General features: G+C 42.2%; 1 protein-coding gene across 3 annotated transcripts; it reads left to right on the top strand.

Moving 5' to 3' along the window:
* The first annotated feature begins 56,002 nt into the window (after positions 1-56,002).
* LOC146371313 (NACHT, LRR and PYD domains-containing protein 3-like) lies at positions 56,003-115,447 on the top strand. Of its 3 annotated transcripts, none has more exons than XM_084907806.1 (13): positions 56,003-56,095; positions 60,027-60,158; positions 60,243-60,344; positions 74,405-74,640; positions 74,745-76,536; positions 84,260-84,436; positions 98,481-98,651; positions 98,956-99,129; positions 99,415-99,588; positions 101,419-101,592; positions 101,961-102,134; positions 113,448-113,494; positions 113,670-115,444. In XM_084907806.1, exons 2-13 carry the CDS (start codon positions 60,070-60,072, stop codon positions 114,206-114,208), a joined length of 3,849 nt encoding a protein of 1,282 aa, XP_084763932.1. In that variant the 5' UTR covers positions 56,003-56,095; positions 60,027-60,069; the 3' UTR covers positions 114,209-115,444. The 3 variants fall into 3 exon arrangements, with proteins under 3 accessions (XP_084763932.1, XP_084763933.1, XP_084763931.1); XM_084907807.1 differs by lacking the exon at positions 56,003-56,095 and having other exon boundaries at positions 59,699-60,032; positions 60,066-60,158; positions 113,670-115,447; XM_084907805.1 differs by lacking the exon at positions 56,003-56,095 and having other exon boundaries at positions 59,708-60,158; positions 113,670-115,443.
* Positions 115,448-144,179: the final 28,732 nt, after the last annotated feature.

Here is a 144,179-nt window from a genome sequence, read left to right as displayed (position 1 = left end):
TGCTCGACATTTGAATAGGCTGAATATGTCACGCTCCCAGGTTTGGTGTTTTTTTACTTTAGACTTCTTGTTTATTTTTAGCTGCTCTGTTTGGTTGCTTTAGGGTTTCTTAGTTTATTTTTATGTTATATTTTCAGTTATTTCTTAGTATTTTGAGCCTTCAGCTCGTTAGTTTTAGTTACTGTTTGTATTTTTGAGTTTATTTACTTGGGTTCGCTTCCTCCCACAGTCCAAAAAAAAGAAATCATGCATGCTGAGTTAACTGGAGATGTGTGATTGTGAGCATAAATGTTTGTCTGTCTCTGTCTAGATCTGTTTTTACCTGACCACATCACCATGGTTACTAATTCTTTTATTTAAAGAAAGCTTTAAGTGTGATATAGATGCAGTCATATCTTACTAATGTCAGCGAATGAGGCCCAGCTGTAAAGTCACAGCAGTCACACTGTATGTGTCTCATTGTCACTGGAGTTTAGGCTCCATGCATTCAGCTGGTGCTGCAGAAAAAGTAGAAATGTTTCTGTTTGGTTCTGATCTGCTGCTGAGTCTCTTTTACAAAGATAGAACTGCAGCTAATCCTGCTCATGTAGCCAGTTAGTACAAACCCAAGTCACCATCAGACACAGCAGACATTTAGTGATGATCTCACTGTATGTGGTCTTTTAGCACCTCCTAGTGGCGAATTTGTGGAGTGGTGGTAGTCTGGGGGACCAGTTTAACTGTTGAGTGAGTGAGACACACGAAGGCTGTGTCCCAATTCAGGGTCTGCACGCTTGAAGTACGCGCACTACGCGCAGTGTTGCCAACTCCTCAGTAAGGAAAATCGCTATTGGTTGTCCTAAAAGTCGCTAGAAGTCGCTAAATGACGTCATCGCCTAATTTGCATAATTGGTCATGCTAATCTAATTGTAACCTATGTTGTTGGAGAGAGAAATAACATCGTGGAAGAGACATAAAGTGAGTAAAAAACGTCCTAAATGCATTTAGAGTTTATTTAGAACTACAAATTAAATTTCTTTTAGCAATTATTGTTTTTTTTTAATGTCACAATTCCAACCCTGCTCCTTTACCTGGGCTTGGACCGGCAAAAGTGACCCGAAATAGGCACTCTGGTGGAGTTACTTTGTGTGTGTGTGTTTATAAGTAGTTTTAAACCTTGTGATCCACAAAACAGCATAAGAGTAAAAGAGTAAAAGAAGAACTGACTGTGTTACAGCACCCGCTGCTTGTTGAGAGTAAAAGCGATACGCGCTTTCACGTCTTTTTTTAGCGACTTTTTTTAGAAAAAAAGTCGCTAAGGGGTCTGAAAACTTGCTAAATATAGCGACAAAGTCGCTAAGTTGGCAACACTGACTACGCGCACTACGCGTACTACGTACGGTGCGTACTATAAGTATGAGAAGTGCGGAAGTGAGAGGCTTGTGAAATGGGACGGTCTAGCCTTTGTCGTGCTGCTCAGGTTGCCTAGCAACCATGATACTAACTGCGAGAAACGTTACACACAGCATTGTTCGACAGAAATGAAGGAGAAAAAATGTTTTGTTGGTCATTCATTTTTGTCATGACATCACTTTGATTAGTTGAGTATCTGAGGCTGAGACCACAGGACTGTAAAACATGATTGTTGGGCTTCATTTCTGTGCTGAACACTCATTTAAGATTAGTTAGTAAATAACAATTAGCTCATGTTGTTCATGAGACTAAAGTCATCTCACTGTGGCAATGTAAATATAATATGGCCAATATTATAGTATTGTCAGATTATTATGATATATATGCAGAAGCTTTAAAACCAAGTTAACGCTGAAAGTACAAACATCACTAATAGAATAGAATAGAATAATCCTTTAATTGTCCCACAAGGGGAAATTTGGTTGTAACAGCAGCCAAAAAGACAAATATACAAACAAATAGTACACAGGACACGGAACAGAAACATACACAATTTTTCTTACATATTTACATTAAGGACAATGGTTACTATAAACAGAGTACTGTACAGTTATTAAATTAAATAAAAATAATTACAGGTAAGAGGCAAACCAGGTTGTAGTGCGAATTGGTTAATTAACTAACTTATTGCAGTTACAGCGCAGATGTAAACATCTATGTTTGTTGGGAGCAGTTCTGATTGTACAGTCTGACAGCTGCAGGGAGGAAGGACCTGCAGAAACGCTCCTTCATGCATCGAGGATGCAGCAGTCTGTCACTGAAGCAGCTCTGCAGCAACATCTACATGCATGGGGTGGGAGACTCTGTCCATCAGAGATGTTATTTTGGCCAGAGTCCTTCTGTCTCCCACCACCTGTACTGGGTCCAGGGTGCATCCCAGAATAGAGCTGGCCTTCCTGATGAGTTTATCCAACCTCTCCCTCTCAGCTGCTGATAAACTGCTGCTCCAACATACAACACTGTAAAAAATGACAGATGCCACCACAGAGTCATAGAAGGTCTTTAAAAGCGCTCCCTGTACTCCAAATGACCTCAGCCACCTCAGCAGGTAGAGTCTGCTCTGACCCTTCCTGTAAAGAGCATCAGTGTTGTGGCTCCAGTCCAGTTTATTATTCAGGTGAACACCCAAGTACCTATAATTAATAATGAGTTAAACTGCAGGAATGTCTTAAAGACATAAAGACCTGGATGGCCGCTAACTTTCTGCTTCTTAATTCAGATAAAACTGAGGTTATTGTACTCGGCCCTGAAAATCTTAGAAATATGGTATCTAACCAGATTCTTCCTCTGGATGGCATTACCTTGGCCTCCAGTAACGCTGTGAGGAACCTTGGAGTCATTTTTGACCAGGACATGTCCTTCAACGCACATATTAAACAAATATGTAAGACTGCTTTCTTCCATTTGCGCAACATCTCTAAAATTAGAAATATCCTGTCTCAGAGTGACGCTGAAAAACTAGTTCATGCATTTATTACTTCCAGGCTGGACGACTGTAATTCATTATTATCAGGAAGTCCTAAAAACTCCCTGAAAAGCCTTCAGCTAATCCAAAATGCAGCAAGAGTCCTGACAGGGACTAGAAAGAGAGAGCAGATTTCTCCTGTTTTGGCTTCCCTTCATTGGCTTCCTGTTAAATCCAGAATTGAATTCAAAATCCTGCTCCTCACATACAAGGTCTTAAATAATCAGGCCCCATCTTATCTTAATGACCTTGTAGTACCATATCACCCTATTAGAGCACTTCGCTCTCGCTCTGCAGGCCTACTTGTTGTTCCTAGAGTATTTAAAAGTAGAATGGGAGGCAGAGCCTTCAGTTTTCAGGCCCCTCTTCTGTGGAACCAGCTTCCAGTTTGGATTCAGGAGACAGACACTATCTCTACTTTTAAGATTAGGCTTCAAACTTTCCTTTTTGCTAAAGCATATAGTTAGGGCTGGACCAGGTGACCCTGAATCCTCCCTTAGTTATGCTGCAATAGACGTAGGCTGCCGGGGGATTCCCATGATGCATTGAGTTTTTCCTTTCCAGTCACCTTTCTCACTCACTGTGTGTTAACAGTCCTCTCTGCATTGAATCATATCTGTTATTAATCTCTGTCTCTCTTCCACAGCATGTCTTTATCCTGTCTTCCTTCTCTCACCCCAACCAATCACAGCAGATGGCCCCGCCCCTCCCTGAGCCTGGTTCTGCCGGAGGTTTCTTCCTGTTAAAAGGGAGTTTTTCCTTCCCACTGTCGCCAAAGTGCTTGCTCATAGGGGGTCATATGATTGTTGGGTTTTTCTCTGTATCTATGAAGCGCCTTGAGGTGACTTTTGTTGTGATTTGGCGCTATATAAATAAAATTGAATTGAATTGAATTGAATTGAATAAGAGTCCACTATCTCAATGTCCACTCCCTGGATGTTCACCGGTGTCAGTGTGGTGGGTCTGCGTCTCCGGAAGTCCACCACCAACTCCTTGGTTTTCCCGGTGTTGATCAGCAGGTGGTTCTGCTGACACCAGTCAACAAAGTCCAGAGTCCACTGTCTGCACTTTGAGTCGTCCTCACCTGTGATGAGGCCGACTATGGCAGAGTCGTCAGAGAACTTCTGTAGGTGGCAGCGTGGGGAGTTGATGGAGAAGTCTGCAGTGTAGAGGGTGAAGAGGAACGGTGCCAGCACAGTTCCCTGCGACTCTGTGAAGCACATCAGGCTGCACTCCCTGTAGCTCCTCTGATGTCGGGTAAGGGCTGCCAGTTCGTCTACTTTATTGGGGAGAAATCTCACATTCCCCATAATAATAGATGGAATCGCTGGCCGGTACCTCCTGACTTTACTGCGATGCCCGATCCCGGCCCGAGTACCGCGTCTCTTCCTCACCTCGCGGGGGATGTTAGCTTGCTCGGCGGTAGGCAGGGCAGCGGAGGCTCCAAGGGCTAACAGCTGATCCCTGCTGTAAACAATGGGAGATCGGACCTCCACGCGCTCTCCGGACAAAGACGCCGTAAAAAATGTAATAAAGAATACCATTGTCCATAGAATTCTGAGCTCCATTGTGGGGGACAGCAGTCCACAATAGAAAAACAAAAACAATAACACAAAACAACAGAGAAACATATATTAAAGAGAAAAAAGGACTCGGTCAGGTCGGAGCTGCTGATACTGGCTGCCAGCTCGGAGCGGCGCCGGAAGTTCAAAATGTCACATAACTTTGCCGACATGTTGCCAACAGCAATGTTTTAATGTTCTTCGTTATTAAACATTCGCACATAAATAAGTGACGTCATATTCAGTACTTACTTTTGACAGTTCACTCTTCGGCCGCTCCCTTCTGCCGTATTTTGCGGCACAATTATCCACACCCACCGCCGCACTATGAATTGTGGGATATATGGGACCACGAAGCGTGCACCGGACCACGCTTGATATTTGGGGAAATTGACGGCGCATTTGGAGCATGCATTTGAAGTACACTTCGGATTGGGACAGCCGTCGTCGCGTAGAAGTGACGTAATCGCACTTAAAATGCGTACTTCAAGCGTGCAGACCCTGAATTGGGACACAGCCGATGATTGAGCACTCTAAAAGTAAACTGCTCCCAGGAATCCGGGGAAGCACGGAGAGTCCCGATGGTGAAGTCGAAGCCAGCCACGACCCGTGCATTAAGATGAGCCTTGATCTGTACACGGACACCGTTCACTGTGTACGGACCCTACTGTCCATGGCGTCTCTGGTGGAAAGGAGGCAAAGGTGGGCAGCGTGAACCAGAGAGAGAATCTGTCCGTGTTAAGATGGTATTACTGACGCTCCAACACGGCTCCAAGCTGTAGCTGTCCATAAGTAAGGAGTGGGCGAGGATTTAAAAGAATAAGTCGGTCGTAGGTAATCAATGCTTAGCCACCAGAATAGCATATGAGCAAAAGGACAAAAAGCAGCAGAAGAGGGGGACGGAGATGGCATGCCGAGGACACTGGCACTTGACACGTCACATTAAAAAGCAATATTTTGGCAATATTACAACTACTACACGTTTTTCCGTGCCCCCGAGAGGTTATGCGGCAGATCCCGGCGTGGAAGCTTAGGGTCCAGCCAACCGCACCACCCCCACAGCGCATACTTTGCTATCCGCACAGAGCGTTTCTAGTGTTGCTTATGTTAAAGACAATTGCAACCGTTTCATGTTTCTCTGCTTCCTTTCACAAGGTTAGCATGTCTGTTGTGGCCTGCGCTTTAAAAACAGTGTTTAAAATGTGACTGGTTTGTTATCCAAAAACATTTTGTCTAGATATGCAATATTACTACATTTAAAATATCTGTATATTTTCAAGTTTTTTAGCTCAAACAAATTCTTGAGCATACTCATATAGGAAAATCCACAATTGTAAAACCGTGCTAAATAAAAGATGCCCAAGTGTGCACCCTAATGCATGTCTTTGAACTGTATGTTAATCAGTACATGAAGTGTACCTTTACCTCTGAAAAGAGTCTGTATCCATCATTTGTGAACCTACTGATTCGTTTTTACTGTGTCACCTGCAGTTTTCACAAACTGTGGATGATGAAATCCTCTTTACTTTAGAAATGTTTATAAACTATTGTTGTTCCTACTCACTCAGTTCCCTGGGTACTTCTTTTTGTAAATAAAAAAAATTGAACAAAAAATGTATTGTAGATTTAAAGAAACATCTTAATTGAAGCAAAGGTGAAATGTGGAATGAATCTTATGTGACCATTCATCTAAAGTCCAACACAAAGTGAAAATCCAAAAGCTGCTGCAATCCTTTGCATTAATGATCTCTCTGTCTCTCTCTTTCTGTGTGTGTGTGTGCTCACAGAGGAGACAGGAGCTTGCTCAGTTGACTTTGGTGAACAATAAAGTCAGTTCGGTCTGAGGACTTCCCAAGCAGTTGGTAAACACAGAAGTACATTCAGTCTTGACATAAAAACCTTTTATCTATTGATTTGGAGTATCCATCAATACAGAGTCCCGATCGGATGCTACATAAAAAAAGAATACAGAAGAGTGAAGAAACAGATCCTGCATGTTCCCCATTTTTTATGTAATTCACCTTATTTTAACATTCAACAACTCTGTTAACAAACAAAGCACTTTTGTAAAGTAGCAGCATGAGCTGACCTGTCGTCGGCCGGGCACCCTCCCCATCACTAGTGATGGGATTTCCGGCTCTTTTTCAAGAACCGGCTCTTTCGGCTCCGGCTCACTAAAAAGAGCAGACTCTTTCTGCTCTGAACCGGCTCTTCAGGTTGTTTTGTTGCTTTAATTAATTTATTATTAACAATAATATAAAATTATGCACAAAAGGAATTACTAATGTTAAAAAAAAAGTGGTTTTATTTATATATGTTTATATATAAATATATGTGGTGGCCCCTAGAGACAAAACACGTACAAACTCCAAAACACATTTCTAGCATTAACTGAACTTCCAAAGCAGAGCTACCTAGATCACTTAAATTACACAATTGAAAGCATGTGTGTATTGTTTGTGTATTTATAGACAAGCACTCATATTTTATTTATTCAAATAATTTAAAAAAAAGTTCATTTACCTGTTACTACCACACACCAAATCTGTTCGTTGATACTTCCTGGCTTGTGTAGCCACTAGGTAACAAAGCTCAACTCTGCCCCTAGCATCCTGGAGCACTTCTGTTGTCTTTTGTACGTGTTTTGGAGTTTTTACATGTTTTGGAGTTTGTACGTGCTTTGTCTCTAGTGGCCACCGTAAATATACTTTTATTTATTCACTCCACATAAAATGTAATAAATAAATTATATAATACAAAAACCAACTATTCAGATTTCAACTTTTAACTATTTACATTTTCAGCTTTTTCCAACACAAAACACTGCAAACCACAACACAATTAAATATAAATTAAAATACGAAAACAAAAAGAAGATGCATATTCTCTGTCATATGGACCTGCATGAATAAACTTTCTGAATCCTTTATCATCTGCAACTGAAAATAGTTGTGGATGATTACTATACCTTTCTAATGTGATGTTGTTGTCCCTGGCTCTCTTTCTCTCTCTCTCCCTCCCGCTCTGCTCCTGTGCTACTGAGTGTAACTACCGCTCCTCCTGTAGATAGCCTGCTAGAACAAAAGACAGTTTGCGTAGAGGTTGAGGGCATCCAACGTTATGCCACACTCCTCTTTCGCCGCCAGAACATGCCACACCTGAAAGCTAGCCCTAACCCTGTTGTGCCCAGTTTGAGAAGTGTGGAGAGAATGCTCCAGAGAGATCCAGAGCGAGCTAAGATCTACAGCGCGGAGATAGAGAAGTTAGTCCGGGCTGGTTTGGTGGTAAAGATGTCCCCCTCTCAGGCCACTCAAACAGATGAGTTTTGGTACATCCTTCACCACCTTGTTAGCCAAAATGGCAAAGATCACCTTGTGTTTAATTGTTTGTTCCAGTTTCAAGGCCAAACCCTCAACGAACATCTCCTGCCTGGCCCTACCCTGAGCACGTCTCTCCTTGGTGTCCTCCTTCGCTTTTGAGAGCATGCAGTAGCAGTTAGTGGTGACATTAAAGGTATGTTCCACCAGATTCACCTTCTTCCTGAGGATCGTTCCCTCCTGCGTTTTGTGTGGCATGATCTGGACCCCTAGGAACCTGTGGCTGTTTATGAATGGCAGGTCCTTCCCTTCGGTACAACCTGTAGTGTTGTGCAACCTTCACTCTGCAGCGCCACACAAGGGACCACACCAAAGTAGATGATACTCTACGTCACTCTGTGGGCAGTGTTGGGGAGTAACGGAATACATGTGCCGCCGTTACGTATTTAAAATACAAAATATGAGTAACTGTATTCCGTTACAGTTACCGTTTAAAAAGGTGGTATTCAGAATACAGTTACTTTGTTGAAATAAATGGATTACACTGCGGTACTTTCCTGTTTCATTTTGTCGCGGGTCAGGACTGTTTGGGTTTTGTTTGACAGCTACGTTCTGTTGTTCCAGGCGGCAGCGTTACGGTTGCCATGGTTACAGGGCGACGCTCTCTCTCTCTCTCTGCGACTGTGTGTTTCCTGGGTGAGAGAGCGCCTTTTCGTTGTTGTTGTGCTAAGCTAACAGGCAGAATGCTACAAGCATAGCTCTAAAGAATGTAGCATCATGGGCAGTGTAGTCCGTGTTGCAGGGAGAATGGACTGCCATACACGTTATGGGTCTGTGAGCGCGAGGAGGGAGAAAAAGGGGAGTGGAAAGGTACGAGTTGTCATCGAGCAAAAACGGGAGCTGGAAGCATGTAAATATAATAATAACCACTGCAGCCAAGAAGAGAGCCTGACGAGCCCAGCTGTAAGTAAGCTGTTAAGACTCGACTGTACACTGTGTTCGTGTTTTCCTCCGAAAACAATAAGTTCCGTTGCAGCAGTCTTTCAACGCCTCTCTCTGTCTCTCGCAAGAAAAGTTGACCCAGACAACAAAGTAAAGCTATTTTTCGGCTACGAGCCGACAGGGACCCCGCCGTATTAGTCAGAGGTCCCTTTACTACAGTTCGGAGTCGCGGACCTTCAGTAATAGTAATAAATCACACAGCAATAGTACATTCACGTTGTTGTAAAAAGCATGATAATATATTAAGTATTCCAAAGTATTCAGAATACGTTACTGTCATTGTGTAACGTAACGGAATACGTTACAGAATACATTTTGGGGCATGTATTCTGTATTCTGTAATGGAATACATTTTAAAAGTAACCTTCCCAACACTGTCTGTGGGACATTGCTTCTATGTCTATAATACTCCCAGAGTGTGCCAGCCCCCAAAGAAGTCCGGGACCAAGTGGACAAGCTTAGAGCCTTCTTCTGCTGGATTTGTCCTCTGCCAGTGGGCCAGTAATGAACCCAGCACCATTGGCCACCTACCGGAAGACCTCAGATCTACAAGTACAGTTCTTTTGTGCTTCTGACTGTGTATTATGTGGTGATGTTAAACTTTACACGAGTAACACTAATAACATTAAGTGAGCTTCATTCAGCTGCACATTATGACTCAAGTAAAATCGTCCACATGCAGATATATGAACACCGACTTCTTAAGAACAAACTAAGTTAATCTGATTGTTTCTAGTTAAAGGAAGATCACTGATCAGTGTCTAAAATTTCATAAAAATCCATTGAAACTGTTCATCATGTAAAACCCACAAAAAGATCCACATCTGGACTCTGAACACGGACACACAGGTGAGCCGCTTCCTGGAATTAGGCGGGACTCCACCTGAAGGTGGACAGGTGGGAGGGGCTCAGCAGAGCAGCACTCAGCTGACCGTGGCTCAAGAGTTGGGAGTTTGCCTTGTAATCAGAAGGTTGCCAGTTCGAGCCCCAGCTTGGACAGTTGGTCGTTGTGTCTTTGGGCAAGACACTTCACCCGTTGCCTACTGGTGGTGGTCAGAGGGCCCGGTGGCGCCAGTGTCCAGCAGCCTCGCCTCTGTCAGTGCGCCCCAGGGTGGCTGTGGCTACAATGTGGCTGCCATCACCTGTGTGTGGATGGGTGGATGACTGGATGTGTAAAGCGCTTTGGGGTCCTTAGGGACTAGTAAAGCGCTATACAAATACAGGCCATATACCATTTAATTTTCCATCCTTAAAGTTAATGAACAACAGAACAGAAAAAGCTTCTCTCTCATGTCTTTTTCATTTTTCTCCTCTTTGAAAATATTTGAGTTTCTTCTAAATTCACCAGTGTGTGAATGTGTGTGTGAATGGGTGGATGACTGGATATGTAAAGCGCTTTGGGGTCCTTAGGGACTAGTAAAGCGCTATACAAATACAGGCCATTTACCATTTACCATTTAAATTCCACTTTAACAGTGAACGCTGGAAAATGTCTCTCCTTTCTTTTCTTTTTTATTTGTATTAATTTTGCATTTGACTTCTCGCTGTGTTCAGTTGTGACTGACTTCTTGGCTTTTTACTCTCCTGTTGAATCTCCAAATCTACCACTAACTGCAGTTTGTCACACACCTTCACTCATTTGATTTTTAAATAAATGTATTGAACAGAGATGTAATCAGACTTTCGTCAGCTACAATCAATGATTTATGGAAACAAGAGGAATGTTCTTTTAATAAAGACAAATCTAATCAGTCCAAACATTTTCAAAGATCCTGAACATTGTAAAGACAGTGTGCCCCAGGGCAGCTGTGGCTACAATGTAGCTTGCCACTGCACTACTCACTAAGAATACTTCATTACAATAAACAGAATTATAAAAACCATTTACCATTAGGCACTATATACATGTATTTCATACAAGATTAAATGGGATTAGCTGGCAGAGGTTTGTAGCCAAATCCAGGACAAAAAAATCTCTAATAAGAACAATCGAGCCTTCATTCAGACAAAAAACAATTTAAAAGGAACAAAGTTCAAAGTGTTTAACAAAATAAATCCAAAGACTTCAGTGGAGAACCACAAGAGACCACAGTCTGACCAACTAACAATGAAGGAAGGACAAAAAGCTTCAAACTCACTGATTAAGTAGAACGTAAACACAAAACCCTCAGAGTGTGAGAGCCGCAACCAAAGTGATCATCACGACACAAAGACATGGAAAAACCTAAGAGTCCAAATAATTTTCTGCACGTTATGAACAGCATCCATATGCAGACATCAATATCAGGTACAGGATTTAAAACAGGCTGAAACTGTTTAAACCTGAACTGAGCTGGAGCTGCTTCCTGTTGCTTTCATGTCACCTCAAAATATCTTAAATGTTAAGATAAGATAAGATAAGATAACCTTTATTAGTCCCACACGTGGGAAATTTGTTTTGTCACAGCAGGAAGTGGACAGTGCAAAAGTTATGAGGCAAAAATTAGAATACAATAAGAATAAATACAGTACACAACTGTACAGAATAGAATAAAATAAAATACTATATACAGTAGAATAAAATAAAATAAATATACAATAAGATAAAAATAGAATACAAATGCTATATACAACTGAGTAAAAATACAACGATGACAGAAAAGATTATTGCACTTAGTGTTATTGCACATGTGTGGATGTGTGTGTTTGATCAGTTAAAATCTTTATTGTGGAGTCTGACAGCAGTGGGGAGGAAAGACCTGCGAAATCTCTCAGTCCCACACCGTGGGTGCCGCAGTCTCCCACTGAAGGAGCTGCTCAGTGCTGTCACAGTCTGCTGCATGGGGTGGGAGATGTTGTCCAACAGGGATGACAGCTTAGCCACCATTCTCCTGTCACTCACCACCTCCACTGGGTCCAGAGGGCATCCTAGAACAGAGCTGGCCCTGGATCAGCCTGTTCAGTCTCTTCCTGTCCCCGGCAGAGATGCTGCCGCTCCAGCAGACCACACCATAAAAGATAGCAGAAGCCACCACAGAGTCATAGAAGGTCTTCAGGAGTGGGCCCTCCACTCCAAACGACCTGAGTCTCCGCAGCAGGTACAGCCTGCTCTGCCCTGTCCTGTAGAGGGTGTCTGAGTTATGAGTCCAGTCCAGTCTGTTGTTCAGATGAACACCAAGGTACCTGTAGCTGTCCACAGCCTCAATGTCCATACCTTGGATGTTCAGTGGTTGCAGTGGATAATGCTTGTGCCTGCGGAAGTCTACCACCAGCTCCTTGGTTTTACTGGCGTTGATCTGGAGGTAGTTCAGCTGGCACCAGTCCACAAAGTCTTGGGTCAGTCCTCTGTACTCCTTGTCGTCCCCATCAGTGATGAGGCCGACTATTGCAGAGTCATCAGAGAACTTCTGCAGGAAGCACTGGGTGGAATTGTGGGAGAAGTCTGCAGTGTAGATGGTGAAGAGGAACGGAGCCAGAACCGTTCCCTGTGGGGCCCCCGTACTGCAGACGACCCTGTCCGACACACAGCCCTGAGTTCTCACGTACTGTGGTCGGTCGGTGAGGTAGTCCAAAATCCAGGTAGTGAGGTGATGGTCCACTCCAGAGTTCTCCAGCTTGTCCTTTAGAACCGGGGGAAGAATAGTGTTGAAGGCACTGGAGAAATCAAAGAACATGATTCTCACAGTGCTTCCAGCGGTCTCCAGGTGAGCGAGGGAACGATGTAGGAGGTGAATGACGGCATCATCCGCTCCAATGCCAGGCTGGTAGGCAAACTGAAGTGGGTCCAGCGATGAGCTTATTAGGCGCCGAAGCTGAGCCAGGACCAACCGCTCCAGGGTCTTCATCAGGTGGGATGTCAGAGCCACCGGCCTGTAGCTGTTGAGGTCCTTGGGGCGTGAAGTCTTTGGCACTGGTACAACACAGGAGGTTTTCCAGAGCTGTGGGACTCTTCCCAGCCTCAGGCTCAGGTTGAAGAGGTGCTCCATCACCCCACACAGTTGGTCCGCGCAGGACCTGACGACCCTCGAGCTGATGCCATCTGGGCCCGCTGCCTTCTTGCCATTAATCCTTCTCAGTTCCCTCCTAACCTGGGTGGTTGAGAGAGACAGGCTGGAGCCTTGTGTTGAGTGTGTATTGGATGCTGTTGTTGGGGGTGGGGAGGAGTGAGCAGGGTGAATAGAGGAGGTGTGAAGTGTCTGAGGTGTCAGAGGTGGAACAGCAGCAGTGGGGGTGGGTGAGTCTGCAGCCGATGTTGCAGACTGCCTCATGGCTGAATCAAATCGGTTGAAGAAATGATTCAGTTCATTTGCCCACCTCACATCCCTCCCAGGCAGAGAGTTCTGCTGTTTGTGGCCCGAGATGGTTCTGAGGCCTCTCCAGACTTCACCAACGTTGTTTTGTTGAAGCTGGTTCTCCATCTTCTGCCTGTAGCTGTCCTTCCCATTCCTTATCAGTCCCCTCAGCTCTCTCTGCACCCTTTTCAACTCCTCTTTGTCTCTGGATTTGAAGGCCCTCCTCTTCTGCTTGAGGACGGTTTTAATTTCTGGGGTAATCCAAGGTTTGTTGTTGGAGAAACACCGTACAGTCCTGGTAGGTACGGTGTTATCCACACAGAAATTTATATAGTCAGTAATGCATGTAGGGCGACCGTGGCTCAGGGGGTTGGGAAGCGTATCTGTAACCGGAAGGTCGCCGGTTCGATCCCCGGGCTCTCTGTCCTGGTCGTTGTGTCCTTGGGCAAGACACTTTACCCTACCGCCTACTGGTGTTGGCCAGAGGGGCCGATGGCGCGATATGGCAGCCTCGCTTCTGTCAGTCTGCCCCAGGGCAGCTGTGGCTACAACTGTAGCTTGCCTCCACCAGTGTGTGAATGCGAGAGTGAATGAATAGTGGCATTGTAAAGTGCTTTGGGTGCCTTGAAAAGCGCTATATAAATCCAATCCATTATTATTATTATTAGTAAGGCTGTCGATGTCCTCTCCGTGGTCAGCAACTTGCATCGTTCCCATTTCTGTATAGCTGTATATCTCAGATTTCTGTAAAGTTATTTATTTCATATTCTGTACAGTTTTTCATATTTATATCCTGTTCATAGCCTGTACATAGCTTGTACTCACTACAGCCTGTACATACTTATAGTTATAGAATATTCATAACATACTTCATACCGTGTACATTATAACATACCATAATAGACCCATTTCTGTAATATACTTACATATCTATATTATTGCTAATATATATTGTAATATATCTATATCACTAAAGCACTTCTGGATGGATGCAAACTGCATTTCGTTGCCCTGTACCTGTGCATGTGCAATGACAATAAAGTTGAATTCTATTCTATTCTATTCTAACATAGCACCCACCCAGCTGTATAGAAACTCCGTCATGCTAGCTAGCACGCAGTACGAAAAAGTCAGCATAACGAAAATAAACTCCACCTAAACTTGGTTCATATCTGACCCAGATGGACTGCAGGTCATAACTTCTTACCTGAAGTTCAGTTCACCTGACACTCTCGGACCGGCGGCCGCTTCGGGTCTCTCCTCTTGACTCCCTTTTCCTTCATCCACCTGCTGGCCTCCACCACTTGCTAATGTTATTGAATCTGTGGAAGCTCCGCGATAGCCACCACACGAAGTAACGAATAACGAGCCTATCTAAATCCCAGTAACGAGTAACGCGTTCCCGGTTTTGGCATAATAACTAGTTACCGTGTTCGTTACCACAATAATAACGTAGTTACTGTAACGCGTTACTTAATAACGCGTTAGTCCCAACACTGGTAGTGTCCACAGAAACCTCTGAATCTCAGCTAAAAGCTCATGTAAACCATGTCTAGAAACACCAAACAAAGCAAAGACACCAGACAGTTAAAAGAGCAGTTACGTCACCATGAATCTGTGGACAGGTAATATCCATATCTTGATTTATGATTTTCTGGAGTTAAATGGGAACCAAAGCATATTTTCAAAGGTGTTATATGCTATAAAATACTTTTAAAAATTAGGTGAGGGAAATAAAAAATCTATTTTTCTATGTTTGAGTCACAGTAACTTTGACACAGTAACATCTGCAGTAATATTTACAGCTCTGATGACATCTCACCAGCAATGTTCCTTCTAATTTTTCACGTGTCTGAGCGAACACACAAACTCCCTGAGCGGACACTTGGACCACTGTGAGCAACAGCAGACGTGTGCACTGTGGTCACGCCAGCATCAAATCCATCCAAGTTACATGGTTTATTAAAATAATCAAATTACAGCGTTTACATTTATGTTAGACTACTTTTAATTAACTGCTTTAGCCCACTTACAATGAAAATTTAAAAAAATCTTGTTCATGACCTGTGTAGGATGTTAACACTATTGGAAGTAAAAATAACTTGAACTCCAATTTTGAAAACACAACTTTCTTTCTTTTTCTTTTTTTATAAAGCTCTGACTTGTATTATGAGTCTGTGGTCTGGGAGAGAGTCCTGTAGCTCTCTGTCTGCAAAATACAGTAAATAATGACCAATGCTGGGCAATTAATTATATAGTTACTTCTTCAAAAAAGTTACGGAGTTTTACAAACAAAGTTTTTTGCAGCTGTTTACCTAAAAATGCAGCCAAGGCGTTTTTTTAAAAAAAATAAAAATAAATTAAAGCTGCAAGCAGCGTTATGATGGCCCTCGCACCCCGGCGTGTCGAGCCACGCCCAACACCCAAAACCAGCACGTCCGATCTGATGTCACATTGATGGAATTCATGCATTTAACCACCAGCTAACATTTCATCTTGTTCAATCATGATTAGTTAGTCGTCCCACTAGGTGGCGCTCTAACCATTACTGACAAATGGCATAACAAACATTTCCGAGCTCGAGTCTCATCACGCCTATGACCTTTGGGAGAGATTGAACATTGTGTTTTTGAGTGACAGCAGATTACTGCTTTTTGGCGAGTGATTGAAACTCTACGTGCCGCCATGACCACCCCGTTTCCCTGAATGTAAAAAGCTTCGCAATTTAACATCACAAAGGTCTTTAGATTCCACGCACTGGAGATCGCATATATCTGATGAAATCCCTTGGAGGAGTTCGTCAAAGTACGGTGCCTGAAAAGTGGGGAAAATGTACATTAATTAAATGTACATAAATTAATTGCACATTAATTTTAAAATGGCTGACTTCCTGTTGGATTTGGGATATTGCTCCAAGAGACTTTTTTGTACATCTTGATATCTCCTATAAGCTTACCAGGTTTCACACTCATACATAAAACACAGAGCAGGGGCTGTGGTTTTGAAATTTTGTAGGGGGCGCTGTGGAGCCATTTTGGGATATTCAATGAAAATGATCACATAACAAAAACCCTCATCACATTGGAGGTGTGCACCAAATTTAAAGCCTATATAAACTTTCCAAGCCCCTCAAAAGCCACTTCATTTTTCATGGTCAACCGCCTTCCCACCAGGGTGCGCCGTTCAGTTTAAAGTCACAATTTTCGCACTGAAGCATTATGAGGGACTGATGGTGATATTCACCGCTTTTTAGGTGGCCACGATGAACCTGTGAAAATCAGTACAACAAAGTGAAAGCCATGACATTTCCTGTTGCCACTAGGTGGCGCTCTGCGTATTCCCGACAATGGGCACATCAATCTGTTCAGGGCGGGTCTGACATCATACCTGTAAAGTCTGGTTCTGATCAGCTTGGATTTCATTGAGTTATACTAATTTGTTTCTCCATGGCGAGACATCAAAGTTCGCCATGCTGCTGGGGTCACACCCTTTCGCAAAAAGTCACAGTTTTCACTGTAACCCAAGACCAACTCCTTAAGGCTTTCCTGGAGAAATTTGAGGCTGCAGATGTCACCCATCACAATACTGTACCCCAAAGTGTAAAACATGACATTTCCTGTTCCCACTAGGTGGCGCTGTCCCTGATGTCAAATATGGCAGGTGAAATATGTTCAGGGGTGGAGCCTTATCATATGTGTACTCTTTGGTCCAGCTCGGACAATGTATGACAGAATGAGAGGCAATAAGATTTTCATGGCGAGTCATTGAAATTCGCCGCGGCGCCACGGCGTCACCGTATTGTGAAAACTCAAAAGCTCCGCAATTTAACATGGCCCAGGTGTGTAGTTGGCACTGTCCAAATTTGAAGTTTATAGGACCAAATCCCAAGGAGGAGTTCGTTAAAGTACAAGGCATGGAAACGGTAAAATCAGAGCCAAAATGTCACCTTCAATCCAAAATGGCGGACTTCCTGTTGGGTTTAGGACATGGCCATAATAGACTTTTTTGTTCGACTCTGAACGTTATATATGTGTACCGACTTTCAAACATGTAGGTCATACCCATACCGGGGGCTCGCGTTTTTCATTTTTCTAGGTGGCGCTACTGAGCCAATTTTCCCTGGCCATGTCTGAGAACATTAAAATACGTAAATTTTCACCAGACCTGACGCGTGTGCAAAATTTCATGAGTTTTTGAGCATTTTTAGGCCCTCAAAAGGCCGATTCATTTGCCGAAATAATAATAATAATAATAATAATAATAATAATTAAAGCTGCAAGCAGCGTTATGAGGGCCCTCGCACCCCCGGCGTGTCGAGCCACGCCCAACACCTGAAACCAGCACGTCCGATCTGATGTCACATTGATGGAATTCATGCATTTAACCACCAGCTAACATTTCACCTCGTTCAATCATGATTAGTTAGTCGTCCCACTAGGTGGCGCTCTAACCATTAATGACAAATGGCATAACAAACATTTCCGAGCTCGAGTCTCATCACGCCTATGACCTTTGGGAGAGATTGAACATTGTGTTTTTGAGTGACAGCAGATTACTGCTTTTTGGCGAGTGACTGAAACCACGTGCCGCCATGACCACCCCGTTTCCCTGAATGTAAAAAGCTTCGCAATTTAACATCACAAAGGTCTTTAGATTCCACACACTGGAGATTGCATCAATCTGATGAAAATCCTTGGAGGAGTTCGTCAAAGTACGGTGCCTGAAAAGAGGGGAAAATGTCGCCAAAATTACACATTCATTTTAAAATGGCTGACTTCCTGTTGGATTTGGGATATTGCTCCAAGAGACTTTTTTGTACATCTTGAGATCTCCTATAAGCTTACCAGGTTTCAGACTCATAGATAAAACACAGAGCAGGGGCTGTGGTTTTGAAAATTTGTAGGGGGCGCTGTGGAGCCATTTTGCGCTATTCAAGGAAAATGGTTACATAACAACAAAGCGTTCATCACATTGGAGGTGTGGGCCAAATTTAAAGCCTATATAAACTTTCCAAGCCCCTCAAAAGCCACTTCATTTTTCATGGTCAACCGCCTTCCCACCAGGGTGCGCCGTTCAGTTTAAAGTCACAATTTTCGCACTGAAGCATCATGAGGCACTGATGGTGATATTCACCGCTTTTGAGGTAGCCACGATGAACCTGTGAAAATCAGTACAACAAAGTGAAAGCCATGACATTTCCTGTTGCCACTAGGTGGCGCTCTGCGTATTCCCGACAATGGGCACATCAATCTGTTCAGGGCGGGTCTGACATCATACCTGTAAAGTCTGGTTCTGATCAGCTTGGATTTCATTGAGTTATACTAATTTGTTTCTCCATGGCGAGACATCAAAGTTCGCCATGCTGCTGGGGTCACACCCTTTCGCAAAAAGTCACAGATTTCACTGTAACCCAAGACCAACTCCTTAAGGCTTTCCTGGAGAAATTTGAGGCTGCAGATGTCACCCATCACAATACTGTACCCCAAAGTGTAAAACATGACATTTCCTGTTCCCACTAGGTGGCGCTGTCCCTGATGTCAAATATGGCAGTTGAAATGTGTTCAGGGGTGGAGCCTTATCATATGTGTGCTCTTTGGTCCAGCTCGGACAATGTATGACAGAATGAGAGGCAATAAGATTTTCATGGCGAGTCATTGAAATTCGCCGTGGCGCCACGGCGTCACCGTATTGTGAAAACTCAAAAGCTCCGCAATTTAACATGGCCCAGGTGTGTAGTTGGCACTGTCCAAATTTGAAGTTTATAGGACCAAATCCCAAGGAGGAGTTCGTTAAAGTACAAGGCATGGAAACGGTAAAATCAGAGCCAAAATGTCACCTTCAATCCAAAATGGCGGACTTCCTGTTGGGTTTAGGACATGGCAATAATAGACTTTTTTGTTCGACTCTGAACGTTATATATGTGTACCGACTTTCAAACATGTAGGTCATACCCATACCGGGGGCTCGCGTTTTTCATTTTTCTAGGTGGCGCTACTGAGCCAATTTTCACTGGCCATGTCTGAGAACATTAAAATACGTAAATTTTCACCAGACCTGACGCGTGTGCAAAATTTCATGAGTTTTTGAGCACGTTTAGGCCCTCAAAAGGCCGATTCATTTGCCGAAATAATAATAATAATAATAATAATAATAATAATAATAATAATAATAATAAACAGAGCAGATACAATAGGGCCTTCGCACTGTCAGTGCTCGGGCCCTAATTAAAGCTGCAAGCAGCGTTATAAGGGCCCTCGCACCCCCGGCGCGTCGAGCCACGCCCAACATCTAAAACCAGCACGTCCGATCTGATGTCACATTGATGGAATTCATGCCTTTAACCACCAGCTAACATTTCATCTCATTCAATCATGATTATAGTCGCCCCACTAGGTGGCGCTCTAACCATTACTGACAAATGGCATAACAAACATTTCCGAGCTCGAGTCTCATCACGCCTATGACCTTTGGGAGAGATTGAACATTGTGTTTTTGAGTGACAGCAGATTACTGCTTTTTGGCGAGTGATTGAAACTCCACGTGCCGCCATGACCACGCCGTTTCCCTGAACGTAAAAAGCTTCGCAATTTAACATCACAAAGGTCTTTAGATGCCACATACAGGAGATCGCATCAATCTGATGAAATCCCTTGGAGGAGTTCGTCAAAGTACGGTGCCTGAAAAGAGGGGAAAATGTCGCCAAAATTACACATTAATTTTAAAATGGCTGACTTCCTGTTGGATTTGGGATATTGCTCCAAGAGACTTTTTTATACATCTTGAGATCTCCTATAAGCTTACCAGGTTTCAGAGTCATAGATAAAACACAGAGCAGGGGCTGTGGTTTTGAAATTTTGTAGGGGGCGCTGTGGAGCCATTTTGCGCTATTCAAGGAAAATGGTTACATAACAACAAAGCGTTCATCACATTGGAGGTGTGGGCCAAATTTAAAGCCTATATAAACTTTCCAAGCCCCTCAAAAGCCACTTCATCTTTCATGGTGAACTGCGCTGCCACCAGGGTGCGCCGTTCAGTTTAAAGTCACAATTTTCGCACTGAAGCATCATGAGGCACTGATGGTGATATTCACCGCTTTTGAGGTGTCCACGATGAACCTGTGAAAATCAGTACAACAAAGTGAAAGCCATGACATTTCCTGTTGCCACTAGGTGGCGCTCTGCGTATTCCCGACAATGGGCACATCAATCTGTTCAGGGCGGGTCTGACATCATACCTGTAAAGTCTGGTTCTGATCAGCTTGGATTTCATTGAGTTATACTAATTTGTTTCTCCATGGCGAGACATCAAAGTTCGCCATGCTGCTGGGGTCACACCCTTTCGCGAAAAGTCACAGTTTTCACTGTAACCCAAGACCAACTCCTTAAGGCTTTCCTGGAGAAATTTGAGGCTGCAGATGTCACCCATCACAATACTGTACCCCAAAGTGTAAAACATGACATTTCCTGTTCCCACTAGGTGGCGCTGTCCCTGATGTCAAATATGGCAGTTGAAATGTGTTCAGGGGTGGAGCCTTATCATATGTGTACTCTTTGGTCCAGCTCGGACAATGTATGACAGAATGAGAGGCAATAAGATTTTCATGGCGAGTCATTGAAATTTGCCGCGGCGCCACGGCGTCACCGTATTGTGAAAACTCAAAAGCTCCGCAATTAAACATGGCCCAGGTGTGTAGTTGGCACTGTCCAAATTTGAAGTTTATAGGACCAAATCCCAAGGAGGAGTTCGTTAAAGTACAAGGCATGGAAACGGTAAAATCAGAGCCAAAATGTCACCTTCAATCCAAAATGGCGGACTTCCTGTTGTGTTTAGGACATGGCCATAATAGACTTTTTTGTGCGTCTACTAACAATAGATATGTGTTCCAATTTTCATACATTTAGGTCATACCCACACCGGGGGCTCGCGTTTTAGATTTTCCTAGGTGGCGCTACTGAGCCAATTTTCCCTGGCCATGTCTGAGGACATTAAAATACGTAATTTTTCACCAGACCTGACGCGTGTGCAAAATTTTATGAGTTTTTGAGCATGTTTAGGCCCTCAAAAAGGCCCTTGTTTTACCTGAATAATAATAATAATAATTAAAGCTGCAAGCAGCGTTATGAGGGCCCTCGCACCCCGGCGCGTCGAGCCACGCCCAACACCTGAAACCAGCACGTCCGATCTGATGTCACATTGATGGAATTCATGCATTTAACCACCAGCTAACATTTCATCTCGTTCAATCATGAGTAGTTAGTCGTCCCACTAGGTGGCGCTCTAACCATTAATGACAAATGGCATAACAAACATTTCCGAGCTCGAGTCTCATCACGCCTATGACCTTTGGGAGAGATTGAACATTGTGTTTTTGAGTGACAGCAGATTACTGCTTTTTGGCGAGTGATTGAAACTCCACGTGCCGCCATGACCACGCCGTTTCCCTGAACGTAAAAAGCTTCGCAATTTAACATCACAAAGGTCTTTAGATGCCACATACAGGAGATCGCATCAATCTGATGAAATCCCTTGGAGGAGTTCGTCAAAGTACGGTGCCTGAAAAGAGGGGAAAATGTCGCCAAAATTACACATTAATTTTAAAATGGCTGACTTCCTGTTGGATTTGGGATATTGCTCCAAGAGACTTTTTTATACATCTTGAGATCTCCTATAAGCTTACCAGGTTTCAGACTCATAGATAAAACACAGAGCAGGGGCTGTGGTTTTGAAATTTTGTAGGGGGCGCTGTGGAGCCATTTTGCGCTATTCAAGGAAAATGGTTACATAACAACAAAGCGTTCATCACATTGGAGGTGTGGGCCAAATTTAAAGCCTATATAAACTTTCCAAGCCCCTCAAAAGCCACTTCATCTTTCATGGTGAACTGCGCTGCCACCAGGGTGCGCCGTTCAGTTTAAAGTCACAATTTTCGCACTGAAGCATCATGAGGCACTGATGGTGATATTCACCGCTTTTGAGGTGTCCACGATGAACCTGTGAAAATCAGTACAACAAAGTGAAAGCCATGACATTTCCTGTTGCCACTAGGTGGCGCTCTGCGTATTCCCGACAATGGGCACATCAATCTGTTCAGGGCGGGTCTGACATCATAACTGTAAAGTCTGGTTCTGATCAGCTTGGATTTCATTGAGTTATACTAATTTGTTTCTCCATGGCGAGACATCAAAGTTCGCCATGCTGCTGGGGTCACACCCTTTCGCGAAAAGTCACAGTTTTCACTGTAACCCAAGACCAACTCCTTAAGGCTTTCCTGGAGAAATTTGAGGCTGCAGATGTCACCCATCACAATACTGTACCCCAAAGTGTAAAACATGACATTTCCTGTTCCCACTAGGTGGCGCTCTCCCTGATGTCAAATATGGCAGTTGAAATGTGTTCAGGGGTGGAGCCTTATCATATGTGTACTCTTTGGTCCAGCTCGGACAATGTATGACAGAATGAGAGGCAATAAGATTTTCATGGCGAGTCATTGAAATTTGCCGCGGCGCCACGGCGTCACCGTATTGTGAAAACTCAAAAGCTCCGCAATTTAACATGGCCCAGGTGTGTAGTTGGCACTGTCCAAATTTGAAGTTTATAGGACCAAATCCCAAGGAGGAGTTCGTTAAAGTACAAGGCATGGAAACGGTAAAATCAGAGCCAAAATGTCACCTTCAATCCAAAATGGCGGACTTCCTGTTGTGTTTAGGACATGGCCATAATAGACTTTTTTGTGCGTCTACTAACAATAGATATGTGTTCCAATTTTCATACATTTAGGTCATACCCACACCGGGGGCTCGCGTTTTAGATTTTCCTAGGTGGCGCTACTGAGCCAATTTTCCCTGGCCATGTCTGAGGACATTAAAATACGTAATTTTTCACCAGACCTGACGCGTGTGCAAAATTTTATGAGTTTTTGAGCATGTTTAGGCCCTCAAAAAGGCCCTTGTTTTACCTGAATAATAATAATAATAATAATTAAAGCTGCAAGCAGCGTTATGAGGGCCCTTGCACCCCGGCGCGTCGAGCCACGCCCAACACCTGAAACCAGCACGTCCGATCTGATGTCACATTGATGGAATTCATGCATTTAACCACCAGCTAACATTTCATCTCGTTCAATCATGAGTAGTTAGTCGTCCCACTAGGTGGCGCTCTAACCATTAATGACAAATGGCATAACAAACATTTCCGAGCTCGAGTCTCATCACGCCTATGACCTTTGGGAGAGATTGAACATTGTGTTTTTGAGTGACAGCAGATTACTGCTTTTTGGCGAGTGATTGAAACTCCACGTGCCGCCATGACCACGCCGTTTCCCTGAACGTAAAAAGCTTCGCAATTTAACATCACAAAGGTCTTTAGATGCCACATACAGGAGATCGCATCAATCTGATGAAATCCCTTGGAGGAGTTCGTCAAAGTACGGTGCCTGAAAAGAGGGGAAAATGTCGCCAAAATTACACATTCATTTTAAAATGGCTGACTTCCTGTTGGATTTGAGATATTACTCCAAGAGACTTTTTTGTACATCTTGATATCTCCTATAAGCTTACCAGGTTTCAGACTCATAGATAAAACACAGAGCAGGGGCTGTGGTTTTGAAATTTTGTAGGGGGCGCTGTGGAGCCATTTTGCGCTATTCAAGGAAAATGGTTACATAACAACAAAGCCCTCATCACATTGGAGGTGTGTGCCAAATTTAAAGCCTATATAAACTTTCCAAGCCCCTCAAAAGCCACTTCATCTTTCATGGTGAACTGCGCTGCCACCAGGGTGCGCCGTTCAGTTTAAAGTCACAATTTTCGCACTGAAGCATCATGAGGCACTGATGGTGATATTCACCGCTTTTGAGGTGGCCACGATGAACCTGTGTAAATCAGTACAACAAAATGTAAGACATGACATTTCCTGTTGCCACTAGGTGGCGCTCTGCATATTACTGACAATGGGCACATCAATCTGTTCAGGGCGGGTCTGACATCACGCCTGTAAAGTCTGGTACTAATCAGACTGGATTTCATGGAGTTATACTAATTTGTTTCTTCATGGCGAGACATCAAAGTTCGCCATGCTGCTGGGGTCACACCCTTTCGCGAAAAGTCACAGTTTTCACTGTAACCCAAGACCAACTCCTTAAGGCTTTCCTGGAGAAATTTGAGGCTGCAGATGTCACCCATCACAATACTGTACCCCAAAGTGTAAAACATGACATTTCCTGTTCCCACTAGGTGGCGCTGTCCCTGATGTCAAATATGGCAGGTGAAATATGTTCAGGGGTGGAGCCTTATCATATGTGTGCTCTTTGGTCCAGGTCAGACAATGTATGACAGAATGAGAGGCAATAAGATTTTCATGGCGAGTCATCGAAATTCGCCGTGGCGCCACGGCCTCACGGTATTGTGAAAACTCAAAAGCTCCGCAATTTAACATGGCCCAGGTGTGTAGTTGACACTGACCAAAGATGAAGCTTGTATGATCAAATCCCAAGGAGGAGTTCGAAAAAGTTCGAGGCATGGAAATGGCAAAATTAGAGCCAAAATGTCACCTTCACGTCCAAATGGCGGACTTCCTGTTGGGTTTGCGTCAATGGGCCCATTGACTTTTTTGTTCGTCTTGGCATGATACACATGTGTGCAAAATTTCATACATGTAGCTCAAACGATGTGGTCGTAGGGCTGCATTTAACAAGGCATAGGTGGCGCTCTAGAGCCATTTCCCAGTGCTCATATGTAAAACCATTAAAATACAAAATTTTTCACCAGACCTGGCATGTGTGCAAAATTTCATGAGTTTTTGAGCATGTTTAGGCCCTCAAAAAGGCCCTTGTTTTGCCTGAATAATAATAATAATTAAAGCTGCAAGCAGCGTTATGAGGGCCCTCGCACCCCCGGCGCGTCGAGCCACGCCCAACACCTGAAACCAGCACGTCCGATCTGATGTCACATTGATGGAATTCATGCCTTTAACCACCAGCTAACATTTCATCTCGTTCAATCATGATTATAGTCGCCCCACTAGGTGGCGCTCTAACCATTACTGACAAATGGCATAACAAACATTTCCGAGCTCGAGTCTCATCATGCCTACGACCTTTGGGAGAGATTGAACATTGTGTTTTTGAGTGACAGCAGATTACTGCTTTTTGGCGAGTGATTGAAACTCCACGTGCCGCCATGACCACGCCGTTTCCCTGAACGTAAAAAGCTTCGCAATTTAACATCACAAAGGTCTTTAGATGCCACATACAGGAGATCGCATCAATCTGATGAAATCCCTTGGAGGAGTTCGTCAAAGTACGGTGCCTGAAAAGACGGGAAAATGTCGCCAAAATTACACATTAATTTTAAAATGGCTGACTTCCTGTTGGATTTGGGATATTGCTCCAAGAGACTTTTTTGTACATCTTGATATCTCCTATAAGCTTACCAGGTTTCAGACTCATAGATAAAACACAGAGCAGGGGCTGTGGTTTTGAAATTTTGTAGGGGGCGCTGTGGAGCCATTTTGCACTATTCAAGGAAAATGGTTACATAACAACAAAGCGTTCATCACATTGGAGGTGTGGGCCAAATTTAAAGCCTATATAAACTTTCCAAGCCCCTCAAAAGCCACTTCATTTTTCATGGTCAACCGCCTTCCCACCAGGGTGCGCCGTTCAGTTTAAAGTCACAATTTTCGCACTGAAGCATCATGAGGCACTGATGGTGATATTCACCGCTTTTGAGGTGGCCACGATGAACCTGTGAAAATCAGTACAACAAAGTGAAAGCCATGACATTTCCTGTTGCCACTAGGTGGCGCTCTGCGTATTCCCGACAATGGGCACATCAATCTGTTCAGGGCGGGTCTGACATCATACCTGTAAAGTCTGGTTCTGATCAGCTTGGATTTCATTGAGTTATACTTATTTGTTTCTCCATGGCGAGACATCAAAGTTCGCCATGCTGCTGGGGTCACACCCTTTCGCGAAAAGTCACAGTTTTCACTGTAACCCAAGACCAACTCCTTAAGGCTTTCCTGGAGAAATTTGAGGCTGCAGATGTCACCCATCACAATACTGTACCCCAAAGTGTAAAACATGACATTTCCTGTTCCCACTAGGTGGCGCTGTCCCTGATGTCAAATATGGCAGTTGAAATGTGTTCAGGGGTGGAGCCTTATCATATGTGTACTCTTTGGTCCAGCTCGGACAATGTATGACAGAATGAGAGGCAATAAGATTTTCATGGCGAGTCATTGAAATTCGCCGCGGCGCCACGGCGTCACCGTATTGTGAAAACTCAAAAGCTCCGCAATTTAACATGGCCCAGGTGTGTAGTTGGCACTGTCCAAATTTGAAGTTTATAGGACCAAATCCCAAGGAGGAGTTCGTTAAAGTACAAGGCATGGAAACGGTAAAATCAGAGCCAAAATGTCACCTTCACTCCAAAATGGCGGACTTCCTGTTGGGTTTAGGACATGGCCATAATAGACTTTTTTGTTCGACTCTGAACGTTATATATGTGTACCGACTTTCAAACATGTAGGTCATACCCATACCGGGGGCTCGCGTTTTTCATTTTTCTAGGTGGCGCTACTGAGCCAATTTTCCCTGGCCATGTCTGAGAACATTAAAATACGTAAATATTCACCAGACCTGACGCGTGTGCAAAATTTCATGAGTTTTTGAGCATGTTTAGGCCCTCAAAAGGCCGATTCATTTGCCGAAATAATAATAATAATAATAATAATAATAAACAGAGCAGATACAATAGGGCCTTCGCACTGTCAGTGCTCGGGCCCTAATAATAATAAACAGAGCAGATACAATAGGGCCTTCGCACTGTCAGTGCTCGGGCCCTAATTAAAGCTGCAAGCAGCGTTATGAGGGCCCTCGCACCCCCGGCGCGTCGAGCCACGGCCAACACCTAAAACCAGCACGTCCGATCTGATGTCACATTGATGGATTTCATGCATTTAATCACCAGCTAACATTTCTTCTTATTCAACATGGATTATAGTCGTCCCACTAGGTGGCGCTCTAACCATTATGTACAAATGGCATAACAAACATATCCGAGTTCGAGTCTCATCATGCCTGCGACCTTTGGGAGAGATTGGACATGGTGTTTTTGAGTGACAGCAGATTACTGCTTTTTGGCGAGTGATTGAAACTCCACGTGCCGCCATGACCACCCCGTTTCCCTGAACGTAAAAAGCTTCGCAATTTAACATCACAAAGGTCTTTAGATTCCACACACAGGAAATCGCGTCAATCTGATGAAATCCCTTGGAGGAGTTCGTCAAAGTATGAGGCCTGAAAAGAGGGGAAAATGTCGCCAAAATTACACATTAATTTTAAAATGGCTGACTTTCTGTTGGATTTGGGATAATGCTCCAAGAGACTTTTTTGTACATCTTGACATCTCCTATAAGCGTACGAGGTTTCAGACTCATAGATAAAACACAGAGCAAGGGCTGATGTTTTGAAATTTTGTAGGGGGCGCTGTGGAGCCATTTTGCGCTATTCAAGGAAAATGGTTACATAACAACAAAGCGTTCATCACATTGGAGGTGTGGGCCAAATTTAAAGCCTATATAAACTTTCCAAGCCCCTCAAAAGCCACTTCATTTTTCATGGTCAACCGCCTTCCCACCAGGGTGCGCCGTTCAGTTTAAAGTCACAATTTTCGCACTGAAGCATCATGAGGAACTGATGGTGATATTCACCGCTTTTGAGGTGGCCACGATGAACCTGTGAAAATCAGTACAACAAAGTGAAAGCCATGACATTTCCTGTTGCCACTAGGTGGCGCTCTGCGTATTCCCGACAATGGGCACATCAATCTGTTCAGGGCGGGTCTGACATCATACCTGTAAAGTCTGGTTCTGATCAGCTTGGATTTCATTGAGTTATACTTATTTGTTTCTCCATGGCGAGACATCAAAGTTCGCCATGCTGCTGGGGTCACACCCTTTCGCGAAAAGTCACAGTTTTCACTGTAACCCAAGACCAACTCCTTAAGGCTTTCCTGGAGAAATTTGAGGCTGCAGATGTCACCCATCACAATACTGTACCCCAAAGTGTAAAACATGACATTTCCTGTTCCCACTAGGTGGCGCTGTCCCTGATGTCAAATATGGCAGTTGAAATGTGTTCAGGGGTGGAGCCTTATCATATGTGTACTCTTTGGTCCAGCTCGGACAATGTATGACAGAATGAGAGACAATAAGATTTTCATGGCGAGTCATCGAAATTCGCCGCGGCGCCACGGCGTCACCGTATTGTGAAAACTCAAAAGCTCCGCAATTTAACATGGCCCAGGTGTGTAGTTGGCACTGTCCAAATTTGAAGTTTATAGGACCAAATCCCAAGGAGGAGTTCGTTAAAGTACAAGGCATGGAAACGGTAAAATCAGAGCCAAAATGTCACCTTCACTCCAAAATGGCGGACTTCCTGTTGGGTTTAGGACATGGCCATAATAGACTTTTTTGTTCGACTCTGAACGTTATATATGTGTACCGACTTTCAAACATGTAGGTCATACCCATACCGGGGGCTCGCGTTTTTCATTTTTCTAGGTGGCGCTACTGAGCCAATTTTCCCTGGCCATGTCTGAGAACATTAAAATACGTAAATTTTCACCAGACCTGACGCGTGTGCAAAATTTCATGAGTTTTTGAGCATGTTTAGGCCCTCAAAAGGCCGATTCATTTGCCGAAATAATAATAATAATAATAATAATAATAAACAGAGCAGATACAATAGGGCCTTCGCACTGTCAGTGCTCGGGCCCTAATAATAATAAACAGAGCAGATACAATAGGGCCTTCGCACTGTCAGTGCTCGGGCCCTAATTAAAGCTGCAAGCAGCGTTATGAGGGCCCTCGCACCCCCGGCGCGTCGAGCCACGGCCAACACCTAAAACCAGCACGTCCGATCTGATGTCACATTGATGGATTTCATGCATTTAATCACCAGCTAACATTTCTTCTTATTCAACATGGATTATAGTCGTCCCACTAGGTGGCGCTCTAACCATTATGTACAAATGGCATAACAAACATATCCGAGTTCGAGTCTCATCATGCCTGCGACCTTTGGGAGAGATTGGACATGGTGTTTTTGAGTGACAGCAGATTACTGCTTTTTGGCGAGTGATTGAAACTCCACGTGCCGCCATGACCACCCCGTTTCCCTGAACGTAAAAAGCTTCGCAATTTAACATCACAAAGGTCTTTAGATTCCACACACAGGAAATCGCGTCAATCTGATGAAATCCCTTGGAGGAGTTCGTCAAAGTATGAGGCCTGAAAAGAGGGGAAAATGTCGCCAAAATTACACATTAATTTTAAAATGGCTGACTTTCTGTTGGATTTGGGATATTGCTCCAAGAGACTTTTTTGTACATCTTGACATCTCCTATAAGCGTACGAGGTTTCAGACTCATAGATAAAACACAGAGCAAGGGCTGATGTTTTGAAATTTTGTAGGGGGCGCTGTGGAGCCATTTTGCGCTATTCAAGGAAAATGGTTACATAACAACAAAGCGTTCATCACATTGGAGGTGTGGGCCAAATTTAAAGCCTATATAAACTTTCCAAGCCCCTCAAAAGCCACTTCATTTTTCATGGTCAACCGCCTTCCCACCAGGGTGCGCCGTTCAGTTTAAAGTCACAATTTTCGCACTGAAGCATCATGAGGAACTGATGGTGATATTCACCGCTTTTGAGGTGGCCACGATGAACCTGTGAAAATCAGTACAACAAAGTGAAAGCCATGACATTTCCTGTTGCCACTAGGTGGCGCTCTGCGTATTCCCGACAATGGGCACATCAATCTGTTCAGGGCGGGTCTGACATCATACCTGTAAAGTCTGGTTCTGATCAGCTTGGATTTCATTGAGTTATACTTATTTGTTTCTCCATGGCGAGACATCAAAGTTCGCCATGCTGCTGGGGTCACACCCTTTCGCGAAAAGTCACAGTTTTCACTGTAACCCAAGACCAACTCCTTAAGGCTTTCCTGGAGAAATTTGAGGCTGCAGATGTCACCCATCACAATACTGTACCCCAAAGTGTAAAACATGACATTTCCTGTTCCCACTAGGTGGCGCTGTCCCTGATGTCAAATATGGCAGTTGAAATGTGTTCAGGGGTGGAGCCTTATCATATGTGTACTCTTTGGTCCAGCTCGGACAATGTATGACAGAATGAGAGACAATAAGATTTTCATGGCGAGTCATCGAAATTCGCCGCGGCGCCACGGCGTCACCGTATTGTGAAAACTCAAAAGCTCCGCAATTTAACATGGCCCAGGTGTGTAGTTGGCACTGTCCAAATTTGAAGTTTATAGGACCAAATCCCAAGGAGGAGTTTGTTAAAGTACAAGGCATGGAAACGGTAAAATCAGAGCCAAAATGTCACCTTCAATCCAAAATGGCGGACTTCCTGTTGGGTTTAGGACATGGCCATAATAGACTTTTTTGTTCGACTCTGAACGTTATATATGTGTACCGACTTTCAAACATGTAGGTCATACCCATACCGGGGGCTCGCGTTTTTCATTTTTTTAGGTGGCGCTACTGAGCCAATTTTCCCTGGCCATGTCTGAGAACATTAAAATACGTAAATTTTCACCAGACCTGACGCGTGTGCAAAATTTCATGAGTTTTTGAGCATGTTTAGGCCCTCAAAAGGCCGATTCATTTGCCGAAATAATAATAATAATAATAATAATAATAATAATAATAATAATAATAAACAGAGCAGATACAATAGGGCCTTCGCACTGTCAGTGCTCGGGCCCTAATTAAAGCTGCAAGCAGCGTTATGAGGGCCCTCGCACACCCGGCGCGTCGAGCCACGCCCAACACCTGAAACCAGCACGTCCGATCTGATGTCACATTGATGGAATTCATGCATTTAACCACCAGCTAACATTTCACCTCGTTCAATCATGATTATAGTCGTCCCACTAGGTGGCGCTCTAACCATTAATGACAAATGGCATAACAAACATTTCCGAGCTCGAGTCTCATCACGCCTATGACCTTTGGGAGAGATTGAACATTGTGTTTTTGAGTGACTGCAGATTACTGCTTTTTGGCGAGTGACTGAAACCACGTGCCGCCATGACCACCCCGTTTCCCTGAATGTAAAAAGCTTCGCAATTTAACATCACAAAGGTCTTTAGATGCCACACACTGGAGATCGCATCAATCTGATGAAATCCCTTGGAGGAGTTCGTCAAAGTACGGTGCCTGAAAAGAGGGGAAAATGTCGCCAAAATTACACATTCATTTTAAAATGGCTGACTTCCTGTTGGATTTGGGATATTGCTCCAAGAGACTTTTTTGTACATCTTGAGATCTCCTATAAGCTTACCAGGTTTCAGACTCATAGATAAAACACAAAGCAGGGGCTGTGGTTTTGAAATTTTGTAGGGGGCGCTGTGGAGCCATTTTGCGCTATTCAAGGAAAATGGTTACATAACAACAAAGTGTTCATCACATTGGAGGTGTGGGCCAAATTTAAAGCCTATATAAACTTTCCAAGCCCCTCAAAAGCCACTTCATCTTTCATGGTGAACTGCGCTGCCACCAGGGTGCGCCGTTCAGTTTAAAGTCACAATTTTCGCACTGAAGCATCACGAGGGACCCATGTTAATATTCACCGCTTTTGAGGTGTCCACAATGAACCTGTGAAAATCAGTACAACAAAGTGAAAGACATGACATTTCCTGTTGCCACTAGGTGGCGCTCTGCTTACTCCTGACAATGGGCACATCAATCTGTTCAGGGCGGGTCTGACATCACGCCTGTAAAGTCTGGTTCTGATCAGCTTGGATTTCATTGAGTTATACTAATTTGTTTCTTCATGGCGAGACATGAAAGTTCGCCATGCTGCTGGGGTCACACCCTTTCGCGAAAAGTCACAGTTTTCACTGTAACCCAAGACCAACTCCTTAAGGCTTTCCTGGAGAAATTTGAGGCTGCAGATGTCACCCATCACAATACTGTACCCCAAAGTGTAAAACATGACATTTCCTGTTCCCACTAGGTGGCGCTCTCCCTGATGTCAAATATGGCAGTTGAAATGTGTTCAGGGGTGGAGCCTTATCATATGTGTACTCTTTGGTCCAGCTCGGACAATGTATGACAGAATGAGAGGCAATAAGATTTTCATGGCGAGTCATTGAAATTCGCCGCGGCGCCACGGCGTCACCGTATTGTGAAAACTCAAAAGCTCCGCAATTTAACATGGCCCAGGTGTGTAGTTGGCACTGTCCAAATTTGAAGTTTATAGGACCAAATCCCAAGGAGGAGTTCGTTAAAGTACAAGGCATGGAAACGGTAAAATCAGAGCCAAAATGTCACCTTCAATCCAAAATGGCGGACTTCCTGTTGTGTTTAGGACATGGCCATAATAGACTTTTTTGTTCGACTCTGAACGTTATATATGTGTACCGACTTTCAAACATGTAGGTCATACCCATACCGGGGGCTCGCGTTTTTCATTTGTCTAGGTGGCGCTACTGAGCCAATTTTCCCTGGCCATGTCTGAGGACATTAAAATACGTAATTTTTCACCAGACCTGACACGTGTGCAAAATTTCATGAGTTTTTGAGCATGTTTAGGCCCTCAAAAAGGCCCTTGTTTTACCTGAATAACAATAATAATAATAATAATAATAATAATAATAATAATAATAATAATAATAATAAACGGAGCAGATACAATAGGGCCTTCGCACTCTCGGTGCTCGGGCCCTAATAAACAGAGCAGATACAATAGGGCCTTCGCACTGTCAGTGCTCGGGCCCTAATAATAATAATAATAATAAACAGAGCAGATACAATAGGGCCTTCGCACTCTCGGTGCTCGGGCCCTAATAATAATAATAACAATAATAAGAAGAAGAAACGGAGCAGATACAATAGGGCCTTCGCACTCTCGGTGCTCGGGCCCTAATAATAAACAGAGCAGATACAATAGGGCCTTCGCACTTTTAGTGCTCGGGCCCTAATAATAATAATAAGAAACGGAGCAGATACAATAGGGCCTTCGCACTCTCGGTGCTCGGGCCCTAATAAGAAGAAACGGAGCAGATACAATAGGGCCTTCGCACTCTCAGTGCTCGGGCCCTAATAAACATTTCAAACTATTTACAGAACAATCAGCTGTTCTGCATCAAATCTGATGCCACACAAATTATTTGTGCCACTCCAAAAAATAATTTCTGTCCACTATGAGATAAAGAAGAACAACAGCCTGATCCCTGCCTGACAGCAGCAGATGTATCACTGCTGTAACACCTGTAACATTCAGCAGTCGCCTCATTGTTCTGACACACACAACAAAACTATTGACTACACTACACACTAACTACACAAGATTTGTACTAAACGTCGCAAATCTCTCACATCTCAAAACACCGCCGTCACTCCTAAAACTTCCCCCTCCCTAAACCACTAAATGCCATGTTGCCATATCATTTTTTGATTGGTCGACATGGTACATTTTTCGACCAATAGGAAAGGCTGGGGTTTTTGGTTTTCTTTTTGCTCACAGGCGGAGAGAGCATTCCAGCGTTTTCCTTATAAAACAACGTTTTTACAGTTTCTTCCCGCAATAAATATAAAAACCAAACATTGCATATATTCTTTTTATCATAACTCTGGTTTTACGTGGCCGATCAACACAATTTAAAAACTGGTATAAAGTCCACACTTTTCCCGTTAAGTCTTCCGTCTGTCCTGCTCACATCTCCAATGGTTGTACACGTTGTCATTAATGTGGCTTCACTCCACATCAGCCGCTTTGCTCGCTAAAACACCGGTGTCGGCACATAAGGACGCTGTCATAGCCTGTCAGCAACGTTGATTAGCTGCGTATATACGAATGTGAATCGCATTCTTGGCTGGACTATGGGATAAGGTGACATCGTTCTGTTCCCATACAGGAGCAGCCAGTCACTTACTGACTAACACTGCAAAACAGAATTGTTAATGTATTTACTTTAATTTCAATTCAGGTTAGATTTTTTGTGCGCAACACAGATTTTTTGTGCGCAGAGATGTGCCAGCAGTGCTCAATTGCGCACGCGCGCAGCTTAGAGGGAACATTGCTCACCAGTGTTAGCTTAATTTTGACACCAAGACTGTTTACACAGAGTTTGTAATTGCAGAGAAATACATTTATTTTGGTCATTTCCTTTTCGAGCAGGAAGCTCACCCTTCTTGTTATACCCTTTAGATGAATACAGAGTTTTTAATTAAATACATATTCTTTAAATAATGTTCCCTTTTATAAAAACTAGGATAATTTAAAAAAACAAAACATTTATTATAGCTCTGTCACATAGAAAAAAACGGTCTTTTTTCTGTGGTCTGTTATATAACATTAGAGGTGTTCGTGGCAATTAACTTTTTAATCGACTAAGCGGGTCAAGTAAGAAACACTTAAATATTAAGTTAAATTTGAAAACTGTTTAAATTTGAAAACTGTTTAAAAAACAATATCTCCCCATTCCACATTCCAAAATGTCATGTGACAATCTGATTGGCTTAGGAGTGATGATGTCACAAGGATCTTTGATCCTTTGAAGTTTTTCCTTAAATAGGGGTGAGAAACAGAAATTTTTAGTTCGTTTCTTCGCAGCCTTTGTGTTAGCAGCTTTCAAACATTCACTACAGAAAAATTTGGAAACCTCTCAGAGTCATCGGATACAAACGCCAACATGTATCCAAGATTACGGCAACCGAGACAAAAAGATTTCGCCGCCTCTCCTTCCACGCGTGGCCGGCCAATTTCTCCAAATGGCCTCTTCTCCATCCAAAAGGCTTTACAGGAGAGTAGAAATGAAAACAACCATCTCCAGAACAAAATTCGACAAATTGAAGAAGAAAAACTTCACCTGGAGAAGAAGTGCTTACAAATGGAAGCACAAAACAAACACCTGGAAGAAACACTACAGCGCCAGCCCGACATCAACATTATTAATGAGGGCTGGGGGATCAAGTTTGCTCAAGCCAGAGAGCAGATTGTATTCCTCATCAAAGAAAATAAGCAAAAGAGCGCTGAAGTTAAAGAAATGTCCGAGCAGCTTCAAGGCAGGAAAGCGACGATTGATAAGCTAGAGTGGGATCTGCAATACATGGACCAACAGAATCACCTGCTCCAAAGAAAGCTTGATGAAGCTGAAGAAAAAAATAAAGAAGTCCTCCAACAGAAGGAAGAACAGGACACAAAGCAAAAAGACCTGCAGCGCGAACTCCAAGGCATGCAGGAAAAGTACAGAATGGTGAAGGTAAGGTTGGACCAAACACTGCGCCAAAATAAAGACCTTCAAGAGAAACAGCAAAAGCAAGAAAGGCTGGCAGAAGAAAAGTGCATCATCAAGGACTTTGAGAGTAAAAATCAAAAGTTGCAAGAATTCTGTAATGAACTGAAGGTCAAAACAAGTGAGCTGGAGGGAGAAAAGGAAACACTGGAACAACGATGCTCACACATGCAGAAAAGGATCGATCACATGGCCAAAAACAACTCAGAGCTCATTAAGGGGATATTGTTGGAATTCAACAACTTGAAGCAGGAAAACACAGAAATGCAGGCGCAAAAGCAAAAGCAAGATAAAACACATGAAGACCTGCAGTGTACGCTCCGCGATATCCAGAACAGAAATGAGCAGCTAGAAGGCCTGCACAAAGAAGATCAACTGAGAAATGCAGACCTGCAGAAGGCAAAGCTGACACAGGAGGCAACATCCAAAGACCTCAAAGAAAAGCTTGAAGAAACACAAGCAACATTAGAACAGGTGGAACAAACATGCAAGAAACTTGAGAGGCAAAACACAGAAAACATCGATCAGTTGAGAACCCTCATCCTGGAGAAAAAGGCGCTCGTGGAAAAGTCCATGAAAAAGAAGAAAAGATTCTTCAGCTTTTTCCGGAAGAGGGACAATACTGCTTCTTCAACTGATGTAGCCTCGTCTTGCTCCACCTCTGTTCACCCCCCCAACCAGTCCCGGCAGTTGACTGCCCCCTCCTGAGCCTGGTTCTGCCGGAGGTTTCTGCCCGTTTAAAGGCAGTTTTTCCTCCCCACTGTCGCCTAGTGCTTGCTCAGAGGGGATTGTTGGGGTTTTCGCTCCTCTACCTTGTTTCTTTATTTACTTGTTAACTTTTTGTTCTTAACTCATTTAACCTTGTTTCGTTATTTACTTGTTAACTTTTTGTTCTTAACTCATTTAACCTTGTTTCGTTATTTACTTGTTAACTTTTTGCTCTTACTTCACTTAACCTTGTTTTGTTATTTACTTGTCAACTTTTTGTTCTTACCTCATTTAACCTTGTTTCTTTATTTACTTGCTTGTTTAACTTTTTTTCAACTTATCTAACAAAATAAAACAGTTGAATTTATCCTTTGAGTATTGTTCATCTAATCTTTACAGAGTTTTTCCAAAACACTTTCAAACATTCAGATCTGTCTTTCATTTTCTTCTTGAAACCTCATGAACGGTGAACTAAAAACTCTGGAACATGGTTTGAAACACTTAAATTGTTTCAGCTGAAACTGGCAAAGTCACACATGCGTGTGTGAGTGTCACAGGTGATATGGTGTCACTAGTCCGGTCATCATGTTCAGGCTCATTCACTCCAGAATCATTTAGGCCAAATCTTTAAAACGGTGTCATTGCACACACATTTCAATCACACAAATGCAGGATTAATTATTTGCAGTATTTTATCTGATTTATTATGAGAATGTCATGCCTGATCATTTACACCCACAACATCAAAAATGGGGGCAAAAGGGAGGAGATCGCGTTTAATCGATTATAACACGAGGTCAGAAATATAAGTGCTGACATGAGTAGTGTCCAGTGTTGGGTAAGTTACTTTAAATTAGTAACTTAGTTACATTACTAGTTACTTCTATCAAAAGTAACTCAGTTACTTCAAGTTACTCGTTACTTTCAGAGTAACTTGTTACTAGGGAAAGTAACTTTGGTTTTACTCAGAATTCTCTTGTTAATGTGTTGCTTCTGTAACTGGATACCCAGCAAGATTGCCAGTCTTCTAGCTTGCTTACTTGCCACAAGTGCACTGTGCCACCTACCAATAGAAAGGAAAAAATAATGTGCACATTTCCATGAGAGAAATCCCACACCTGATTCTATCCTAGCCTGCTTTTTACATCCAACACAAAAACTGCAGTCGTGGTGCTTTCGATTGTACTCAGAACTCGGAAATTCTGCCTTCTGAATAGGAAGATGTAGGTAACACCAGACTGAAGATGAGCTGCATACAGAGCTGGACTGCGACAAAAAAATCGTCCCGGGCATTTTGACTAGAGACCGGCCCACCATTATAGGAAAAATCATAAAGCCTTTGAATGAAAACAAACACTGTTGTGACAGTGATGTACACTGTTCTGATGGTAAATATGTATCAATCTATCAATTGTTTGTTGCAAGACTCAGATAATTATTTTTTTAAAAGTGAGACATTTTAAATGAGAATAAGAAAGTATTTCGTTGTGCCCCCCTCTCCCTGTTAATGCCCTACCTGCCCCCCTGGCAACACTTTGCTAGACCCGCCCCTGCACAGTTACCAGCTGTCAGCTACTTAGAAAAGGATCCTGGTGTTATTTGTCTCTCAGAAACAGTTCATCACTTCCCTTCAACTCATTCATGTTAACTAAAAGGTAAACCTGTTTCTCCATCACAGCTCTGATGATTCAGTAAGGACATCTCCTGGTTTCATCTTCATGTTTCCCTCTCATCACATAACCAAACCGATATCATGACCAGCAGGTTTACAGCTGTGGCTCCAGCAAACATCAGCTGATACTAGAAAGTAATATTAAATAAATTCTAACAACAGCTGATCAAGCTTAAAAGTGCTGCTGTTGTTTAGCGCGACACCCACTGGTTTCCTCTTTCTGGCGCAAAGTGGGCGATAAATAAACAAGAGAGAAAAGCCGATCAGCTGATCATTGATCAGTTTCATGACTGAAGTAGAAACAGGAGAGGGAGGGGGAGAGAATGAGAGAAGAAGAGGCAGCTGTGCAGCAAAGACACAGAATAACTCCAGATTTGTGTCTTTTTCATTGTAGCTGAAGTCCGGGACAAACTGTTCCTTTTCACCTCAATACGAAACGCGTAATATTTTCTCTGAATACGAGATGATTCAGTTTTTTACGGGACGGTTGGCAACTCTAATAATTAACCATATGAACAAAATAAAGTTCAACTTCAGTAACATCATAGCACCCACCCAGCTGTATAGAAACTCCGTCATGCTAGCTAGTACGCGGTACGAAAAAGTCAGCACAACGAAAGTAAACTACACCTAAACTTGGTTCATATCTGACCCAGATAGACTGCAGGTCATAACTTCTTACCTGAAGTTCAGTTCACCTGACACTCAGACCGGCGGCCGCTTTGGGTCTCTCCTCTTGCCTCCCTTTTCCTTCATCCACCTGCTGGCTTCCACCACTTGCTAATGTTATTGAATCTGTGGAAGCTCCGCGATAGCCACCACACGAAGTAACGAATAACGAGCCTATTTAAATCCCAGTAACGAGTAACGCGTTCCTGGTTTTGGCATAATAACTAGTTACCGTGCTCGTTACCACAATAATAACGTAGTTACTGTAACGCGTTACTTAATAACGCGTTAGTCCCAACACTGATGATAAAGAATCTTCCCTATAACTATAACTGTATCGAGTACTGTGAAATTAATATTTTTATGTATTTAAATTGCTACTCCCCTTTGTCTAGAATTATAACAAGCTGAGAACACATTAGGAAACTCAGGTGTTTTAAGTTCAACCTCTAAGAGGTCTGTGGGTCTCTTGTAAAAGGACAACATCTGCCTGTAGTTTTTTGAGTTAGTTAAATATTTTTAACCTCTTTTCTCTGGAGCCAGCTCCATTTATATTCCATGTAACGAACCTTAGTGCGCCCATAGATGTCTGTGTATAACTAGGGGTGTATGCTGTGTGCGTCGCTTAGACAGGTGGAGAGAATACATCACTTGTTCATAAATAAAGAGAAGGAGAGAGAGAAAAAATGTGTGGCGAGATGCTCCCTGAGTCTGACTATGTGTGTGCATGTTTGCTAATATGAGTACGCTTGGCTTAAGTGTGTGTATCCTATACGACTGTGTGCGCTGTCTGACTGATGTAAATGTGCTGCCGTTGAGCGCATGATTGTGCGTGATTGTGCGGTGCGTATGTGTTGAAATAAAGGATGTTGTTTGTGGATGAGTGTGGAAGCAGGTGATCGAAGCAGTGAAAGAAATAAAGAAAGAAACCAAGGACAAGGGTGAGCAGCATAAAAACAAGGAGGGGGAAAAGAGAGAAAAAAAAAACGAGAAGAAAAAAAAACAAAACGTAAACATTCCAATCAAACCACTGACGGAGAGTGACGGTGTTAATTCTGCTATGAAATCACACTTTAAGATGCGATTTGATACCGGTAAGTTAAACAGATGTTAATGCAAGTTAGTGTGAGTGGATAGGGAAAGGGTGTAGCTGATTCTTATCTGGTGTGAGGTTAATACAGCCACGGAGTGATGTTGGGGTCGCGGTGGAGATGTCCGTCCACGTACAGCCGGTCCACAGCGATGACAGCGCGGGAGCCCTTCTGGATGAAGCCGCGTCGGATTGGGAAGAGGACCCTGCGTCGTTCCAAGATCTCTTTGGGGAACTGGTCGTTCACGCTGTAGTCCGTTCCTTTTAATTCCCTGCCGCGGCTTTTCACATGTTGCTTTTGTTTGAAGTGGCCGAATTTGGCCACGATAGGACGTGGTCTCCCGGCTGTAGCCCGAATTGGGCCGAGGCGATGCACCCTATCGAAGACAATGTTCTTCACCGTGTCCTCCGGCAGCTTCAGGTGAGTTTTGATGAAGCTTTTTACCGTGGTCTCCGCGTCCTCTCCAGCGGCTTCTGGAATACCAGAAAATACCAGATTATCACGCATGCTACGAGCTTGTAGATCAATAACTGTTTCTTTTATTTTTTTATTTTCTCTATTGAGCTGGGTAACATTTTCTGTGAGACATTTCACCGACTCCCTTAGCATGGCGTTTCCACCTGCTGCTGGCTGAACTCCAGGGATTCTCGCAAGGATTTAAATTCCCGGTGAAGAATGTCCACCAAGGACAGCCTTGCGTCGAAACTGGACAATCGCTTGTCGATTGACTCCAGTATGTCGGCGATATCTTTGCCGGCTGGCGATGTTGTGCCGGGGGAATCTGCCGGGCGTTGTCTTTTCGACGACGGCGTCTCAGATTTGGCCGGGGAAGCTGCACACTGGGCCTTCTTCATCACGAGATCCTGAAAGCACTGATCAATATAATCTTGGAGAGTCTCTAAACTCTCCCCGTTGTTCTCCAGGGTGTTGGAGATTATTTAGACAAATATTGTTAGTTATAAGACAATTGATAAGTGTATTTGGTAATACTGAAGCTTAAATGAATTTGTTCAAATCTAAACTACCATTTGCTTTAATTTTCCGCCAAAATCTCCGGCGTCTGACGTCAGTTACAACATGAGTCGCTTACCTTGTCCGTCACTTCCGTCACCGCTAGACGTTCCCAGCACACCCTCACTACGCATTTAGGTGCACCGGGTCTGTCCAGCGTCCTCCCCCGCCACCTGATCCAACTCACCACCAGGTGGTGATCAGTTGACAGCTCAACCCCTCTCTTTACCCGAGTGTCCAGAACATATGGTCGCAGGTCTGGTGATACGATTACAAAATCGATAATCGACCTACGACCTAGTGCGTGCTGGTGCCACGTGCACTTATGGACACTCTTATGTTCGAACAAGGTGTTCGTTATGGCCAAACCGTGATTTGCACAGAAGTCCAATAACAAAACACCACTCGGGTTCAGTTCAGGGAGGCCGTTCCTCTTAATCACGCCCCTCCAGGTCTGGCTGTCATTACCCACGCGGCGCATAAGCGCAGATGACAGTCAGGACCCGTTCCCGACCCTAAGGCGCAGGGAAAAAACCCTCTCATCCACCGGGAAAAACCCCAACGTACCGGCAGCAAGCCGAGGGGATATTAGAATACCCACCCCAGCCCGCCGCCTCTCACCAGGAGCAACTCCCAACTGAGTCCAACTGGTGGACTAAGGCCCGGCCACCAGACGCTTGCCCTCAGGCACCCTCCCCGGGCCTAGCTCCAGGGCGGGGCCCGGGTAACCCTGTCCCGGGCAGGGTAAACTCTTCCCTCGATGTTTTCCTCATAAGGGTCTTCTGTATCGCTCTTTGTCTGGTCCCTCACCCAGGACCAATTTGCCATGGGAGACCCTACCAGGGGGCAAAAGCCCCCAGAAAACATAGCCCCTGGGATCCCTGGGACACACAAACCCCTCCACCACGATAAGGTAGCGATTCACGGAGAGGAAGGTGTAGGTCTGTTAGGTTATGTTATGGTGATCCTCGAGTTGGGGGATGGGTGTTCATACTGGAGTACAAAATTAAAACCAATGGAAGATGGACAAGAAAAGTTCAAAGCCATCAGGTGCTCAGTTTAGAAAAAAGAGAAAAGAAGAGGAGGAGAAATGAGCAAAAAGATACAGGTAAGCAGATGTGTCATTGGATAATGGCAGGTCATCCTGAAACAATCAGAATCATATTCAGAATACTTTATTAATCCCTAAGGAACTTATGTGGGTTACAGTTGCTCCAAGAAGAAATGGTAAAAAATAGTAACAGTAACAGACTAAACTCCAAACAATGCCTTATGTTACAGATTTTACACATTCAAGAAAAAGCACTAATATATACAGATCACTCAATTATAAATATCAAGGATTAACAGAGGTGATTATAAATAAATATCAAGAAAATTGATGAGAATATTCCATAGTAGAAAAGAGCGTGTGTTCAGCACAATATTAATTAGTCATTGTCAATTCTCGATTTGTCCTGTTCTCATTGTATGGCGAATTATGATGGCTGATGGCTGTTTGGTAGCCGTTTGCATACTATGCGTACTCTCTCTCTCTTCATATATGTGTGTTTCTCTGGTGAAATTCAGTATGGTTCCAACAAGTTTTATGTTAATGTTCAATCCATAATATGTTTTATGTGTGTGTGTGTGTGTTGATGGGGGGCACCAGAGGGAGTGTTCGCCCAGGGCACCAAACAGGACCGCCACTGCATGACAATAAGAATAAAATGTGGAGCTGCTTCAGTGTTTCTGTCAATTTGTGCAGATCTTGACTCATCAGTAATGTTTGTAGGCTGAGTGCATTTTTAAAACAATTTGTGCAAACTGCACTACAAGGTGGAATATTTGCAAAATCATGACTACCTCATAATATTTTGTCTCAAAAATTAATCTATGAATATGTCAGTACCATTAGGATGAAATTATTGTGTCACCAACATTTTAACGTTAGACATATAATTTTAACAGCCTCTGTAAACTAATATCCTGGCTGCTCGAGGCTGCCGTTTTCTCTGACAGTTTCAACCAAAATTAGAAATGCTGCTCTGAGAGACTGAGATAACTAATAGTGCTGCCTGCTGTGCAGTTAGTTTCCAAAACACATTATTCATGGGTACATACAATATTAGACTGATGTGGGCCAAAGCCTAGCATAGCCTGTAACGTTATTATGACGGACACAGTTTATGAGTGAACTTGGCTTTAAGTAACTTACAGGTTTCTTTGAAAAATACTTTCTTATATCCAGGTTCTTCCTTTTTGCTGCCATCTTCCTCTCTTCCCTGTGCAAGGAGGAGAGGCGCTTACTGCTGCTAAAACTAAACAGAGCCCCCTGAAAGGCACAGCCCATCACATTGGCCATATTTGTCACATGACGTAGGACTCCAGTAGAGAACATAATTTAACTCTTTCTGCACCGCTAGGTGAATGAGACGTTGACAGATCATTTTTTTCCTTTCTATCGGTTGTGTTTTTACTCGGAGAGATCAAATTATTGGTGGGGACAATTCAATAATCGATGGATATTGGTGGGCACATGTCTCTTCTGTCCATGCCAAATCTACGGCCTTGCCGCAATGAGCATCGTATAATCATATATACTCATAAATATACTATGCATAGTCACAATGAAGCGTTTTTATAGTGGAGTCATTCTGTTAAGCATTTAACCTGCATGTTCAAATCACGACCCATGTGTTGGGTCTGCACTTCAGCAGGCTCACTAGTTCAGACTTATCCCCGTGAAGAAAGCAAGACAGAATAGCGATCGATCAGTTTTCACAGGCTTTTCACAGGGTACCAGGGGGCAGCATCTCTGCCCTCGGTCTCAACCGACTCCAAAGAGCCAGCGCCCCCCTTCATCGTACAACATATTTGTTTAATATGTGCGTTGAAGGATATATCCTGGTCAAAAATGACTCCAAGGTTCCTCACAGCGTTACTGGAGGCCAAGGTAATGCCATCCAGAGTAAGAATCTGCTTAGATACCATATTTCTAACATTTTCAGGGCCAAGATTTTCAGGGCCGAGTTTTATTCAGATAAACCTGAGGTTCAGTTTTATCTGAATTAAGGAGCAGAACTTAGCGGCCATCCAGGTCTTTATGTCTTTAAGACATTCCTGCAGTTTAACTAATTGGTGTGTGTATACAAGAAGATGATGATAGAGGTTGAAAGCTGGGTGGGACTTTGTGTCAGGCTTCCAGTCGGTCCTGTAAAGCAGACAGGCTCACAGAAAGAAACACTCCTCTACCAGACTGAAACTGAAAAGAAAAATGGACTAGTCTCCCATTGACTGTATAAATATAGTTGTATTTTTTAGTAAATTATCTCATGAGTCACTGTGATTTTGACAACGGACATTTACCGCTTCACTTTGCTCTGTCCTGCCTTTTGGGGAACCTGACACAGGGTCATTTGCATACTAACAAATGACCTGGTGGATGTTTAGCTGGGGGGCAGAGTGAGTACTGTGTGAGCTGTGGACAAATAGGCAAACCAGAGGTGAATCCATCACATTTTTTTATTTTTCCACTGGACTTTTCAGCTACTGTAGTAAATCTTCTCCATATTCAGTTTGTGGGTAATCTATTATTTTCTTTCTCAACTTCTAAATGTTTGATTTAAGGGTTGTTGCCCCTCTTGTCCCATTGTTTAAACTAGGGAAAGTGTATAAACTGGATATTGGATGGTAATATTCAGTTTATCAGGTTTACAAACAGATGAACAACCACCTCCCAAAACCACAAGGGTCACTGAGAGAACCGCCGTGATGACGAGTCAGTCTCCTGCTGCTGATTGGAGCATCATAAAACTGCACACACACTAATGTTATTTTTACCATTTTATTTGTATATAATTTTAAAAAATGCTGAAATGAACACTCTACATTTCACTTTTAGTTTTTGTCTGCTTTAAGCACTCATACTGTAGCACAGCGGTCCCCAACCCCCGGGCCTCGGACCGGTACCGGTCCATGAGTCGTTTGGTACCGGGCCGCGAGAGTTGAGGCTCAGGTGTGAAATGTATAGTTTTCAGGGTTTTTATCGGTTTTCAGCGTTATTTTGTTATCGTTTTTATCGTTAACTCGGTTTTCCTGGGTCTTTTCACATGTGTTATGAATAAATCTTCTTTTTTTCGGTACCGGTACTAGTTTTATTTTGTTGTATTTATCCGCGACACCTTAAAGGCCGGTCCGTGAAAATATTGGCGGGCATAAACCGGTCCGTGGCGCAAAAAAGGTTGGGGACCGCTGCTGTAGCACATTTACTACCCCATGACATAATTTTAGTCAAAGTGCAGACGTGGATCAAAACACACCTTCTGAATGCTAAATGATGTGCTCTACCACCTAAGCCACAGCTACAGACAGAGAGGGACTTTTGACTTTTCACACAACTTTATTTACACGAAATAAAAAAACAAACAAACAAAAAACAAAAACGTAACACAAAAATGCTACCCCATAATCAGTAACATTCATTGTACACTAAACATTAACTAAGGTACCCAGCACACACACTTAAAAGTTAAGAAAAGGTCTCCCATCTGCTCCTACTGAACACAAAACCTGTCCAATCCCCCACATAGTTTCAAAGGAGTCCAGTCTATTAGTCAGAGAGTAAAAAGCATGCTCTACTCTCAGACGGGATGCCAACAATCCCTTTAGACTCTGCACAACATCAGTCCAACCCTGAGCTAGCATCTGGTTCTTCCTAGTCTTCCATATTGCCAGCTTGGCTCTACCAAACAAAAAAATTAATCAGAACCAAGGTCCGTCTTTTCTTCACTGAATACTTAGGGCCAAAAACAAACAAAGGTACAGAGAAAGTCTCCCCCAGAGATTCCACCCACTCTTGCAACAAAGAAAATAAACCCACTAACCGCGAACAACAGACCGCTAAGTGCTCCAGCGTCTCCCTTTCTGAACAAACAGGACAACCCTCCCCAGTGCTTGGGTCCAGGTGGGCTCTGTGTCTGTTCATCTTTGTAAATGTTTATTTATAATGGAGCACTGTAATGAAAAATAATTTCCCCTAGGGATCAATAAAGTATTCTGACAGACAATACACGAACTAAGAATAGCACAATATATACAGGCATATATATACATAAAAGTCACTATACATAAAAGTCACTATTAATAAATAGCTGGAAAAGAACATGTGCAAGAAGGGTGTAGCTGTTGTAGTAAACAGTGTGTTAAGTGGATGAGATGTACAGGGAGATGGCCACAGGCAGGAATGATTTCCCGTGTCGTTCAGTGGTGCTTTTCGGTACTCTCAGTCTTTCACTGAACGTGCTCCTGTGACTGACCAGCATGTCATGGAGTGGGTGGGAGGTGTTATCCAACATTGTCTTTATCTTGGACAACATCCGCCTCTCCGACAACACCTTGAGGGAGTCCAGCTCCATCCCCACAACATTACTGGCCAACATTACTTGGCCTTTGCTTTGTAAGAATGACAGCAGTTAATGATCCGAAGTCTACTATTATTAACTAATGCTAATTTGATGTGAATTAGCATTGTCCGATAATGGTAACTCTTTTCCCCTGCATTATAACGATGTCAGGAGTTAATGCTATGTAGGCTGCCATTTGGGGCTAACTCTAATTTGGGGTGAATAATTATTAGCAGCTAATGCTAATAATGTTTTCCCTTCCCTTTTAACAATGTAAGCAGCTAATGCTAATTTGATGTGAATTAGCATTATATTAGTGAGCAGTTAATGCTAAGTAGGCTGCTGTTATTAACTAATGCTACTTTGACGTGAATTAGCATTATGCGCTAATGCTAATACTTTTTTCCCTTAGTTTTTAACAATGTGAGCGGCTAATTCTAAGTACGCTGTTGTAAATAGCTACTGCTAATTCAATGTCAGTTAGCATTATCCAATAATGCTAACACTGTTTTCTCTTACTTATTAAAAATGATAGTAGCTAATACTAATACTCTTTTCCGTTGGGTAACAACGAAGTAAGGAGTTAATGCTAAGTAGGCTGCTTTTAGTACCTTATTCTAATTAGGGGTGAATAATTATTAGCGGCTAATGCTAATACTGTTTTCTCTCTCCTTATAACAATATGAGCAGCTAATTCTAATTTGATGTGAATTAGCACTATATTAGTGAGGAGTTAATGCTAAGTAGGCTGCCATTAGCAGCTAAAGCTAATTTGAGGTGAATAAGCATTAGTAGCTAACGCTAATACTATTTTTCCTATGTTGTAATGATGTGACGTTAATGCTAAATAGGCTGCCATGAGTGACTCTTTTCCCTTGCGTTATAACGATGTGAAGAGTTTATGCTAAGTAGGCTGCCATTAGCAGCTAATGCTAATACTGTTTTCCCTTGCTTTCTACAACTTGAGCAGCTATTGCTAAGTAGGCCACTTTGCTCTGCTAAGGATTTGTGTGACCATGATTGAAACTCTGATAAGCTAATGCTGCTGAGCTAATGCTGTTTATGGGCCCTGTTAGAATCAATATTTCATTCTCATTCTGTTGTTTCAGAACAATAACAGAAAAATGTGCACTTGAGAACAAATTTATTGTGAATTCAGCTGTGAATGTAGAGTTTGTCATTATTTAAGCTTCCATTTCCAAATGTTAGCTGCTCCTGTCTGCCTCTTTGTCACACACACAGACTGAAATGATTCACAGCCTTGTTTCATCCTTCTGTCACTGTCACTGTGGACATACAGGATACATACAGGATGGGAAACATACACATGGCTGACACTTTATTAGGTACACAGTGGCATCTATCTCAGGTACACCTGTGACCTCAGTGTTCCTGCAAACAGACTCCTTGGAGACCCCCTACATAAATATCCATGTACTATCCAGCTAGACTAGTGTGTCTGTCCCTGAAAATATTCCTGCATGTGTGATCGTTCATGTGTCATCTACAGGAAACAAACAGGAAGTGAGTGAAGGACACAGGAAATGTTTCCAGCTCTTCCTCCTCTATCAGACATTCTCTCCATACCTGAAAGTGTCCAGTCTCCACCCTGGATCCTTCAGTCCAGCCGACAGCAGCTTCATTCCTGAGTCTCCTGGATGATTGTAACTCAGGTCCAGCTCTCTCAGATGGGAGGGGTTGGAGCTCAGAGCTGAGGCCAGAGAAGTACAGCCTTCCTCTGTGATCAGACAGCCTGACAGCCTGCAGACACACAAAACAACAATCCTCTGTCAACAATCGTTTTCTCTTTGTCACAATAACATCTATCCATTTACTTTCATTCAATGTAACTTTATTTATAAGTGACAATACCCAACAGACAACAGCAGTCATCTCAAGCTGTTTAACAGTGTAAGGTAACAGCCTTCAATATTAGAGAGAAAGCCCCAAACATCAGACAATCCACTGTGAGCAGCACTTGGTGATGGTGGGAAGAAGAACTCCCTTTGACACAAAGATCCTCCCAGTGAAAACAGGCTCCAGGAGGAGCATCTACCATGACTGGTTGCAGGGTGAGGGGAAAGAGAAGAGATGAGCTCAGAGAGACAAGAACAAAACACAAACTAAGGAGAGAGAAGACAAAAGTTAAGGACATGCAGTAGTGACATATAAAAGCATCAGGAGTGAAAAGAGGGGAGAAGAAAGCAGAGCATCATGGGAAGTCCACCAACAGCCTGAGCCTACAGCAGCATAACTAAGGGATGGTTCAGGGTCACCTGATCCAGCTCTAACTATAAGCTTTATCAAAAAGGAAAGTTTGACGCTGATCTTCAAAGTAGAGATAGTGTCTGTCTCCTGAACTCAAACTGGGAGCTGCTGCCACAACAAGTCCAACATAGCCAGGCTTTCTTTGCTGCTTTGACAAAACCTCAAATCCCAGTCAGAGATGATGAGCATCATCACAGTGATGATCATTTCTCTGTTAACCCAGGCTTTCTGCTTCAGGATCTGTGCACGCTCACAGAACAAGGAGACCTTTAAACATCATTTCACTAAATGGATGGACTGAGCTCAGCCTACAGAGGAACTGGTCCCAGAGATCATAAAGAACATCAAACAGTCAAATTCAACACTTTAGATGGAAATATGAGATTAATGCTGCAGACAATCATGAACCTGCTGAATTCATGAACATCAAGAATGCAGCGAGTGGTAAAATAAAGATTTGACCTCAGTGTTACTGTCTATTCCTAACATATTCCTAACATGATAGCTGCACTTTAGAGCTCTAAAACTGGAACTGACACATATTTAAACACTTCATGTTACTCAGTACATTCAGTTCTGACACTCGCCCACAGTCCAACAAAGGAAACATGGAGATCACATCAGTTTGTCACCAAAGTCTAATTATTCCAGAGGGCAGTGTTGATACAACTAAAGTTATTTGGAAGCAACGTTGAGTTTTCTTATCATCGGAGTACTTCAAGTGTGAAGTGTCACTTAAATGCATTACACACTGTTGATGGCAGCAAACAACCCACCCAAACAAACAGTGGTGGGAGGCTTGGGCAGACTACGTTGGATAAGCTTGTGGGAGGAGTCTAGATAAACCAAAGAAAGACAAGCTAACAAACGCCATAGTGACATGGATAGCTACAAACTGCAGGCCAATTAGTGTTGTTGAAGAAGTCGGTCTGAGGAACGTTCTTAGGATCAACAAATGACGGCATGTATGAGCCTCCATCAAGACACACCATCACAAGAAGAATACATGAGCTGTAGAAAAAGGAGAGACTACGAAAGCCACGGCATTACAACGTGCACCAGCTGTTGGTCTCTCTGGAGACTACTGGGCATGGCTGGGTAACCATGGTTACCTGGGAGTCACAGTACTTGATATTAATGAAGAGTGGGAGCTGCGTTCTATAGCAAACAATTTGTTATGAGGTAATCAGCTGATCTGAGTTTAACCGGAAGCCCTTCACAATAATTTCAAAGTCTTTATTTTGTCCAACTACCATCAGTTCGTCTGTATTGATGGCAACTTAAAGTCACACTAATGTCGTTTAGTTTGTATAGTGTAAGTAGTAGAAGTATACTACAGTACTCTGATCACTGATAGGATAGATTTATGTAGATATACACCTTTGTGTTTAACATTACTGCATTGTAGTACTTTGTCCTTTGTTCTTATATATGGTTATGTTAGCTATACTGACGTATGCTTATAACTGGATATGTAACTTATCTATTCATCTCATTTGTCATGTATTTGTATTGTGTACTTCCTTTTTGTAAGAAACCACACACGTGATCACAGCCACAAGAATCAATCAGTGAAAGAATAAAGTGCCTCAAACCGAACTTTAAGCTCCTAATTCCACACGCTGGGATCATTTGGCCTTCAGTGGTGTTCTGGCTGACACACTGGAGTGACCGGAGTGCTAAAGAGTGAATCAGACACACCAGTGTCATCCCTGATATCTCCACTAACATTTAATCGTCCTTCAGCTTGTGGCTGCAGTTAGCTGGTCTGCTAGTTAGCTGATCTGCTAGTTAGCCGGTATGCTAGTTAGCTGATCTGCTAGTTAGCCAGTGTGCTAGTTAGCTGGTGTGCTAATTAGGTGGTGTGCTAGTTAGCTGGGAGCTAACTCACTAGAACATTTGATTCTAAACTGTGTGAGCAGCTTTCAAGGCTGCTCTGTGTTACTCTCCAGCCTCTCTTTAACTCAGTCCTCTCAGTTTTCTCCTCCTTACAAACTAGAAAACCTTCTTTTTCAGCTTCTCCACACCTGAGCTGTGGCTAGGCTACCAGCATGGAGGCTCGGTGTGTCTCACTCAACAGTTACACTCGTCACCCAGACTAACAACACGCCACAAGTTCACCACTAGGAGGCCCTAAAAGACCACATACAGTGAGATCATCACTAAATGTCTGCTGTGTCTGACGGTGACTTGGGTTTTTACTAACTGGCTACATGAGCACGATTAGCTGCAGTTCCATCTTTGTAAAAGAGACTCAGCAGCAGATTGGAACCAAACAGAAACATTTCTATTTTTTCTGCAGCACCAGCTGAATGCATGGAGCCTAAACTCCAGTGACAATGAGACACATACAGTGTGACTGCTGTGACTTTACAGCTGGGCCTCATTCACTGACATTAGTCAGATATCTATATCACACTTAAAGCTTTCTGTAAATGAAAGAATCAGTGAAAACGAGGCACTCCAGTAAATTTTAAACATAATCTCTGAACATAACCTGATCCAGACCAGGTTGTAGGTTCAGCATCAGTAACCATGGTGATGCAGCCAGATAAACACAGAGCTAGACAGAGACAAACAAACATTTATGTTCACAATCACTCATCTCCAGTTAACCCAGCATGCATGTTTTTGGACTGTGGGAGGAAGCAGAGTATCTGAAGAGAACCTACACAGGTCACACTATCACCCTTATTTAGAGAATTATAATTTAATTAGGTGATAAAGTAAAGAAAAAATATTTTAAATTTTAAATTTAAATCAGATGTGATGGATCAAGAAAACATCTAAAAACTGCAGGACACTGGCCCTCGAGGCCTGGAGTTTGACACCTGTGGCCTAGAGGAAGTATATAAAGCAAAAAGAGCATCGGAACTAAAACAGATCCTTGAGGTACCCCAGAAGGCAGAACTGATGTTTCAGACAACACATGATTTATACAGACAGTAAAAGATCTCTCAGATAGACATAAACCATTTAAAACAACACCAGTAATCCCAAAAAAGTCCTTCAGCCTATTTATTATGATGCTGTGATCTACAGTATCAAAATCACAGGTGAGATCCAACTCGGTGTACTCTTCAGAGTCTGCTGCCATCAGAATGTCACCACACACTTTAAGTTAAGCCATTTCAGTGGAGGACAGTTTACAGAAACCAGACTGTAAAATGTCCAGATCTTTGTTTTTCTCCAGAAAGTTGTTTAGTTGTTCTGCAACTGTTTTTTCCAAGATCTTTGACACCAATGGTCATTTTGATATTGGCCTGTAGCTGCTTGGAAAATATGGGTCCAAATTTGGTTTCTTTAATATTGGTTCAACGACAGCTTGTTTAAAACAGCTGGGAACTGAGCCAGTATAAAGACAAGTATTAATTATGTCCAGAAAACAGGGGCCAATAGAGTCAAACACACTAATGAAAAATGGTGGGGGAAGTACAGGGTGGGCCATTTATATGGATACACCGTAATAACATGGGAATGGTTGGTGATATTAAAGTCCTGTTTGTGACCATTTAGAAGTCGGCCATCTTGGATACAGCTTTTGTTTTTTCAATAGGAAAAGGGGCCATGAGACACATCAAACTTATTGGTAATGTCACAAGAAAAACAATGGTGTGCTTGGTTTCAAAGTACCTTTATTCTTTCGTGAGTTATTTACAAGTTTCTGACCACTTATAAAATGTTTTCAATGTGCTGCCCATTGTGTTGGATTGTCAATGCAACCCTCTTCTCCCACTCTTCAAACACTGATAGCAACACCGCAGGAGAAATGCCAGCACAGGCATCCAGTATCCGTAGTTTCAGGTGCTGCACATCTCGTATCTTCACACCATAGACAATTGCCTTCAGATGACCCCAAAGATAAAAGTCTAAGGGGGTCAGATCGGGAGACCTTGGGGGCCATTCAACTGGCCCACGACGACCAATCCACTTTCCAGGAAACTGTTCATCTAGGAATGCTCGGACCTGGCACCCATAATGTGGTGGTGCACCATCTTGCTGGAAAAACTCAGGGAACGTGCCAGCTTCAGTCCATAAAGAGGGAAACACATCATCATGTAGCAATTTCAAATATCCAGTGGCCTTGAGGTTTCCATTGATGAAGAATGGACCCACTATCGTTGTTCCCCATATACCACACCAAACCATCACTTTTGTTGGTCCAACAGTCTTGGAGGGATCCATCCAATGTGGGTTAGTGTCAGACCAATAGCGGTGGTTTTGTTTGTTAACTTCACCATTCACATAAAAGTTTGCCTCATGACTGAACAAAATCTTCTGCATGAACTGAGGGTCCTGTTCCAAGTTTTGTTTTGCCCATTCTGCAGATTCTGTGCGCCGATCTGGGTCGTCCTTGTTGAGATGCTGCAGTAGCTGGAGTTTGTAAGGGTGCCATTTGTGAGTAGCTAATATTCGCCGAAGGGATGTTCGACTAATGCCACTCTCCAGTGACATGTGGCGAGTGCTACGCTGTGGGCTCTTGCTGAATGAAGCTAGGACAGCCACTGATGTTTCTTCATTAGTGACAGTTTTCCTGCGTCCACATTTTGGCAAATCCAACACTGAACCAGTTTCACCAAACTTAGCAAGCAGTTTGCTAACTGTAGCATGGGAGATGGGTGGTCTCGTAGGGTGTCTTGCATTGAAATCTGCTGCAATGACCCGGTTACTGCGTTCACCAGATATCAACACAATTTCGATCCGCTCCTCACGTGTTAACCTCTTTGACATGTCAATGGCTGTGAACAAACATTACCAATAAGTTTGATGTGTCACATGGCCCTCTTCCTATTGAAAAAACAAAAGCTGTATCCAATTATGTATCCATGTTATTACTGTGTATCCAAATAAATGGCCCACCCTGTAGAATAAAAATTTGTGATATTTAATTGTGATTAAGCAAAATTAATCCACAGTAACCCTGTGGTGAAACTGATTAAAAATTTTGTTTGACAGCACTAATATATATATATATATATATATATATATATATATATATATATACACACATATATATATATATATATATATATATATATATATATATATATATATATATATATACACATACAGGGAGTGCAGAATTATTAGGCAAATGAGTATTTTGTCCACATCATCCTCTTCATGCATCTTGTCTTACTCCAAGCTGTATAGGCTCGAAAGCCTACTACCAATTAAGCATATTAGGTGATGTGCATCTCTGTAATGAGAAGGGGTGTGGTCTAATGACATCAACACCCTATACCAGGTGTGCATAATTATTAGGCAACTTCCTTTCCTTTGGCAAAATGGGTCAAAAGAAGGACTTGACAGGCTCAGAAAAGTCAAAAATAGTGAGATATCTTGCAGAGGGATGCAGCAGTCTCAAAATTGCAAAGCTTCTGAAGCGTGATCATCGAACAATCAAGCTTTTCATTCAAAATAGTCAACAGGGTCGCAAGAAGCGTGTGGAAAAACCAAGGCGCAAAATAACTGCCCATGAACTGAGAAAAGTCAAGCGTGCAGCTGCCAAGATGCCACTTGCCACCAGTTTGGCCATATTTCAGAGCTGCAACATCACTGGAGTGCCCAAAAGCACAAGGTGTGCAATACTCAGAGACATGGCCAAGGTAAGAAAGGCTGAAAGACGACCACCACTGAACAAGACACACAAGCTGAAACGTCAAGACTGGGCCAAGAAATATCTCAAGACTGGTTTTTCTAAGGTTTTATGGACTGATGAAATGAGAGTGAGTCTTGATGGGCCAGATGGATGGGCCCGTGGCTGGATTGGTAAAGGGCAGAGACCTCCAGTCCGACTCAGACGCCAGCAAGGTGGAGGTGGAGTACTGGTTTGGGCTGGTATCATCAAAGATGAGCTTATGGGGCCTTTTCGGGTTGAGGATGGAGTCAAGCTCAACTCCCAGTCCTACTGCCAGTTTCTGGAAGACACCTTCTTCAAGCAGTGGTACAGGAAGAAGTCTGCATCCTTCAAGAAAAACATGATTTTCATGCAGGACAATGCTCCATCACACGCGTCCAAGTACTCCACAGCGTGGCTGGCAAGAAAGGGTATAAAAGAAGAAAAACTAATGACATGGCCTCCTTGTTCACCTGATCTGAACCCCATTGAGAACCTGTGGTCCATCATCAAATGTGAGATTTACAAGGAGGGAAAACAGTACACCTCTCTGAACAGTGTCTGGGAGGCTGTGGTTGCTGCTGCACGCAATGTTGATGGTGAACAGATCAAAACACTGACAGAATCCATGGATGGCAGGCTTTTGAGTGTCCTTGCAAAGAAAGGTGGCTATATTGGTCGCTGATTTGTTTTTGTTTTGTTTTTGAATGTCAGAAACGTACATTTGTGAATGTGGAGATGTTATATTGGTTTCACTGGTAAAAATAAATAACTGAAATGGGTGTATATTTGTTTTTTGTTAAGTTGCCTAATAATTATGCACAGTAATAGTCACCTGCACACACAGATATCCCCCTAAAATAGCTAAAACTAAAAACAAACTTCAAACTACTTCCAAAAACATTCAGCTTTGATATTAATGAGTTTTTTGGGTTCATTGAGAACATGGTTGTTGTTCAATAATAAAATTATTCCTCAAAAATACAACTTGCCTAATAATTCTGCACTCCCTGTATCTGTGAAGGTTCTCAGTCATCCAGGTCATCGTAGTCAAAGGAGCTTGCAAAGAAAAGCGTCTGGACTTCTTTAAGTTGCTTGAAGACGTTTCACCTCTCATCCGAGAAGCTTCTTCAGTTCTTCAGTTATATATATATATTAGTGCTATACACTAATATATATCATATATTAGTGTATACTAATAAGTATATAGCTTTTTTAAAAAGCTGTATTTCACAGGAGAGAACCTGTGTTAAACTATTCAAATTATCTTTGAACATTTGACATTCTTTGTGTTTATTGTGCATTTACTTCATTATATTGCATAAATGTCAGTTACATGCTTAAATATGAAGTTGAAAAAATGTAATTGCAACCAGGCTATTGATCAAGTAGTTGCGATTAATCGTGATTAATAACAGAAAATTGTGAGATTAATTAGTTTTTTTTTTTTTTTTTTAAATCTATTAACAGCACTATTTAAAACACTTCCTGTCACTGTGGTGGTTACAGTGAAATCATGCAGTTTGTGTTTTGACCTCCAGAGGGCGACAAATCAGTACAGACAGAGAGCTCCATTCAAACTTTGCTGCCATCAGTAATAATTCTTTAAATATAATTAGTTTGAGCAATTATGATATCAGGGACAATCTAGACATGTGTGACAATACTGAAAATGTTACATGACACATTAAACATAACGTGATCCACTCTCAGTCTGCACTTTCATTCATGACTTCAACATGTTAAAATGAGCTTTGAAGAAAAATTCGGTGAAATAAATCTTTCATCACAGGATTCATGTGAGCACCAGATGAAGTTTACAAAGAATCAGTGGATTTATCATCTGTTTTAGATCAATTTTTATCACTTAGAGGCTTAAGTCTGTTGTTTTCCAACTTCTCACTGACTAACATCTTATATAATTTCAGATCCCTGTTGTTCCCCCACCTGCCCTGTAGGTGCCCTACAGGTGTTCCTACTGTTTCCAGTCACCTGACCCCTCCTCCATCAGCACACCTGTTCCCTGCTCCTCCTGTGTTCACACCTGCAGCTAAAACAAGGTTTCAAGTCTTCACACGTCAGCATGTTAACTTTACTCAAATTAGACTCAGTCTTACCAGTCAGACGACATATTTCTGGATTGAGCACATGAAGGTGTGGCCCTCTCACACTCTGAAGGTGGAGTCCCACCACCTTTCAGGAAGCAGCTCACCTGTGTGTCTGTGTTTAGTGTCCAGGTGTGAAGTTGAGCTTGTTGTGGTGTGTTTGAAGAAACTGTAAGTTTGCTTTGTTTCCTCCTTTAACAGTTCGACTGTTTGTTTCTATGATGTTTGAACCAGATGTTCAGCTCTTATTTCAGGACAAACTTTGATCAAATCCACATGATTATAGATTATTGATTGACTGAATCCACACTGGAGATCAGTCAGTAACTCTGCATTTCTGGTTTTTATAGACCTTTGTAAATTAGATTTTCTATAGCTGTGGCTTAGATATAGATTACACATGTAGGCCTCTGCTTAAAACTACTACATCACTATTGGCTCCGTTCAAACACACTACTCAGATGAACATAGTGGTTTGAAAATACTTTTATTTTTAAATTAATACTGCACAGATGTAAAATCATTGATTTATATGATAATGCTAATTCTTCAAATAGAGATACTCACCAATAAAGCATTTCTATGAGTTGAAAATAAGTGTTATTATAACACAGTGTAAGTGTTAGTCGCTCTCTGTATTTCAGTGTGAAACTGTAAAAATGAACAATTCACATTAGTTTACATGTAGATGTACCAAACTTAAACATTTTATTTCTCAGCAGTGAATGTGAGTTTTAGGAAATTAAACTCAATGAACTTTTGCCTTTTTCCATATAAAAGTGTAGGAAAGAATCAACACAAACCAAAAAGAAATTTAGACAATTTATTTAGGGATTTTTTTTTCATATCATCTGGCTTATGTTTGTTTATTTCAGAACAGATCCACTGTGTCTAATCAGAACTTTGGATGTTACAAATACTACATCTGGCCCTGCTTTAATGTCTGATTGGCTCAGAGATGTCTGAAACAAATTGGGCTGAATGATTCTGATCTGCTGTGTGATAATGCTGACAATATGGCCAAAAATGTATAACTCTGTATTTTTAAAATTACAGTGGTTTCACTGTTTATAACAGTGCTATTATGATGATGGTGTTGTGAGTCCAGTGGAGATGTGGGTGCCCAGACCTGAAGGTGGAGACAGATTCCACCTGTTCTCTATTTATAATGAGAGAAGAGTGGACCTGCTGTCCATGATGAGTACTTTGGTTTTGAAGACGTTCAGCTTCAGGTTATTATCTGAGCACCAGTGAGACACGTTCTCTACCTCCACCTAACCACGGTGGTGTCATCGGCATACTTGATGATGACATTGGTTGAGTGCATTTGTGTACAGGGTGTAGAGTACGGGGTTGAAAGAGGATCAAGTGAAAGCTAAGCTGTAGTCCATGAAGAGCGTCCTCATGGAGCACCTCCTGTTCTCCAGATGGCTCGGTGCTCTGGATGATGGTCATGGCATCCTCCATGATGTAAACAATGGTAACTATGGCTGGCGTTAACTCAGGAGGTAGATCAAAGGGCCTTAATAAAAGTTCTTAATATCAGTAATAATATTTCTGGTGTATAGCACAAGTTCCGAAACACATGAGCACATTTCCAGCTTGGAAAGCAGAACAGCAGCTCACTAAATGGATAGTTTCAACTCATTTCCAGCAAACTGATGTCAGTGAGCACAATGATTTCGTCAGCAGGATGATGACCTTTGACCTGTGAGCTGGGGCTGGCACTCCTTTATAGTTTGAAGTGTAAGAGACAAGCTGTGATCAGTTTGTCCACTCTGAGTAGTCAGACGGCATATTTGTAAACCAGCACATGAAGGTGTGGCCCTCTCACAGTCTGCAGGTGGAGTCCCGCCTCCTTCTAGGAAGCAGCTCACCTGTGTGTCCGTGTTTAGTGTCCAGCCTTGGCCAGCCGCTTGAGGAGGTACACCAGAGAGATAGAAAGCAGGAGAATAAACCAGCTGTTCTCCACCGAACCAGCAAAGGTGTACTCTCAGTGGCAAGGGAACAATAAGAGAACAGCACCACCAAGGCTGGAGACGGAGCAATACTGGAAGAGCATATGGGAGAAGGACGCAACCCATAACGGCAATGCTCAGTGGCTAGTGGATCTGAGGGCAGACCATAGCAACCTTTGACTGCACTCCACGAGCATCTGGCAGCACAAATGAACCAGCTGCTAGTTGACGAGAGACACTCGGAATGGCTAACCGAAGGTCGGACGGTCCTGATCCCCAAGGACCCCAAGAAGGGACCGGTTCCATCCAACTACCGGCCAATAACCTGCCTCAGTACTACATGGAAGCTCCTGTCAGGCATCATATCGGCTAAGATGAACAGGCACATGGGTCAATACATGAGCGGGGCACAGAATGGGATTGGCAAGAATACCAGAGGCGCAACACACCAGCTACTGGTAGACAGAACAGTCACCCGAGACTGCAAGACCAGACTGACCAACCTGTGCACTGCCTGGATTGATTACAAGAAGGCCTATGACTCAATGCCCCACAGCTGGATACTGGAATGCCTAGAATTGTACAAGATCATCAGGACCCTAAATGCCTTCATCAGGAACTCAATGGGGATGTGGCGTACAACACTAGAAGCCAACTCCAAGCCCATAGCACAAGTCACCATCAAGTGCGGGATCTACCAAGGAGATGCTCTGTCCCCACTGCTGTTCTGCATAGGCCTGAACCCCCTGACAAAGTCATTTTATTCATTAAAAATTTAAAACGGGTATATGCTGAACCTAACACAAGAGGAAGGTTAAGACTTACAGGTCTGTCATATCCACCACTGTTTTGAAGTGCAACAGGAGGTAACAGACCAATTAGATCCATCAGAAAGAGAACAGGAAGATCAGGTGAGGACACATCAAGTGTTTGGGCCACAGAAGACACGTGTTGATCCCAGATCCTTTCCTTCATCACACTAACCACGTGTAGAAGACTCTACAGGATGTTTCATTATGAAAATTAAAAAAGCAAATAGCTCATAACCTAAAAGTAAATTATTTGCATTTTTATATTTTGTTTAGCCCCAACCATTGCCAAACATAGCCAAACAGCCACTAAAAAAGCATTTGTAAGTATATTTTTAACTCGTCCCATGATCGGAAGGTCGGGAGTTCAAATCCACCAGACGGCTACCCTGAGGTACCCCCGAGCGAGGTACCGCTCCTACACACTAATCCCCGGAAGCTTGATTAGTGGTTGCCCACTGCGTGAGTGGGCAAGTGAATGGGTTAAAATCAGAGCACTAATTTCCTATGGGATTAATAAAGTGTGCAGTACATCAATTCTACTGTTTATAAAGAACAAGCAAATGTATTACAAGACAATGGGAGATGAAAAAATGTAAAACAAAAAAATGATTTTGTCTTTTTATTTTATAATACAACTTTCCCGTGAAAAAAGAAAACGTGCATATTCACTCGAATGAGATAAAAAACAAAAATGCTACAACATTATTAACATTTTAACAATTTTTTTTTCTCCAAATTGTTGATAGGTCCAGTTTCACATTGTAATAGAGAGCCTGAATAACATCTGTGCTTTTACTCAATTTTTTTATTTTATTTTGTGTAGATAAAAGTTAATATTTTTATTTGGTCAGTTTTGTTTTACAACTAAATACTGTAAGATTACTGTAAAGATCATTTAATACTAATTGATACATTATTATTATTATTATTTTCTTTCTTTCTTTATATTTTATTATGTGATATTTTCAAAAACATTGCCCATCAGGGGAAAAAAATGACTTTTTCAATTTAATTCAGCTTTGTTCATATAAAATTGACAAGGGAGGGGCGGGGCCATCTGCTGCGACCGGTTGGGGTGAGACAAGGAAGACAGGATAAAGACATGCTGTGATGTGTGTCAGTGAATGCATTGTGTGTTCTTCATGGCTCCATCTAGTGGACTGATAGTAGAGCAGCTGATGGCAGGTTCCTCTGCCTCACCCTGCTGTCTGACTGCATTCAGCTGACACTGAGATGAAGCAGGAAAGAAGCAGCTGATATTTGGACAGCACACATGATGGAAAGGAGGATTTCAGTTGATGTGCACATGAATGATTTGTGTTTCCTCTGCAGGTGAAGGTAGAAAGTGTGTGTGAGCTGATGTGAATTGAGCAGCATGGATCAGTGTGAGGACAGAGAGGAGGGAGTCCCTCCCTCTAAAACCACTCTGTGTGGGGAACATGAGAGCCAGACCAAAGCTCAGAGGTGAGATGACCATCTCTAACTGTCCATGACTCTTCTCCATGTCACAGCTCAGCACTCACATCACTGCTCCATCATTATTCACAGGAACCAGCCTGGACCTCCACCCAACTCTGTGTCCTTACAGAGTGACGCGTCTAAACATGCAGATATTACTTTTAAAGTCCAGCCTCCGTCTGCTTTAGAGAGGTGAGCTGTTAGTAACATGAACTCTTTGATTTAACCGCTTGATGTTGTTGGATATAAACTGCAGTGCAAACACATGATTCCCTCAATCCCATTTAAACTGCTCATGTTTTCTACTATTAGTCATGTTGTGCTGTATGTTGGAGGAAGTTGGAGGAGGTAACACTAACTTTTACAATCAGGTTTTAAAAGCCTTCATAGCATGGAGTCAGCACTATTAAAGGTTTGTAATGACATCTTCCTTAACTCTGATTCTGGTTCTTGTCCTTGGCCTAACAGCTGCTTTTGACACTGTAGACCAAAACATTTTACTGTGTAGTTACAACCATTTTGCAGGCATTTGTGATACTGCATTGAATTGGTTTTGGTCTTATCTGTCTGACAGAACATTTAGTGTTTACTTTATAGGGTATGAGTCATTTTCCAGTGCTCCCCAGTTTGGGGTCCTGCAGGGCTCAATTCTATGGTCTCTGCTTTTTTCAAGAGGTGGGTGGCCAACCTCCCCCCCCCCCCCCCCCCCACTGTTTCTGACAAACTCCAAGAAGTGATTATGACAGAATGGGTTGCTATCAGTCAGGATTTGGCCCAGAAGTTGATTGAGAGCATGCCCAGTCGAATTGCAGAGATCCTGAAAAAGAAGGGCCAACACTGCAAATACTGACTCTTTGCGTAAATGTCATGTAATTGTTGATAAAAGCCTTTGAAACGTATGACGTGCTTGTCTTGGAGATTATGTATCGCAATTTCAGGAGCGGGACCACGCCTCCAAACACTCTCCTTCTGGTTGTCACCTATATAGGTTCGCCCCAGTTCTGCAAATTGTTCATTCTCGTTTACGTGCAAACAGGGTCCATTCTCGGCGAATACCTTTTAAACACAACTCATCTCTCAGGAGTAACATAATTTTACTCACCCTTCCATTCGCTACAATCGCCCTCTCGTCCGTCAGCGCATCAGATGTACAACTTCTCAAGCTCTGCATCCATCGCTTTTACTCTGGCAATCCCAGAAACACATCAAACGTCACAGCGGCACTTCCAAAAAACCGAATGCTGACAAGCTCCTAGCAGTTTTCTTGCCACCTGACATATGGTCTGCTACGCAGTGGCGTGTCCAGCGGGGTGGCCTGGGGGGGGGGGGCACAGGCCACCCCCCAGCCAGACTGGCCACCCCATGTGCCACCCCGAAGCTAAAACAATAAATTCAATCAAATATCAAATGTACAATTATGTTCTCACAGTGAAGGCCAGATATCCGAGTGTAAGTGAATGCAGCATTGGCTTCTGCACTATGAGCACCACGTTAGCAAAGAAAGGCAAGCACGAAAGAAAACAATTTTTTGGTGAAAGAAAATGAGGAGAAAATAAATTTCCCGGTAAGTAATATTAAGAGTGTTGAGTTTACTAAACTTCAGTGAGATTAGAATACCAAGGAAAAAATAACACTTAAAGAATTATTGCAACCAACGAACATTTCAGACAGTAGGCTACTGGGGGGAGCTAGCATAAGACTTATGAGTTATAAGATATAATCCAAGTCGTAACATTGCTGTATGGAGCTGCAGATTTGGTTGCAGGTTAATACTGGCAGTGTCACCATGCCAGCTGACTGTATTTCATCATCAGCCAGTGTTGTTCTTTATACATCAATATTACCAAAGTTTACCATAAGGCAGCACTTACACTACACTTTGCAGTCTAGCTAATTTCTCTCATTACTTATCCTGCCAGCTCCATGTTACGAATAGAGTGTAAATCACCCCTGTGCCATGTTCAATGCAGGGATGTGCAGTTCTGATTCTCAAGGCTCCTGTCCTCCCGGTTTCAGACGTTTCCATACTTTAACACAGCTGATTTAAAGAATAATTTACAGACTTGTGCACAACTAGGTGTTTGGGGGTTATTTTATTTGAATTGGCTATGTTGGTATAGGTAACATCTAAAACGTGCAGGATAGGGGTCCATGAGGGCCAGAATCTGACATCCCTGACTTCCAGTCAAGGTCATACATCAGGAAAGTTGTCAGGGAAAGGTGGACTGAGCAGCAATAATCATTGTCACCTGTGAGTTCTACAAATGAAAGTATGTGTGATAATGAATAAGGAAAATGCAAGAAAGGGATGTTTATATTGCCAATTGTTAAACCGATCCATAGGGGACAAATCCTACTATTTGGGAATAAATAATTAACTAAGCAAATATATGTATTGTGGCACATAATTGGAAAGTAAAACAAAATCCTGCTTTGAATAACATGTTTTTTTTATCTAATGATCCACCTATTCTAAACCACTGATATTATTTGATGAAGCATAGAGTAGGTACTTGAGTAAATGTTCACTTTCAAAACATAAATATTTTGCAACTGCAAGTGCTGCTGTTTACAAATGTTTTTGTACTTCTTGTCTTCCTAACATGTAACGCACTCTTATTAAAAGTTCAAGAGGTTTATTTTTGCACAATTTATACTGAAAACATTATCAAATGAAAGTATAGAAAGTATTTACTTGCTTTCAGATTTCATTCAAATGTTAGTCTTTTCATTTGTTTTACCACTTTTTTCCTGTTTCAAAATCAAACACCAGTTTATGAGAAGATTATCTTCTATTTTTTAATAGGCAGATGAAGTTTTGCATTGGCTAATTTGCCAATCGTATGTTAAAAATGTTCGTATTTTAATATTCAAAAATGTTTTTGCCCAAAACATATGTGCACTATATATATATATATCAGTAAAATACTATCCAAATATTGCTGTCCTTGAATGCTGAATAAACACTGACAAAGCACTGATTGTATCTCTTGTATTTCATCAACACAGTATCTAAAAACTTTGCACTGTAGTGGTTAAAATCTCATTCTAATAAGAGTTAAAAGCGCATTCGGTTATTAGGTTTATAGGGATATATATAACCTATATATATTATATATTGAATTGTGGTTAACGGTTGGTAGATTTTCTTTTTTTTTTTATCATCATCTGCCAATTACATCTGCCACCCTTCTCCAAATCTGTGCCCCTACCTGGCCCCCCCAACAAAAAATTTCTAGACACACCACTGCTGCTACGTCCATCCATTCAGTCGTCTTATCTCCGGCCGCCTGCTACTTAAGTGAAAACCAGCGAGGTCGCCCGCCTACAACGTACTTCGTAGCTCCACCCACCCGCCAGCGCCAGGTAGCAGGAGGAAGCTCAGCTCCATGCTCCATCCTTCTAACCAAGGGCGTAGATTTGGTTTTGGCTAGTGATGTGCGGATCGATCCTGAAATATCTACATTCAAAGGAACTACTTCCTCTTCCGCCTTTCATAGTCATGTGCAAAATACGGCTGTATAAATGTCTCGCAGCCCCTTGGCGTGCACACTCACAACAATGGCTGAGCGTAATTGGAGTCATGTGTGGACGTATTTTACCTCCACAAACAGCTGAGAAGTGGTTTGCGATACATGTGGCAAAAAAGTGCTCCAAGTGTGAGGTGTTGTGGCCATACTTGCCAACCTTGAGACCTCAGAATTAGGGAGGCAATTCAAAAGGGCTGTTGGGGGGGGGGGGTGATAAATACATTTTACAGTGTTTATTTATCGGATAAAATCCGTTAAATGTCACCGTTATTATTGGCCGGCCCGGAAACAGCGGGGGTGTCCAAATTCAGAGGCTGCTTCCACCCGAGGACCCGGCCTTGGCAGTGTAAAGAAAGCAAGGTAGTACGGCACGAGCTCCCTTGGTGGAGTGAAACTCTGCCGTCTGCTCCTTGCTATCTATTTTTTTTTTTTTTTTTTTGTCTAAAGGCGAGGAAAGATGCCCAACGGATTTACTTTACCAAATTGACCATCCCAGCCTTGCCGTAATGGTCTATTTGATTCACCTTTTATTGTTTATTTTATTTATCTTTTTATTTTCATTTGCTAGATACGGGACAGACTTGAATGAGGAAAAGAAAAGGGAGAAAGGAAGAGGGGGAAAAGACAGCGGAGAAGAGGGACGGGGATAAAGGGCAAAAAAACCAAAAACCAACTAAATTAGCAGACAAAAAAAACATATATCAATCACCTGGATCACCTGTTGAGAAAGAGAAAAGAAAACAAGCAGAAGAAAACGAGAGCAATACAATAAACAACATCACGATGATATATGGGAATATAACAGTAAATACTAAATATTAAACATTATTGTGCAGCACGTAAGATCGACAGCACACAGTGTGCTTTGAGGTAGGAGCCAAAAAGGTGTAGTTTGTGTGTGTGAGCACCCGTGTGTACACCTGTGAGCATGGACGCGCTTGTTTTTAAAAGGTTCCTTCATGTAATGATCTGTTAGAGGGTGTGTGTGTGGGGGGGGCACAGCCCCGTCCTCCAGGGCATGAAGCAGGTATGGAGGAGATCAAGACTCCAGACATCCAGAGGCCCCCAGAACACAAGAGACCAAGGAAGACCAACAGAGGGGCAGCTGCGCCACTATCCCAGAAGGAGCTGAGGAGAGTCCCAGATGAGGGGTCACTCAGCAGCCGCGGAGCAGAAGCCAGGGGGGGTTGCAGTGACGAGGCCGAGGGCACCCCACCCCGAAGTGGCCCAAGCGAGCCCCAGGCTCCAGGCCCCGATAAGCAGCCACCAAGGAGTGAGCCGGTGTGTACCTGGGCGCCCATCTCCGGACACAAAGAACCACCAACGCACCGATGTCTGAGGGCGTCTGCCACTGGCAGGGGGAGTGGTGGGTGGAGATAGGCCTCCATACCTTAGAGGGCCTGAGATGTCCCCAGAGAGGTGGCGTCTGATACCCAACCTGACATATAGACACAGACATACAGGCACACACAGATACAAACATCCATTCCCACCCTCATGCTCTAATATGCAATTACTCAACACTCACCCGATGTGGAGACAGACATAAAGAGACACTGTACACACAATCACACTCCCCAAGCGTACTCTAAAAACCTCTATAGCTCCTTGCTATCTAAAATATAACCGGGCACTGACGTAAACTCTCGACCGTCTCACACTTCGTTTAATTAGTTTTCTGTTTGACATTTATTCAGCTGTGTGAAAACCCCGGAGGAACAATCCTGAGGGATTAATAAAGTTAAATTTAATTTAATCTAATCTAATAACTTTAATCTCAGCCAAACCGATTTACCCACGAACAAATAAAACACGGAAAAAGCCAAACAATAACATTTTTAAGTTATCAAAGTGACTTATATATCATGTTTAACCGGAGTAGCGAAAGACCGCGGGGGTTTGAAAATGATGTGTCAGATATTTGAAGTTTACACAGCTACATTCTCACCTGAAAATATGTTAAAAGTTTTTTTTGTGACCCAGAAAGAGACATAAGAGTAATATTAAAACTAAGCAGCTGCTTTCATTGTTGGAAACTGGAATTGGCTGGGCCGCGCTATGAATTCTGCGATATGGTTTTTCAATTTTGTTGTCCGGATGGAAAATCGGGAGAAATTCGGGAGAATGGTGGCTCCGGGAGATTTTCGGGAGGGGCACTTAAATTCGGGATTTCCCGGAAGGTTGGCATATATGGTTGTGGCAACATCACTAACCTTGTCAAACACCTCAGAGTAAATCATATCACAGAATATGACGAGCGTATGTTGAGGCGAACTGAAGAGGAGGAGAGGGACAGGTGCTGGTAGGGCGAGACAGACGTCTCTCACGGAGTCCTTTAGTGCTGCAGGCAGGCAAGGTGTTCAAATAGCCACAACTTCAGGTTTTTTTTATTTCTATATGATGAACTCTGCATTATTAAGTGATAAGAACAAGTAATCTGATGTCCTGTAATCATTACAATGCTATAATTTGAGATACAATAAATAAAATAAGTTTTTGTTCAAAGTATTGGTATCGGATCAGTATCGTCGATATCACCCTGAATGTTACTTGGTATGGGATGGGAAAGGAAATCAGTGGTATCGCACATCACTAGTTTTGGCATTGGTGGGGACAGATGATTCAACCACCGAACCCTGCCCTGTTTCTTTTTTTCCCCCTTTTGTCTTTGCTTCTTGATAAAAAAAAAGGAGAAATATACTTGCGTACATGAACCACCAAGTCATTATCCAATTTCACCTGTGATCTTGTATCACCATTGCTCTCTGAGCTTTGTGTTGGTTCTTCTGTAACCTGACAAATAGGACATACATGACAATAAGAATAAAATGGGTAGCTGCTTCAGTGTTTCTGTCAATTTGCGCAGATCTTGACTCATCAGTAATGTTTGTAGGGTGAGTGCATTTTTAAAACAATATATGCAAACTGCACTACAAGGTGGAATATTTGCAAAATCATGACTACCTCATGATATTTTGTCTCAAAAATTAACCATATGAATATATCAGTACTATTAGGATGAAATTATTGTGTCACCAACATTTTAACGTAAGACATATAATTTTAAAAGCCTCTGTAAACTAATATCATGGCTTGCTCGAGGCTGACATTTTCTCTGACAGTTTCAATCAAAATTAGAAATGCTGCTCTGGGAGACTGAGGCTACTTCCAAACGTACCGGGGTATTTTTGAAAACGCAGATTTTTCTATGCGTTTGCACCTTTCATCCACACGTAAATGGCGTTTTCGGTCACTGAAAACGGAGACTTTTAAAAACGTCTGCCAGGGTGGATATTTTTGAAAACTCAGTTTTTGCATTTATGTGTGGATGAGGAAAATGGAGAAAACGCAGTGTCAAAGGTGTGCGCATTTTTTGACGTCTCATTGTGCGCCTCGTTATTGTTATTATTGTTATTGTTTCGGTAAAATGAATTTCTACAATGGCGGACTTAGACAAAATACTGTTAATACTGTTAATCTGAGGTGTTTAAATGCTTACATATACACACACAGTTACTGTCCCTCCACACAGGACTCTTTTCTGCTTCTACGCGCCATCTTTGTTTACTCTTTTCCACCGAGGCTTCTAGACTTCTGATTCGCCAACATTTCTACACGGTTAGGAATATATCACCACCTGCTGCTTTGGCATGTTCCTAGCAGCATTTTCCTTCATTTTTGCGTTTACATGTGGACGGGATTTAAAAAAAAAAAAAAGCAATATCGCCATTTTCAAAAATACCCGTGTACGTGTGGACGTAGCCTGAGATAACTAATAGTGCTGCGGGTTGTGCAGTTAGTTTCAAAAACACGTTATTCGTGGATACATACAATTTTAGACCAAAGCCTAGCATAGCCTGTAACGTTATTGTGACGGACACATTTTATGAGTAAACTTGACTTTAAGTGACTTACAGGTTTCTTTGAAAAATATTTTTTTCAATCCAGGTTCTTCCTTTTTGCTGCCATCCTCCTCTCCTCCTTGCAGGCCCTCACAGCGCAGGCTTGCCGCTGCTAAAACTAAACAGAGCTCCCTGAAAGGCACAGCCAATCACATTGGCCATATTTGTCACATGAGGTAGGACTCCAGTAAGAACGTAATTTAAGTCTTTCTGCACCGCTAGGTGAATGAGACGTTGACAGATCTTTTTTTTTCTTTCTATCGGGTTTATTTTTCTTTACTCTAAGAGATCAAATTATTGGTGGGGACAATTCAATAATCGCTGGATATTGGTGGGGACATGTCCCTTCCGTCCATGCCAAATCTACGCCCTTGCTTCTAACACTTTTTTATTGCAAGCTGGAAATCTGTCGCTAGCTCCATACTCTTTATTGTTCTCCATCGTCATGATAATTTAATTATGATAATCATAATTATTAAAGTTAACTCAGAAAGATCGATTGGAGAAAAAGAGTCTAACTTAACATCAATGGTACTAAGAGTAGCTGTAGATAATATTACATCTGTGGGATGATTATTGGTAATTTTTTCTCTAATGATAAAAATTTTATTTGTGAAGATGTTCATGAAGTCATTACTAGTTAACGTTAAAGGGATGGTTGGCTTAACAGAGCTCTGACTGTTTGTCAGCCTGGCTACAGTGCTGAAGAGAAACCTGGGGTTTTTCTTATTTTCTTCAGTCAGTGATGAATAGTAAGATGTTCTGGCTTTGCGGAGGGCTTTCTTATAAAGCAGCAAACTATTTCTCCAGGCTAAATGATGATCCTTTAAATTTGTGACACGCCATTTCCTCTCCAGCTTACGAGTTATCTGCTTTAGGCTACGTGTTTGAGAATTATACCACGGAGTCAGGTACTTCTGATTTGAGACCTTAGTTTTCACAGGAGCTACAGTATCCAGAGTCATACGTAGTGAGGAGGTAAAATTATTAACAAGATGATCGACCTCTGTTGGGGTAGCGTTCAGATAGCTGCTCTGCTCTATGTTGGTACAGGGCATTGAAGACGATAACAGTGGGTGGATTATTCTTAAACTTAGTTACAGCGCTTTCAGAAAGACATCTACTGTGATAAAGTCTATTCCCCACTGCTGTGTAATTAATTATTGTAAATCTAAGTGTTAACAGGAAATGATCAGACAGCAGAGGATTTTCAGGAAACACTGTTAAATGTACAGTTTCAATTCCATATGTTAAAACAATATCTAGAGTGTGATTTTCAAGGCACTAGGATATATGTGGACAATGATTATGCCCCGGAGATACAAGGAAGAAAAAGAGAATATGCGGCAGCAAAGAAGGTGGTTAAGGAGAATAACATTCACTTCCAGTCGCCTTTCCTGGCCATATGTTAAAACAAGATCTAGAGTGTGGTTGAAGTGGTGGGTGGGTTCTTTTCCCTCCTTTGCAAATTTCTGCAGCAAACCTCGGCACCGAATTGCCAGGTTCCCAGCCTCTTGCCTACTCGGCTAAACTCTATGGCAAACATCGGCACCGGGTTGCCAGGTTCTCTCTTAACCCTTTAAAACCGGTCAGAGCGGGCACGCTCCGTTTTGCGCAACTACTTTTAAATCCTTGTAGAACAGCAACCACGTAAGCTAGCGCAATAATTTTTTTTGCATATGAAACCGGAGGAGTTGTACTTACATCTTATGCCATCAGCTTGTCCTAGGTCACAGTTTCCTTCCACATATGGCTTTGCAAAAACTGCATAAAAAACGCTTGCAGCAACAAAAACATAATATTCCAGAAACACGCTTTGCCGATCCGATCAGCTGTTCATACCCCTTCCTACGTTAGAATAGACGTCAGCGTGAACTATCACATGTCCGCCATTACCTGGCCGAAACCGGAAGTGATGTCATTTTCGCGGAAATGTAGTCTTTTACCATCAGGGCCTCATAATAATGGATTGGATTTATAAAGCGCTTTTCAATGCCACTATTCATTCACTCTCACATTCACACACTGGTGGAGGCAAGCTACGGTTGTAGCCACAGCTGCCCTGGGGCAGACTGACAGAAGCGAGGCTGCCATATCGCGCCATCGGCCCCTCTGGCCAACAACAGTAGGCGGTAGGGTAAAGTGTCTTGCCCAAGGACACAACAAAGAGGACAGAGAGCCCGGGGATCGAACCGGCGACCTTCCGGTTACAGATACGCTTCCCAACCCCCTGAGCTACGGTTGCCCATAACCCGTGATGAGCTTATACTGGTTTTTTTAAAAGTAATGTTTGACTTTATGACTTTCTGTGTCATTTCTGGGATGCTTAGAACTAAAATTGCACTGCTGGAAATAGTTTATTTTGATGCATATGCTGCTTTTTTGCAAATTTGCACTATAATATTTATTTTCGTTTTTCCTGCAGTATATAAAAATTGGTGTATTTCAAAAATAAAACTATGAAGACACTCAAACTAAATTCCCTATTTTGTGCAACTTTTTTGTATTTACAGTTTTGACGGATAAACCTCTGCAATTTCTCTAACTAGAAATATATGTTAAAAAAACAAAAACGATTTTTAATTTTTTTGTAGTTTACTGCACTTTCTTGCAATTTATGTAATTTCTATGCACTTAATGCATACATATTATTACAATTTGGTCTATAATGGTTGTATTGATGTATAGAAACTTGAAATGCTCCCAAAAATGGCACTACAACATGTAAAAATATAATATAAGCTCTGGCGGACTTGGTTCTATGGTAGGTCTTAAAGGGTTAATCCCTCATTCGCAAATGCAGCAGCATGCTTTCCGCACCACAATGCCAGGTTCTCTTCCTCTGTCCCTCCTTTACGAATGGAATATCAAGATTGACACAAAGATGTCTGGTTCTTCTTTATCCCTCATTCGCAAACACAGCAGCGCGCTTTCTAATATAGAGTTGCACTGAGATGCCAGGTTCTCTCTTCATTCCTCATTTGAAAATGCAGCAGCATGCTTCCAGCACCAAGATGCCAGTTTTGGCAGGAGCCTTTGCAAAGCAACGGTAAACCTTCGTGGCACCGAGATGCCAGGTTCTGTCCTCTATCACTTCTTTTAAGACACCCAAACTGCGTCGCGTGCATAATTCTTCATGGTGTCCCTTCATTTCTCATGTGCTATCACTAGCACCATCAGGCATCCACCCTCGACACAATCATTCGAGACCCCTCTCTAAGTCGACTCATGGTTCTGACTACGTCTGAACAGCTTATCATCTGCCACGAAGTCCAATGGACTCGCAATCTGCTCTCTGATGATTTTGGGGGTTATTATTATAGACATTATTTTCCTCTAATCAGTCTTCCCAAGCTGCTGCTGTCACTTCTGTTAATTCAGAAATCAGCTCAGTCATAATTGCTACCCTATCCAAATTAATTAACCCGCTAAGCACCCCCCTCTCCATCTTTTACTCAAAGACAAGCTCACAAGCTTGTCGAGAAGTCAAGCCCTACCTCAAATCTCAAATCCAGCATTCTTTTCTGTCAGAGTTTCAGCTGAAAGTCGAGCCACGTCACTACCCGATTGAGGGTTCCCCTCATTCATCCATTAAGATTTTTCTCTTTGTTTGCAACTTCCTTGGATCTCTTCTCCTGCCATTCCTCCTGAATTGTCCAAGTTCATCCACTCCACACCATGGAGCGACGTTCCCTCTCCGTGCAATCTCCGTGTGCTCGTCTTTGTCCTCTTCTCCTTCTCTCTCCTCAACCGGTCGCGGCAGATTGCTCGTTTGGCTCTGGGCGAAGGCAGTCGCACTTTTCTCCTCTCCTCCTTCCCTTTATCTTCCGTGCTTAGCCTCTTGTGTCCTTGTCTTGTCTCGTGTGTATTACTTTTCCCTGGAACACTCTCTCACAGTCTGTTTCTAAAACCTAAAAGAGAATTATGGATTTGATCAACTGGTCTCTGAATGCTATTGACACCCTTTTCTCAACAAGAATTCTGGGCTCGGGAGAGCCCGAGGGCCCTGGAGGGACTTTCCCTGCCGGATACACGATGGACGGGTGGCAGAAATGGAGGGTCGTGTGCCAGGATGCTGAAGATATCTACCTATTCGGAACCATGATAACAGGGTTCTTGCTGATCGGAGCTGGCTTGGCCCTGGCTTATCGGAGAATTAAGAAAGAAGAACCAGCTGTTCAAACCCCCCCAAGGCTGCCCACTGGGATTGAAACAATGGGACGAGGCGCAACTTCTCAGAATGGGCTCACTGAGTGCAGCATGGTTAAGACCTTGGAGAAGCTTACGGCTGCCGTGAATACTCAGAATAACACCTCTGAGCGTATATTGGGTTACATCAAGGAGAAGTCCGCTCAGAATAACACCTCTGAGCGAAAGTTGGATTACATCGTGGAACAGCTCACTGCAGTCATGAGTTCTCAGAATCGGCTCTCTGAGCACAAGAATGACAAGACCACGGAGCGCAAGTTTGATAACATCATGGAGAAGCTCATGAGATTGAGAGACCAGTGTTGGAGTGTTAAAGAACAGCTTTGAAATTCTTTATGCTGCTCGCATAAAAGAAAAATCAACAACATCAACAACATCAACATCATAATGCGGATACCCCCTCGGCGCCAGCTGTGGGCTCAAGGCTGGAGCCGACCAAAAACTCCCTGATAACGACTGTGTGTTGACTGTTCTTCCCACTGTATGCAAGGCCACCTGGGTTGGCTGGTAGACTGTTTACTTAGCCTGATAGGGCGGATGACACTGTCTCAGCTGAACTATGGATACGCACACACATACACTTACACTGATAAGCACTCACACATCCCCCCTCCCCTTCCAATGCCTTCGATGCTTGTTGCCTCCTGGGAACACGCGGCGGGTCTGGGCCCGAGCTGGAGAGTCGGCGCAGTGGCAGGATGGCTGCTGTGTTGCCTGGGATTACTCCTTATCCCCTACCCAACCCTGTTGCTGGTCACGTGCTCTATAATGTTGTACTGTGGACATTTATGTGCTTTCTGTGCAGAGGAGTTTTTTTGTTTCCTGTTCTTATGCTGTCCTCCTATAGCCCAGCATGAGTAGAGGTCTCTTTTTTTCTTCTTGTACTTTCCCTTTGTAGTGTACATTTCAGTGTTTTTTCTGTAATGCAACCGTTCTCTGACTTGTATCCCCATGTGATGTCTGTGTTGTGTGTGTATGGTCGGGGGCGGGTTCATTCCACTGCAGGGCAACCTGCCACTGCATGTGGCGAATAAAATTTGGACTTGAACTTGAACAGATGGCCCCGCCCCTCCCTGATCCTGGTTCTGCCGGAGGTTTCTTCCTTTTAAAAGGGAGTTTTTCCTTCCCACTGTTACCAAAGTGCTTGCTCATAGGGGGTCATATGATTGTTGGGTTTTCCTCGAGATATCATTGCAGAGTCTCGAGGTGTCTGTCACTGTGACTCTTTGCTGTATAAAAAAGTCGAATCAATTCCGCTGACGTCTTCGACCTTCGTATCGCGCAGTTATTAGTGCTCCTAGGGGATGCCTTCTTTGGGGATCTGCTAGGCCCGGGAGCCGTCGCCAGTCCCCTACAGAAACAACTGAAATAAAGATGGAAAAGCAGTTTAGCAGCAAGTTTAGCTGTGAAAACTAATATTTCTGTCATTCTCAAAACATTTGGCCAAGGCTAGCTTTAAAAAAAAAAAATCCCCACTCGCCCGTGTGGGCGGTCAATCCTTCAAGCTCGGGTCCTCTACCAGAGGCCTGGGAGCTTGAGGGTCCTGCGCAGTATCTTAGCTGTTCCTAGGACTGCGCTCTTCTGGACAGAGATCTCCGCTGTTGTTCCCGGGATCTGCTGGAGCCACTCACCTAGCTTGGGAGTCACTGCACCTAGTGCTCTGATTACCACTGGGACCACCGTCACCTTCACCATCCACATCTTCTCGAGCTCTTCTCTGAGCTTTGGTATTTCTCGAGCTTCTCGTGTTCCTTAGTTCTTTAGGCAATAGTTGGCTAACCTCCTTGATCTTGGCTGTTCAACTTGTAGCCAAGCATCTCACTGATCACTGCTGCCGTATTGTAGATCAGCTTGTTAGTTTCGGTAATCGTGGTTGTAGGTATTGTCCGTAGTGCTGCATTAACATCATCTAGCAGACCTTCTGAGGGTACTTCACGTAATCTTGGTAACCGGCTACGGGGGGTCCAGGTTTCAAGCTTGGCCATGATCCTGTCTTTCAGGTCAGTTCCTCTCGCACTCAACGATCCTTCTCCTATCGCACTTGGGGCTTGGTACCCAATCTCGGGTAGGGGTGATGATCTCCCCCCTTGCCGTAGCATTTATGTTGTACCTCGTCAATCTCTAGCTGTGAGAGCAGTCCCGTCTTTCGAATGTTGAAACACTGAGCTGTCATTGTGGATGTTGGGTATCGAAGAATCCATAGGTCCCTCATCCTATTCATGTAACCCCTCCCGCCAGGGTTACTTGCGTAGTAGCATTCCAACAACGCCCTGTTTTCGTCTCTTGCCCACTGATGCCTTCTTGTTCCAGTAGCCCACTTCTCGTCAGGGTGCCCTGGTTCCTCAACACCTGACATGGACCTTGTTGATCCGGGCGACGTCCAAAGCAGCATGCCTTCGGTCATGTCTGCGGTAGGCTTGCTTAGCATAGGGGGTCTAGCCTTAGGACCCTTACTGGATACAGACACCCCAGGAATCGAACTTGCGGTCCTCTGCTCCAAAGGCGTGTAGTCTAACCACTATCTATGGTTATAATCTCTTAAATTTGGATGTGTTTTTTTTTTTTGCAGCAGTCAGTAAATGATTTTAGTGATCAATAAATGTGTTCACAGAGAGAGGAAGAGGAGTGGTGTTTGTGAGGAGGAGCAGCTCTCATGCTCTGCTTTGTGCCAGGACGTCCTGAACGATCCAGTCTCTACCAGCTGTGGACACTGGTTCTGCAGACAGTGCATCTCCTCATACTGGGACCAGTCTGCTTCATCAGGAGACTTCTCCTGTCCCCAGTGTGGAGAAAGATCCAGAACCTTAGCTGGACTGCAGACAGCCAGTCAGAGCAGCTGTGTACAACGTAAGACTGAACATCTGTCTGCTGAAAACTGGACCTCTTGTTGTGTTGTTCCGACCTTTAAGAGTTTTCTTTCTCTTTAGTCTGATTGTTTTTCTTTCTTTCAGCAAATGTTGGTCTGCAGGAGGTTTTAGATGAACATAAGATCAGTCTGATGAGGAGATTTGAATGTGTGACTGAAGGAAGTGATGAAACAGGAAGTAGAACCCTCCTCAACAGGATCTACACTGAGCTCTACATCACAGAGGGACAGAGTGAAGAGGTTCATACCCAACATGAGGTGAGGCAGCTGGAGACAGCTTCCAAGATGGACGCCCTCCATGACACTCCAATCAGGTGCCAGGACATCTTTAAAGCCTTACCTGACCAACAGAGACACATCAGAGTGGTTCTGACCAACGGCGTGGCTGGTGTTGGAAAAACCTTCTCAGTGCAGAAGTTCACTCTGGACTGGGCAAAGGGCTTGGAGAACCAACATGTCAGCGTGGTGGTTCTGCTTTCATTCATGGAGCTGAACCTGATCAGAGATGAGCAGTACAGTCTTCTGGAGCTGCTCCATGTTTTCCATCCAACATTACAGAAGGTCACAGCAGAGAAGCTGGCTGTCTCTCAGCTTTTGTTCATCTTTGACGGCCTGGATGAAAGCAGGCTTTCATTGGATTTCACCAACAGGAAGCTGCTGTCTGATGTCACACAGAAGTCATCAGTCGACGAGCTGCTGACAAACCTCATCCAGGGGAATCTGCTTCCCTCGGCTCTCATCTGGATAACTTCCCGACGTGCAGCAGCCAATCAGATCCCTCCTACATGTGTTGACAGAGTAACAGAAATACGAGGTTTCACCGACGCCCAGAAGGAGGAGTACTTCAGGAGGAGATTCAGTGATGAAGAGCTGTCCAGCAGAATCATCTCCCACATGAAGACATCCAGAAGCCTCAACATCATGTGTAGTATCCCAGTCTTCTGCTGGATCACTGCTACAGTTCTGGAGCACACCTTGACTACAGAGCAGAGAGGAGAGCTTCCCAAGACCCTAACTGACATGTACTCACACTTCCTGCTGGTTCAGACAAAGAGGAAGAAGAAAAACTACTATGAGGGACATGAGACGAGTCCATATGAGCTGACGGAGGCTGACAGGGAAGTTCTTCTGAAGCTGGGAAAGCTGGCATTTGAACATCTGGAGAAAGGAAGCATCATGTTCTACCAAGAAGACCTGGAGCAGTGTGGTCTGGATGTGACAGAGGCCTCGGTGTACTCAGGAGTTTGTACAGAGATCTTCAAAAGAGAGTGTGTGATCTTCCAGAAACCAGTCTACTGCTTTGTTCATCTGAGCATTCAGGAGTTTCTGGCTGCAGTCTACATGTTCCACTGTTTCACCAACACGGCGGCAAAGGTGGTGGTGGACTTCCTGAGGATAGACTACAATGAGTCATCTCTGAATGTTTTCCTGAAGAGAGTCATGAAAAAATCCCTCCAGAGTAAAAATGGCCACCTGGACCTATTTGTTCGCTTCCTTCATGGCCTCTGTCTGGAGTCCAACCAGAGACTCTTAGGTGGTCTGCTGGGTCAGACAGAGAACAGTCCAGAAGCCATCCAGAGAGCCATAAACAGCCTAAAGAAGATGAATAGTGATCAAAACTCTCCTGACAGAAGCATCAACATCTTCCTCTGTCTGATGGAGATGAACGACCTCTCAGTACATGAAGACATCCAAGAGTTCCTGAAGTCAGAGAACAGATCAGACAAGGAACTCTCTGAGATCCACTGCTCAGCTCTGGCCTTCATGCTGCAGATGTCAGTGGAGGTACTGGATGAGTTGGACCTGCAGAAATACAACACATCAAAACGGGGACGACTGAGACTGATTCCAGCTGTGAGGAACTGCAGAAAGGCTCGGTGAGTCCAAATTGGTTCATTACCATCATCAGAATAGAGCAGTAGATTTTTTATTCAGAAATACACCAGGTTTTCTTTAGGTTTTTAAAAAGTCTGAAATTAAAATCAAAGAAAATAACAATTTTCAGATCATATTTCTAAGTTAAATCACCTGTCAGCATAATTTTGTATGTGAATACATAGCATAGCCATTAAGATGCATTCTATAAGCACTTTTATGGCTATGCTATGTATGTGAATACATAGCATAGCCATTAAGATGCATTCTATAAGCACTTTTTTTAAAACTGTTTGTTGTGACTTAATTTTGATGTTCCTTTAGTTATGAATTTTTAGGATGTAGTGATATGGAATAACTCACTGCTAACTTCTTTAACATCCAAGGTGGGTAATTAATGAGTAGCAATGGCTCAATGGACAGATATCAGATCTCAGCTTAACACCTGTATCTAAAAAAAAGTACCGTCAAAACATTACTTAATGATTATGAAATTTAATAACATCTATGAGGACATGGAGAGAAAATGTAAACACTGACTTGTGTTAGTGTTGTAGGAGGAAGATGAATGAATGAATGCCTTTCTTTGCAGTTACAGCAGAGTCACTGAAACAGAGCAGTGACTTAAACAGGAAAACACAAACTAGACAGATACCGGGAAAACCAACTGAGTCCACTATAACCATACTATACAAAATATTTATATCCTTACACATATGTAGGTCTATAAGCTGAAAAGTCTCTGAATGTGGGCCTTTACAATTCTTCAAATAATCACTGAGAGGAAATCTTGCAAGCAGATGCATTTCACATTCTGTAGTGGACAGAGACGTTCCTAGACTGTGAAAGTAGTTGAAGTGCTGATAGAGAGCACCAGACCATCTGCCACTGTTTCTCAACTTGAGGATATAAAATATATACAGGGATCAAAATTACAATACAAGCATGTTTGATGAATCAATAAAGACAGTCTGAATCAGCAGAGGTGGAGCAGAATCAATAAACTAATTAGCAAGGCTGGAAGCATCATTGGTCTGAATCTGGAGGTGTTTGAGTCAGTGAGGGTCAGAGGTCACTCTCAGAGTTCAACATGAAACAAACTTTAAAGTCAGAATCGCATGACTGAGTTATCAGAGAAGAAAAAAAAATATGTAAATGAAAAATGATGAAATTCAAAAATGCAGACCCTCAAATATTATCCAATGACCTGTTAATTAGATTTTTCCAGTTTTTCAGGAGATTCTCTGTAAACTGAGATGGCTGTGTGGGAAAATCGAGTAGATCTTATTAAATTTCGTTCTTTGTATTCTTGAACTAACCCTAAACAACAAATTTTATTCAACTGTGGTGCTCTGTGCTTCTTTTGGGTGCCTCTCTCTGGTGGTTCCGTTCGGTCCGGTGCTCCCTGGAGTCTCGTCACCCCTGTGGTCCCGAAATGTCCTGCAAAGGAAACAAAACACCTTTCCCTACTACGCCTTACTAGTCTACTATGCGTATCAATTGTTCTTTTAATTATTCAAAGTTAGTTCAACCTATCATGTTCTGGGCTCTATCCTTTAAGCGACACTTTTGACATTCTTTAACACACTTAAAGAGCCGCTGTCACGTCCCTCCAGGTGTTTCCTGTTGCTCACTCTCTTCTCCTCTTATCTGATTATCAACATCCTGTACACAAACTGTTGCTTCTGCAAGTGCGAAAGTTGCCAAGCAGAATGTGCCTTAACTCTGACCTACAATTCGCAGTACATGTTATCTGTCTCTGCAAACATCTTCATTGACCTTTTACACCCTGTCACCTTTCACAATAGATCATCTCTTCATGAGCACTTTAAGTCATTATAACTGCTTATTCTACTAAAATATCAAAGAGAAAACAAACATTTCCAATCAATTAAGTTTAAGCATAAAAGCAATTACTTATGCGTAAGTTTTATCATAGCTAAATTATCAAGCTCCCAGAAAGTCCAAACATGATCATAAAGCCCCTTATTTCAACTTAAACACAAAATCACCCCTTCATGACACACCTCATGTGTCAAATAAGCTAAAGACCAGCTACTAAAACTGAAAATACTGAAAATATTTCACCACCTCTTATAAAATTAAAAGAAAAGCTTAGTCACATTATTTCTCTAAAACCCTCAGCAATTCTCCTCTCGGGTATATTGCCCCGGGCCTCCAAACGTGTTTAGGAAGAAAATCAGTTTAATCATCATGTTAAATCTTTTAAACTCCTGGCTCCATTCAGAGCTGCCTAGAAACAACACCTGTGTGTTAACACTAACTTCATTTTTAAAACTCACATTTCCCACTTGTAATACCTGTGTTATAACAAAACTTAAGACAAAACAGTTATCAATCATGTTCTTCATACAACATATTTTGATTTCATTTGCTCCTCTTAATGTAATGGTACATGTTATGGATTCAAATATCGAGGAGGGACACAGGAGGAATCCAAACTCACAACACTGGTCCAGAAGGGTTAGATCAAACGATGTTTTAATGAACACACGCGTGGGAGATGAACACTGTACGCAGACAGCATCGATCTCCGCCCAAAAATACACCAGCAGTTGTCTTTATAGCATCAGGGCATGTTTTCTGATGCCCCCTCTTGCGTCATTACATGCATAAGTTATAAAAACTTTGTGGAAAATTGGTCCAGGTCTGCTTTGCCCTGAAAATAACAAAACTGAGACATTCTCTAAACCATCATGAGTTCAGGCTTCAATTTCAATCCAATTATATCCTGTATTCTTGCACTCGAACTCGTCCTGGCTTCACCTCTGACTGGTCCCTGTCCCTCTTCTCACGGTGTCCGGTGTGGCCTTAAAATCTCCAGCCAACACTGTCAGCTGTTTCTTCTTCTCAGTTGATCTTTTCAGTCTTTCCCTTTAGGTTAACTCCCAGCATGGCAAACCTAAAAATCAGTGTCCAGTGCTTTCCCACAGTCATTTATCCCACTGTTCTTCCCAGCCTGTAATTCACAGTGCATGTTGCATCACGTGCTTTCTTACATGCTACTGCTGGAGTCTTCAGTGTTATAGTTCAGTTGCACTGTCTTTCGCCTGCTGTTAATTCTTCAAGTCCATGGTGTTCTGTCTGTCTTCTGTCTTCATCAGGAGATTGACTGTCCTTTAAACTCCTTCTCAGGATAAGGAGACAATGAGAGGTGAAGCTGTCAAATTTTAAGCCAAAACCTGGCCTGTTTTCATCCCAATTCTGTTAATCTATGCTTTTGCCGCTGTACTCATGTTTTCAAGTTGAGAAGAGTCCACCTGTATTGACACACTAAAACATTCAATTAATATCATTTTCATTGCTGTCTTAATACATTCAGTCTCTAATTCCTCTGTTTTCATATTGCAACGTCACAAGCTCACAGTTTTCTGCTTCACTTCCTGCCAGACACAAACACTGCAGGTTGCCTACGCACACACTTTTCATCTCACTCAATTGTCATCTGCTTTTACAACCTAAGCAAACTGTTATTTTATATTTACAGTCTATAAACCCTCTGTAACTCGGCTAAGTCTTAATCTAAAACCAATGCACCCTTATTACACACACACACTTAAATATACTAAGCTCTTTGCATTTGCCAGCATTCACATCAAAATCTTCAGCAGGCTTAGCAGAAGTCTTTTGGCACAATTAACAATTTTCCACACATATCACCATTCTTTCATTTCAGTTTTGTAGCATCATTCACGCAATAGTTTCATCATCGTCTCACACACACCGCCTTTTCTCTCAAAACAATGTGCATCTTTAATCATTCATCCAAATAACAATTTTACACTTCACTTATACATTCACACATTGATATATAACAAAAGACACTGACTGCCAAGATAAATTATTTCCATTACCATATCACAACTTCACTTCGTTTCGACCACTTTAAAAGCCTCTAAGGCCCAGGTTTGCCCACCCTGCTGGTCAATCACCCCACTTCGGGAACGCCCTCTCCGATAGCGGTCAAATTTCTAGGCCCTAATTAATTTATAACTGCTTCCCGCGGCTCGACAGGAAGCTCCACTTCCAGCGTCTAAGTATCCCACTTGCGCCTTAAAGCTTTACTTAAATCTTACCTGTCAGTCACGTTGAATGGTCAAGGCCGGGACCCCGCCCTGTCGATCAAACGGTGCAAGAAAAGTGGTGCTTGGCCAATGATTATTAACGACTGTCCCTATCTGTCGCGGGTATCACCCGAATTGCGTCCGCCGCAAGATGGAGCCATAACACTCAGAACATTTTGCACCCCTAGAGAAACGCTGTCTCCGTCCTACAATTTAAATAATTCTAGAAGCATCACTGTGGACTCTAACCGCCAGTTTATTATCTGATGCCCGGGTCCCACCCTATAATCAATGTGGGAATAAAATTCCCTGACCAAATGTCCTAATCTAATCTCTTTTCTTGGCTGACGTAACACACCCACACATATAACACACCAACTTCAAACATACGTCACAACAACTTTTAACTTCACCCTAAAATTAATCACAATAAATTTTGTCAAATATCCCCAAACTTTACTTTTATTTATCAGCCGCAAAAGAATTGGCACCAAGTATTAAATTCTGTTCTTTGTATTCTTGAACGGCCAAGAAAGACACAGGGCTCAAAGTGGTCAAACTCAAACAATGATCTTTAATTTTACATATCCCGGGATATGGAGACTGAGCACACACAGAAACGCCTGCTCACATCAGCCAGTCTCAAGCAGAAAACAGGAAGCCAGGTTATTTATGTACTTCTCGACGTCACATACACTTTAAGTTTCGATCAAACACTCTGCTTAGTTTCACTTTCTGCCTGCAAAAGCATGCTCTGCAAAAGCATGTAATTTCCTGTCAGTCCTTTCGGCTCAAACTGTACTAAGAGTTGGGCCTCTCTTATATAAACCAATATAATCAGCATATAAGCATTTAAGATTATATATTCATTACTTAACAATCTGAAGTTTCTGAAACACTCAGACCAACAACTATGCGATGTTTAAAGTCGCTTAAATCTCATTTCTTCATCATTCTGATGTTCATTTTGAACTTCAGCAGGTTCTTTTCATCATGTCTAAATGCCTAAATGCAGTGAGCTGCTGCCGTGTGATTGGCTGATTAGAGATTTAACAGGTGTACCTAATAAAGTAGCGGGTGAATGTAAATGCACCTCTGATTAACATTTTAGAGGAAACACTGGGGAGAGGAAGGTCAGGGTTTTTCTTCTTATGCTGCTGGCCTCACATAATCATGGAGGAAAAAAGGGGAAAAAAGGAAATATTCCTTTCCTACAGTCGTGGCCAAAAGTTTTGAGAATTACATAAATACTGGAAATTGGAAAAGTTGCTGCTTAAGTTTTTATAATAGCAATTTGCATATACTCCAGAATACTATGAAGAGTGATCAGATGAATTGCATCATCTTTCTTTGCCACGAAAATTAACTTATTCCCAAAAAAATCTTTCCACTGCATTTCATTGCTGTCAGTGTGCCCCAGGGCAGCTGTGGCTAAAATGTAGCTTGCCATCACCAGTGTGTGAATGTGTGTGTGAATGGGTGGATGACTGAATGTAGTGTAAAGCGCTTTGGGGTGCTTAGGGACAAGGAAAGCGCTATACAAATACAGGCCATTTACCATTTACCATTAAAGGACCTGCTGAGATCATTTCAGTAATCATCTTGTTAACTCAGGTGAGAATGTTGATGAGCACAAGGCTGAAGATCATTATGTCAGGCTGATTGGGTTAGAATGGCAGACCTGACATGTTAAAAGGAGGGTGATACTTGAAATCATTGTTCTTCCATTGTTAACCATGGTGATCTGCAAAGAAACGTGTGCAGCCATAATTGCGTTGCATAAAAATGGCTTCACAGGCAAGGATATTGTGGCTACTAAGATTGCACCTAAATCAACAATTTATAGGATCATCAAAAACTTCAAGGAAAGAGGTTCAATTCTTGTTAAGACGGCTTCAGGGCGTCCAAGAAAGTCCAGCAAGCGCCAGGATCGTTTCCTAAAGAGGATTCAGCTGCGGGATCGGAGTGCCACCAGTGCAGAGCTTGCTCAGGAATGGCAGCAGGCAGGTGTGAGCGCATCTGCACGCACAGTGAGGCGAAGACTTTTGGAAGATGGCCTGGTGTCAAGAAGGGCAGCAAAGAAGCCACTTCTCTCCCCCCCCCCAAAAAAAAAAAAACATTGATCTTCTGCAGAAAGTATGGTGAATGAACTGCTGAGGACTGGGGCCAAGTCATATTCTCCGATGAAGCCTCTTTCCGATTGTTTGGGGCATCTGGAAAAAGGCTTGTCTGTAAAGAAAAGGTGAGCGCTACCATCAGTCGTATGTCATGCCAACATTAAAGCATCCTGAGACCATTCATGTGTGGGGTTGCTTCTCATCCAAGGAAGTGGGCTCACTCACAATTTTGCCCCAAAACACAGCCATGAATAAAGAATGGTACCAAAACACCCTCCAACAGCAACGTCTTCCAACAATCCAACAACAGTTTGGTGAAGAACAATGCATTTTCCAGCACGATGGAGCACCGTGCCCAAAGGCAAAAATGATACCTAAGTGGCTCGGGGAACAAACGTTGAAATTGTGGGTCCATGGCCTGTAAACTCTAAACTAAGATCTTAGATCTAAGACTAAGATCTAGATCTAAACCCAGATCTTAATCCCATTGAGAACTTGTGGCCAATCCTCAAGAGGCGGGTGGAAAAACAAAAACCCACTAACTCCAAGAAGTGATTATGACAGAATAGGTTGCTATCAGTCAGGATTTGGCCCAGAAGTTAATTGAGAGCTTGCCCATTCGAATTGCAGAGGTCCTGAAAAAGAAGGGCCAACGCTGCAAATACTGACTCTTTGCATAAATGTCATGTAATTTTTCGATAAAAGCATTTTTCAACATATGAAGTGCCTGTAATTATATTTCAATACATCACAGAAACAACTGAAACAAAGATCTAAAAGCAGTTTAGCAGCAAACTTTGTGAAAACTAATTTTGTGTCATTCTCAAAACTTTTGGCCACGACTGTACATTATACTTTAAAGTAACATTTCTTCATTTCACTTGCAGATGTTTCTAATCTATGCGTACACCTGGTCTGAGATGTGTGAGCTGTACATTGTTACCAGCTATTTATCTTTTATAAATGCTGTGTTTGTTTGGGAAGAAGCTTCATAAATATCATAAGGTTTACATACTATCCTAATCTGGAGGAGGGTTGCTAACAATGTTCCCTCTAAACTGCGCGCGTGCACAATTGTGCACTGCTGGCACGGTCTTTGCGCAGAAAAAATCTGCGTTGCGCACAAAAAAAAAAAATTCTAACCTGAATTGAAATTAAAGTAAATACGTTAACAATTCTGTTTTGCAGTGTTAGTCAGTAAGTGACTGGCTGCTCCAGTATGGGATTAGAACAATGCCACCTTATCGTATAGTCCAGCCAATCACGCGATTCACATTCGTATATAGGCAGCTAATCAACGTCGTTGACAGGCTATGACAACGTCCTTATGTGCTGACACCGGTGTTTTAGCTAGCAAAGCGGCATGGCTGATGAGCAGTGAAGCGATGTTAATGACAGCATGTACAACCATTGGAGAAGTGAGCAGGACAGACGGAACAATTGACGGGAAAAGTGTGGACTTTTTTAAAAATTTTAAATTTCTGCTTTCATAATAACAAATTTTATATTTTCTATAATCCTAGACTGACTTATTGTGGACTCTTAGAGGCTCACTGTGAAGTTGTGGCCTCAGTTTTGAAGTCCAACCCCCCCTCCCAGCTGACAGAGTTAGATATGAGTGGAAACGAGCTGCTGGATTCAGCAGTAATGTTTCTGTGTGCTGGACTGGAGAGTCCAAATTGTCGACTGGAGACTCTGAGGTGAGTTCACTGACTGCAACTGTCATTGTTTTTCTGTGTTTCAGTTCTTTGATGTTTGAAACTTTATTTAGTTCATAAATGTTCAGGATGTGTCTGAAGACAAATGTGAAGAAGTTTCAGTGCTTTCAGACAGGGAGACGTTTGACAGGACAGTTTTTCAGCCTCCACAGGTTCAAGTTGTGTTCCATCAGTCAGTGAAGATGAAGTCAGCACTGATGAGGCAAGATCTGATGATAGCAGATAAAAACAATAATAATGTGTTTTGCCTGGCTTCTTAATCTGCCTTTGTGTTTGTTTATATTACATGCTTTATCAGTATTGTTTTTACATTTTTGTCTGGTGTCACATTATTGCAGACATACGATCACCATTCACTATTGTTGATCAAATTTGCCATGGATAGTTTCCAGACTCAGGAATCAGAATCAGAATCAGAATATTTTATTGATCCCCACTGTTGGGAAGGTTACTTTTAAAATGTATTCCACTACAGATTAGAGAATACATGGCCTAAAATGTATTTTGTAACATATTCCGTTACGTTACTCAATGACAGTAACGTATTCTGAATACTTTGGATTACTTAATATATTATCATGCTTTTTACAACTACATGAATGTACTATTGCTGTGTGATTTATTACTATTACTGAAGGTTACTCATCATACCAACACCAACTAGATTTTTAAATCTTAATATAAATGAGTAACAGCAGGTGGACATTAGGTAAGGCTGCACTTTTAGCAGCAATCTCGTATAGAAAACTATTCGGGGCGTTTAAAAACAGGTCCGCAGCTCCGAACCGTAGCAAAGGGACCTCTGGCTATTACGTCGGTTCCGTGTTGGGTTCTTAGCTGAAAACTAGCTTTACTTTGTTGTCTAGGTCAGCGGTCTCCAACCTTTTTTGCGCCACAGACCGGTTTATGCTCGACAATATTTTCACGGACCGGCCTTTAAGGTGTCGCGGATAAATACAACAAAATAAAACTAGTACCGGTACCGAAAAAAAGAAGATTTATTCATAACACACGTGAAAAGACCCAGGAAAACCGAGTTAACGATAAAAACGATAACAAACGATAGCTGAAAACCGATAAAAACCCTCAAAACCATACATTTCACACCTGAGCCTCAACTCTCGTGGCCCGGTACCAAACGACTCACGGACCGGTACCGGTCCGAGGCCCGGGGGTTGGGGACCGCTGGTCTAGGTCATTGAAAGGCTGCGCCAATGGAACTTATTGTTTCGGAGGAAAACATGAACACAGTGTACAGTCGAGTCTTAATAGCTTACTTACAACTGGGCTTGTCAGGCACTCTTTTTGGCTGCAGTGGTTATTATTATATTTACATACTTCATACATGCTATGCCTTTAACACTCTGCCTTCATGTTAAATCATTTTTTGAATAATACTTTTTACAAATATTTCTTCACATCATAATGCAAATAGAGGTGACATGGCTGTGAGATTGAAACCCAGGCATTAGAGAGTCTTAATGCGTGTTTTGTTTGGGTTTCCACCAGCGTGGAATTAGCAAAAATAGAGAGAGCATAGCTTAACATATGGAACAGGAAAAGACCACCATGTAATCCATTCATTTCAACAAAGTAATTGTATTCTGAATACTACCTTGTTAAACAGTAACTGTAACAGAATACAGTTACTCATATTTTGTATTTTAAATACGTAACGGCGGTAGATGTATTTCGTTACTCCCCAACACTGTTGATCCCTAGGGTAAATTATTTTGGTTACGGTGCTCCAGTATAAACAGTAAAAAAGACAGACAATACGATAAGTAAGAAATAGACACAATATGAACAATATATACATGCATATATATACACATATAAGTCACTTATTGATAAATAGCTTAAAAAGTAGAAGAGCATGTGCAAAAAGGTTGTAGCTATTGCAGTATACAGTGTGTTAAGTGGGTGAGTTGTACAGAATTGGCCACAGGCAGGAATGATTTCCTGTGTCGTTCTGTGGTGCTTTTTGGTACTTTCAGTCTCTGACTGAACATGCTCCTGTGACTGACAAGCACGTCATGGAGTGGGTTGGTGGTATTATCCAACATTGTCTTTATTTCGGACAACATCCGCCTCTCCGACACCACCTTAAGGGAGTCCAGCTCCATCCCCACAAAATTACTGGCCTTACGGATCATTTTATCGAGTCTGTTGGCATCATCAACTCTCAGCCTGCTCCCCGGTGTAGAGGATTGTACTGGCCACAACAGACTCTTAGAAAATTACCAGAAACCTCGAAGCACAGGCCGAGGGGGCGGTGTGGCAGCAATTTTTCACACCAGCCTATTAATTAATGAAAGACCAAGACAGACTTTTAATTCATTTGAAAGCCTGATGCTTAACATTGTCCACCCCAGCTGTGAAACTCAGAAACCAGTCTTACTTGTTATCATCTATCGTCCACCTGGGCCTTACACAGAGTTTCTGTCTGATTTCTCAGACTTTATATCTAATTTAGTTCTGAGCTCAAATAAAAATAATTATTGTGGGTGATTTTAACATCCATGTAGATGCTAAAAATGACAGCCTCAACATGGCATTTAGTCTGTTATTAGACTCAATCGGCTTCTCTCAAAATGTAAAAGAACCCACCCACCACTTTAATCACACTCTAGATCTTGTTTTAACATATGGCATAGAAACTGAACATTTAACAGTGTTTCCTGAAAACCCTCTCCTGTCTGATCATTTCCTGATAACATTTACATTTACAATAATTGATTACACAGCGGTGGAGAGTAGATTTTATCAAAGTAGATGTCTTTCTGAAAGCGCTGTAACTAAGTTTAAGAATATAATCCACCCACTGTTATCATCTTCAATGCCCTGTACCAACACAGAGCAGAGCAGCTATCTGAACGCTACCCCAACAGAGGTCGATTATCTTGTTAATAATTTCACCTCCTCACTACGTACGACTCTGGATACTGTAGCTCCAGTGAAAACTAAGGTCTCTAATCAGAAGTACCTGACTCCGTGGTATAATTCTCAAACACGTACCCTAAAGCAGATGACTCGTAATCTGGAGAGGAAATGGCGTGTCACAAATTTAGAGGATCATCATTTAGCCTGGAGAAATAGTTTGCTGCTTTATAAGAAAGCCCTCCGCAAAGCCAGAACATCTTACTATTCATCACTGATTGAAGAAAATAAGAACAACCCCAGGTTTCTCTTCAGCACTGTAGCCAGGCTGACAAAGAGTCAGAGCTCTGTTGAGCCAACCATCCCTTTAACGTTAACTAGTAATGACTTCATGAACTTCTTCACAAATAAAATTTTTATCATTAGAGAAAAAATTACCAGTAATCATCCCACAGATGTAATATTATCTACAGCTACTCTTAGTACCATTGATGTTAAGTTAGACTCTTTTTCTCCAATTGATCTTTCTGAGTTAACTTCAATAATTACTTCCTCCAAACCATCAACGTGTGTTTTAGACCCCATTCCTACAAAACTGCTCAAAGAAGTCCTGCCATTGATTAATTCTTCGATCTTAAATATGATCAACCTATCTCTAATGGTCGGCTATGTACCACAGGCCTTCAAGCTGGCTGTGGTTAAACCTTTACTCAAAAAGCCATCTCTAGACCCAGCAGTCTTAGCTAATTATAGGCCAATCTCCAACCTTCCTTTCATATCAAAAATCCTTGAAAGAGTAGTTGTCAAACAGCTAACAGATTATCTGCAGAGGAATGGTTTATTTGAAGAGTTTCAGTCAGGTTTCAGAGCTCATCACAGCACAGAAACAGCTTTAGTGAAGGTTACAAATGATCTTCTTATGGCCTCTGACAGTGGACTCATCTCTGTGCTTGTCCTGCTAGACCTCAGTGCAGCGTTCGATACTGTCGACCATAATATCCTATTAGAGCGATTAGAACATGCTGTAGGTATTACAGGTACTGCACTGCAGTGGTTTGTATCATATCTATCTAATAGACTCCAATTTGTGCATGTAAATGGAGAGTCCTCTTCACACACTGAGGTTAATTATGGAGTTCCACAGGGTTCAGTGCTAGGACCAATTCTGTTTACATTATACATGCTTCCCTTAGGCAGCATCATTAGAAGACATAGCATACATTTTCACTGCTATGCAGATGACACCCAGCTCTATCTGTCCATGAAGCCAGATAACACACACCAATTAGTTAAACTGCAGGAATGTCTTAAAGACATAAAGACCTGGATGGCCGCTAACTTTCTGCTTCTTAATTCAGATCAAACTGAGGTTATTGTACTCGGCCCTGAAAATCTTAGAAATATGGTATCTAACCAGATTCATACTCTGGATGGCATTACCTTGGCCTCCAGTAACGCTGTGAGGAACCTTGGAGTCATTTTTGACCAGGACATGTCCTTCAACGCACATATTAAACAAATATGTAAGACTGCTTTCTTCCATTTGCGCAACATCTCTAAAATTAGAAATATCCTGTCTCAGAGTGACGCTGAAAAACTAGTTCATGCATTTATTACTTCCAGGCTGGACTACTGTAATTCATTATTATTAGGATGTCCAAAAAACTCACTGAAAAGCCTTCAGCTAATCCAAAATGCTGCAGCAAGAGTACTGACAGGGACTAGAAGGAGAGAGCATATTTCTCCTGTTTTGGCTTCCCTTCATTGGCTTCCTGTTAAGTCCAGAATTGAATTCAAAATCCTGCTCCTCACATACAAGGTCTTAAATAATCAGGCCCCATCTTATCTTAATGACCTTGTAGTACCATATCACCCTATTAGAGCACTTCGCTCTCGCTCTGCAGGCCTACTTGTTGTTCCTAGAGTATTTAAAAGTAGAATGGGAGGCAGAGCCTTCAGTTTTCAGGCCCCTCTTCTGTGGAACCAGCTTCCAGTTTGGATTCGGGAGACAGAAACTATCTCTACTTTCAAGATTAGGCTTAAAACTTTCCTTTTTGCTAAAGCATATAGTTAGGGCTGGACCAGGTGACCCTGAATCCTCCCTTAGTTATGCTGCAATAGACGTAGGCTGCCGGGGGATTCCCAAGATGCATTGAGTTTTTCCTTTCCAGTCACCTTTCTCACTCACTATGTATTAATAGACCTCTCTGCATTGAATCATATCTGTTATTAACCTCTGTCTCTCTTCCACAGCATGTCTTTTATCCTGTCTTCCCTCTCTCACCCCAACCGGTCGCAGCAGATGGCCGCCCCTCCCTGAGCCTGGTTCTGCCGGAGGTTTCTTCCTGTTAAAAGGGAGTTTTTCCTTCCCACTGTCGCCAAAGTGCTTGCTCATAGGGGGTCATATGATTGTTGGGTTTTTCTCTGTATCTATGAAGCGCCTTGAGGCGACTTTTGTTGTGATTTGGCGCTATATAAATAAAATTGAATTGAATTGAATTGAATTGAAAATCCTTAGCATAGTCCGGCAGATGTTCAAGGACCTCAGTCCCCTGAAACAATAGAGGCGACTCTGGCCCTTCCTGTAAAGTGCCGTGGTGTTTTTAGCCAAGTTTAGTCCAAATTCCTGTCAATGTATACTCCGAGGTATTTATAGTTGTCCACAATGTCAACATTGACCCCCTGGATTGAAACCGGGGTCAAGTGTTTTCTGGTCTTCCTGAAGCCTACGATCAATTCTTTTGTCTTTGCCACGTTGAGCTGAAGAGGATTCTTCTCACACCATGTGACAAAGAACTCGACCACAGCCCGGTACTCTGTCTCATCATCCCTGCTGATGCATCCAACCACCGCAGAGTCATCAGAAAACTTCTGAAGATGGAGGTCTTGGTGCAGTGGCTGAAGTCTGTGGTGTAGAGGGTGAAGAGGAAGGGGGAGAGGACAGTCCCTTGTGGTGCCCCTGTGTTGCTGATTACCTTGTAAGACACACACTGTGGAAGACGCACACATTGTGGTCTTCCTGTCAGTTAATCAACAATCCAGGACACCAGAGAAGCATCAACCTGCATCGCTGTCAACTTATTTCCCAGGAGGGTTGGCCTGATAGCGTTGAAAGCACTGGAAAAGTAAAAAAGTCATGATGGTCACAGTGCTATCCGGCTGGTCCAGATGGACTTCCACGGATGCATTATCATTGAGAATGTCCTGGTGCATCCATGATTCAGTGAAACACATCAGGCTACACTCCCGGTATTCCCTCTGACTCTGTACCAGCGCTGAGAGCTTATCAATTTTATTTATTAACGATCGCACATTTCCCATTACGATAGACGGCAGACATGGTTTGTACCTCCTCCTCGCTTCGAGCCGCCGCTGTCTCACCGTCTCCCTCTTTCTTCTTTTCTGTCTTCCTGTTTTCCTCCAAATTTCAACTGGCACGTCTGTGGGTCTGGCCGGCCAACCAGCCGGCATCAGGGCGATCAGCTGAATGTGGAGTAAACAGTCCTTGCAGTATGTAGGAGTTGTGTCGCGGTCCCGTTCCTCGATAAAAGCACCTGAACATACAAAAAATCTATATCAGCTCAAAGTCTGAAATACTTTTTTTTTTCTGAAAAATCATAGCTTATTAAATGCTGTTTTTCTTACCTGTTTACTGTGACTTCTGTGTCTGAAGTTCAGTGTTGGGGAGTAACGGAATACATGTACCGCCGTTGCGTATTTAAAATACAAAATATGAGTAACTGTATTCCGTTACAGTTACTGTTTAAAAAGGTGGTATTTAGAATACAGTTACTTTGTTGAAATAAATGGATTACATGGCGGTATTTTCCTGTTTCATATTGTCGCGGGTCAGGACTGTTTGGGTTTGACAGCTACGTTCTGTTGTTCCAGGTGGCAGCGTTATGGTTGCCATGGTTACAGGGTGACGCTCTCTCTCTGTGACTGTGTGTTTCCTGGGTGAGAGAGCGCCTTTTTGCTGTTGTGCAAAGCTAATAGGCAGAATGCTACAGGCATAGCTCTAAAGAATGTAGCATCATGGGCAGTGTAGTCTGTGCTGCAGGGAGAATGGACTGCCATACTCGTTATTGGTCTGTGAGCGCGAGGAGGGAGAAAAAGGAAAAGTACGAGCTGTCATCGAGCAGAAATGGGAGCTGGAAGGATGTAAATATAATAATAACCACTGCAGCCAAGAAGAGTGCCTGATGAGCCCAGTTGTAAGTAAGCTATTAAGACTCGACAGTACACTGTGTTCGTGTTTTCCTCCGAAACAACAATAAGTTCCGTTGGAGCAGCCTTTCAAATCCTCTCTCTGTCTAAAACTTAACCCAGACAACAAAGTGTTAAGGGTCCAAAATATTGAGGATGAAGTACACAACAACACCAACTCCAGACAGGGCCAGGCCAAACGATGATTTTTAATGAAACACACGTGTGGGAGATGAATACTGTACGCAGACAGCATTGATCTCTGTCTTAACAATACACAATCAGTCATTTTATATCAGGGTATTATAACGCCCCCTCATGCGTCATCACATACAATACATGCATACGTCAATTCAAAACCACAAACGTTCTGTTAGCAACTTTTGACACAGTTAGGAAAGAACATTGTCTCCGTCTCCACGGCAGGTTCTTCCTGTCCATCTTCTGACTCTCGCTTATCTCTGGAATCATCAGACGGAGTTCTGCAACAAACTGTTCTTTTGCAGCACAATTTTGCAGTCACAAGCAAAATATGACTAAACTTTCACTTATAAATGAGTCTACCTACAGTGTGTGTGTGTCCCGACCTTAAATGCTCTCTGGTTAGTTTCACTTTCACAAGCACGCTCAAAAGCCTGCTGCAGTGTAGTCCGTGCTGCAGGGAGAATGGACTTCCATACCAGTTATGTGTCTGTGAGCGCAAGGAGGGAGAGAAAGGAGAGTGGAAAAGTACCAGTTGTCATCGAGCAGAAACGGGAGATGGAAGCATGTAAATATAATAACCACTGCAGCCAAGAAGAGTGCCTGACGAGCCCAGTTGTAAGTAAGCTATTAAGACTCAACTGTGCACTGTGTTCGTGTTTTCCTCCGAAACAACAATAAGTTCAGTTGGAGCAGCCTTTCAACCGCTTTCTCTGTCTGTCCTGTGGGTCTCTCGCAAGCAAAGTTGTGTGGGTCAACTTTGCTTGCGAGAGACCCACGGGTTCTGTGTCGGCTACGAGCCTGACACGGAACCTGATGTATTAGCCAGAGGTCCCTTTACTATAGATCGGAGCCGCGGACCTTCAGTAACAGTAATAAATCACACAGCAATAGTACATCCATGTAGTTGTAAAAAGCATGACAATATATTTAGTAATCCAAAGTTTTCAGAATACTTTACTGATGGGTTTGTCTAGCACAACCCCTCGCTGGAACGAGACAATTCTACTACAACAGCAAAAGCAAGACGGAAGTCACCAAAGTTCTTTATGTTAATCGTGCATGAGGGAGAGAACTGGATGAGCGCCGTTCCTTCACTTGACCCCAGTTGCTCTCGTCTGCTCCCTCGCAACACTGTTCTTTATTGACGTTACATGAATATGCACGGGTTCATTAACATAGGATATCTTACATAGGTATGCACATGAACAAAGAGTACCGTGTGTGTGTGTGTGTGTGTGGGGGGGGGGGGGGTCAAGATGTGACCCTGTGAACGACTTCCCACAACCTGCAGTCCAGCAGTTCATCTAAATAAAAGGCACTTATACTGAAACAGATATACTTGTGTTTGCTATACCATAAAACAATAAAAGAAGGTACGACCTCTCTCATGACCCCAGGATGTGAGTGTGTATGCCAGAACACTCTGGAAGGCACACAGAGTCTTTACAGACTGCTAAGGATCAGACCCCTATCAATATGCAATTGATTATAAAACTCTAAGCATAAACGAGTAAATATTTCTAAGCATAAATGAGAATCAACAATATAAACCTGACAGTTACTTTCATTGAGTAACGTAACGGAATACGTTACAAAATACATTTTGGGCCATGTATTCTCTAATCTGTAGTGGAATACATTTTAAATTTTTGGGGTTTACTACCAGTGGGTTTAAATCTGGGACTCTCCGCCATTTGACCTTACTGAAGAAGCTTCTCGGATGAGAGGTGAAACGTCTTCAAGCAACTTAAAGAAGTCCAGACGCTTTTTCTTTCCAAGCTCCTTAGACTACGATGACCTGGATGACTGAGAACCTTCACAAACAATACATTTTAAAAGTAACCTTCCCAACACTGATGAAGTTCATGCTTAAAAAAACTTGCTTGGATAAGTATGTTGAGCCAAAGATGGACAAAACTCTAAATGCATACTTTTTCATGTCAGGAATGGCACTCCATGTTTTAAAAACTTTGTCTGTGTTGGGGAGTTTTTCCATATCACTCCATTTGTGCTCTTTAGAGAATGTAGCCTTCTGATTTGAACTTATTTACCCTCAAATCTTTATCCGCTCTGTCAGCTTGTTCAATTTCTAGATCTGGCTTACTTATTGCGGTGAATGCAACTGTGTTCAGCAGGGATGGGTTGATGTCGAGCGGTGTGACAAAGAAAGAGAGTAGGTTACTCCTTTCTGAAATCACTGAATCTTTCTCCAAATGCAGCTTGCATTGCAGTGAAGGCACGGTGGAAAGGATCATAATTTATTTGACTGTTGGCTTCATTGAAATCTCTTAGGGAGGGGAAGTGAGAGAGTGTGCCTTTTTGTGCATCTCTTACGAACACTGTCATGTTGCTTTCAAATGCCAAAACATCCTCCAGCATTTGCATGGCCCTGCTTCCCTTTCCTTGGAGATTTTTATTCTGCTTGTTCAAGTGACTTGTCATATCCACCATGAAGTAAAACTTACCTAGCCAATCGAGGTCTTCCAGTTCAGGATAGTTCAATTCAATTCAATTCAATTCAATTTTATTTATATAGCACCAAATCACAACAAAAGTCGCCTCAAGGCGCTTCATAGATACAGAGAAAAACCCAACAATCATATGACCCCCTATGAGCAAGCACTTTGGCGACAGTGGGAAGGAAAAACTCCCTTTTAACAGGAAGAAACCTCCGGCAGAACCAGGCTCAGGGAGGGGCGGTCATCTGCTGCGACCGGTTGGGGTGAGAGAAGGAAGACAGGATAAAAGACATGCTGTGGAAGAGAGACAGAGGTTAATAACAGATATGATTCAATGCAGAGAGGTCTATTAACACATAGTGAGTGAGAAAGGTGACTGGAAAGGAAAAACTCAATGCATCATGGGAATCCCCCGGCAGCCTACGTCTATTGCAGCATAACTAAGGGAGGATTCAGGGTCACCTGGTCCAGCCCTAACTATATGCTTTAGCAAAAAGGAAAGTTTTAAGCCTAATCTTAAAAGTAGAGATAGTGTCTGTCTCCCGAATCCAAACTGGAAGCTGGTTCCACAGAAGAGGGGCCTGAAAACTGAAGGCTCTGCCTCCCATTCTACTTTTAAATACTCTAGGAACAACAAGTAGGCCTGCAGAGCGAGAGCGAAGTGCTCTAATAGGGTGATATGGTACTACAAGGTCATTAAGATAAGATGGGGCCTGATTATTTAAGACCTTGTATGTGAGGAGCAGGATTTTGAATTCAATTCTAGACTTAACAGGAAGCCAATGAAGGGAAGCCAAAACAGGAGAAATATGTTCTCTCTTTCTAGTCCCTGTCAGTACTCTTGCTGCAGCATTTTGGATTAGCTGAAGGCTTTTCAGTGAGTTTTTTGGACATCCTGATAATAATGAATTACAGTAGTCAGGCCTGGAAGTAATAAATGCATGAACTAGTTTTTCAGCGTCACTCTGAGACAGGATATTTCTAATTTTAGAGATGTTGCGCAAATGGAAGAAAGCAGTCTTACATATTTGTTTAATATGTGCGTTGAAGGACATGTCCTGGTCAAAAATGACTCCAAGGTTCCTCACAGCGTTACTGGAGGCCAAGGTAATGCCATCCAGAGTATGAATCTGGTTAGATACCATATTTCTAAGATTTTCAGGGCCGAGTACAATAACCTCAGTTTGATCTGAATTAAGAAGCAGAAAGTTAGCGGCCATCCAGGTCTTTATGTTTTTAAGACATTCCTGCAGTTTAACTAATTGGTGTGTGTTATCTGGCTTCATGGACAGATAGAGCTGGGTGTCATCGGCATAGCAGTGAAAATGTATGCTGTGTCTTCTAATGATGCTGCCTAAGGGAAGCATGTATAATGTAAACAGAATTGGTCCTAACACTGAACCCTGTGGAACTCCATAATTAACCTCAGTGTGTGAAGAGGACTCTCCATTTACATGCACAAATTGGAGTCTATTAGATAGATATGATACAAACCACTGCAGTGCAGTACCTGTAATACCTACAGCATGTTCTAATCGCTCTAATAGGATATTATGGTCAACAGTATCGAACGCTGCACTGAGGTCTAGCAGGACAAGCACAGAGATGAGTCCACTGTCAGAGGCCATAAGAAGATCATTTGTAACCTTCACTAAAGCTGTTTCTGTGCTGTGATGAGCTCTGAAACCTGACTGAAACTCTTCAAATAAACCATTCCTCTGCAGATGATCTGTTAGCTGTTTGACAACTACTCTTTCAAGGATTTTTGATATGAAAGGAAGGTTGGAGATTGGCCTATAATTAGCTAAGACTGCTGGGTCTAGAGATGGCTTTTTCAGTAAAGGTTTAACTACAGCCAGCTTGAAGGCCTGTGGTACATAGCCGATTATTAGAGATAGGTTGATCATATTTAAGATCGAAGAATTAATTAATGGCAGGACCTCTTTGAGCAGTTTTGTAGGAATGGGGTCTAAAAGACACGTTGATGGTTTGGAGGAAGTAATTATTGAAGTTAACTCAGAAAGATCAATTGGAGAAAAAGAGTCTAACTTAACATCAATGGTACTAAGAGTAGCTGTAGATAATATTACATCTGTGGGATGATTACTGGTAATTTTTTCTCTAATGATAAAAATTTTATTTGTGAAGAAGTTCATGAAGTCATTACTAGTTAACGTTAAAGGGATGGTTGGCTCAACAGAGCTCTGACTGTTTGTCAGCCTGGCTACAGTGCTGAAGAGAAACCTGGGGTTGTTCTTATTTTCTTCAATCAGTGATGAATAGTAAGATGTTCTGGCTTTGCGGAGGGCTTTCTTATAAAGCAGCAAACTATTTCTCCAGGCTAAATGATGATCCTCTAAATTTGTGACACACCATTTCCTCTCCAGATTACGAGTCATCTGCTTTAGGGTACGTGTTTGAGAATTATACCACGGAGTCAGGTACTTCTGATTAGAGACCTTAGTTTTCACTGGAGCTACAGTATCCAGAGTCGTACGTAGTGAGTAGGTGAAATTATTAACAAGATAATCGACCTCTGTTGGGGTAGCGTTCAGATAGCTGCTCTGCTCTGTGTTGGTACAGGGCATTGAAGATGATAACAGTGGGTGGATTATATTCTTAAACTTAGTTACAGCGCTTTCAGAAAGACATCTACTTTGATAAAATCTACTCTCCACCGCTGTGTAATCAATTATTGTAAATGTAAATGTTATCAGGAAATGATCAGACAGGAGAGGGTTTTCAGGAAACACTGTTAAATGTTCAGTTTCTATGCCATATGTTAAAACAAGATCTAGAGTGTGATTAAAGTGGTGGGTGGGTTCTTTTACATTTTGAGAGAAGCCAATTGAGTCTAATAACAGACTAAATGCCATGTTGAGGCTGTCATTTTTAGCATCTACATGGATGTTAAAATCACCCACAATAATTATTTTATTTGAGCTCAGAACTAAATTAGATATAAAGTCTGAGAAATCAGACAGAAACTCTGTGTAAGGCCCAGGTGGACGATAGATGATAACAAGTAAGACTGGTTTCTGAGTTTCACAGCTGGGGTGGACAATGTTAAGCATCAGGCTTTCAAATGAATTAAAAGTCTGTCTTGGTCTTTCATTAATTAATAGGCTGGTGTGAAAAATTGCTGCCACACCGCCCCCTCGGCCTGTGCTTCGAGGTTTCTGGTAGTTAGAATGACTCGGGGGTGTTGATTCATTTAAACTAACATAATCATCCTGCTGCAACCAGGTTTCTGTAAGGCAGAGTAAATCAATTTGTTGATCAATTATTAAGTCATGTACTAACAGAGACTTGGAGGAGAGAGACCTAATATTTAATAATCCACATTTCACTGTTTTACTCTTTGGTTCAGATGTGGATACTGTATTGTTCTTTCTTTGTAATTGTTTATGTTTAAGTTGTTTGTTGCTGTTTTTTAGTTTGTTTTTTGTCTTTTTGGAAGCTGACACAGTCTCTATGGAGATGGGTTTTTGGGGGGGTAGCAGGAGGATAGTTGAGGCCTTTGCTTTCCAACAAGGATTTCACATGTTCCAGACAGGGAGCGAAGCAAATCAGCACCACTCCCCTTGAGAGACACCAGACTTTTTTGTACAGCAGGAGATCTGAATATTCATTCTTGACTTCTCCTAACAATGAACAAAACTGTCGGTGGCTTAACCCCCCCAACCCCCTTCAAACGCCTCCGAAGCTTATGTCTTCTTTGTTGTGAGATCTGATGATTTATGTGGTATGTGCTGCGGTTTGTTTTTTCTGTTCTCAAACTGATCTCCCTGTTGGAGCTCAGTCTGGGGGGAGTTCTTTTTTTCTTCTCGTTTTTCCCCATGTTGTGCATTTTCCATTGTTGTACCTCTCTGACCTGTCTTCCCCATGCAGTGTTTGTGTAATCTATGTATGGTCGGAAGGGTAAGATGGCACTGGCAAGGCTTGCAGTCTTAACCCAATTTCCCTCGGGATGATTAAAGTATTATCTATCAATCGATCAATCAATCAATAATAATAATCTATGAATTAAAATGAATTAAGAAATGCCCTTTATTTATGGTTGTGGTTTTATGATTGTGGCCAAAGGGAGCAGCTACAAGGAGGCTGAAGAGCCACATGTGGCTCTGGAGCCGCAGGTTGCCGACCCTTACTTATTTTTTTGCTTGATTTTGTTAACTATGAATTGTAGTATCTACTGACATTACTTTTCTTCACTTGTAACAATGAAAGTTTTTGGTATTAAACACAAATTTACTTTTTATTTTTTTATTTTCCAGACTGAGTGGCTGTAACCTCTCAGAGAGAAGCTGTGTAGCTCTGTCCACAGTTCTCAGCTCCCAGTCTAGTTTGAGAGCGCTGGACCTGAGTAACAACACCCTACAAGATTCAAAAATGAAGCATCTGTTTGCTGCACTGCAGAGTCCACTTTTTACACTGGAAACTCTGAGGTCAGATCAAAGCATATTTATTTTCATCAAATTATATAAATCAAAAATTAAAACTTTTAGCTTATGAATGTCAGTTTAATCAATTTGTTTTACTTACTTACTAGTTTTCATTATTTATAAATCACAACAAAATACCATATTTCTGATATGTTAAAAATAAGGAAATAGCTATTCCAGCAAGTCCTGAAACAACACTAAATATTGCCAGACCTAGTAACTGATCACTTCACCATGAACTACATAAATACACTTTAAATTCAGCTTTGTCTGTGTGTGTGTGTGTGTGTGTTTTCTTTATTTCTAGACTAAGTGGCTGTTTTCTGTCGGAGTCAAGCTGTGAAGCTCTGTCCTCTGTTCTCAGCTCCCAGTCCTCTAGTCTGAGAGGGCTGGACCTGAGTAACAACACCCTACACGATTCAGGAGTGAAGCCTCTATCTGCTGCACTGCAGAGTCCATGCAGTACACTGGAAACCCTGACGTCAGCTCAAAGGATATTTATTTTTCATCAAATTAAATATTTAAACAATGTAAACTTTTGGCTATTAAATGTCAGCTTCATCAGTTTGTTATTGCAGCTCACTAGTTTTCATTATTTATAAATCACAACAAATTGCCATATTTCAGATATATTAAAAATAAGGAAATAGCATTCCAGCCAGTCGTGAAACAACATTAAATATAGCTCGACATAGAATCTCTGCATCACTGCACCATCAATACAATTTAAATTCAGCTTTTGCATGTGTGTGTTCTTTATTTCTAGACTTGGTGTTTGTTTCCTGTCAGAGATGAGCTGTGAAGCTCTGTCTTTCGCTCTAAGTTCTCAGTTCTCTGTTTTGAGAGTGCTGGACCTGAGTAACAACAACCTACAAGATTCAGGAGTGAAGCTTTTGTCTGCTGGACTACAAAGTCCACACTGTACACTAGAAACTCTGAGGTCAGAACAAAATGATTGTTTTCATCAAATGACATAATTAACCAATAAAAGATTTATCTAATAAATTCCATTTTTTTTCCATTACTGTTTATTTTGCCATTATTTCTAAATCACAGAACAGTGCCACATTTCTGATCTGTTTGAAATAATGAAATGCAAATTCCAGGTAGACCTGAAACAACATCAAATATTACCAGACCTACTTAGTCATTTAAATTCAGCTGTGTGTGTGTTTCTGTTTGTGTGCGGTGTTCTTTACAGGGAGTGCAGAATTATTAGGCAAGTTGTATTTTTGAGGAATAATTTTATTATTGAACAACAACCATGTTCTCAATGAACCCACAAAACTCATTAATATCAAAGCTGAATGTTTTTGGAAGTAGTTTTTACTTTGTTTTTAGTTTTAGCTATTTTAGGGGGATATCTGTGTGTGCAGGTGACTATTACTGTGCATAATTATTAGGCAACTTAACAAAAAACAAATATATACCCATTTCAATGATTTATTTTTACCTATGAAACAAATCTAACATCTCCACATTCACAAATATACATTTCTGACATTCAAAAACAAAACAAAAACAAATCAGCGACCAATATAGCCACCTTTCTTTGCAAGGACACTCAAAAGCCTGCCATCCATGGATTCTGTCAGTGTTTTGATCTGTTCACCATCAACATTGCGTGCAGCAGCAACCACAGCCTCCCAGACACTGTTCAGAGAGGTGTACTGTTTTCCCTCCTTGTAAATCTCACATTTGATGATGGACCACAGGTTCTCAATGGGGTTCAGATCAGGTGAACAAGGTGGCCATGTCATTAGTTTTTCTTCTTTTATACCCTTTCTTGCCAGCCACGCTGTGGAGTACTTGGACGCGTGTGATGGAGCATTGTCCTGCATGAAAATCATGTTTTTCTTGAAGGATGCAGACTTCTTCCTGTACCACTGCTTGAAGAAGGTGTCTTCCAGAAACTGGCAGTAGGACTGGGAGTTGAGCTTGACTCCATCCTCAACCCGAAAAGGCCCCACAAGCTCATCTTTGATGATACCAGCCCAAACCAGTACTCCATCTCCACCTTGCTGGCGTCTGAGTCGGACTGGAGCTCTCTGCCCTTTACCAATCCAGCCACGGGCCCATCCATCTGGCCCATCAAGACTCACTCTCATTTCATCAGTCCATAAAACCTTAGAAAAATCAGTCTTGAGATATTTCTTGGCCCAGTCTTGACGTTTCAGCTTGTGTGTCTTGTTCAGTGGTGGTCGTCTTTCAGCCTTTCTTACCTTGGCCATGTCTCTGAGTATTGCACACCTTGTGCTTTTGGGCACTCCAGTGATGTTGCAGCTCTGAAATATGGCCAAACTGGTGGCAAGTGGCATCTTGGCAACTGCACGCTTGACTTTTCTCAGTTCATGGGCAGTTATTTTGCGCCTTGGTTTTTCCACACGCTTCTTGCGACCCTGTTGACTATTTTGAATGAAACGCTTGATTGTTCGATGATCACGCTTCAGAAGCTTTGCAATTTTGAGACTGCTGCATCCCTCTGCAAGATATCTCACTATTTTTGACTTTTCTGAGCCTGTCAAGTCCTTCTTTTGACCCATTTTGCCAAAGGAAAGGAAGTTGCCTAATAATTATGCACACCTGATATAGGGTGTTGATGTCATTAGACCACACCCCTTCTCATTACAGAGATGCACATCACCTAATATGCTTAATTGGTAGTAGGCTTTCGAGCCTATACAGCTTGGAGTAAGACAACATGCATGCAGAGGATGGTGTGGACAAAATACTCATTTGCCTAATAATTCTGCACTCCCTGTATTTCTAGAACAAGTGACTGTAATCTCACAGGAAGAAGCTGTGAAGCTCTGTCCACAGCTGTCTGCTCCCAGTCCTCTACGCTGACAGAGCTGGACCTGAGTAACAATGACTTGGATGATTCAGGGTTGAAGCTCATGTCTGCTGCATTGGAGAGTCCACATTGTACTCTGGAAACTCTGAGGTCAGGATTCAGTCTTTTCCACTCAGCATTATTTATAATCCATACTACATTAATGAATAAATGGCAAAGGGTTATAGAATTGTCTGATGCCTTTTTATTTATAATTAGTTTGATTATTTGACTCTGAATTACACTCATATTACATTAATGTGCACAGTACTTCCAGGCTGGATTAATTAAATTCATTGTTGTTCTGAAAACTCTCTGAAAACCTTCAGTTCATCCAACATGCTGCAGCAAGAACACTAAGAGGGACTTGAAAGAGGGACCGTATTTTCTCCGTATTACCTTATCATCATTGGCTTCCTCTGGAATTGAGAGCCAAAAAAGTGAAGTGTTTTCAGATGAGTTGTTTTGTGTGTCTGCAGTCTGTCAGGCTGTCTGGTCACAGAGCAAGGCTGTATTAATTTGGCTTCAGCTCTGAGCTCCAGCCCCTCCCATCTGAGAGAGCTGGACCTGAGTTACAATCATCCAGGAGACTCAGGAATTGAGCTGCTGTCGGCTGGACTGAGGGATCCTGGCTGGAGACTGGAGACTCTCAGGTATGGAGAGAATGTCTGATAGAGGAGGAAGAGCTGGAAACATTTCCTGTGTCCTTCCCTCACTTCCTTTTTGTTTCAGGAACAGAAACACTTGTCTAGCTGTAAAGTAGATGGATATTTATATAGGGGTTCTCCAATGAGTCCATTTGCAGTAAAATTAATGATAACTGATAAGTCATGTTGAAAATCTAATTAACAGTAGACCTACAGTGAGGTCCATAGATATTTGGACAGAGACAACTTTTTCTATTTTTGATTCTCTACATTTTAAATGAAAAAAAAGGGGGTTTAACAAAAACATTTTAATGCTCTGCTAGGCCTTTACTGCAGCAGCTTTAAGTTGCTGTTTGTTTGTGGGCCTTTCTGTCCAAACTTTTGAAATACTCAGTTGGGTTAAGATTAAAATTTTCTACTCCTAATATTGCAGCAATTTCTTGCATGGCCTTTTGCATATGGCTTGTTTCACCTGTATGAAGAGCTTCTTTGGCCACATTTATCACAGCAAAACTTTTCAACTGAAAGTACAACACCTCAAATAAACTCCAGGCCTTTTTGTCTGTTTAATCGATGATGGCAAAATGAAGGAATTGCCCATTTGCCCATTAAATGGCTGTTGAGTCAGCCATATAGTTTAATTCATAATATATTTTTTTGTGTTTACACTCACTCTTTGAAATAGATGCAAGTAAAACATAGCAAAAAATAAATAAATAAAAACAAAGATTCTCAGAGCCTCTTTCATTTAATTTTTAGTGTTTTAATCAACCTTGTTACATCGGTGGTGTTCCCGGTCAAAAGTGGCCACCATAGGAAATGAATTATTTATTTATTTATTAACCTTTATTTAACCAGGAAGATCCCATTGAGATTAAAAACCTCTTTTTCAAGGGAGACCTCGCCAAGATAGGCAGCAGCAGGTGTCTCACAGTTACAGAAATTACTCAAACACAGGCAGCAATAACACACATGCAACAATAAGTGAAAGAATACAAATAAAATAAAATAAAATTCAAATAAAAATAAAAAGTCAGTTAAAATGACAGTCAATCTAATTGAAACAGTTGCATGTTATGGACTTGGCCTCAAGGATTCGTAGTTTAGATTTAAAAGCACTTAATGAAATGAATTCAGTCATTTTCCTTCTGCAGTTTGTTCCAAGCCAAGGGTGCTAAATGGAAAAAAGCTCTTTTACCAAGTTCAGTTCGGGCAAATGGAACAGAAAGCAACAAGTAACCGGACGAAGAGAATACCGACCAGCATGTTTCATTACAAGCAGGGAACATATATAAGAAGGCAGCAACCTAAGTATCGCCTTATATATAAAACTGTATAAATGAGAGTTCCTCCGACTTACCAAAGCAGGCCATCCTACCTGAGAGTATAACTCACAGTGGTAAGTCTGAAATTTACGGTTAGTGATGAACCTCAGAGAAGCATGATACACGGAATCAACCATTCGAAGACATTGAGCAGAAGCATTCATATATAGAATATCACCATAATCCAGCACAGGCAAGAATGTTGCAGCAACAAGCCGCTTCTTTGTATTAAAAGAGAAACACAACTTATTTTGAAAATAAAATCTCAGTTTTAACTTCAGGTTTTTCACAAGATTCTCTACATGTGGTTTGAAGGTAAGCAAGTCATCAATTAAGATTCCCAGATATTTATAGGTGTGAACCAACTCTATTTAATTACCTTCAAGAGTGGTTACTGATGGGATTGTTTGGGCTCGTCTCCTTCATTTAGAAAACAACATGAGCTTTGTTTTGTCTGCGTTGAGAACAAGTTTAAGCTGAAGTAATGAGTGCTGGACAGCAAAAAAGGCGTTCTGCAAGGAGTTGATGGCTTGGACAAGAGTTGAACCACAGCTGTAAATAACTGTATCATCAGCATAGAAGTGCAACTTTGCATGTGGCACATGTAGACTAAGATTGTTTACGTAAATGATAAATAGAAGGGGACCTGTGGCACTCCGTTGTGCACTGTAACAAAGTCAGAACATAGACCGTCAGATTTAATGCACTGAGTCCTGTTACTGAGGTAGTTTGAGAACCATCCACTGCTCTCTCAGAGAGTCCTGACTGGAAGAGTCTAAGTTTTAAAATACAATGATCAACAGTGTCAAATGCTTTTGACAAATCAATAAAAAGGGATGCACAGTGTTGTTTTTTATCAAGTGCAATAGTAATATCATTTACCACTCTAATTGCAGCTGTGATAGTACTGTGATTCTTCGTAAAGCCTGATTGATATTCAGATAAAATGGCATTGGTGTGTAAAAACTCCTTTAACTGCTCACACACAAGAGCTTCAAGAACTTTGGCCAGCACAGATAGATTAGATATTGGTCTGTAATTAGTTAACACTGCTGGGTCGCCCCCTTTTAATAGTGGAATAACAAAAGCTGATTTCCATACTGAGGGAATTTTATTCGTATCAAGTGTGAGGTTGAAAAGTGTTGTGAGAGGCTCTGCCACAAAATCAGCTGCCAGTTTCAAGAAGTAAGGATCTAGTAAGTCTGGCCCTGGAGATTTTCTAGGATCTAACAGTTTAAGAGCTTTACAGACCTCCTGCACAGAGAAAGGAACAAAGTTAAATGGCTGACCAGGGTACACTGGAAGGTTTGTGCCAGATTTTACAGAGACTGGGTTCAGAGAGTCAAACAAAGAGCCAGAAGATATAAAGTGCTTATTAAAGCAATTCATAATCTCCTTCCTATCATGAACAGGAACAGAATCCTTAAAAACATAGGTGGGTAGAGCGTGGGAGCTTTTACTCACTGAAAGAGACTTAATGATTTTCCAGAACTTCTGTGGATTATTTAGGTTCTCAGTGGTAACAGACAGATAATATTCTATTTTAGCTTTCTTAATAGAGGAAGTACATTTGTTTCTTAGTTGTCTGAAAAGAAGCCAATCACTGGGGTAGACTGTTTTCCTCGCTTTGGCCCAAGCCAGGTTGCGCTCATGAATGGTATCTGCCAGCTCTGGGGAGAACCAGGGGTTTTCACGACCTTTTATCCTATATCTTCTTAATGGAGCATGTTTATTCACAATTTGCATAAACCCATCCCTAAAGAATGCCCACGCTAATTCTACATATAGGGATCAATCCTATTTTCTTCCAGTCATAGTTTGACAAATCATGATAAAATGCTTGTTCATTAAAATGTTCAAGAGTTCTTTTAAAAATAATACGATGTTGTGACTTGGCCACTTTAGTATTTCTAATAGCAGCAACAACACAGTGGTCACTTAAGTCGTTACAAAAGACACCCAAAGATTAAATTTATGAGGAACATTTGTCAAAATCAAGTCAATCAAGGTAGACTTTTCGGGGCTTTTGAGATTCGGCCGAGTGGGTAAATTGACCAGCTGGGTAAGACTGATAGAATCACAAAAAGATTTAAAATCATCTGAAACAGTTTTGAGCCAATCCCAGTTAAAGTCACCAGCTAGAACAAGCTCACCATAATTTAGTCTGGACAGCAAAAGGTTTAAAGAACGCAGAGATTCTGTGGAGGCAGAAGGGGGTCGATAGCAACAAGCAACTGTTATGCAAAGACCCTTTGCAACATTTACATTCAGAGCCAAAAATTCCAATTGTTTGCAAATTGATTCTGATAGAACTATTGTAGCATCAAATTTTGACTTAACATAAGCAGCAACACCACCACCTTTCTTAAGCCTATCGGTGCGATAGATATTGTAGCCAGCCATGCTAACATGTTCATCAGATATATATTTAGACAACCAAGTTTCAGAAATGAGGACAATATCTGCATCTGTTGATTGAACCCAGATCTTGATCATATCCATCTTGGGTAACAAACTGCGCACATTAAGATGAACTATCTTCAGCCCATGTGAGGATTTAAATTCAGATGGTGTCTGACTACATTGCAGCTCAGGGCCTGGGTTAGGTTGCACATTACCAGATAAGAGCAGTAGTAAGACGATCAGAAGTCTCTGCTTTGTACTTATTGATTTTGACTTGTGAAATGTTGAAACAAAGCAGGATTTTTCATAACTAATTTTGTAATTGTACAAAGCAAGAAGGTTTTGAAGGTGAGGTAAATCTTTCTGTAGTTCAAATGATAAATTAATGTCCTGTTCCAAATACATTGGAAATTGTACAGGATGTATAGCAGCAGTGACGCATGTAGATCTGGGAACCATGTCTCGCAGAATGGGGACACTGTTAAATGTTCTCATCTTAGAAAAATTGAGTGTCCAAAAGTCCCCCACGGCCAATGAGCAAAGTAAAGTTATTAAAAAAGCCATTATCCAAAACACAATGATTGTTGATGCTGAATTAAATAGCCTGCAAAAACCTAGGATGGCAAGTAAGGCTCCAGCCAGAAGTTCGGGTCCTGGTGGCTTGCTAGCAGAGGGCTTCTGCTAGCACATTCACCAATGTGGTGTATAAGGCTTCAATCAACAGCACAGCGCCCGATGTATTGCAGATGAGCTTTTCGAGCAGCACAGGCCTTGGTGTGGTGCTGATGTCTTCCACTAGCAACACAGATGCAGTTGGTTCAGCCGGCAGCAAAGGCCCTGGTGTGCTGCAGACGGCCCCAGCGGGCAGCACAGGCCCTGGGGTGGTGCCTATGGGTCCAGCCGGCAGTACAGGCCCTGGTGAGGCTCAGTTGGTTTATGCTAGCAGCACAGGCCTTGGTGTGGTGCCTATGGGTCCAGACAGCAGAACAGGCCCTGGTGCGGTGCAGATGGCCCCAGCCAGCAGCACAGGCCCTGGGGTGGTGCAGATGGGTCCAGCCGGCAGTACAGGCCCTGATGTGATGCCTATGGGTCCAGCCGGCAGTGCAGGCCCTGGTGAGGCTCTGTTGGTTTATGCTAGCAGCACAGGCCCTGGTGTGGTGCCTATGGGTCCAGACAGCAGAACAGGCCCTGGTGCGGTGCAGATGGCCCCAGCCAGCAGCACAGGCCCTGGGGTGGTGCAGATGGGTCCAGCAGGCAGTACAGGCCCTGATGTGATGCCTGTGGGTCCAGCCGGCAGTGCAGGCCCTGGTGAGGCTCAGTTGGTTTATGGTAGCAGCACAGGCCCTGGTGTGGTGCCTATGGGTCCAGACAGCAGAACAGGCCCTGGTGCGGTGCAGATGGCCCCAGCCAGCAGCACAGGCCCTGGGGTGGTGCAGATGGGTCCAGCCGGCAGTACAGGCCCTGGTGAGGCTCAGTTGATTTATGCTAGCAGCACAGGCCCTGGCGTGGTGCCTATAGGTCCAGCTGGCAGCACAGGTCCTGGTGAGGCTCAGTTGGTTTAGCAGCACAGGCCCTGGTGTGGTGCCTATGGGTATCCCACTGAATGGGCCACTGAACGACCCACTGAATGACCCCACAGAATGGGCCACTGAACGACCCATTGAATGTGCCACTAAATGACCCATTCAATGGGCCCATGAACGACCACTTGAATGGGCCACTGAGCAACCCATTGAATGGGCCATTGAACAACCCATTGAATGGGCCACTAAACAGGTGGCCTGTTGCCTTCAGGTGGGCTGCACATGTAGACCTCAGCGGTGCAGCAGATTCACGCTCTTGCTCGTAACTCTGTGCTCTCCAATCCTGCTCATACAAATTTGCTGACCCTGGACTGTTTGTCAATACTATCAGTAAAAAAGTAAAGGCTTTGAAATGTACTCAAAGTAAGAAAGTGAAAAGTAACTTGTTTCTACCTCCTATTTTTGTTCAAAGCTCACTGCACCTTGTGCTATAATAATATAATATCAGTAGATAGGAATACAGGAATACAGGAATAATTCGCTTTGGTGGCCTCAGAATCTCATCTCTGATTTTTGCGGATGATGTGGTTCTGTTGGCTTCATCGGGTGAGGGCCTCCAGCTCGCACTGGAACGGTTCGCAGCCGAGTGTGAAGCAGCGGGAATGAGGATCAGCACCTCCAAATCTGAGGCCATGGTTCTCAGCCGGAAAAGGGTGGAGTGCCCACTCCGGGTCGGGGATGAGTTCCTGCCCCAAGTGGAGGAGTTCAAGTATCTTGGGGTCTGGTTCGCGAGTGATGGGAGAAGGGAGCCGGAGATCGACAGACGGATTGGGGCTGCAGCTGCAGTAACGCAGACGCTGCACCGGTCCGTCGTGGTGAAGAGGGAGCTGAGTGTAAAAGCGAAGCTCTCAATTTACCGGTCGATCTACGTCCCTACCCTCACCTATGGCCACGAGCTGTGGGTAGTGACCGAAAGAACGAGATCGCGGATACAAGCGGCAGAAATGAGCTTCCTCCGAAGGGTGGCTGGCCTCTCCCTTAGAGATAGGGTGAGAAGTTCGGCCATCCGGGAGGGGCTCAGAGTAGAGCCGCTGCTGCTCCACATCGAAAGGAGCCAGCTGAGGTGGTTCGGGCATCTGACAAGGATGCCCCCTGGGCGCCTCCTGGGTGAGGTGTTCCAGGCATGTCCCACCGGGAGGAGGCCCCGGGGCAGACCCAGGACACGCTGGAGAGATTATATCTCTCGGCTGGCCTGGGAACGCCTTGGTGTTCCCCCGGATAAGCTGGAGGAGGTGGCTGGGGAGAGGGAGGTCTGGGCCTCTTTGCTTAGGCTGCTGCCCCCGCGACCCGGCCTCGGATAAAGCGGATGAAGATGGATGGATGGATGGATGGAGGAATACAGACTTTAGTCTAATTTATAATTCTAATTGTACTCATCTTGAAAAAGAAAGAAAAAAAATATTTTGATTTCCTGTTGCTAAATTGTAGAGGGTGACTTTGCCTCTAAACAGGAAAATGTGGACAGTCAGGGGTTAAAGTGGATTAAGCAGGTGAGGAACCCTAAAATTAAATGTAATGGTTCAGTGTGGGGAAAAGAATCATAACTCACAATAATTTCTATTGAGAGCTCCAGTAAATTTTCTTAGTGTACAGGCTGTGATCAGCTGACCTGCTGCTCTCTGTGGATGTACACAACTGACTGCAACCAGATGTTAGATGTTTCATGAGTTTTCCTGCAGCAGTCCAGCCTAAACTTAATAAATGTATGACTCAGTTTTTAAGTGTTACTCTGTGTGTCTGGGAGAGATGGGCAGTAACGCGTTACTGTAATCCGATTACTTTATTCAAGTATCGAGTAAAGTAAGGGATTACTATTGCAAAAAAGGTAATTAGATTACTGCTACTTTACCATAAGCACGCTTTGTTACTGCATTACTAAATCGTGATTTTGTTTGTGAGTGTCTCATGACAATGACGTAAGCGCAGGTGATGTTCGTGGCCACAGCTATGTGCAGATCAACAATGGATAATATATCAAGTGAAGGAGAAAGTACGGCCATGCAGAGTTTAAAGCGTGGAAGTACTGACCTTGCTGTGAGATTGATTCTGTAAAAAGTGACAACAACATTACTGAGGATTACATTACATTCTGAGCAAGCACCAAGTACCCTGCCTGGGGAATGTGAAAGTCACAGAGTAACCCCCGGATCCTTCCACTGACATGACCACTGTGGCACACCTGGACCAGAGCAAACCTCCACCTGCCCCACTCCTGCTATACAGGTGAAAATAGAGCAACAGGACCGCTGAGTCTTTGATTTTATTTATTTTTTGCTGTGTTTTACTTGCATCTATTTGAAAGAGTGAGTGTAAACACAAAAACGATTTTATTTTACATGCTGGAAAACAAACAAATTTCTTCCAGTCAGATAATTTTGCATATTTTTAATTTGTGCTTAATGCAGAAAGTTAAAAGATTAAAACTAAGAAAACAAGTTTTAAAAGGAGACTTTTTCATTTGATAACATTTTATATGATGGATTATGCAGAAAAAGTAGAATTAGGCTGAAAGATCTATTTCTTTATTACCTATTCAGGTTGCGTATCATGTTTTTAAAAAGTAACTAAATATCAAAGTAACAAATTACTTTTGAAAGTAAGTCATCAGTAAAGTAACAGGATTAGTTTTGGGGGGGGGAAGTAATCAGTAATTAGTCAATGATTACATTTTTCAAGTAACTTGACCAACACTGGTGACAGGATATTTTTAAATTCACTCTTAAATTTCATTCTCATTCTGTTGTTTGACAAAATAAAATAAAAAGTACGAAGAGAAGATATTTATTATGGCTTTTTTCAATGAATGAATGTAGAATTGGTCAGACTAGGTTGTGGTCACAAAAATTGGGCAATGCAGTCTACATAGCATTAGCTGCTCACCTGGCTGAAAAGCAAGGGAAAAAATGCATAAGCATTATTGGCTAATGCTGAATGACTCAAAATAGCATTAGCTGCTAATAGTACTAACAGGAGCAGTAAATCCTGATAATGGCCCCAAATCAAGGTTCGAGGTTCTTTATTCGTCACATGCAGCTTGCTAGCTTGCCGTTATCTAGCAATGAGAAGGAATGACAATGGATGTGTCCACATTCAGAGGCAGTATCCCTGGGAGGCTGCATTTGTAGGCCGATTATGTCACACTGAGGTGACGAAGGCTGTCCAAATTCGAAGGGTGCTCCAGTTGCGGCTCACAAGTGCATCCGTCTTTTCCCCAGATTTGAAGGGTGTATCTCTCCTGGGTGGGCCCTTTATGTCAGTCCAGACATATGTGGCTTGGGTCAAGCTTTGGTTAGTTAGTTAAATTTTCTACCGAAGCTGGGTATGATTGGCAGTGTGAAGCCATACTAAACATTTTATGATAAACTGAGCAGACGGTTCACTATTTAAAGTAAGTGCATTTAAGGGGACCAAACATCTGGCCCATGAACTGTGGTAAGAAAACAGATGTGATCATGCTGTGATAAATTTTATTTAGTTAAAAATTTGTTTTCATCAGTGGGATTGTGCTGGTTTCAGTGGAAAAAGTATGCAGCTCATTTAAACAAAAGGTTCAAAGAGCTGTGAAAAGTTGTACATTCATAAAGTGTGTCAGTATTTTTATAAAGATGTCATGTTTCTGTATCATCTCTCTCCTGTTATACCCTCCGACTCAAACAGTCTGCTTAATGCACTGATATCTTGAACATCTTAAGTGAATCATATTACACAATTTTCTCATCCAGTAAAAGAATATTTACTGCATCAGTTTGTCTTCCATTTTATCTGAAACATACAAGGATCAAATCTTTTTAGTTTATTTTTGGGATATTGCCCTTAAATATAACTAAAGCTTTGTGTTATGAAACAGCTGTGTGCAGGTAGGAAAAGGACCCAAAATGCAGACTCACACAAACAAAAGGTGAACTTAAATACAGCTTTAATGCTGGATGGCAAACAGAAAACTGGCTGAAGTAGAATACAAAATGAACTAACTCTGCAGGCTGAACGTACAGCATAGAAGACGGTGGATAAGGGAGATCACGACACGGACACAGAGAAACACAGGGCTTAAATACGCAGACGGAGCAATCAGGGAATGGGTAACAGGAGGGAAACACAGCTGGGGCAAATCAGGCCTAACGAAACCGGGGAAGCAAAACCAGATACATTAACATAAGACATGGACCTTAAAAGTAAAAAAGGGAAACATAACACAGAGGCAGACTTGACAGAGAAAAACAGCAACTATGGAACAGAACAGAAACCATAAGGCACAACTCTGACAAAGAAACCAAAAGACTACAAATGATGAATAAAGGCAAAAACCAAAGTACAATAATAATGAAAACTCTCAACTCTGGGTTGTCTAAGGAGCTTGGAAAGAAAAGTGTCTGGACTTCTTTACCTTGCTTGAAGACGTTTCACCTCTGATCCGAGAAGCTTCTTCAGTTCTAGGGTCAAATGGTGGAGAGTCCCAGATTTAAACCCAGTGGGAGTATCCCCCAAAGAGGGACAAAAGGACCCCCTGATGATCCTCTACCTAATCACATGAGGTGGCTCTTCTATAGAAGAGCTACCTCCACGGGACAAGACTCAGCAGTCCATCTGCATCTAAAGGACAAAGGACACTCATTCGAGGATGCCAATGTTCACATTTTGGACAGAGAGGACAGATGGTTTGAAAGAGTAGTGAAAGAAGCCATTTATGTCCACTGTGAGCGACCATCTTTGAACAGAGGTGGTGGCTTACGACACCAACTGTCTGCCATCTATAATCCAGTTTTGAGTTCCCTTCCCAGACGCCTTAATGCCCACTCACATCCTGGGCCATCTGACCTCAGGAAATCGGATGATAGGGTGGGGCCAGGTTTCACAATGAGCTCACCCAAAACCCTGGCTGATTGTGACCTACGCCCGTTTTCACACCTTGGTTCATGTGATCAGGTAGAGGTAAACATCTTCAAGCAACTTAAAGAAGTCCAGACGCTTTTCTTTCCAAGCTCCTTAGACTATGATAACCTGGATGACTGAAAACCTTCACAGAAATAAACTCTGGGTCAACGACCCAGGCACCCTAACACTTTGAAACAGTGGTCACTGTGTATTGATATTTAACTGTTAGACAGTCGCACAGGTATAAATGAAAAGAAATAGCTATTTATACCTTGAATTTGCACTGAAATGTAATATTTGAGAAAACTGTTAAATCTTCTTATATATAAATATAATATTCACGGATGAGTGTTACCTGCCTTCTTCACATAGTTAAGGTTTTATTACCACAGTCAGAGAAGCTGCTGTTGTTCATTTGATTATTTTTAACATTGTATGCTAACAAATAGCAGTCACAGATTAATATTTATTGTTCTATTTTGATGGAATAGAATAAATATTGTAAAATGAATGATTTTCTACTTCCCAGTTTTTCTTGATTGAGTTGTCAGTAATGTGACAATAACTCATACTGGAAGTAATCTTAATGAGAAATGAAATTTCTGACTTTCAGAGGACAGAAGGAGACTGAGAGGTGACTCCCAGTGATGTCAGCTGACAGCAGAATGATTCAGTGCACTAACATGAAGATCAGAGTGTTTGCTGAGGACATACAGTAATAGTTGAATAGTTTCAACATGAAATATTCAGAAACAAATATACGGTCCAGTGTTTGTGTGACAGAGGCAGAAATTTCTCTGTGTGCATGTGGAGAACTCGGCTGTTAAATCAGAACATCAAGGGGTTTCGGGGGGCACATGAAAACAACGCTGTACTATCTCAGAGGACAGAGGTCATGTACAGTAACCACAGTAACCACACAAACACCAAAATGAGAAAAGACAGCTTAAAGCAAAGGCAGGGAGGTGTCCTTTTCAGCTAAACAGAAGAGGAATATACAGATAATGAAGGTCACACTTTGAGTCAGTCATATTTCATTCAATACAGTGTTCTACTGACAGATCCAGGATCAGTCCAAATCATCACCAATTTTATCCACTGTGACTGTGCTGCTCTGACCCCCCTCCTCCTTTCAGGGTGGAGCCTGCTGGAGTCCGATGGTTGAGACCAGGTCTGAGGAAGTGTAAGTGTGTTTTTAATGGGATTCATGAAAACAAAGCAGCACACATTCAATGATCTTTAAACTGTCACATCACTCATTCACATATCTGATGTCAGGAGTCCTCATTAAAGTGTCAATCAATGAACAGATGATGGATCAATAACTGCAGCTGGATTGTGTTTGTTCTCTCCATCAGATTCCTGTCAACTCACAATCGACACAAACACAGTGAACACAAACCTCAAACTTTCTGACAACAACAGGAAGGTGACACGTGTGGAGGAGGTTCAGTCATATCCTGATCATCCAGACAGATTTGATGTTTATCCTCAGCTGCTGTGTAGAAATGGTCTGACTGGTCGCTGTTACTGGGAGGTCGAGTGGAGAGGAAACGTTTATATATCAGTGAGTTACAGAAGAATCAGAAGGAAAGGAGGCAGTAATGACTGTGTGTTTGGACACAATGAACAGTCCTGGTGTCTGTACTGCTCTGATGGTGCTCCTCGTTATGTCTGGCACAATTATAGACAAACATTCATCTCCTCCTCCTCCTCCTCCTCCTCTGTCTCTAACAGAGTAGCAGTGTATGTGGACTGTCCTGCTGGCACTCTGTCCTTCTACAGAGTCTCCTCTGACACTCTGATCCACCTCCACACCTTCAACACCACATTCACTCAAAGTCTTTATCCTGGGTTTTGGTTCAGGTTTCCTGGTGCCTCAGTGTCCCTGTGCTGAATGGAGTGTAAAGAGTGTCTCCTGTTAGAGAAACACTGAGTGTTGAACAGATAGTTCAGTCTGTCTCTTTCACTCACAAACGCGTTTTCAGATTCATGGATTCAATCAGTTGGTGTTTGAAACTTTTCTACATGATTCCTTGTAAACGTCTTCCTCTTCAGTCCTTTAAAGATGGAAGCTCCCATTATTCCAGGATCCACATGTTGTTGGTCTGTCTTGTTCCACTCAAAGCTTCACAGTGAATCTCAGTATGTTGTGTTTCTCTGAAGCTTAGTTCACAACCAGCTCCTCTGCATTTTCAACCAGTCTGAGCTCATTAAAATGAATCCAAATGTTTGATTTCTCTTTCTTAATAGGATGTTTCCAAACTCTCCACATGCTCTTACTGTTTCACTCATTGTTGGAAGCTCATCATGTGAAAATGTTTCAGCCATAGAAGCTGAAAATATTGGATCAATGGTTTTGAATGCAGTTCTAAGCAGAAACTGATTGTATTGTTGGATCATAATGCATGTGCCTTATCTAAAAAAAACAGCAGACGCTGCATTGACTATATGAAACTAGTCTTGTGTTTTTCACAGAGACATTTTCAACAGTAATATTCTTCAGTATGTTGGTAACGTCTTTGTTTGAATGTTCGTAGAAATGTGAAAACGTTCTTATATAGCATTGCATATTGTTGATACGAAGAAAGAAAATGCTCTCAATTATGGAAACAGCTAGAGGGTTTATGTTTGATGTGTGATTTACATGTGTGCAGCTGTTAATAAAGTTGGCGCTCTCTTGGGGGTGTGTTTATTCATCCAAAATGGCCGAAGACTCGTGTGTTTTTATTCCTCCCTAAGTATCGTTCGTGCAATTTATCATGTATGTCGGTTTTTCTTGCGCATTTTCATACTTCTGCTAACAAATATGTTCTGTATCACATTGCTTGGTTAAAGAGTGTCCACTGGCTGAATCGATGAGCTAAATAATGAACATTGGCTTTTATGAATCATTTCTTTGTGTTTGTCATTTTTGATACAAAATAAACTTGGTTGCTTTATCACAGTGTTGTGTTCATGTTACAAATGTTTCTGACACAAATATTGCACAAACTTGCTTTTTTCTTCTATTTTTTTCTATGGGTGTTTGTTTTTTCATATTGTAATGGTTAGTAATGTTGGCAGTGAACGTCTGACAGTCTGTCCTGATATGAGTTGTGGCGAAGTGACCAAAATATGGTTGTGGTGTGTTGACAGTGTAACAGCAGCATTGGAGTGGTGTGAGAGTCCAGCTTCAGCCTTTATGTTGGACACCAAGATCTTTTATGATTATTTCATGAATAATTGTTGTTCAGACATTAGTTCCTAATGTTTGGAGAAACTCAATCTTTATCACAACTCTGATGGGGCTGCAGTTAACTTTCACACTAATCAAGCTCTTTGTTTCAATTCAGTGATTCCTATTTAAAAACCTCTGCCTGCTAAACCTTCTGCTTCTTTTTCTGTTACTCCAACTTGACTGTGCAACAAGCGTTTTCCTAGATTTGTTTAAACTGAAGTAGTAATATACCTGCACTTTTTTTTGCAAGTCCACCTATATAAAAACACCCCATCAGACACACAGTATTTTCCTCTAGTGATGGGATAACCGGCTTTTTCAGCTCAGCTCACTAAACAGAGCCGGCTCTTTCGGCTCCCAACCGGCTCTTGGTTGTTTTGTTGCTTTAATTAATTTATTATTAACAACAATATAAAATTATGCACAAAAGGAATTACTAATGTAAAAAAAGTGGTTTTATTTATATATGTTTATATATAAATATATGCGGTGGCCCCTAGAGACAAAACAAGTACAAACTCCAAAACACATTTCTAGCATTAACTGAACTTCAAAACAGAGCTACCTAGATCACTTAAATTACACAATTGAAAGCATATGTGTATTGTTTGTGTATTTATACACAAGCACTCATATATATTCAAATAATTTAAAAAAAAAAAAGTTCATTTACCTGTTACGGTCGCTGACCTCTAGTGGCTCTCCCTCTGTGGAAGAGTTTTTTTCTCCTTTTCTTGTGTTGCAGGTCTGCCTCATGAGCCACAGCTGAGGTGTGTTCCAGCTCGTCAGCCACGGCATATAGTCTGCCATCCTAAACTGCTACACCCCTGCCACTTCCCCCATTTTTGCCAGAGCTGTGAGCTATAGTGTTTTGGGCAGCAGGCCTTAGTGTGTGTGTGTGTGTGTGTGTGTGTGTGTGTGTGAGTGTGAGAGAACTTGAACTCTGTGAAACTTTGGTTTTCTTTCTTTTATTGTATGCAAAGGTGTGCCCTTACTGTTTCTTAGTTCATCGTTGTGGAAGCAGGTAGGGGTTCTCTGCCATTTTTGTTTCAACTGTTTTCTCCTGTTTTTGGTTAGATAGGGAGCTCAGCCATTGTACTTTGTTTTGGTTAGTGAGTACTTGGTTTGATTTTTAGCTAAAGGGGGTGTTTTGTTTGTTGTTTTGGCCTTGGAGACCCCGAAAAACATTCCCTTGCAAACTCAAGGAATGTTTGAGCAGTGGATTTCCTCAGGGTCCTGAAACGCTGCCTGTAGGCTTCAGGCACCAACTCATAGGCTCTGAGTATAGCGCTTTTGACATTGTCATACACAAGACTGTTCTCGATAGTGAGAGCTGCGCATACTTCCTGTGCTTTACCAATTAATTTGCACTGAAGCAAAAGGGACCAAACCTCCTTGGGCCAATGTAAAGCCATAGCAATGCGCTCAAACGCATTAAAATAGGCCTCCACCTCAGTCTCCCTGAATGGTGGAACTAGGGCAATGTTTTTGCCTACATCAAATGTCGGAGGCGCAGGAGCAGGGAGAGAATTATCTGAAGGATTACTATCGTTCTCTTCATCCTTCACTGAAGGTGGAGCAGAAGGCTCAGGAGACAATTTGTTATCTTGCAACTCCAGTTGACGCAACCTAATAGATGTCTCAGCTTCTAGCTGCCGACACTTTAGCTTGAACTCATGCTCATCCTTATGTTCCCTTTCTTTGGCCTCAAGTTCAAGACGAGCTAAACGTACCTTTAAGTGTGCACTAACACTGGGATTACTGGATTCGACAGAGAAGGGCTCAAACCGTGGAAGAGAGGCTGGTGGCTTTCCCCCACCTGGTTTGACCACCGTAGGTGTCCCCGCCCCCTCCTCAGCACAAACCTCAGGCTGATCAGAGGTTTCGAGGTCTGACGCGGCATCCCCCGAGTCCACGTCTAAAGGGAACACACCTTTCCCAACCGACCCACTGACAACAAGAGTCTTTAACTCGCTCTTCTTCATGGACTTAGCCAACCTGTTACTACCACACACCAAATCAGGTCGTTGGTACTTGCTGGCTTGTGTAGCCACTAGGTAACAAAAGCTCAACACTGCGCCCTAGCATCCTGGAGCACTTCTGTTGTCTTTTGTACATGTTTTGAGTTTTTATGTGCTTCTGAGTTTTTACGTGTTTTGGAGTTTGTACGTGCTTCAGGGTTCGTACGTGCTTCAGAGTTCGTACGTGTTTTGAAGTTTGTACGTGCTTTGTCTGTAGGGGCCACCGTAAATATACTCTTATTTATTCACTCCACATAAAATGTAATAAATAAATCATATAATACCAAAACCAACTATTCACATTCTAACTTTTAACTATTTAAATTTTCAGCTTTTTCCTTTTACAAATTTAAAGTGAAACAACACAAAACACTGCAAACCACAACACAATTAAATATAAATTAAAATTTGAAAACAAAAAGACGATGCATATTCTCTGTCATATGGACCTGCATGAATAAACTTTCTGAATCCTTTATCATCTGCAACTGAAAATAGTTGTGGATGATTACTATACCTTTCGTTGTTGTCCCTGGCTCTCGTTCTCTGTCTCTCCCTCCCGCTCTGTTCCTGTGCTACTGCGAGTGTAACTACCGCCCCTCCCCCCTCTTCCCAGGGTAAAGCACAAGGCTCGCATGCGGAGTGAAGCGGAAAAAAAGTGCGAGAGAGAGAGAGAGGGTGAGAGAAAGAAAAAAAAAAAAAACACGGCTCGCGATAAAGATCTGGCGCGCGTCGTTCACGTCAAAGAACCAGCTCTAAGAGCCATTTCGTTCGCGACCGACACATCACTATTTTCCTCAGCACTTCACAACTGCCGCAAGGTATAGCGTTTTAACTTTTTATTTTTACGGATCCCAGACACAGCGGTGTGAGGTAGTTAGCACACAATTTTGCCATGTAGAAAACATCGTTTGTTTGGAACACATCAGCAGAGAGGTAGAATTCATCGCTGTTCATAAGAGTTTAATTTAATCAAACCTCATTTTACGGATGTAAGTGGTACCTCATCACTAGCCAATTCACCATTTTATTTAAATATCAGAAAGTTTCGGAATGATGATCCAAGCGGGACACAGACGCTGCTAGTTTTATCGCACCAGAATGCAAATATAAATAAAAGCTTGACTATCCTGAGAGCCTAGCTGCAGCGACACCTTTCTTTCACACGGATTCCTGGATGTGCGTTGGAGCCAACTTTGCTACCCGCACAGAGCGTTTCTGACAGTCGGGCGCTGCTTATACAATAGAGAAAAGCAACAATACAGCGTGTTTCTCTGCTCCAAGAAATCCGAGGGCCTTTCACACGGTAAGCATGTCTGTTATACCCAGCGCATAAATGTCTGTATGTTAGCGCTGATTATTCAAACCATGTTTAAAATGTGAAACATTTGTTATCCAAAAACATTTCCTCTAAATTTGCAAAGTTACTGATTTAAAAAATATATTTTTGAATTTTAATTGCATGACAAACATATGATAGACTCTTGAGCATATTTATATAGCTAATTTCACAATGGTATAACCGTTAGTGATGGGATTTCCGGCTCTTTTTAGATAACCGGCTCTTTCGGTTCGGCTCACTAAAAAGAGCCGGCTCTTTCGGCTCCGAAACTGCTCTTCAGGTTGTTTTGTTGCTTTAATTAATTAATTATTAACAATAATATAAAATTATGCAAAAAAGGAATTACTAATGTAAAAAAAAAGGTTTTATTTATATATGTTTATATATAAATATACAAAACACGTACAAACTCCAAAAAGCACATACAAACTCCAAAACACATTTCTAGCATGAACTGAACTTCCAAAAGAGCTACCTAGATCACTTAAATTACACAATTGAAAGCATGAAAGCATATGTGTACTGTTTGTGTATTTATACACAAGCATTCATATATAGTCAAATAATTTAAAAAAATTGTTCATTTACCTGTTACTACCACACACCAAATCCGGTCGTTGGTACTTGCTGGCTTGTGTAGCCACTAGGTAACAAAATTTCAACACTGCCCCTAGAATCCTGGAGCACTTCTGTTGTCTTTTGTACGTGTTTTGAGTTTTTATGTGCTTCTGAGTTTTTACATGTTTTGGAGTTTGTACGTGTTTTTACGTGTTTTGGAGTTTGTACGTGATTTGAAGTTTGTACGTGCTTTGTCTGTAGGGGCCACCGTAAATATACTTTTATTTATTCACTCCACATAAAATGTAATAAATAAATCATATAATACAAAAATCAACTATTCACATTTCAACTTTTAACTATTTAAATTTTCAGCTTTTTCCTTTTACAAATTTAAAGTGAAACAACACAAAACACTGCAAACCACAACACAATTAAATATAAATTGTAATATGAAAACAAAAAGACGATGCATATTCTCTGTCATATGGACCTGCATGAATAAACTTTCTGAATTCTTTATCATCTGCAACTGAAAATAGTTGTGGATGATGTCCTGATTCGTGATTTGAGATGAGAGACAAACGACTGGAGGTCCATTGTGCGTCAAAACAATGATTTTATTTACACACGCGTGTGGGGAAGATGAGCTCTGCAAAACATCAGCCTCGATCTCCCTAGAACAATAAATGAGCAGTCATATATAACATCAGGGTATCAGGAAATATAACGCCCCTTGTGCGTCCAAGCAGATAGATAAAATGCATCAGTTCCAGTAATCCCAAGCTTGGACACATTCAAAAAAGAACAGTTCCTTCCTCTGTTCCTCCGCCACCGCCAGATGCTTCCTGTTATTTCATTTACTGCACTTCACTTATCTGTGGAACTAAACTGTCACGTACGCAGGTAAAACAACTTTGCAGTTTCGAGCAAAACAAGTCTAGATACTGTATATGTGTGTACGGGCAGACTATGTGTGTACTGACCTCAGTGCATGACCTATTCTGAGTCATCTGTTACCAGGCAAACTCCAATGCAGCAGGCTGCTGAGTGCACACAGGCCTGTATTCTGTTTACAGGTTATATGTGGTGTATTGTATTGTAAGCATGTATGCAATCCTCTCATAGCTCGATAAATTTCCCAATTGATCAGCCAGACGTCGCGCTGACCAAAGCTTCAGACCATTAATTAACTGACCGAGCTTCAACTCTTTAATTATCACAAAAATGCAATGTGTATAACATGATTACAGTTGCACCTGTAATGAAAGATTATTATGTAATTATGCTCACACCTGAAATACAAACTTTAATGTAACATCAACAGCTTCAATAAATGCTCTGATGAAATGATAATGATAAATGATAAGTAATGAAACAATAATGATAATGGTTATGAATAGTAACAGTAAAATAATATTCTAATCTCCACATTATTACTATACTTTTCTAATGTGGCGTTGTTGTCCCTGGCTCTCTTTCTCTCTCCCTCCCGCTCTGTTCCTGTGCTACTGCAAGTGTAACTACCGCCCCTCCCCCCTCTTCCCAGCGTAAAGCACAAGGCTCGCATGCTGAGTAAAGCGGAAAAAAGTGCGAGAGAGAGGGTGAGAGAAGGAAAAAAAAAAAACCACGGCTCGCGATAAGGAGCCGGCTCGCGTCGTTCACGTCAAAGAACCGGCTCTAAGAGCCATTTCGTTCGCGACCGACCCATCACTAATAACCGTGCTAAATAAAAGACGCCCAAGCACCAATGCACTCTAATGCAAGCCTCTAAACTGTATGTTGATAAGTGCATGAAGTGTACCTCTACCTCTACAGCTGAAAACAGTCTGTATCCATACTTTGAGGATCTGCTGAATTGTTTTTAATGGCACTTTTTTTGACGAGCTGCAGATAATGAATTCCTCTTTATTGGAGAAACTGTCCCTAAGCTATTGTTGCTCATACTTACTGAGTTCCCTAGCTACTTCCTTACTATGTCAGTAAACTTTTTGAACAATAAAAGGTATGGTAGATTTAAAGACACATTTTAATTGAAGCAAATAAAAAATTGGAATGAATTTTATGTGACTGTTCATATTAAATCCAACAATGAGTGAAAATCCAAAACCTGCTGCAATCCTTTGTATTAATGACCTCTCTCTCTCTCCCCTTCTGTGCGTGTGTGTGTGTGTGTGTGCGCATGTGCTCGCAGAAGGAAGGTCATGGCTCCTGCTTTTTTTAATGCATTTCCAATCAGTTTTTTTTTTACAAGAAGTGTAGCTCATACAATGGTATAAATGTATTCTTTGCGATACTTTATAAATATGAAACTAAAGATTTTGAGTTCGTGCACATTGTGAAACAAGAATCTAAATATTTGTGTCACAATGATTTATATAAATCGTGTTGTTTATGGGGATAATGTGACAAATCTTTTGTGACCCTATTAATGATCAATGGTAATTGAAGAGGAAGCTTGAACCCTGGTTCTGGACATTTTCATGACAAGTGACAGCGCAGACATCTACTAATGAGAGAACATGTTTTATCATCATAAACACTGTGACATGAAGCATCGTTAAAGTGTCACTTCAGTAATGTTGACTCATGTTTTTTAATATATGACTTTAAAACACTAAACTCTAATTTCTGTGGTTTATTTTAAGTTTACAGAATATAACATCTGGTAAGACGATGAGTTTTACTTCTCACTGTCCATGTTATGTGTATCTATTTATCATGTATGCTTCTTTGCTCTGTGGACTGTAAAATGTTTCATTGTATTTATTAAATAATAAACCAGACTTTCACTGTCTGCATCTTTTACTGTTTTTCTGCTTTTGTTCACTCCAAGGTTGACAAAACCTACAGATATCCAGAGTTAACTCACTAACAATGTGGAGCAGTCTCAGTGTATTTAGCTGCTTTTTCCCTGAACACAACCAACTGAGAGAAACGCCTGCAGTCGTCACTTTGGTCATTTTGAACGTTGAAGGAGATTTGTTCCATAGACACCTAATACTAGTGTTTCCTGCACTTAATCCATCACTACTATGTTCTATTTAAATCCAGATTCCTTTTATAGTTTGCAGTGAAATTTGTTAAACCATTGCTTAATGGGACAGAAGTACAAGTCACTCTTTACTAACACATTTGTAGATGAGTTTATTGCTGAACGACACAGCTAGCAGTCTCACACACTCTTTAGGTTTTTCAAGTTTTGCGTGTAATGGTTTAGTCTCTCAAACCTTACCCTTTTCTCCCAGTATCACAACAGTATGACTCCCAAAGTACAGATCAGTAAACAACCAATGATCCTAAAGCCAGAACAGAAAGATACAGTTGGAAGATGAATGATTGTGTTTTTATGATGCATAGTAAAACGACCCCCTCTTCTTCTTCTCTGTGTTGTTGTTGTTGTTCTTGTGTGTGTGTGTGTCTGTGTTCGTGTGTGTGTGCGCCTTAGAAGTCAAATAATACATTAGCCATACTTTAAAAAAACATCTGAATTTCATTTAGAACTGAGATTCTAAGTTGTAAGCATAAATCTTATGCTCAGCCAGAAGCATGTTTCCCCACTTTCACAATGCTGAGGTGACAAATCCACAACCCCCAACATATGGTTTGTTACACGTGGGTGAGAAGGGCAAGCTTTACTTACACAGCCTCACACACAGTAGATTTTTAAAGTTTTTGGGTACAGTGGTTTAGCCACAGATGTAACTTCCACTTTGATAAAGAGCACTCCACCTGCATATTTCTTAAGAAATGAAGCATCTTTATTAAGCTCTTATTTATAAATGTCTACACAATAATAGACACCGTGTGCTCTGTGACATTATAGTCTTCTACTTCTGCTTCCATTGGTTTGCATTTTAAACTCCCAGCCTTTCAGGTTGTTATGAACGACTTATATTTCTAACATTTTGTGATGTAAAAGTGAACCATGTGGCTTTTTTTCTATTTTCTGACTATCCTTGAAACCAGTGGCACGCTCAATTAAATCCTGAGGCTTCAATCTAGTATAATCTACTGACAGGACTCGTCTATCCTTTGGTCCCTATTCCTCTGGTGCCGCCTCCAACGACCCATTTCCCCCTTGTCCTGTAAAATCCGTGAAAGAGTTTAATGGATTGGTAGTCATGTGTGTTATCGTTTCTTCTCTAACTGGCTTTATGGGATTGGCCTTTTCAAGAAAATTAACCTTAATTAACCCCTTTGGATCAGTTCCTACAGTCTCCACACCCAAGACTAAATATACAGGTTTTTGACGATGCCAGTTTCCCAACGACAGAGTCAACGGATTCTGAGATGGACTATAGTCTCTTTGAAGTTTTAGCTCGTTCTCTGGTCCTTGTTCTGACAGTTCCCAATTTTCCCCAGTGTAGCCCTTTACCTGATTCCAGTTCCGACACCGGTTGTCATAAGGCCGACTTCCCCTTTCACAATGTGTACTCACCGAATAGTCCCAACAAACCCACACATTATATCCTCTCCAGCTACTGCTTGCTTCCTTACAATTAATGACGTCACACAAATCAAACGTAAATGAGCTGGTGGACCCTTTAACGTAATTCAATTCTATGCCATTGTATGTGCTGAGACACTCATCCCCTTTACCTGACACCTCGCGCTTTGGTCTTTTCAACGACCCTGTTTTAGCAACTACTGTCTCAGGAAGTACTGTGCTGGACTGGCATCCGCGTTCGACCGATTCACAAAATGCGCTCTGCAAAAGATAAACAAGAAAACACGCGACCGCAGTCATTATTAATGCACATAGGATACGTGGAATCAAAAACAATATTGGAATACACTTCCTGCCTCAGCGCCCCTGAGGTTTGGGCATTTCCATTATGTTTTGTGGATTTTAGTTTTAGCCTACACTTTCACTCCTAACGTTCTTTCAATCTGTTACTGCTCCTTTTTGGTGGTGCGGCGGCCTTCTGCGATGCTCTTCTTCTTTCTTCAGCCTCCCAGGTGGACTACTGGTCGGCCCGTTGCACAGTTGAGAGGATTTATTCTGCCTCTGTTTGTTGACACCCGTGTTAGTTGAAGATGAGTTTTCCCCTATCAAGCTCTCGTGTGCAGGTGCACACTGCGACCAGTGGTACCAGGCGTCGCCTTTCCCTTTCAGTTGAACTGCTGTAGTCGTTCTGGCAATGACCTCGTAAGGACCAGTCCAGCGTGGTTCCTTCCACTTTTGTTTGAGCACCTTCAGCCACACCACCTTTGCCTCCGGGGTCGCCCTGTCCACAGCGTGTACTCCAGAGGTGACCTGTTTTGTGAAACTGGAGACAAGAGCTTTTAATTCATTCCAGTATTCTGCATGAGACCTGTTACTCCTGGTGCTCGGTTCCACCGGGACCTCGGTCCAGGGTGCTGGGAACGGCCTTCCCGTCTGCAGCTCCTGGGGCATGAAGCCTGTGGATTGATTAACAGAACATCTTATAGTCATTAGAGCAATTGGCAGAGTTGACATCCAGTTTAGCCCTGTCTGTGCACAAATTTTAGATAATTTGTTTTTCAAATTTAAGTTCATTCTCTCTACCTTCCCTTGAGATTGAGGATGGTACACTGTTCCAAACCTGTGTTTTACTCCCAACATCCTCTCCACTTCCGCCAGGTGTTGGTTTTTAAAGTGGGTTCTATTGTCTGATCTAATGTGCCGTGGAAACCCATGCCTAGGGATGTAATGATTAATTAAACAGTTAATCACACTTTTGGCATCCTCCCTCTTAGTAGCCCATGCTTCTGGCCAGCCGGTCAGAGCATCTACACACACCAACAAATACCTCACTCCCCCAGGCCCCACATCAATCATGTCAGTAAAATCAATAACAATTTCTTCTCCTGGCCTTTCCGGCAGGAGAAACTTACCTGCTTCCGGCTTTACCACCGGCTTTGGATTGTGTGCTCCACAGATTAAGCACGTTCGGGCTTTTTCTTTTATCATGGCTGTTAGATCTGGATGCCACCAGTGACACAAATTTCTCTCCATCTGTGCCACTCCCACGTGACCAAGCCCGTGTGCCTCAGTTATCTTTTGTCTGGCCAGTTTATCGGTTAAAACTGGTCTTCCATCGGCTCCTCTCCAAATACCACCTTCTTTCCAGGCTCCTTTGCTCTGCCACACCCCTTTTTCCTACAGAGATGCCTCCTCCTGAGCCTGTCTGGCTTCCTCCAACATACTAATGCCTGCTTCTTCTTCAGCAATCACCTGCACCATTTGCTGTCGTCCTTTATAGCCTGCTGCTTCCTTTGCGGCTTCGTCCGCTTTCTGATTTCCTTTTGCAACCATGGTGTTTGCCTGAGAGTGTCCTTTACATTTAATAATGCTCACCTCATTTGGGTCATGCAGGGCCCTCTCCAGTTCCTCCATTTCCTTTCTATGGCAAATAGGAGCATTTGTTGCCGTTCTGAACCCCGCTCTTTTCCATTGAGCGAGCTCCACGTGGGCTGCTCCAAAAGCATAGGCCAAATCAGTATAAATGTTCACTCTTTTGTCTTTGGCCAGTCTCAAGGCCCGACTCAGTGTGATTACTTCTGCTCTCTGAGCAGACTGTTGTCCTTCAATTCTTCCTGCTTCTTTGACCTCAAATTCAGTTCCTTGTTTACAGACTATAGGGTAGCCTGCTTTCAACCCTTCTTCATCATGATGACAGCAGCCATCTGTGAACCAGTCCTCAGCTTCAGGGATGGGTTCTGCTTTTAAGTCTTCCCTGACTTTCCCTTCAACTTCTTCTTTCTTAACACAGTCATGGGGTTCTCCTGATCCCATTAAATCTGCCATATTGATTCCTTCATGTGTAAATGTCAGATTTGGAGCCTCCAGAACATTACTCAATCTCTGTTGTGTTACTGGTGTCATAGTGAATGCTTGTGAGTTCACATATGCCACCACGCTGTGTGTGGTAAGAACTTTTAATGAGTGTTCTCTCACTACATGTGCTGTTTTCTGTATTATTTTAGCGACCCCTGCTGCATGCTATGTGCATGTAGGATGTCTCTCTTCTGTTGGGTTCAGATCTTATGCTGACATACATGAGTACCTGTCTTCCTCCCTCTTTTTTCTGAAACAACACATGATTCCGTGTGTTTCAGAAACATCTAAATAGAATGGTTCCTCATAATTGGGCGTCGCCAGATCAAAGGCTCTTGACAAGTCTTGTTTTAATGAAATGAACGCAGTTTCAGTGTCGGGCGTCCATGGCAGTTCTGCCTTAAGGTTTCGAACGCCCACCTGTTTGATCAAGTCCCGTAAGGGGGCTGTCCTTCCTGCATAGTTTGGAATGAACTGTCTGCTGTAGCCCGTCAGGCCAAGAAAAGAAAGGAGTTCTTTCACCGTTCTCGGTTTTGGGTGTGTCAAAATTTGGTCTCTGTGTGTGTTCATTAGTCCCAATGATTTATGTGCGATTACACGGCCCAGAAATGTGACTTCTGGTGGAACCAACTGTAGTTTTTCTTTACTTACTTTGAAGCCACATTCAGCCAGTCTCTTGAGCACTGCGAGCGATGCTGCCGTACAGGCCGCTGCCGAAAGAGCCGCAATGAGCAAGTCATCTACATATTGTATTAGTGTACACCCCTCAGGCAACTGACAAGGTGACAGGGCCTCTTTGAGCACCTGATTGAAAATGCCGAGGGACAGGGCAAAGCCTTGTGGCAGGCGTGTGTATCTGAATTTGCGACCTCTGTATGTGAATGAAAAGATGTTACAAGATGTTATAATCTATCCAAAGGTTCTTTGCAATTTTACATTGATAAACATTATCCTTAACATATTTGACCCACATAAAGTACCATGGCCATGACACTGTCATTTAGAATTGTTTAAATAACTCGTATCTTAAGTCATTCCATCTATGGCTTGATTGGGTGGCTCAAAATGCTAAAGAACAACATGTATCTGATTGTGTTGCCTGTGCTTCAGCTAGACCCTGTTTGTTCACGGAGCCCGCACCGCTGTACCCAGAGGATAAGTGGGGCTACGATTGTATGCTGCAGCTAACTAGAGGTGCAGTGAGTACTGGCAACTGCACTCTGTTGTCCAGACTTTTCCCTCCCATTTCAAAACAGACAACAGTGGGACCATTTATGACAATACAAGATAATTATACATGTTTTAAATTCTCTACAGATAAGGTAAAGTACAAGGTAGGAGATATCGACCCAAGTTGGTGTGCTGTCACACGCACGGGACGAACCACGAATAATGTAAGTGACCCCAGTACATTGATTGGAACATGGGCAAGAAGTGGGTTGTATTATTATTGTGGGCAGAGCACTCTTTTGGTTCAGGTTCCTCTGGGAAGCGTAGGGACATGTGGGATGGTGCGGCTGGGAGCTCCACTCATACTCATTGGAAATCAGGTAAAAGCCATACCACAATCCAACACACGCACTTTAGCTGCCAGACATAAGAGACACATTTTGGCAAAAAGAGGGACCCAGGGGATGCATGTTTACGACCCTAGATTCAATTCACCCAACTGGATTGACTCCATAGGGGTGCCCAGGGGAGTTCCAAATGAGTATAAACTAGCAGACCAAGTTGCTTCAGGATTTGAAAGTATATTCCTATGGGTAACTCCAAACAAGAATGTTGATCGTATAAATTTTGTTCACTATAATTTGCTGAGACTCTCTAACCTAACCAGAGACGGCATGGAGGGGTTTGCGGAACAGCTGGGTCCGACCTCGCTGATGGGAGTGCAAAATCGAATGGCCCTTGACATGTTGTTGGCGGAGAAAGGGGGTGTCTGTGCCATGTTTGGAGACATGTGCTGCACCTTTATCCCCAATAATACTGCTCCAGATGGCTCGGTAACCCGAGCTCTGGAGGGTCTGCAAACTCTGTCTAGAACCATGCATGAGCACTCAGGTATCGAAAACCCGCTGGAGAGCTGGGTGGCATCCGTGTTTGGACGGTGGAAAGGTTTGGCCATGTCAGTAATGTTTTCACTCGCTACACTTTTAGGAATACTGGTCACCTGTGGTTGTTGTCTCATTCCTTGTGCCAGAGGATTATTGGTAAAGGTATTGGCAAGGGCAGTGGACCCCGGAGCGGTCGTTCCGGTGTTCCAGTGTCCATTGAGGAACTTAGATGCCATGGAGTGGGCCGAGGAGTGATAAAACACGAGGTGTGGTGACATTCCTTTTTGGAATGTCAAAAGAGGGAATGTGGAGATACAGAAATTCTTTTATTGCTGCCATATAACCTGCATCATTATAACTGCATTAATAACATTCTTTACAGCATTATTTCATTTAATAATATTTCTCACAGTATTGATATTGCATTAAAGTTGTTTATTGAAGATGTTCATTTGAGGATCCTTCCATTATGTTAACTTTTATTACAGGTACGGCCAGAAGTATTTCATACACATTGCATAGTATTTGTGCTCATTAAGAGTTGTTGCTTAGTCTACAGAGGGTCTTAAGCTTTGTGAAGTGCGACGTCTTCACAATCTATTGTGTTAAAGACTAGAGCATAGAAGGATAACTGCAATACATGCTTACAATACACATATAATCTAAAAATGTGCCAGGCCTGAGGCCTTAACTCATTTGGCTTCTAACTGCATCTTAGTCTACTTGGTAACAGATGACCGGAGTCAATAACCAGCCCTCAGAGACCCTGAAGGCTTGAAGTTATTACCTTGTTTGGAAGGTGTTATAGAAATGAGAAGTTCTATGTCTGTTTATAGCCATCTAAGATGTACCATTTACTGTAACTAACGTCTTTAACCTATTTTTACACCTTGGAGGGGCGGATACCTCACTGCTTTAAAAGTGTTCACAACATGTATTTTTGTCAGAAGACATATGCTGATGTTTTCTCTCCTGTGTGGTAATAAACCATTGACTGTAGAAAACATGGACGACGCGACCCCGCCTCCTACCATTGTGCAAAAATGAAGCCAAAATACCCCGCTTGTGGAGGCTGCCATCTTGCAAATTTGGAGCGAGAGTCTGCACAGTAGTGACTTGAGGTGGAGCGACTGTGTAACGCTCCCGCCCACACACCCACTGGACGTGACCGCAAACACGCCCCCCTACACTTTTTACGTAGCCCGGCTGCTCAAGATTTTTTTGCTGGTTTACCGCGACTGACGACTCGTTTAATTAAGGTAAATACAACCATGTCACTGTTATAAAAAAGACACACAGCTTATCATCTTATAGTTCTAAAATTACTCTGTTGTTAATTCGTTAGTTAGATTAGCCGCTAGCATACGCACTGTGTTGGAGGCTTGTTGCTAGCTAGTTAGCGATGCTACACACCTGCTACTCTTAATAGTCTTCAACACTTATGTTTTTTTTATCCATTTTTAGACAGCGATGAGATCAGCTGCACACTCCACAGAGGCCCAGAGTTACTGTTAATATCAAAAATATAATGCTGTCCTTTGAGATTTTAACATAAGACTGTGAGTGTAATGGATCTAAAACTGTTTAAATCTTCAGAGCCCTCTACAGCCTGGTAACATGGAGACTTTAAAAACATCAGCAGAACGTCTCAGTAGTGTAGTCTAATTTGTTCTTTTCATTTAATAATAGAGTCCATATTATATCAACAGCTACATTCACCCTGGAGAGAAACTAGTGAGGAAGACCATCAGGACTAAGCTGGGTTTCCTGGGTCCAGAGGTTTGGAGAAACTTCTTCCCTTTCTTTCATCACAGCTGTCCTGTGCCATAAGTTCTGTTGACCCACTGAAAGAGGCATCATTTAAGAAACACCAGGAAGACTGAAGCTCATCGTATTGATCAAGCAGGACTCATGATCTTCACCAGCAGCTCCCTCACAGGGAAATCTTCAGCACTCCTCTGTAGGCCCGCCCCAGGAGATGGATAAACCCAGCATTTCATGAACACTGTGATGAGACCTTTGCTTTGTGTAATGTTATAAATACTCAGATACTCCCCAGAGGCTCCGGACTTTTACATAAAGATATGATATTCAGTCCTGTAGAAAGTTATATATTTAAAAATATATGATCCTCTCTGGTTACTCTGGTATGAATAACTCTGAATCCCTTTATGGTAAATAACACACTATCTGCAAAAACTGTGAAGAAATTCCAGATGACAAGTTTGTAGTTCAACATACAAGTGACGACCTTTGACCTTCATCAGGTTTTATTTAATTGTGTTAGAGAAAATCTCATATGCTCTTCATGCAGCTGAGTACATCAAGTGTTTAAAACCGAAGCTGTGCAGGTCTGAGATCAGCAGCTCTCTGAAACACCAAACTGAGGTCCTGTTAATGCTGATATATAGTGACAGTTACATGAGTGATTAATCCTTTGGTTTTTGGTCTTTAACTTTATCAATAAAACAGCTGCAGCTTTCACTACAGCACGTGTGGTACTTTAACCTTTGTACTGTTTTCATCAGTTCATTTTGCAGTTAACATGCGAACATGTTGGATGATCTGTCTGCTGTCACTCGATGGGGCTGAGGTCTGAATCTGAGGGCAGCTCCTGTAATCACAAACAGAACAGAACCATCAAACTCAGATATAAATTTTATCCCTCAAAATTGAAATAAAGCTGATTTTTCTGTCCTCACACACTCAGGATCTGAAGTTCTTCTCTTACATTTTTTCAGTATTACAGTACACTACAGTACTTTAATCCATAGTTCCTGATTAATGAGGAGTTACTGAAGTACAAGCTTTTAAAAAAATGTTATTGTCTTTACAGATGTGGCAAGAGACTGAAAACATGCTGTTGTTTGCACATATTTAATATTCAGCTCTGCACATGAGCTGAAGCAGAGTGCAGCCTGTTGCTTTTACAGTATAATACTTGTAATAAAAGTACAGTAACAGTAATTAGTGACTGAGCAGCCCGGGGCGTTCCTCTTGATTTCTTTAGTAAATTCATTCCCCTGCACAGCTAAACGAACCCTGACAGCCGAGTGCTCATCTTAGCTAGCTAGGTCTCAGGACCGAGCTAAGGACGGTAGTTACGGATTAGCTTACAAACACGTTTAACTTACCGAAAAAGTGCAGCGGGGCCTCGGGTCCTTCTGTCGGGTAGTCCAGTTTACTGAAGAACACCTCAGGCTGTCAGGTTAAAACACTCGGTCGTGTTTTCGTAGCGTAAATGCTGGGCGTCCTCTCAGAGCCTACGCTCTATCTGCTATTCGCGAACAGAGATACGCAAGTTTCTCCGTTATGATGACGTTTCACCCCAATTTAACATCACCGTGGTAGGAATTAGAATCAAACTTATGGGAGAGGAGACCCCTTGGACATCAATCAGCGTGATGAGAACTATTGATAACAAAAGAAAGAATCTTTGGAAAAAAATTATCTGAGGAGAATAAATTTATTTTAGTCTGACCCCAGTCCCATCCGCTAACATGGAGGAGGCGGGGTTTATGACCTATACTGCAGCCAGACACCAGGGGGCGATAGAGACGTTTTGGCTTCATTTTTGGGGAGCTGTCGCGTTGTCCATGTTTTCTACAGTCAATGTAATAAACTCATTGTTTGACTGCACTCTTCTGGGCCTCCGTGGTTTGTGTCACTGCTCTACATTGATTGATTCCGCAACAACAGTTACCTCAGAACCTGTACTGTCAGACCTATGTATGTAAGGTAAAACTTTCCACAGTACTTCCACTTAAGTAAGTAACTAAACACATAAAGTCACCCTTACCAATATTCGACTGCTCCTCGAAAAAAGTAGCACAAACAGATAGTTGACTCAGCAACGATAAGTAGAGCTACCCGAGGCCGATACTCAAGCGGAAGAAAATTAAAAGTTTTGGTTTTTGTGGCTCGAAAAATTAAAGAAAGTATGTTTAATAATTCAACAAGACCCGCACCTTCAACACATGCACATTCAAATTTTGGATCAGACTAATATTGCTGTTGTTCAATGGTTTTTAGCCTCTCTCAAAATTCATTTTATGACCTTTATGTTTCCAGCCGATAAGGACAATTACTGCATTTCAAATGCGCGCCCAAACGCTTTAAACATCCGCTTTGTCTGTAACGACAGCATCAAACTACAGAGCATTGTTTTTACTAAAATTCAACATTTTCAGATGAAAATTTGGCTGCTTTTTTTTCACTGTAACACCCCCCTCAATGCCATTTTTGTGATATTCTTGGAGATTTCATTTTTCATATTTATGCTTTTGGCACTGAGGGTATCTAATATACACGTTGTCACTGCGTTTTTGTACTACCAGCTTGGAGGGCTCTGCTTTTTCTTTGAGCAGTCTGTTTTTATTTTGTCTCGTGAGTGTCTGTTTTTCAAACGAGATCCTCGTCAGTTTGATTTTGTTACCACAAACTTTGTGTGAAGTTCACAACAGAGGTAAAGAGATTTAAACACACCAGTTTAAGGAGGCAGGGGTTGGACCAGCTGCACAGGACAGGTGAAGCAGAGAGTGTCAGGGGAGATGTGCAACATAAGCAGAGGGAACATTTTACAAGATGATAAATGGCAGATTTAGGTGATTAAGGATTTGTTGACAAGATTAAAAGACACGTCCGTCAGAGTTCAACAACATTTCAGTTTGCTCAAATAAAAAGTTTTTAAACTACACAAGGTTTATTTTCTCCTCTGATAGTAATCATATTAAACATGTCAAAAAAGAAAGAGTATGAAGAAAATAGTAAATGTGTCTAATTAACCTCTTCCTGTGAACCTTATATCATCCTTTAATATGTTTGGTGTTACAAACTTGAAGAAGCACAGAAAAGATCATCAGACATTAATCTAATCAGTTTTCAGCCTTCATTCATATTGAAATGTTGAAATCTTCCCTGCTAGACCCAAGTGCAGCGTTTAACACCGTTGGCCATAACATTTTATTACTGCTATTATTAAATGGAGAGTCCTCTTCACACACTGAGGTTAATTATGAAGCTCCACAGGCTTCTGTGCAAAGACCAGTTCTGTTTACATTATACGTCCTTTAGAAGACATAGCATACATTTTCACTGCTATGCAGATGATACCCACTTTTATTGGTTAAACTGCCGGGATGTCTTAGACACATAATGAGCTTTAATTTTCTGCTTCTAAGTTCAGATAAAACTGAGGTTATTGTAACGGGGCGTAAAATCTTAGAAACACTGTGGCTAACAAGATCCTTACTCTGGACGGCATTGTCTTGAGCCGCCTGTTGTAGTGATTTGGCACATTATAAGTAAAATTGAAGCACACAATCCCATCGCACAACATCAACATTTATTTATTTATATACAAAAATAAAAATGCTTTTTTACAGAAAAGAATTGTAACTTCACAATACCTCATGGGCAGTGTAGTCCGTGCTGCAGGGAGAATGGACTGCTATACCCGTTATGTGTCTGTGAGCGAGGGAGGGAGAAAAAGGTGAGTGGAAAAAGTACGAGTTGTTATCGAGAGCGGGAGCTGGAAGCATGTAAATATAATAATAACCACTGCAGCCAAGAAGAGTGCCTGACGAGCCCAGTTGTAAGTAAGCTATTAAGACTCGACTGTACACTGTGTTCGTGTTTTCCTCCGAAACAATAAGTTCAGTTGGAGCAGCCTTTCAACTAGGGGTGGGTTTTTATAATCGATTTATCGATTAAAATCGATTCTGGCTTGGATAACGTAAAATCGATTCATTAAAATCCTGAATCGATTTTTTAATATAAATTTATTTTGCCCGAAATGCCAGAATCTCAGGTGAAACCTCACAAAATTTCAACAACCACCAAACAGCTAAGACAGTAAATGAGAGCAGGAACACGGATTCTGCACAAAGACTTAAACACACAGCGCGGACCCGCGGATCAGAATCAGTGAGATGTCGCCTTTCTCACAGTCGGGGCTGAAAGCCGACAGCTCGCTGATTCTGATGTTTCGGCGGGTCCGCACTTTGTGTTCACGCCCTTTATGCGCCGATTCTAAAGCTGTTAGTTTGATCTCTCTCCAAACAATATTGACCAAACCAGCAGCAAAAGAAGATCCAAACTACGCTTCACATAAACATCGTCATGAATTCACTCTGACTTTTACTGTTTTGCTTCCACCACGATGCACAGCTCTCTCTCTCTCTCTCTCTCTCTCTCTCTCTGTACTTCAAGAACAGTTTCCCATCTAAAGATCTTTTTTCTTCAATATTCGCTTGCTTGTTATGCACAAGTCTACCATTGTTTACAGCGCTGTCGGCTGACGTTTTTTTTTTTTCGTTTTATATACTTCCGAAACGAAAACCTGTTCAATACTGAACAAATTTAAACTTTTTAAAATTATGCAAAATGCAAAACGCTCAGCCGTGTCTCTAATAAAACCGCTGTAACGTCAGAGGTAACGTTCATATGTTGATTAATGGTTTTCTTTCGTTTTTGATGTACTGCAGAATATTTTTTATAAAATCCCAGGCCAGGAAAATCACCTTCATGTTTTTCTGTGTTTTATCTTCAGCTACTTTGACAATCGAATCGATTCTAGAAATCAGTGACAATACCCAGCCCTACTTTCAACGCCTCTCTCTGTCTCTCGCTAGCAAAGTTGACCCAGACAACAAAGTAAAGCTAGTTTTCGGCTATGAACCCGACGTATTAGCCAGAGGTCCCTTTACTACGGTTCGGAGCCGCGGACCTTCATTGATAGTAATAAATCACACAGCAATAGAACATTCATGTAGTTGTAAAAAGCATGATAATATATTAAGTAATCCAAAGTATTCAGAATACGTTACTCTCATTGAGTAACGTAACGGAATATGTTACAAAATACATTTTGGGGCATGTAATCTGTAATGGAATACATTTTAAAAGTAACCTTCCCAACACTGTCTTTCACTGGGCCTAAAAACAGATTAAGAGTAGATCTGCTGCTGTTCACTGTTTGTGTCAATATGGAGAAATATGAAAGACAAACACAGCACATACAGAGAAATGTAGACAGGATGTGCAGCCAGTGCAGTAAATGGTCTAAATATCAGCTCTTTAGAAAATGATCCTGATGAACATGAAACTAACATCCAATGAGAAACACAGCTTCCTTGTTTCATGTCCAATAACAATAAATGCAGAGCTAATAAAGAGCTGTTCTATTGTAAAATGCTGAGATGATTATTAGACAGAACCCAGCGGCTCACCAAAAGCCTGCATTGCAGATCTATATGAAAGTAATCTATGCTCATATATGGCAAAATCCTTTAACTGTCACTGTGTTTTTCATCTGTGCTCTTGTTGGTTGGACAAGTTTCTAAATGACAAAGAGCTCAGTGGACTTTGCATCCATCAGATCCTGTTAGATGTTTGGATGTTTTTCCTTCACAGCTTTGTGATGAAGGCTGAAGAACAGAGATATGAACTATTGCCAATATGAATCCTGATGCATGACGTGGGCACAGACCCACCACAGCAACACTCAGCTCACCTCATTCCAGGCGCTTGTCTGCTGGAGACCATGAGCCTTGTTAGTCACACATTAGCACCGTGGTAGGAAACAGCCTCCATCATTTCATTAGATCTGAATCTGGACTGTTTCCCTCTGGATGAACCAAGTCTGTCAAATCTATTGATCCAACACAATCAAACACATTGGCTCACAGTCAGATTGGCTTTGTATGGATGGTGTAACAGGGGGCTGGGAAAGGATGCTGGAAGCTGAATATAATACAGAACAATAACAGGACATATAATCATGTAGCAAACATGATCTTCAACAGGCACACTTCTATTATTCATGATCACAAACACAAAGAACTTGTGCAGCCCTGATATCAGCCCTAATATATGAGTGTGTTTGCCCACAGACTGAAACAGCATCAACATGACAGCTGTAAGAAATCTTCTCTCAGCCTTGTTTGGCAGAAGATCCCTGCAACAAAGATTGTAGCTGAAAGATGAGGTGTGTAAAGTTTGCTCTTTGGGAGGGTCGAGGCTGTTTTTAGACCTTTGATAGTTTCCAATCCAGTTCTGAGAGACAGAAATAAAAACAACATCATTAAGATCAGATCATGGAGCTGTTTGCTGCCTTGTTTCTATCTTCACATTACAAGACTTTACTACAATGAAGATGCTGACATGTATCTGTAGGAACAACATCATTGAATCTATAACAACTGGAGCCAAACCAGTGGCCTCTGCTGGGATCACTGGTGAGCCAACACGTCCTTGTTGGATGCAGATTTCAGGGCTTCCTCTTGCTCCTCCGTTATAACTGTTCTCTCTTCTCAACAAATGATGACACAAAGGAATCAGCAGTGACAAAGATGATGCTGAAGAGAAGCACACATTTCACACATATAACAGACCAGTCCAGTTACACACACCTCTGCTTGACATTAGGCCTAAAACAAAGACACAAAACTCTTCTTTCACTCAGCAGGAGCTTCAGGTCTCTGATGGTCCAGGGCTTGTTGTTGGGAAACAGCCCTGCTGGGATGATGGTGTCCTCACAGAAACAGTCAGTGATGCTGTTGATCTCCATCACAGAGCACGTCCCAGTCTGCAGTCTCAGTCCTGCAGGGCCTCGCTGGCTTCCTGACTCCACCCAGTCAACAACAGGAAGTGTTTGAAGTGCAGGAACAAACTGAGGCTGTGGTCAAACAGGAGTTTTTATCTCCTCGCTCTGACTCTCACTGCGGCCCCGCTGCTGTGTCAACATGTGTTTGTGCTCAACAATGATGGAAAGTGTTATAAATGACTTGTCAAGTCAACTTTATTTGTTGGCCTCTGATCTGTCACAAACAGCTGAAACGTGTCTCTCATGAGTCACATGAAGGTTTCTGACAGAAAGGACAAAAAGTAGCTGCAGTCAGTTTGTGTCATTTTTATATTTATTCATCTGGGAGAAAAATCTGAGGGACATTAAAATGTGTTTTCAACAGAGACAAGAACATAAATATAACAGAACAGGTAAATGAACATATTTCAGGTAAACAGCTGGACTGATCAGGTCCAAACACAGAGTGATAAACTTGTCAAACAGCTGTCATATCTTTATATATAAGCTCTTTATAAATCCTGTTCACTGCAGTCTGTTTACTAATAATGTCAAACTGTTAGAAACACAGAAACATCAGAATCGTCTTTGTTCACATGAACCTGTCTGGGATCCTTTGTTGTTCTTTTGATGCAGAGTTACATTATAAATATAAAGAGTTATTTCAGAGTCTCATCAGTTTTCCTGCATGTCTTTATTTAACACATCAGCAGGGCTGAAGCTCTCATGTTAAACACACACTGATCTATGGACACGTTCATGTGTTTCTAACAGAACCAGGCTGTTATCAGCCTGCACTAACATGATGTCACACACACTGAATGTAACAGTGACAGTTTACATCATCACACAATCAGCTGTGATTGTTTCACTGTCATCAAACTAGTCAACAGGAAGTAGAATCAATAGAAACCAATCATTCACTGACAGCATGTCTGATTGAAATAAGTGCAGATTATGTATGAAGTATAACTGCACACAGTAACTGTATTACAATAAGGACTTAACAGCGCCCTCTGCTGGAGTGTTTCAGTACTGCGTTAACTAGAATACACCACCTCCTCCTCCTCCTCACACCACCTGCTACAGCTCTACTCACAGAGACGTCCTAGCAGCTGACCTCAGGTCAGATTAATGACTGTGAGGTCAGATCAGCAATTTTGTGACGTGTTACAGATGTGTATCATCAAAGTTTCCATGTGAGCTGATGATGCTGCTGCAGAGTTTCTGTTAATCTCCTGTGACCCCGCCTCCTCATACAGAGACATCTTATTGGCTTTATTCATTCTGCTCAGCACAGACCTGCTGCACCCTGGATCCCAACAAGAGCTCCAGTTGGATCCAGTTTGATCCAGTTTCTGCAGTAAATCTAATGACAGACCTCCAGGTGCACCTGCAGAGTCTTCTTGTTGTTTCAGCTCAACCATGAACTCTGTTAAATGCAGTAATCAAACCATCATAGATCATAGATCCTGTTTGACAGATGAAGCTGTCCCTCTAAGTGTAATCTAACACAGCTTATTAAACTCACTGCAGTCTGTCCTACCTGGACATCAGGACAGACATCAGCTAGTTTTAGTGATCAGTGATAGAGTGTAGAAGAAGATGGATGATGACATATTTGTTACTGTGTCTAATTGTGAGTCACTGAAGCAAAGGCTGAGGACAGACCCTGGATTAATCTGAGGACTTTGGTGGTCCTGCTGATGTGTTAAGTCTGTGATTGGACAGAGAGCAGGGGTCCAGGACCTGATGGGATTCAAACCATCAACTGTGTTTATATCTGTCACCACAGCTTCACATTTCTTTTTTTCTCTTAAATGAGCTTCATAGTATTGCTCTTGGCTGGTTTGTGTTTGCTCTACACATCCTTCCACAGACGACACCATCATAGACACCAAAGGTAGTTCAATAAGTCCAAACTGCTCTGACTGAATCAAACACTTCCCGTGTCTCTTTGGTGTCAGGCAGAACATCAGTCTAACACCTCATTATTTCACTCTGACCTCTATGTTGGTAGAACGTGTTAGTAGAAGCATATTGAGCTGTGTGGATGGACTCAAACGTACATGTATTAGAAACAGTTCTCTGTGTTCGTCTGTAGAGCTGAAGAAAGAAGACACAAAGACACCACCTGGGTGAAGTCCAGGTGTTTGACTTGTTCAGTGTAGAGCACTGTGACCTGGATGAACCTACACACCACTATGATGTTCTAGATCATAGACTATGGTTTCATCATGTTAGAGACTGTCTCCCAGTTTAACCTACCAGTGATGGACACAGTGGAAGTGATCTTGGTCCTGCTGGTGTTACAGATTGATGTCAGGCTGATCTTTATTATCACTGATGGACAGATTCATTTGGTTTTTGTGTCGTTCAGACTTCAGTATCACTGCTGCAGGTTGGATGAACTCTTATACTACCAAACAGGTTTGTGTTTCTTTTATCTGACATGATTCACCAGGAAGTTCTGATCACTTTGTCTTTCCTGTCTCCTTTTAGTCTGAAAGAACTTGGTTTAAAGGTGCTTTTATTTTGGAGTCCCCTCTGACTAGAATCATATATTTAATGTGAGGTATTGTTTGAGTGGAGCCTTTGAGTGGTTTATCTACACGGATCTATATTCAGGAGAGGAAAAAATCCTGTTTTTATGACATTATTGTTCTTACTGATCAAACCAACAGAGTAAAGATCTTTAAAGGGTTTAGTGTGAAGACTGTGATCCAGGTCTGAAGGAGATCCATGTCAGCGTCCTGTCAAACCTGTCGCTCACTCAGGACTAAAAGTCTTTTTATTTTCTGACATCACTTCCTGTGCTGTAAGTCCCGCCTCCCTCAGTTTGAGCAGCTCTGAGGTTAATAACACACATATAAGAGTCAGAGTTCAGCATCAGCCCACAGTCATGTTACAGGTGACTCCAGGCTGCCAGCATAGCTGAGACACTGACAGAGGAGCTGTGAGTGTGAATGTGATGAAGCATCACTCAGTGTTTCACATCCATCATGTTAAAAACACTCAGAAAGTGTGACTGTGTGGCTGTGACGTTTACAACAGTCTAGCATGTGCTGTCAACCAAATCATTTTATGTTTCTATGGTAACTAAATCATTAGGATTAAATCTGTTCTTGTTGAGGTGACCTGTTAGTGTTTGGACTCGTGATCACGTCACAAGATCACGTGAGATTTCAAACCACAGGAGAATCACTGTGGTTATAAGAGGCAGACACCCGCACACACACCACGTGTCTGCTGTTGTTGTCAGGGAAATGAAGGACGCATTTGAAGGCCACATCTCAAGCAGCCTTTGAATTGGGACAGCCTTCATTGCGTCACTGTGTAAATAAATAAATAAATAAATAAATTGTAAATAGTTCCTGAGTACTTGTCTCACAGCCAGCTGCATATAGAGACCATTGTTGTTGATTAATGTGTGATTAATCCAGTCGCACTTGATGAGAATAATCACAGAGGTAATGATTAAGCACAAACTGTCATTTGTAATGAATCAGCTGACAAAGTGTTTTGGGGGGGATTTTCCTGCTTTTATTTTTGTGGTGATGCAAATGTTTAGTGACAGCAGTGAGTTCATTCTTCAACAGTCTATGCTGCCTGAAAAACATGTGAACTTTGGACCCAGACGTGTAACGTAATTCAACGTACTGAAGCATCCAACATGAACAGGAAACAGATACAGCTCGCCTTCAAAGTAAAAGCTTCTCCTTTTGAACACAGAGAAAGTCTACAGTATACAAAGGAAAAGACAGAAAAAATATGTTTCTGGTTGTTTTTAAATTGGGCAGAAATGAAAATACACTGAGCTCAAATATCTGAAAGACATTTAATCCCATTTCAGTTTGGCCTCATCCTGGGCCAGATTATCCCACACACACTCTGACCAGGGCCGGACTGGGACAAAAAAATCGGCCTGGGCATTTTGACTAGAGACCGGCCCACCAGGTATTATAGGAAAAGCCATAAAGCCTTTGAATGAAAACAGACACTGTTGTGACAGTGATGTACACCGTCTTGTTGGTATATGTATGCTTTCTATACGTCGTATGTCAGATAAAATCTTTGGTTGTAAGATTCTGATAATTATTTATCCGTCCATCCATCCATCCATTCGCTTCTGCTTATCCTTTTCAGGGTCGCGGGGGACGCTGGAGCCTATCCCAGCTGTCATAGGGCGAGAGGCGGGGTACACCCTGGACAGGTCGCCAGTCTGTCGCAGGGCCAACACACAGGGACAGACAACCATTCGCACTCACATTCACACCTAGTGGCAATTTGGATTATCCAATTAACCTATCCCCACAAGCTGCATGTCTTTGGACGGTGGGAGGAAGCCGGAGTACCCGGAGGGAACCCACGCAAACACGGGGAGAACATGCAAACTCCACACAGAAAGACCCCGGCCTGATCGTGGAATTGAACTCAGGACCTTCTTGCTGTGCGGCAACAGTGCTAACCACTGCGCCACCGTGCTGCCCCCGATAATTATTTAATAAAAGCGAAACATTTTAAATGAGAATAAGAAAGAAAAGTATTTCTTTGTGTCCCCCTTTCCCTGTTAATTCCCTACCTGGCCCCCCTGGCAAAACTTTGCTAGACCCGCCCCTGCACAGTTACCAGCTGTCAGCTACTTAGAAAATGATTCTGGTGTTTTTTGTCTCTCAGAAACAGTTCATAACTTCCCTTCAACGCATTCATGTCACCTAAAAGGTAAACCTGGTTCTCCATCACAGCTCTGATGATTCAGTAAGGACGTCTCCTGGTTTCATCTTCATGTTTCCCTCTCACCACATATCCAAACCGACATCATGACCAGCAGGTTTACAGCTGTGGCTCCAGCAAACATCAGCTGATACTAGAAAGTAATATTAAATAAATTCTAACAACAGCTGATCAAGCTTCAACGTGGTGCTGTTGTTTAGCGCGACATCCGCTGGTTTCCTCTTTCTGGCACAAAGTGGGCGATAAACAAACAAGAGAGAAAAGCCGATCAGCTGATCATTGATCAGTTTCATGATTGACTGAGATTAGAAGAGGCAGCTGACAGCATAAAGACAGAATAAATCCAGCTTTGTGTCTTTTTCCATTGTAGCTGAAGTACAGGACAAACTGTGTTCCTTTCCAGCTCAACATGAAACGCGTAATATTTTCTCTGAATGCGGGACAATTCCGTTTTTTATGGGACCATTGGCCACTCTATTAACTAACCTTATGAATAAAATAAAGTTCACTATCAGTAACATCATAGCACCCACCCAGCTGTATAGAAACTCATGCTAGCTAGTACACAGTACGAGTTATTGTAACTGACTGTAAAAAGTCAGCACAATGAAAATAAACTCCACCTAAACTTGGTTTATATCTGACCCAGATAGACTGCAGGTCATAACTTCTTACCTGAAGTTCAGTTCACCTGACACTCGGACCGGCAGCCGCCTCGGGTCTCTGCTCCTGCTGCCTCCCCTTCCCTCATCCAGCTGCTGGCCTCTGTTGAAGCTCCGCCATAGAAACCACCACCAAACTGAGTTACGTTTACACATCAGCCGGGATCTGGCCAATCCACCACCTTTCATTGTTTATACCGTTATAAAACAACAAACAAACAAAAAAACAAAAAAACAAAACAAAAAAAACCAATCAGCCCATAAAACCCGGGGTTTGCCTGTTATCTGTATTTAATTTAATTTAATTTAATAACATTACGGTACTCTGTTTTTGGTAACCATTGTCCTTCATGTAAATATGTAAAAATTGTGTATGTTTTTGTTCTGTGTTTTGTGTACTGTTTGTTTGTATATGTGTCTTTCTTGCTGCTGTTACACCCAAATTTCCCCTTGTGGGACAATTAAAGGATTATTCTATTCTAAAAACGAAAAATCACCATCGGCCCACCGAGAAAATGCCCAGTATGGCCAGTCCAGCTATGGTCGTGCCATCAGTTAACCCTTCGCGTGCCAGCTGTGGCACGCGTGCCCAGGGTTGCCAACCCCTGGTTTAGTGTCTAGACATCCCTGCCCGTGAGTTCCCTCTGATCTGTCAGTATCGTGTCTCTGAGTTCAGTCAGTGTATGTTTTCTGTTTTACTTTGAAGGTCCGTGTTTGGTTTGCCCATAAAAACGAAAAATCACCATCGGCCCACCGGGCGAATGCCCGATATGCCCAATGGCCAGTCCAGCTATGACTCTGACCACACGCCCAGGCACAGCTGGGCTCCATCCAAGAGACAGGAAACTAAACCAACACAATAATAAAGAGCACCATTTGATTTTTTTTACATTTTAGGTCTTTGAGCCAAACATACTAAAAACATGAAAAATGAGCATGTGTTTCCTGATAAGATGATGTGACAGGTAGAACAGAGTAAAGTGGTGGTGTTACAGCCTTTCTCCCCTCTGCTGCCGAGGCTGTTAGTCTCTCCCAAACTCAGCTCCAGGACTTTCGAATAAATGAAAGCAGCAGAAGTGGCTTTACAAATGAAAGAGGAAGAGGAGAAGAAGAGGAGAGGGAGGCCACCCTGACCATCACTCCAGCTGAAAACATCACACTTCCATTAAAGTTGGTGAGAAAATGTTGAGCAGGATGAGCTGCTGGCTAATCTGGAGGCTGTAGCAGCAGCTCACAGTCACAGTGGATTTCCACTCATGAAAAAGCTCTGGCTGCTTCATTTCTCATCTCATATCAGAGACTTTAGTGAAGCTGTACTGCGATGCTTCCTTTCCATATTCCAGTGAGGCCTCAATAGTGATTTCAGCTGTTCTGTACACACACTGTGTGCCCTGTAAGTCTAATTATTGAAGAAGAAGGAAAAGAAGCCGAGCATTCAAATCCAGCTGGCGAGGGTCCATCACGCATTTCTGCCCAGGGTTCTGTAAGCTGAACATCCAGCCGTGGCCACATGGAGCCATCGTGGATGTAGTGTGAACAATAAAATAGGCAGTGATGTTTCCACATCTGATCCAGAACATAATGACATTAAAATGATGGGATTACATGGAACTGGCAGATCATGGTTCAGGCTCCAGTCTGCAGTCATGTTAGCAACCATGTCCCACCTTCACTGGGGGCCATCTTTGGCTTTATTGTCAAACTCCACTCTAATAGGCTGGCCTGGAATCCCTGTTACCCATAATGCAACGGCCATCAGACACGGGCAGAAAGAGTGTGAGATTTTTTTTTTTTTACAAAGTGAAAACAGTTCTTATGTTTTTAATAACGTTGAGCCAAAGTAAGAGGAAGGAAGGAATTATGGAAGGACTAAATGTGATGGATGAGT

This window comes from Perissodus microlepis, chromosome 16 (assembly GCF_051167445.1).
Source record: "Perissodus microlepis isolate ML-2025 ecotype Zambia chromosome 16, ASM5116744v1, whole genome shotgun sequence".
NCBI classification, from domain to species: Eukaryota; Metazoa; Chordata; class Actinopteri; order Cichliformes; family Cichlidae; genus Perissodus; species Perissodus microlepis.
This window is presented reverse-complemented; position numbering and strand designations above follow the sequence as displayed.

Coding starts and splice junctions, on each gene's coding strand:
- LOC146371313 (XM_084907807.1), top strand. CDS start 60,070: ATGGATCAGTGTGAGGACAGAGAGGAGGGAGTCCCTCCCTCTAAAACC. Junction 84,437..98,480: donor TGTCGACTGGAGACTCTGAG/GTGAGTTCACTG, acceptor TTTATTTTCCAG/ACTGAGTGGCTGTAACCTCT. Junction 99,589..101,418: donor TGTACACTAGAAACTCTGAG/GTCAGAACAAAA, acceptor CTGTATTTCTAG/AACAAGTGACTGTAATCTCA.